Below are 105,443 nucleotides of genomic sequence, written 5' to 3'. Positions count from 1 at the left end.
ATTTATGCTCATATGGTTAACCTGCAATAGTAGCATTAGTTGTTGTTGTATTAATGCTAACGACATCATCAAATCCTTTAGTAGTTTATATGCAAGCTCGTACATACATAGTTTTATTTATTTGTTTCTTATTTCAACAGATTTATCAAACCTTATAGACAACTTAGATGTACATTTATACTTAAAAAAATCCAGTAAACAGATTCTATAAATGAAAATACAAACATGTTTACAGAATCTGAAAATGAAGTTTTAAGACTTTACATAAGTAATTCATATAAATTCCAATTTAAATTGTTGGTGATGTCGGGATGGACGGGATTCCGAGCACCGTAGCAGATGTTTTTTGTTATGTTCGAAAATATAAGTTTTCAATCTATTTCTCAACATGTAGGAAATGGCATACGTGATTAATTTTACCCAATAATCATCACAACATTGAACAGAATATCTCTGATAAGCAGGACTTATTGCATTCTTCTACCTCATTGAAATTTAAAATATACACACACACATGTATGTATAATAAATTTGAAAAAAAAGCGGCAATGGATCTTTGATATAATGCGAAAACGGATATTGTTAAATACATATTCACTTATTGTTAAAATGCATATTTCTTCTATGTTGCAACTCCAAAATGTTTTTAAATACTCACACAAGTAGTACAGGGATGCCAAGCTTTCGTACATATACACGTATGTGTACGCTTTGCATAGTTTTAGGCGTTAAAGTAATAAAAAAATACATTTAAAACTCACGTAAAGTTTTATACAACAGCTGTTGTTAGATTTCCAATTACCTTTTACTTACGAAATGTTTATTTTAAGCATTGCCGCTCCCACATTTTTATAGTAAAAAAACATTAAATACCATATGTAGAAATGTTTGTGAAACATGTGTATGTATGTATTAATGTAAGCCATTGTGTTTCTCTCTATAAAAGTCCAATTTTGCCGTGCTCAGCTGTGGGAGAGCTACAGTAGCTTCGCTCTTATAAAGGTTTTCAGTTGGTGTCAGAATTTATGAATGAACTGCTTTTGTACCAAAGTTTGTAGTAGTACCTAGTTCTAGCGTTCGGTTAGAGAATGCACTTTTTTAGTTTATTGTATGTACATTGCGGCCGCGGTGGGGTGTGGTTGTGGCGTGCCCGTATACCACATCGAAGGTCCTGGTTTCAAGTCACAGGAAAAGAAACAAAAAAACTTAAGAAATTGCTTATTTAAAAGTGGTTGACCTTCAGTAGGTGTTTGGCAAACACTCCGACTATATTTCAGCTATTAAGCTTCTCGGGTTAATTTTATTATATTAAAAAATTTCAAATGTTTTTAAAGATTATTTTGCAAAACCCATTAAGGGATTCATCCCGTATTGCGAACGAGAGCTCAGACGAACGATTCGCCTCCAAACGATTTCGTCTAGCAATGGCATTCAACCAATTGATGCCTTTATGGCTAATATCTTCCAAAGAAGTGATTTAGGAACAAATATCGAAATAGAGACTTCTATGTAGAATAAAATCAGTAATAAATCTTCGATACAAAATTTTCACCTTAAAAAAAAAATACAAAACCGAGAAAAGATGTGCAAAAATATTAGTATTTGTAAAATCAGTTTTTCATTTGTTATAATTAAAATTAGTAAGTGAAAATTTATAAAAAAAGTTAAAGAGGGAAAGTGAGGAAACTGTTGACATGCTATTTGACTGTCATTATGAAGAAAATATGTTCTAATCCATGACTAAAATCAACTCAAATCTAAATTCGTAAGGAATAAGTGGCAATTTCGTTTAAGTTATATTTTGAATTATTATAAGAAGCCTTTGAGTTATGTACATATAGTCATATTAAGTATATGAGCTATTGCCCATTAAAAGTATTTGAAATAAAAGAACATATGAAAATTTAATTGATGTTAACTAATTGAATGTAATTGCGCTTCAATTTAAATCCATATTAGAAACCAATTAGAACTCGTCGTTAGAATTCGGTGTTTTTTGAAAAATTATACAAATTAATAAAGACATTAATTATGTAAAAAAAAGTAATTACATTTTACATCAGAAAATATTGCTTGGACCTTGTTCTATAAGAGAGCTGAAAACCAAGCTACAAAGATGCACCGTAAACTTAGGGGGTATGATCAAATTATATCAATTTTGGTGGTTTCGACCCCATTTTATAGAAAAGGGGGTATAATGGAACATCTTTGACCAGGGTGTCGTGCTTAGCGTAAAAAAACATGTTCAAAAAGAAACCGTGACAAACAGAAAAAAAAAATTTAAATTGGTTTTTGTTTTCAGTTTTCAGTTAAAGATCTTACTTACTTACTTAAATGGCGGTTAACCGTTTAAACGGTTATGGCCGTCCAACAAGGCGCGCTAGTCGCTTCTTCTCTCTGCCTACCGGAGCAGTTGGTCACACCAAGGGAGTTCAAATCCTTTTCCACTTGCTTCTTCCAGCGGAGTGCCTCTGCTTCCATAGGAGGGTTGCGATAGAAACACTTTCTTTGCCGGAGCATCAGCTTTCATTCGCATAACATGGCCTAGCCAGCGCAGCCGCTGCGTTATAATTCGCTGGACTGTTGGTGTCTGCGTAGAGCTCGCACAGCTCATTGTTAAATCTTCTTCGGTACTAGCCATAGCCAATGCGTAGAGGTCCATAAATCTTTCGAAGAACCTTTCTCTCGAACACTCCCAGAGCCGCTTCATCTGATGTAATTCATTATTTTGCAATTATTTTTAGTGAACATAAAAAGAAAAAGAAAAAAACATTTACTTCGTCTTATTAAGTGACCTCCAAACGACACTGCAGGTGAATTTATTCCTTATTGTGATCTAAATCAAAGACTCTGTATTGATATTTGTTTCTAAATCACTTGATCAGGAGATATTAGCCATAAAGGCTTTACTCCATTTCTTTATGAATTTTCAGCCTTAAGGTCAATTACGCATGGAATTTTTTCACCACAGATGTCCAGTTTTTTTACATATTTCATTTTTTATAACCACTCCCTAAAAAAATTCCAGTGCAGCGCAGAAAATCAAAGCTTTGCCATTGTGGGTGGTCTAATGGATATGTAGTATGTATTGATTATTTGCATATGACGAATTTCATATCAAAACCTATAAAAAAGGCACATTTTGAACCCCAGCATAGCACTGTCCAACATGCCAACAAAAAGTATAGTTTTAACTTAAAATCGTTATGCGTTATAAAAACATTGAGGAAAACCACAGAAACATGCCTTCTCTATCGTCTTCATATTTATGTATATACGTTAACATACATATGTATGTACGTACGGCGTATATCTACTTTGTGTATTTTCGAAATATGGTGTGGTGAGTTTTGAAGTAGCATTTACATATGATGAATTTCATATCAAAACCGATATGCATTGAACCCGACCCCTTCAGATTTTGATGAAATTTTGCATACAGTTACAATCTACCTATACAAACACAACCTCATTTTTAGAAATTGCATTTTTGACAAATTGTGGGCGTGGCTAGGTGTCAAAGTTGTGAAAAATGCGTGAAAAATGACGGTAAAAGGTACTTTTGAGCTGTGATAACTACGGAATAGCTCAGCCGATTTCCAAGATCTTGACACCATCAGAAAGGTATTCAAATAGGCTTCTGAAAACGTATATTGTAGGAATTTTTTATTTCGCTGAAAACCCACTTTTATACTCAGTTGAGCAGAGCTCACAGAGTATATTAAGTTTGATTGGATAACGGTTGGTTGTACATATATAAAGGATAAGATAAGGAAAGGGATAGATATAGACTTCCATATATCAAAATAATCAGGATCGAAAAAAAATTTGATTGAGCCATGTCCGTCCGTCCGTCCGTCCGTTAACACGATAACTTGAGTAAATTTTGAGGTATCTTGATGAAATTTGGTATGTAGGTTCCTGAGCACTCATCTCAGATCGCTATTTAAAATGAACGATATCGGAATATAACCACGCCCACTTTTTCGATATCGAAAATTTCGAAAAATCGAAAAAGTGCGATAATTCATTACAAAAGACATATAAAGCAAAGAAACTTGGTAGATTAGTTGAACTTATGACGCAGAATAGAAAATTAGTAAAATTTTGGACAATGGGCGTGGCACCGCCCACTTTTAAAAGAAGGTAATTTAAAAGTTTTGCAAGCTGTAATTTGGCAGTCGTTGAAGATATCATGATGAAATTTGGCAGGAACGTTACTCCTATTACTATATGTACGCTTAATAAAAATTAGCAAAATCGGAGAAGGACCACGTCCACTTTTAAAAAATTTTTTTTTTTAAGTAAAATTTTAACAAAAAATTTAATATCTTTACAGTATATAAGTAAATTATGTCAACATTCAACTCCAGTAATGATATGGTGCAACAAAATACAAAAATAAAAGAAAATTTCAAAATGGGCGTGGCTCCGCCCTTTTTCATTCAATTTGTCTAGGATACTTTTAACGCCATAAGTCGAACAAAAATTAACCAATACGTTTGAAATTTGGTAGGGGCATAGATTTTATGACGTTAACTGTTTTCTGTGAAAATGAGCGAAATCGGTTAATGCCACGCCCAGTTTTTATACACAGTCGTCCGTCTGTCGTTCCGCATGGCCGTTAACACGATAACTTGAGCATAAATCGACATATCTTTAATGAACTTAGTTCACGTGCTTACTTGAACTCACTTTATCTTGGTATGAAAAATGAACGAAATCCGACTATGACCACGCCCACTTTTTCGATATATAAATTACGAAAAATGAAAAAATGCCATAATTCTATACCAAATACGAAAAAAGGGATGAAACATGGTAAAGTAATTGGATTGTTTTATTGACGCGAAATATAACTTTAGAAAAAACTTTATAAAATGGTTGTGACATCTACCATATTAAGTAGAAGAAAATGAAAAAGTTCTGCAGGGCGAAATAAAAAACCCTTAAAATCTTGGCAGGTATTACATATATAAATAAATTAGCGGTATCCAACAGATGATGTTCTGGGTCACCCTGGTCCACATTTTTGTCGATATCTGGAAAACGCCTTCACATATACAACTACCACAACTCCCTTTTAAAACTCTCATTAATACCTTTAATTTGATACCCATATCGTACAAACTCATTCTAGAGTCACCCCTGGTCCACCTTTATGGCGATATCTCGAAAAGGCGTCCGCCTATAGAACTAAGCCCCACGCCCTTTTAAAATACTCATTAACACCTTTCATTTGATACCCATATCGTACAAACATATTCTAAAGTCACCCCTGGTCCACCTTTAAGGCGATATCTCGAAAAGGCGAACACCTATAGAGCGAAGGCCCACTCCCTTTTAAAAATACTCATTAACACCTTTCATTTGATACCCATATCGTACAAACAAAGTCTAGAGTCACCCCTGGTCCACCTTTATTGCGATACCTCGAAAAGGCGTCCACCTATAGAACTAAGGCCCACCCCCTTTTAAAATACTCATTAACTCCTTTCGTTTGATACCCATATTGCACAAACGAATTCTAGAGTCACCCCTGGCCCACCTTTATGGCGATATCTCGAAACGGCGTCCACCTATGGAACTAAGGATTACTCCCATTTAAAATACTCATTAACACCTTTCTTTTGATACCCATATTGTACAAACAAATTCTAGGGTCACCCCTGCTCCACCTTTATGGCGATATCTCGAAACGGCGTCCACCTATGGAACTAAGGATTACTCCCTTTTAAAATACTAATTAACACCTTTCTTTTGATACCCATATTGTACAAACAAATTCTAGGGTCACCCCTGGTCCACCTTTATGGCGATATCTCGAAAATGCGACCACCTATTCGACAACCACCACTTCCTTTTAAAACCCTCATTAATACCTTTAATTTGATACCCATATCGTACAAACACATTCTAGAGTCACCCCTGGTCCACCTTTATGGCGATATTTCGAAACGGGGTCCACCTATAGAACTAATGCCCACTCCCTTTTAAAATACTCATTAACGCCTTTCGTTTGATGCCCATATCGTACAAACAAATTCTAGGGTAACCCCTGGTCCACCTATGTGGCGATATCTCGAAACGGCGTCCACCTATGGAACTAAGGATTACTCCCTTTTAAAATACTCATTGACACCTTTCTTTTGATACCCATATCGTACAAACACATTCTAGAGTCACCCCTGGTCCACCTTTATGGCTATATCCCTAAATGGCGTCCACCTATAGAACTATGGCCCACTCCCTCATAAAATACTCTTTAATGCCTTTCATTTGATACAAATGTCATACAAACACATTCCAGGGTTTCCCTCGGTTCATTTTCCTACATGGTTATTTTCCCTTATGTTGTCACCATAGCTCTCAACTGAGTATGTAATGTTCGGTTACACCCGAACTTAACCTTCCTTACTTGTTTTTTTTTAAGTTTTTCAAAAACTTAACTTGGGAAAAATTACAAAGATCAAGCATTTAAAAAGAAAAAAAAATAATTTTCAGTGTAATAAAAATTATTTACAGTGTGATTTCGATAGCCGATTAGAATACCTTTCCAATGGTGCTAAGAACTTGGAAATCGGTTGAGCCATTCAGTAGTTATCACAGCTCAAAAGTACTATGATATCAAAATATGAGAAATGAATGTACTTAAAAATTTTTAGAAAAAAAAACGCCATTTTAATTTTTGGATATGCTATATATATTAAATAGACCTTTCTAAAAAAATATATATTTTATTTTAAAACGCTTGGCCTTTGAAGTTTTTTTCAAGTTTAAAATTTTATTTTAGAAAAAAAATTTTTTAGTGAATACAAATTTTTTTACAGTGTATGCTTTCGAAAGCAGATCTGAATGCCTTTCCAATGGTACCAAGACCTCTGAAATCGGTTGAGCCATTCCGTAGTTATCACAGCTGAAAGTACCTATTACTGACATTTTTCACAACTTTGACACCTTGCCACGCCCACAATTTTTCAAAAATGCATTTCCTAAAAATGAGGTTGTGTTTGTATAGCTAAAGTGTACCTGTATGCAAAATTTCATCAAAATCTGAAGGGGTCGCGTTCAATGCATATCGGTTCTGATATGAAATTCATCATATGTAAATGCTACTTCAAAACTCACCACACCATATTTCGAAAATACACAAAGTAGATATACGCCGTACGTACATACATATGTAAGTTAACGTATATAAATAAGAAGACGATAGAGAAGGCATGTTTCTGTGGTTTTCCTCAATGTTTTTATAACGCATAACGATTTTAAGTTAAAACTATACTTTTTGTTGGCATGTTGGACAGTGCTATGTTTCATTTAATATTATTAATTGTACATTGAAAACACTATCCATTCTACTTCCTTGTCTTATTTTCATGCCTCTTGTATATCTCTCGTTTTCATATTTTTTCAATGCGCTGGCGCGGTTATAAATAAATATGTTTTTTTTTCTTCTACTTCAATAATCTCTCAGTTCTATGGTTGTGTCTATGGTAGTGTCTATATGAATATCTGGTGTAACTCTCTATCACGGTTGCCACTTTTGGTCCACTTGGACCAAAAATAGTTCCATCCAAACCCATTTGGTCCGCTGGTCCCTTTTTTCAATTTTAAGCCACTTATAATTTTCAATTTACTTATGTATATGGAAATCTTACCACAAAAATTGCTCAGTCAATAAAATGTAGCAGACCAATGACATTTCATAGGAGATATTTTAGGCGAGGCATTAATAAGAAAAGTCATGGATCTAAGGGTAAACACATTACACGGACTTATCAGGAAAATTCTTGTTTTAGTATCCAGATATTTTGATCGGTTATCAAACACTTCCCTTGATAGATTTTTTTTTCACTAGTTGAGCTAAGAAAATTTTTCTCAAATGCACGTGTGCCTCTAAGAAATTTGGCAGGGCTTTCCACTGATGGATGAATTTGAATTGGAAACTAAGTAAAATAATGAAACTAATTGGTTTTATGTTAGGTAACATTTTAAAAATTTTTTACAAAGAAATCCTATGTAAAAATTGCAGAAGTATTGTGGTGTTTCAGGAGTTTTGTGGTGTTAAGGCACGCCGAATACTTGAAAACTAAGTAGCTTGTCATAAGAAATATTTTAACTGTAAGTAAGGCAGGAATACTTCTTGAAAGAGGTAACTTTATAAATGAATAACGAATCGCGATTGAACAAATTTACTTTTATATTCGGATTTTGAAGCAAATGTAAAAAAGATTTGATTTCGAAAGAAGTGTTTTGTGTTTTTTTCTCGTAGGTACAGAACCCCATAAACTTTAATAACAACGCTGTTAATTCATTTCTAGTACCTACTTAAATGTAATCAGGTTCCGTTATTGCACAGTTAAAACTTTTAAGACGTTTGATTTTTAATCTCAACGTTCAGGGGAAAAAGTAAGCATCATTTATGATTTACTCAGTTTGCTCATAGTTCGGCTACACCAAAACGCAAATTTTTGAGCCTTTTCTTACTAAAACCTAACTGCCCTATATATTTTATTGATTTCCAATTAACAACATAATGCTGGAACTAATAGCTTTGTAAGCAAAACTACATTCAAAACGTATAGTTAGTGAAGGCATAGACTTATCCTAGAAATTTGAAAATATAATACATAAAAGTAGTGTTTTTGTTTGTGCAGTTTGAATTAAGTCTCCTATTCGCTAAGTTTATTAAAATTTTGTTAAGGAAACCATGGAAACATCCTGAATTTTTTATTTTATATTTAACAACGACTACGACACATTTGTGAATTGCTTGTATCACAATCAAATAAAACAAAAATTTGGCCCTTTTTTCTGAGATTTGGTCCCAAATGAAAACATGGTGTGGCAACCGTGCTCTCTATTCAATTTTACTTCAACAAATGTGTTGAATTTGTTTTATAATACTCCCCATATCTAGAAAGTATTTATTCCAATTAGATACTTATTAGTTTGTTTTCATTCAGTTAAGTTGAATTACAGGAAGGAACGCGTTCTTTCTACTTTCCGTTGAGTTTTTCCTTAATTTCATTTGTGTTTGGGTTCTGCATTTTCGTTTCGGCCTTTTATTCGGCTTTCATTAATTACTAAAAATTCAAAAAAAAAAAAAAACTGTTAAATTGTTAATTTGTGATTATTTCGGATTCAGTTGCTTGTGTTCGTTAATTTTTTTTTCAAATTATTATTAGTGAAACGCCGGAGATTTCGCATACAAAGCAGTTAATAAAAGTAATTTTATTATCTACAATGTTTCTGCATGTTAAATCACTCAATCATTTACTAGAAATTAAAATATTTTTGAGAAAATTTATTATTGTTTAATAAAACTAAACATATTTTCTCTAATTATGTATAATATAATAAGTGACCGTGATTAATGTGTTTCGTAATCGAAAAAAGCAGTGCCGAATTCATCTTTTGAAAGTGAAAAATTGTGAAAAAAACGGTCTCTGCCTTGTGCATTCGGTTTATTTTTCACCTTTGTTTGTGTACACACGTCTTTTGCATGTGTGATTTTATATTTATGTATGTATGTATATACGGCATACACTTAAATTGAATTATATGGAGGTGAAAACAAATATAAAAAAATCAATTACATCCATACGTATGTATGTATTTGTACATGTATTCAAAAATATTTTTAATTTATTGTTTATACTATGAGGAACAGGCCAAAATGCAAACTTTTAAAATATAAAGACAAAATATACATTCATATATACATCAGTATATTCATTAGGAATCACTTAAATTGATGTGCATAAAATATTTAAAACAATTTTTCAATTAATTCACGCCGCAATAATAACACAAAATTTCGGTGCGTTTGCAAACAAATTCAACAACATACCATTGCAGATGTGAGACTTGTCTAAAAATATGCGCGCAATATAGTCTATCCATAAATATCTACTAGTGAGTTTGTATTAAGATGTGCATACATACATATGGTAATATGTATGCACATTAGAGCGTCACAAAAAACAAAAGCAGTTGTAACAGGGAATCCATATACTGGCCCTGACGCAGAGGTCTTTCTGGTTCAATCAAGATCTCATGACGAAGAAATGGGAGCTAGCATCTATGGGCCGAACTTCAACAAATCGATACCCCACAACTTTCAGGCAGAAATAAATGCAATAGAAGTTTGCATTACAAAATGTCTACGAAGAGTCTTGTGTCCTCGAGGAGTATCCTCATTATTGCATAATGAATGCTCTCCAAATTGCCTAACCAAGCAGAGTGCTATAACAGCAGTCTGTTGTCCAGAGTTCTTATGTGGACTCACAAAGGCTCATACTAGGCAAACGATAATTAACTGGGCAGCAAAGCTGGATTTAATGCACCGGGCAAAGACAGGCCAAATTGTGTATACTCCCTGCAACGAGAGTATCACCCAAATGCCATAATCTATAGTCTACGATATCACCTAAGTAAGTTAAATCTATTCCATACACAAATCAGTGGCTTTTGTGAACTAGAAGATGAAACGCCGGTTCACATCTAGGTGGCATGTCCTTAATCCCTTCGTGATATAGAGTAAAGAGCCTGAAGAAGTACTTAAATACATTAAATGCCGCCACGTACAATAATACGCTAAAGGTCAAGATCAATAATCTAAGTATAGGTCGCAGAGCATCGCATAATAATAATTTAAACCATTGTATAATATTTACTTCTGACCCTTTTCTTTGCAGATTTACTCAGTTCATGAATCATGTGGCGTGAGTCACTACAAACGAGATGGTTGAGTTAGGCTCGTAATAATGATTCTTCTAAGCGTGTCTAAGAGTATATACATAGACTTAGTTTAAATAATAATGTAGTGCAGCTATCTGCCATCAAATCTCAAAAATATAGTTTTGAGAATGTCCAAGACAGACGTTACGAATTATACTTACTTATTTACCTAATTGGCACTTAACCGTTTAAAGGATTATAGCCATCCAACAAAGCGTGCCAGTCGCTTCTGCGCTGAGTTAATTGGTGCCAATTGGTTACACTAAGAAAATTTCAATGGTTTTCTTCCTTTCATCTGAGTAGGGGCCTTCTTCTTTTCAGAGGCGATTTCCGATGAAAATACTTTCTTTTCCGGAGCATCACCTTTCATTTGCATAACATCCTTAACAGCCGCTGCATTCGAATACGCTGGAGTATGTTGATGCCGTCGCCAACGCGTAGCGGTCCGTAAATCTTTCGAAGAACTTTTCTCTTGAACACTCAGAGCCGCTTATCTGCTGTTGTCATGGTCCATGCTTCTGCGCAATATAGTAGGACAGGTACGATAAGTGACTTGTAGAGCATGATTTTCGTTTGCCGAGAGAGATCTTTACTTTTCAATTGACTGCCTAGTCCAAAGTAGCATTTATTGGCAAGAGTGATTCTTCGCCGGATTTTAGAGCAGAAGTGTTTTAATACTTCGAAATTAAGGCTGCCAACAGTGGCGTGGTTTCCAAGGCGCGAATGCGCTGACTCTTTTCTTGATTCGTTTGTCCTCATTTTCCATCAAACCCATCTTTCCCGCTTCCTTTTCCAGTTTCGAGTAAGCAGAACTTACGGCGCGGCTGTTCCGGCCGATGAAATCAATGTCATAGGACAAAGCGGCATATAGGCAGCTCCTTTTCGTGTTGTCGAAGGCGGCCTTAAAATCGACGAAGAGGTGATGTGTTTTCACGGTTTTTTTTTCCATGATTTGACGTATTATTCCATCATCATCGTTTACGGGATCAGGTTCACCATCCCTGTACAGCACATCACTGTCTCAATTTAGGACGAGAAGTGATCACTGGAGATCGGTTACAGGTCGCCGATTTCGTTTTTACAGGTGTTTGTCCAGGACTTAAAAGCTTACGTCTGTCGCCTAGTTTTTTCGTAAAATTTTCAAGCGTTATTCCTGGTGGCTAGCACCTCAAGCTGAAACGTTACAAAAAAAAAAACTAATAATGAACAGGATTAGGCGGGTTTCATTGGGGAATTTGGCAATTTTTAGGGGGGCAATTTTTGAGTTTTTCATACCGTAACGAAATAAGTATTCGATCCCGTTGGGCACATCTCCCAACTTTTTTTTTAGTGATACGCTCCAAAGAATATATACATACTTCTATTTCATGAAAACCATAGTCATAATACTTCTTAAGAAGCGTGAGCCAACTCTAATCTAAATGTTTCCTCAGCATTTGGGTCCAAGCACTGCAATGATATAATGCAAAATAAGAGCCATCTTAATGTTAAGAAAGTGAAAAACCGCCTTTTGCTACGCCAAACTATAACGGTATTCAATAAAGTTTTTTTTTTAAGTATATTTACAACCCAAAACTATTTAAATATGAATAACGGAAATATGTTGAGCCTCGGAAAAGCAATGCCGAAAATCGAAAAAGCTGGTTTTGAACTTTCAACTAAGATATTATTGTAACATTTTATTTTTTTTTATTTTTAAAATAGTGTGTTGCTTCGACTCATGACTACTCTTTACACCGTTTCTAATTTATTTTCAGAGCTGCACTTTTACATCGACAATCAATGTCAACTTATAGTTAGTTCGTGAAATTCTTTAAAAAAAAAAAAACAAACAGTATTAACGTCAAACAAGTGAAGGCAAAGACAACTTTAATAAATAACATTTAATTTAAAGACAATCTTAAACAAAAATTTAAATTATTACCATAATAGATACATTTTTAAAGTTAAGAGAGTTTTTTTTTCTGTGCTAACTGTAGTCTTTTTGAAACGAGTCACATATTCTAAATAATTTTTTTTTATCTTAATGATGACGACCAGCAATAACAGCAACAACATGGTCGAAGGTCAACAGCAAAACGGTAGTGGTGGTTCTGGAACTGGTGCCGGTAGTGGCAATGCAGCGTCTTCGGGAACAGCTAATGCAAATAGTGGTAGCAACAACAATAATAACAACATCACTAATGCTAACAATAATAATAATAATATGGAAAGTGATCCAAAGACAAATTTAATTGTGAATTACCTGCCACAAACAATGTCACAGGAAGAAATACGTTCATTGTTTGTTAGCTTTGGTGAAGTGGAGAGCTGCAAATTAATAAGAGATAAAGTTACAGGTATTTAAATACACACAATATTACACTTTATACAATTTTTCGTTACAATCGCTCATATGTTTTTTTTCGCTTAGGTCAAAGTCTGGGTTATGGTTTCGTTAATTATGTTAAACAAGAAGATGCCGAGAAGGCAATAAGCTCGCTCAATGGTTTGCGTTTGCAGAATAAAACAATTAAGGAAAGTTATCCAATATATGTACACATATAGATATACATATCGTACACTAACTACACAACAGTCACAACTTAACATTTTTCAAAATCGGGTTTTTTCCATAAACCAATTCACAGTACACATCTCTAACTGCCCCTTAAATTTCGTTGTCATTATTTTCTTCTTTAACTGGAAAATTACCGTTATGCCAGTTTTGGTGTTGATTGCATCGCTTGCGCTCTATCAACTAAAGAGTAATATTTTTAGTTGTGTCAATGTGCTTAAGAACAAGTGAACAGTTGTTTTACGCATAAAGTGTATTATTTTAAATTCTGACTACCTTGTTGCAAAAGCTTTTAGCTTTGTTGTGTATTAATTAAAATTGTGTCTTTTTATACGTAAAGAGTGAGTAAAGTTGCTTGTATTATTGTGAAATGTGTCTTTTTTGATGAAATAATTGTAGTAAGTTTTCTTAGAAATAGTCATAATTCAAAACTGCTATATATTTTGTCCGTAAACAAATAATTACAACAAAATTTCGTCAATTCATTTTATAATGAAGGTATCCTTCTTTGTAAAACTGGATTTCAGTATAACATTACAGAAGTTTTCAGATAAACCGTTTTTCTTCTCTTCTGAACATTTACATTTTTTCAAGTTGTGACTCTTTTGTAGTTAGTGTGCGATATATCAAGCTCTAACGGCAACTTTAGTGCAACCAACGAAAATAAAATTTTACTCGAAGAAAAAAAGTTAGGACGATCTCACATAATGTCCATTTATTTTAAATGTCCATGCATTTTAAAAATTCTCCTATACATTGTTTTTTGGTAACACTAAAATTGTAAGGGTTGGATACATATATATACATATTAATTGATACTGTGGCGTTAAAATATGTAGATATCACACTTATTTTTTACAAACTCTTATTAAGAGGGGCGTGAGCGAATGAAAAACTCTGTTGAATTTGGATGGTATCAACGTTTTCAAAAAAATTGTATTTTTTGCATTGTATAAAAGCTAGAAAATGTAGGGTATTTGCTTGAGAGTAAATACTACAAAAATGTACAAATAGCACTGTGTGGAAAAATCAAAATTTTTCTGACACATTTTTTGACAATTGCAGCCATTTTGCTCCCAAATTGAATTGACATCGGTAGAAATAGGAAGCAAGCAGTTTACAAATAAGTACTGAACTGCATAATTCCTTAAAATATTATTTTTTAATTTTATGACGAATTTATTAAATATGCCATGATCTGTTAGTGTGGCTGAAGATAGGTTTTATGAAAAGCAATTGAAAATTCATCGTTCAACGTCAAAAACTCGACTAGTTAATCGATTCACGTAAAAATGTCATCAGTAAATAATGGAGATAGCATAAAGCAATTTACTCATATAAGCATATTAACTTATTCATTTCGTATGTTTGAAATATTCGCCTCCATATAAGAATCGGTTTATATTTGGAATATTATGTATATATTTATTTGATATATTCGGACGTCGTGAGGTAGTATAAAACGAAAGTGTTCCGAATATTCTAAATTAACGGTTTATCCGCAACACTTCCATGAATACTTAACTGAAAAGAGCTTTCCGCAATTTCAGAATAAAAATGTGATTACTCCCTGGGTAGCTGGACCGCACAAAAGCTTAACTTTTCTGTCAGTAGGCCATTTTCCTTTATTTTTGTTTGTCAGTTCATTGCGGCTGCTGAATAGAGTATCACCCCATGTCGGCTGCCTGTTCAAAATCGTCCGTCAGGCTTTGTCACAAAACGCCCTATATTAGAATTAGATTGAAGAACGCCTTATATCAGAATGCTTTTCATTAACACTCTCTTATGTCAAAATGCATTGAACTTATGCTCAGGGAGTTTTTCAACAAATTTTGAGATATCGTATTTTTTAATAAAATTCTAACGTACGACATTCTTCAAACAAATTCTGAACGAATGACCAAACGAACATAACTCTTTATCAATTCACGAAATATTTAGTAGAAAATGAATGAAGTCCTCTAAAACCTGTTGGCATTTACAAATTTATTATCACTACTAATATACTATTAAAGGTACTTTTCTACTACAATTTTCGCTGATGGGGACTGAATTATTCCGTTTTCCTTACTTCGTAAAAGCAACCCGTCTAGATTTTTCAAGTTGGGAGTGTCAAAGCTGTGTCATCAACGGAGAACAAACCTCTATTAATTGAATCATGAATATAGATAACAATTAAATTTGAAATATTCTTCACATGTTAACAATACATGCAAAAAACGGCACGAGCTCGCTTTGAATAGTTGCTTTATTGATTTCGGCATTTTTATGCATTGAAAAGATGTGTTCCTGCCAATAGAGAAATTTTACATATACATTTCTATGGTTCGGCCCTAATCTTACAAAAAAAAAAAAACAAATCTGGCGTACAGAGGCAACTTTTTTAGTTTGGGTGTATAATATTTTATATTATTGTTTTTTCGGAGATCTGCACTGCATTATTGCCGTTATAGTTTCTATTATGTACTTAAAAAGAACAAAATTTATGCAATTCGAATAAAAAAAGACCCACGTCCACATTTTTATTTTTTTTACTTTTAAATACAAAAAATCACAAAAATGTATTAGATAGGGTTCAATTTCGAGCTTTGGATGACAATATCTATTTTTTGGAGGCTAACTTCGAAAAACGGTGAATTTTGGTATTTTGAAAATTCAAAGTCATGTCGAATACGATAAAAGCAGTGCGATAATCCGAAAACCATGTTTTTACGTGAGTAGTAATACGAGGATGTTGAGATTTGACCCCTTAAAATTTTATTAAAAGTGTGATGGCAAATATTTAATAATTCCTGAATTTTATGTGAGGCAATTTTTTGCCATATAATAGGAAAAGCGTTACACGTATTTTGTTGGAAAATCAGCGAACAAATTTACTTTATAAGCTTATGCTATGTTCAAACAGAAAAATAAATTGAGGCAATATCAATTCAAATTGAGTGGTGTTCATACAACTCAATTTAGCTTACACAATAGTAATTTGATGGCCGGTTGGCTCATCTCTACAGCAACAACATACCTGTGTTCAGAATGTCAAAATGTGCGTGTTGGAATTAGGTGTATGGAATGGAATGAAAACATAAAACTTTAAAATTTTTGTGTGTTGTAAGATAATGTGTTCAATGTTTTGGTTTCATTTTGAGTTTTCCATCCTCTTTTGACAATTCCTACTCCAGTGAAATGAAAAAAATAATATCAGCTGATGAGATGAGCCAACCATATAGTTGAGCCATGCGCAGCTGACGTTTAAATCTACTCAATAAACACACTTTACAAGGTTGTATTTACAGTTTGAAACAATTTATTACGCAATTTTTTTTAAATTGGCAATTTGTTATTACAATTTATTATATGATAAATTGCGTAATAAATTGCCCAAATGGTATAAATTGCCAATATGGCGTGTGTTTGTACCTAGTATTACAATATTAATAAAAAAAAAAATAATAAATTAAAGTAAACAGTAACTGCAAGTCAAAAAAGAGTCCATATATTTAATATATATTATGTTATGCTTTTGAAACAGGTTTCAGTAGCCCGTCCTAGTTCAGAATCTATCAAGGGTGCAAATTTATATGTATCTGGTCTTCCCAAAAATATGACTCAACCAGATCTCGAAGTACTATTCAGTCCATACGGAAAAATAATTACCTCAAGAATTTTATGCGACAATATCACAGGTTAGTACTTTGGAAAAACAAATAAAACAGTAATTGGTTCTCATACCTTGATAATCCGTAGATCATTACCCGCATTCCATTTTTACTTCCTTGCCTCATATTTTTTACATTTATTTCTTTTAATTTTAAGGTCTCTCAAAGGGAGTAGGGTTTATACGTTTCGACCAGCGTCATGAAGCTGATCGTGCTATCAAAGAATTAAATGGAACAGTACCCAAAAATGCCACCGATCCTATTATTGTAAAATTTGCTAATAACCCGAGTAGTAATAAATCGTTGCAGCCATTGGCCGCTTACCTTGCACCACAGAATGCACGTACACGAGGCTTCCCTTCGGCTGCAGCTGTTGGTGCAGCTGCCGCAGCTGCGGCGATACATCCTTCTGCAGCTAGCCGTTATAGGCAAGATATTATTTGAAACTTTTTTATATGCTTTTTTTGTTTGGATTTAATTAACACTTCACCCTTTTACATTGTGGATAGCTCGGTGATTTCACGTTATTCTCCACTAGCTGGCGATTTATTGGCCAATAGCATGTTACCCGGTAATCCGATTAATGGATCTGGTTGGTGTATTTTTGTATATAATCTAGCACCTGAAACTGAAGAAAATGTATTGTGGCAGCTTTTTGGCCCATTCGGTGCTGTGCAGTCGGTTAAGGTAAGTTCAATTGCTCAATATTAATATGGATGTTACTTAAATTTCTGCTTCCGGTATGCTAGGTTATACGCGATTTGCAAACAAACAAGTGTAAAGGTTTTGGCTTTGTCACCATGACGAATTATGAGGAAGCTGTCGTCGCCATACAATCCCTTAATGGCTATACTCTGGGAAACCGTGTGCTTCAAGTCAGCTTTAAGACGAATAAAACAAAGCAAACGTAATTATTAACGAAACTAACTGCTGTTATGAATGCCACCGCCACCGACACAACAAACCTTACAATACCAACACTACCCTCCCTCTTCAATTTCAACACTATAAACAAGAACAAGTATACTGCAACCTCAACCACCACCAGTTTCAGTTTAAATTCCCATAACAATACTGAATTGATGTTGATGCATTTAAATGGCGGTGGTAGTGGTAGCCGTAAAACGAACAACAACTCCACTAACAATAACAACAAACATAACACCAACAGCAATAGCATCAACAACAACAACAGCAGTCAGCATCATAATAGCAACCGGCAACAGCAGAAACAACAACAACTACATCGTAAAGGACAGCTATCATCATCAGCCGTCGTGGAAGCAGCAGCAGCAGCTAGAAAACCCGATTTACAGTCCCTATTAAATCTATCACCACCCCAGACACAGCAGCGAGCATCTGCAGCTGCTGTTGCAGCAGTGACTCTGGCAAATGCTGCTGCAGCTGCAACACTTGGCGCTTTCGGTGGTAATGACAACAATCATCAAGCGGGTACTACTTCATCATCTGGACGTAATTTGTTACCAACCCAGCCTCAGACGCAAGCTCTGATTAAGACGGCCAGTAAATTCATCTATAATAAGCCGCGCAATCATTTTGACTTATTACAGCAACGGTTGCAGATGCAACAAGAATTCGCTCAACTATTAACAAACGTGGCGGCCAGTAGTGCAGCCGCTGTTGCGGTACAACAACAACAACGAGGACGTGTCAATGGCGATAATAGCAATTACGGAAGTACAACAAATAATAACAATCGAGCAGCTCAAGCTGCAGCTGCAGCAGCGGCAGCTGCAAAAAATTCACTTTCTTCTATTTTACCGTATTCGAATTTGTTCTTTTAAGTTGCCGTTTCAATTTTAGATTTAAGCGCAAAAGTTAATTGTTTATTAACAAAGTTGTGTTTATGAATTTCAAATATTTATGTTTATGTTTTATTAACAAATTCATTGCGTACAAGCAATATTTAAAAAGGTAATATGATTGCCATGTTCGATTTGGGAATTAACGCTTAAACAATTTACAAACAATTTCTCTTAGAAAAATATTTCAACACACGTTAAAAAGTGCTAATTTGAATGCTATAAGTTTACTTTTATTTTTATTAATTGTCAATTGACCGCTTTTCATGCCCTTTTTTTACAAAGAGAAAATATTTATTTATCATTAAAAATAACTAAAACAAAATTTAGTTAAACTCTAAAGCATTAAACATTGAATTTTTGTCTCTGCAAACATATATATAAATACACATCACTTTATTTAATTTCATTTAAGACAATATTGGAATATATATTGACGCGCACATTAACTGCTTTCTAATAACATTTTTTTAAAGAAATTTTAAAATTTATTTCTAAATCTTTCTATGGAATTGTAAAATACAGTTAAAGCATATTGGTGTTTTATAACACAAGGCTTAGCAATAACGGAAACTTCATAACGGAAACGTTTTAAAACAGGAAGTCTCGTATAGTTTTTAATTTTAAAGTAATTGTAAGCAAGAAATTGTGTTTAGCCAAACGACTATGAGATCGTCGAATTTGTATATTGTATTCACATAAAAATGACAGCATACAACTATTCAACTAAAATTAAATTGTGACGCTTTCCCAAATGTAATGGTAAATTGTTAAGAAATATTTAATCCTTCAGTTATAAAAATACAATTATTTGATTCGATTTAACAAAAAATCAGCTTTATATCATGCTTACATTTAAAAGAAAATTGTGTTTTGAAACTGAATGTACTCAATTTTTTGGCCAACTAAGTTTGAACAATTTATGTATATGTTTTATCTTCTGTTTTTATGCCAACAAATGCAACAAATTTTCTTTCAACAATCATCCATTATTAATTCATTGATACCGGGTCTGGTTTGATATTTTGTTTGGTCTAAGATATTTTATAAAAAAAAAATTACATTTCAAAATTTGTACCTTTTAGCTCTATGCTGACTTTTGATCATAAAGCCGCGCTATAGACAAAATGCTCTTTGCTATAAAAAATATGCATAAGAAAGCAAAATATTGGTAATGTTTTAGTTCAACACTTGAACAGTCAGAACAGGGCTTTTAGTTTCTCATTTTCATTGAAGGATGTTAAATTTTGTAGGGTGTGTTTATAACTTAAGCATGTCTTGCAATGTTTTCATCACAGTTTAGATGCCTTAAAAAGTAAAAAAATCTCCGTTTTTCGAAGTTAACCTCTAAACCATTGGTCCGAGCTTTCAAAGTTCGAAATTGAAACCTTTCCGTATTTTTTTAATTAACTCATTACAAAAACTGAAATAGTAAAAATGTGGGCGCGATTTAAATGTTCTTCTAATTTTAATGGTATAATTTCCTTTTTTCGAAGTTTCTATACAGGTGCGGTACGTGGTAGAAAGCCAGTTGTACGACAAAATTAAAAACTAAATTTTTCCGAACATTTTTCCAGCTCTTATAGTATACACTTGAAATGATGAAACGCTTCCAAATAAATTAATTAAATAAAGAACGCAGCACTCTACCATACTTATTTAAACACTACGAAAGTTTCAATTTTGAGCTTACAAAGTCTATACTAAATATATTGTGGAGGCTAACAGGGAATAGCGATGAAATACCTTTTTGGCTCATTACTCAATCCCTTCATATTGTACACACCAATCAGTTAATAAGTTTATTATTTAATAGCTTACTTTGCATATTTTGACGATTAAGTTACTGAAAAATCATATATTAATATATTAATCAATTATCAACCTTTCTTGGATTACTTAGTAAAATTTAAACTTAATGACGACGATGTTATTCATCCTCATAAAAATATATGCATTTGATCCTACTAAATGAAGAAATTAATGCATAGCAAAGCTAAAATTGTAATAACATCACTTTTATATACAAAATAAATAAAAGAAACACATGTTTTAACAAGCGAATGCTAATTATGAATGTATGCCTACCCCTTTAAGGAGTTTAATTTATTTTAGAATAAACAACCAAATTATTATTAAATAGTTTGTAAAATGGAGTTGCCAAGTAAGCGTAGCGTATCATCCAAATAATATTAACTAGAAAGAATCTTTGATGTATAGTAGTTTTGATATAAAACTTACAAAAGAAATGTTTCATGTAGCAAAAGATAGTTGCGCGGAGCAAATAGTATTATATTTATTTTATGCTTTCGCATATAGTGAAAAACAAAATGTATGGCATTCAGGAAGAAATTAAAATTTTTATAAAATCACTGAACCTTTTAATATGCATATAATATTGAATTCTCTTATTTCTTAGAAACTTTTTGTTCTTTATGCTACTTTTAAATTGCTATTTGCAAACTGAATATTGGAAAAAAATATATCTGTATTATACACATATTTATATACATTGCGAACTTGCAGATCATGGTAAATAAGTACTAATTACGATATATAATAATAATAATATGAATTATACATATAATATTAACCGAGTTATGAAATATATCTTTATATAAATTTACAAAAATACATGTTTTATTTTAAAAATTTTCTTTTTTAAAAATTTTCGTTTACAATTTATTTTTTTCTGATTATTCTTCGTTTAAAATGATTAGCATAGTATTAGCCGTTTCCAATGCTGATTAAAGCCCATTTTAAAACTTATATTAGTCCCTAAAAAAAGAAATACTTGTCGCAATAAACCGCCGAGATATAGGCCGAACCTTATTTACAATTCACGGGGTGCTCCTTTTTAATTTTCTCCGAACGGCATCTGCAAGGCGAGTTAATTTTTGCTAAGTAGCTTTTCATGGCGGAAATATACTCGGAGAGGCGACCACGCTTATAAGAACTTTTTTCTAAATGAAACTTATTTTTTATTAATTAAATCGAATGTATTTTAATGTTGCTTTTCCCGGAACTTGAACCCGATAACTTCGGAATATTTCAAAGAAACTCGAAATCGAAAATTCTAAATAAGTCGAGATTTGTTTGCTATTGTATGTTATAATCCCATTTAACTTATACGTCTGACGTGTCACGTAATTTTCTTTTGTATCGTATTCAATCCGTGGCCCGTGGTTCTAACGGCGTTATTCTTATGACCATTTTCACCACCCCTGGTTAAGCTAGGGGGTTTAAGTAAGCCAAGGACTCGATGACAGACACATTTGCGGGAAAAAATTATGATTACAAATTAAAATGGGCTATCAGTTCTTTAATTTTTATATACGGATCCATTTTTATGAATTCAAGCACCTACATATGTAAAACAAATACAGTAATTTTCTTGCTTGGGAAACGAACTATGGGTGTGGGTGTGTTCGAGCTGCATTTGTTGCAGCAGTTTTACTTTTTATAACAAAGCATCGCGTTTTTCGACAAAATTTGAGCAGCAGTTGCTCATCACTAGTAATTGCTGATCAGCTCGAACACAGCCATACTGATCCACCAACACATACACATTTTTTCTATAAGAAACTAAGCCATTTTTCACATTGAGCACACTTTTTTTTTGGAGGGCATTGACCTACACATAAAACTGCATAATATTTTTTGTCACAGGGCGTATGAGTAACATATTTTACTTTTTATGCGCGTATAGCAGCAATAAGGTATAATTCTGGCAGATAATTTACACTGCTATTCTTTGATAATAGCGATGACTCTACTAAAAGTTGAGTGAGATAACGATCATTAGCACCAAATTATAGATTTTTGAAAAATTGCGAATTGGACTCGGTACTAAGGTCTAGAATGATAAAGCAAGAAAAAAAAATTATTGACGCAACAATTTATATAAAATTAAAATATATTATTACCAATAAGTATAATAAAGGATTGGTCAAAGTATAAACATTTTTAGTATAAATTACCACAGTATAGTTTGGAGTAGGGAACGTGTTTTTTTACATAAACACAAGCTTAAAATAACAGAAGGATAAAGGGGAAAAAAAAAATAACAAAAGCAACAGAAAATCGCACAATAATCTAAAATACGTAAGTATTGGTTTTTTTTGACATTGGTTTAACAACTTTTTTAGATTAGAATAGAATGCTTATAATTAAAAAAAAAAAACGGAAAAATTAGGCTAACCAATAAAACAAAATGTGTGCTTTAAACATACATCCATACATAATATAAGCGAACTACTCGTATAAGTAAATTTAACAAATCAACGTTAACACAACAAATCAGCGCATATCTTGAATTAATAATTAACGTAATGTCCATACACTTGTCGACTGAAATGATTCGTTTTAAGGAAATAAAAAAAAACTAAGCAAAATGTGGTCAGCGTTGAACTACGAACAAAGTATACAAATGAGAATATCTACAATATTTATATACATATATTCATATGTATGTATAAAGGTGTATGGTAATTAAAAATGGAGGTGTCAATTTGTAATTGTAATTGTTTACTTTTGTACTTTTACACCTTATAATAACACATCAATAACATAGTTAAAATATGTATTAAAATAGAAACTTACTAAACACTATTGTAATGCCAGTAATGTTTCCTGGAAGGCGAGAATTCAATTAGGATTTTGGAGCACAGTTATAATTTTTGATCCTATTGTAACGAATTTAGTGCAGTTCCGCTTATTTGCAACCTTCTACTAATGTTCGTATCGCTAAACTGTTGAATAAATAACTCGAATATTCAATAATGCAAAATGGTATTTATTAGAGTACTTCACAATAACACTTATACTTCGCAACCAATAGCGTGTACTTCTTTAGTCTAAAAGACTAATAAACATAATATATATATATATACTGTATCCAGAAGTGTCGCCCAAGATCAAAAAAGTAAACTTTTGCCTAGGAAATTTTTTTAGAAGTCAATCGAAAACCACCTATGTTGTACCACACAAAATGCTGCTCCAATTTTTTGGCTACTGCAGATGATATCAAAATAACAATAAAGGTTAAACAAGTATACTAAGTTACTAGAGGTGTTTTTTTTCTTTGGAGAAGCTTAACCACGTCGTCTATAATATAGATATAAACATAGTAAATAAGATTATCAATACATTTGCTTTAAATCACTACGTTCCGTCAAACTCATAAGCATAAGCAGTCAAGGTTGTAAGGATGTGTCAAACACAACATCCGAACGCTTATCGAAAATTTTCTCTTAGTATGCCTTGGTGAAGTTGAAAAATAAATTTTGCAAGAACATTATTTTGCACATTAACAATAAAATATGATTTGTTATTTGCACTTAGACTTCAGGACTTACTACGAACAAAAGTGGCACGTCCGAACAGGTTTAATTCGATTTTTGAGCAACCAAAAACAAAGCTTATATGTACATTTCTTTAAGAACTATTCCTACGACATTTTTATTAGCATAAACCATTTCGCTATTATATAATATCTCACGTCAAATATGGTAAACACCAAACTGTATAAATTTTTGACTCCATTAAATAATGAATGTAGGAAATATTGAGTTCAATAAGCGCCTTAATGAAGAAAACTAGCCTAAGTCTTTTATTATCTATCTTTTATAACAGGACAACAAGAAAAGCAAACACTATTTGACACCATTTTCTTTACTTTTTTTAATATTTCATTTAAATTCTGTGTAGACTAGACTTCGTTAGGTAATTAGAATAAATAAGAAATATTTTTTTTTTAATATTTAATAAATAATTTTAATATATTATAAATGCAATGTCTTCACTTTATATGTAAGTAAGTAAAAAAAAAACAAAACTGGTTAATTAAATAATTAACGTATGCAAGTAAAACTATCTTACTAATTACTGTCTAATACTTACTATCATTTGTGTTGTGTGTTTATTAATGTACTATAGCATAATTATTAAACCAAAAATAAGCCAAAATATACATATATAGATACTATAGATATATACAGTTTATCTCTATCAATTCATTGCACATACATACATACAAACTATGACTGCTTCATTAAAAAAAGGAAAACGAAGGAGACCAGAGATTTGCGATTTGAATTAGAAATAACAACAAGTATTACTAAAGGTATTTAATTATATACATACATAAATGAATTAAACTATATATTATCCATTATTATATTTAATAAATATTTCACTCAAAATATTAAAAAAAAAAATTCAACTTCCTACCTATCACAACAAATTAATTCCCCTCCATTAACGAATTCAATTAAAACGGAGTAACACATTCACTCATACAAATAATATTGGAAAACATCTACAAAACATACATACATACATAAATACATATGTAAATTGGACTGCGATTTTAACGTGAAACCTTGCACAAAAGCTCCAAGAGTTGATCAAGTCAACGCTGTACCCAAGTCTTTACATACACACTTATGACGTAGTAAATATTTTCAAATATGTATTTCGACACTTTCAAAAACGCATTATACATATTACTGACAACATTAAAAACTAACTAAATAAAACTTAACGTGTTTGAAAAAACTGTGCAGCATTTTATTGCAAGAACTAATTTTTACAAAACGATTCTCAAAATAAAAGTCTACGAATCTCCAATTTATACTACTTTAGATCAAAAAAGGCGATTAGTCTAGGAAGAATCGAGGATGAGGGGATAAGATAGCTATTTGTCTGTTTTGATTTACAAATTTATTTTACCTTACTTCCTCTTATTTTACTTTTTTCTTAATTCACATATTATCGTTTAATTTTTTTTATCTGTATGTGTTTTTTATTATACTAAAATATTTCTATATCATATATGTATGGTTAATTACTGGAACGATTTTCGTCCTTTCTTGTCAATTTCGTTCTCGTTGCACTGAACTATGATGCAATAAACCAGACAGGTGAAGGGAATATTAAAAAAAGAAGTCGCATTTGACAATACTCGCCCTCATAAATAAAAATGTTGTTTCGTGACTTGGCTGCAATGTTGATTTTTTGTCAGTAGCATACAAAACACTACATTCATGCCTTTCTGAAACATAAAGTAACGTGCAGGAAAATAACGCCTGCGGTCTGTATTTTCTTCTGGCGACGGTCGTTATTGCTACGAGGACCTTATGTCAGTCGAGGAATTGACAACGTTTTAGTCAACAGAACGGAATGGCTGGACTTTCAGAGTATCACATTGTCCCCAACTAAGGAATATGGAAACAGAACCTTGACGTCAATGAGATGAGTGACTATTTGGCACAATACCACGAAGATTGACCGTATACGGTAGCAAAACCAAACATTTATATAGACCAAGCGTCAAGCGGTAGGCTTTTCCTCTTACTCTTATTTCTCTAACATTCATTCTTACTATTACGTTTCGTCTTATCCTACTATTGTTTTACTCTTGCTGTTAGTCTCTTCTTCCTACTTTTACTCAAACCAGTAGTAAAAAAGAAAAAAATGTTCACTGTCTACTACCTTAAAACTCATGGCCGGATTATGAGGGCCGTCAAACTTTTGTTGTTGTGCTACTTGGCTGCACCTGTCCGTTTTAATGCTTCATGCTCCAAACCCAATTCGATAAGTGATGACTGAATATCGTTTCATGTACACCCACCTTATTTTAATTTGATTATTATAATTATCTTTTCTTTTTATTTTCTCCCCTCCATTGCAGTTTCATTATATTATTCCTCAAATCGGTTACATAAAGACCAGAAACTATTTCAGTGGAAGTCAATTATACGGAATCGTAAAATAGGTTGATAAAACATTTTGGATATTTTGTGTTGGAGAATCTACGAGGTGTAATCAATTTTCAAGTTCTTTTTATGGGCATCTTTGAAGTCGTGAAATGCTTTATAATATAACGTAAGTAAAACTCTTCATGTATGAATCATAAAGTAGAGATATTTATGCCTAGGTATGAAGATCTCCTGTGCCTGTTTAGCCAATTGCACAGTACTACAGCTATAGTTCCGAGAAAATCAACATCAAAACTTTTAGAAACAGTTTTTCTAAGCGAGATCAACCCTCGGCAGTGATTCGGTAAACATTTTGAGTGTATTTATGTCTTGAAAAACTTATGAACGAAAATTTATGTCATAAAACATGTATATAAATAGAAGAAAAAGTACACAACCCTTATTTATATAAGATCCTATTATAACCCTGTAGGGAAAATCTTTAGTTCAAAACTGGTGCGCTTCTGGTGCATTCGGAACCACTACTAGTTCGCCCTCTTTCCCTTTTACATGCTTTCAACTGGTGAATCAACGTTTCGGATTCTACGAAATTGCCCTCACAATGAATTGAGTTAAATATAAGTAGTTTATCTTTGGCTTGATGTATTTCGAAGCTCAGATACGGAATACTGTTCGTCCTGTAACTACGTTATACTACTGTGAACGTATGGTCTGCGCTTAGGCTGCCCCGGTGCACTGACCCTCGTTGCAGTTGTTAACGCTATGTTCTTTGCTACCAGGTCTACAGGTGCAGCCGTCAAAATTGTTTTCAGGGCCTGTGTTATGCTAAAAATTGATAGCATGCATGCTTGGATGTCCACCAAACAAGGACTCAATAGTATAAGATAGGCTTTACAAGACAAAATCCGTGATCTCCGCGTTGGTGGCAGATTCCTGGTGAGGGGAAGCAAGAGTTCTATGTTTGGTATAGAGATTCCATATATGAGGAAGTCGAAGTGAGAGAGAGAGTGGGAGTGGAAATGGGAGTGGGACTAAGAGTGGAAGTAAGAGTGTTAGGGGCAGTAGGAGTGGGTGTGGGAGTGAAAGTGGGAGCAGGAGTGGGAGTGGGAACAGTAGTTGGAGTGGGAATGGGTTTGGAAGTGGGAGGAAGCTCAATGGAATAAGGCAAAGAGCAGAATAAGGAAAGCATAGAGAGTGGAGAGGGGAAGCGAGGCTCACTATATACATATATACATACATACATCCATGTATAGCCAGGTAAGAAATTAGCAATGAAAATGCAGCATTTATATACATACGAACGTAATGGGTACATATTTAGATTTTCGAACTTGTGCCTTTTTTGCTCTTAACGTCTGAGTGAGTATTCTATGGCTTATTGGTAAGAAAATAATTTAATTATAAACATTGTTTAAAATCAATACACAAGCTTCAGACAACATTTGTTGGCAAAAATTAAACTTGTATGGTTTCCTAATACCTATTTACCAGTATTTATGTATGAATCGGCATCCGTTATAAAAACATGACAAGAAATTATTTTACAAAACTATGCAGCTAAATACATATCTTCTCTTTTAATTAAAGTTAGAAAATATTTTATACCAGCAATATTATTATTATATTCTATTTAATAATTTGGGAAAAATTTAAACAACGTGACATCGGGACGGACAAGGCGACAGCTGTTTCGATTATACCTTGTAAATCTCTTCAAAGCCTTTTCTCCTGGGAGTGGGATTCGAACCCGCACTCCTACGATAGTTGAAATGGTTACAAACGCATTCAGCTACGTCATGCCTTAGTTGTTGTAACGTTTTTCCCAATTGCCTTCTTTTGCATATATTAGGGGGACTCATGATAGCATATAAACTTATAAGGTGTAAAATTATATCCATTTACACACGCGGTTATATGAACGCACCTAGTAATACTCTTGATAAACTTGATTGTTTTTCAGCTGTATTATTTCCAAAAAATTTTTTTTGATGGTTATACAAATTAAAAAATACCAAGATTAAGTGAAAAATCAAAACTAAAACGTCTTTACTTGCTGATGTTGGATATTTTTGATGAAAATGCCGTCTGTAATGTCCGCAAGGTTGCATTCCTTTGAGTTTACCGCGTTTACACAATGAAATGTGCGCGTAAATTTATACAAATTGTGTAAATGATTTTTCATACAAAATTTGACAGCTCGTGCGTAAACTAGATAAATTTATACGTTTACACACTTTATAAGGCATTTATACGGTTACATGAGTCCCCCTATTAATCTTCTACACATCACATACTTCGTATGTAAATATGTGTTGGAGTTATGCATGTTTGTAAGGCGGTTTCAGAGAAACTGGTATTGTTGCTGTTTTTGTTATATTTATAGAACTACAACGAATTAACCAAATGTTGTCTGTTTGTATGAGTTAATCGGGGATTGCCCGTATTGCTTTAAATGTATGAAAACATTTATTTCAAGCACGAAATATGTGATGTGTAGAAGATTGATATATGCAAAACAAGGCAATTGGGAAAAACTTTACAACAACTAAGGCATGACGTAGCTGAATGCGTTTGTAACCATTTCAACTATCGTAGGAGTGCGGCTTCGAATCCCACTACCGGGAGAAAAGGCTTTGAAGAGATTTACAAGGTATAACCGAAACAGCTGTCGCCTTGTTCGTCCTGATGTCACGTTGTTTAAATTTTTCCCAAATTATTAAATAAATTATAAAATTAAAAATTGCTTGAAATAAATGTTTTCATACATTTAAAGCAAAGCCGGCAATCCCCGATTAACACATACAAACAGACAACATTTGTTATATTCGTTTATGAAATGATGTTTATAGCATACTTTCCGATCCCACGCCAGGAAACCAGGTTAGGCCCAAAAGTTGAAACATTTGTTTACTTAAGGCTGGAAGCGAATTTGCCTTAGCCAAGCCCACATACACATTTCTGTTGTTATCTATTTACCTAAAAACAGTGAAAATATTATTAAAAAGAAAATAATAAAATGAATACCTAACAAGTTACACCAAAAAAAAAACTCATCAAGTCATAAGGTAGAAATAATAAATTCCAGCCTGGACGCCTGAAATTCCGTCACATGGCGATAGCACATCACATGGCTATCGCATGATTTTGACTGACGCGTTATGGTGTAGCACCACTAATCGATTACATTCATTGATTTGCTAACGATTGGTTGAATCAGCTTGATTATGTGGATATGGTTATGTCAAGAATTACAAGGATTTAAGTTAGTGTCAACAGCATAATTTTAAATATCATATAGTTTTAATAAAAACAGTTCAGTAAAACAAAGCTCCACACATACAACTCTTAAAGTAATTAAGATTTGAAGTAAGGGGTATTTTTAATTGCTTCAGTTTGTATTCATTCTGCAACATAATATCATGGCTTTCTACGGCTTTGTCAATTTAATATTAAATTATAATCCATTATTCAGTTTTCCACATTCCTTGTGTTTCAAGCAGGTGTATTGGTTGTTTACAAAACCACAAAAGAGGTAACCACATTGCCGTCACAATTGTAAAAATTTAACCCTTCGCCAGTGACTTCATTTATTAGTCACGTTCGTGCGAAAAAATTCAGTTTATTGAAATTTAGTATTAGATTTATGTAAATTAAATGTAATGTTGGACTGTAAATTAAAATATTTGAAACATACGGCGAGATATGCCACATTGAATGCCATGAGTAGCACCCAAGGGTTAATCACATTTATGCTTTTTTTAATTTAGAAGTTTATAAAAGCTGTTTTTAAAGCGAGGCATTTTCAAAGAGCACTCAGAGCCTTTTAGAATTCGGGAGCTTTAAAACCGTAAGTAATGGATTCGATAGATTTTGTGCAGTTTTTCTGGTTGCCGAATACTTTATACCGCATGGTCGGTTATGACTTCCAACAATTACCAAGACCACGTTGGCGTCAGATATTAATGAACGTGTTTTTGATTTTCACATTCACTTTGGGAACTTGGATCCGCGTCTATATTATTGATCAACTTCGCCGATTGATTGCCAGTGGTGATATTTTAAATAGTTTTCGTTTGGCCGTTTACGTATTTTATGCCTTCGATTCGAATGTAAAATTTGCTGTTTTTGTTTTAAAAGTGCAACGCTTACGTAAGATTTACGAATGTTTGGCTGCTGAATATCCGCAAACGAACAAAGAGATTCAATTATACCAAGTTAAAAAGTACAGTTTTGGGCATGCTCGCTTAATAATACGCACTTATATGTTAGTCGTTAATTTAATAATACTCGAACCATTATTGCAATCCATTTGCACGTATATACTTGATATATTTCGTAATGGTTATAGTGGTACAAAGTTTCCATATTTGCATCCCACACCAATGCCCTACAACTTTGATTATCGTCGACCACTTTATTATATACCACTTTATATGTCGGAGTATTTGAACTCACATTTTTGCACCGTAACTAATTTGGGTACAGATACATTTGTATGTGCATTTGCCCAACAAATTTGTATGCATTTGGAATATTTGGGTAACTCTTTGGAAAATTATGAGCCAAGTGTGGAAAATTCGAAAGCAGATTGTGAGTTTTTAAAGAAATGGGTTAAAAAGCATCAGCTTATGTTAAAGTAAGTTCAACGTATTTATTTTTTCAATTTGGATTCCGTTTGAAAAAGAAGTCCTAAGCATGCACACTAAGGATGACGATCGATGGGTCCCGTAGTCCCAAGATCCTGAGATCCCGCTCTTTTTATGTCCCAAAAATCTTGGGATTAAGGTTTCGATGTGGTGAACCCGAATCTGAATCAAAACAGTTCCGGAACTTAGGTTTTTTTAGATATGCGAACCAAAAAGTGTTTTATTTCTAGATTTGTTTTTTTTTCAAGATCAGTTATGCTGAAAGTAGATACCACTCATTCTCTTCAAAATCGATTTTTAAGAAAATCTTTTTTTGCTTCTCGTGTACTTAATTTACCAAGGTTGACTAGTTCGAAAATGTGTTGCAATTTTTGTCAAAAACCATAAAGAATTCTATACAGGCTAAGATCGGGAATATCCCGGCATTCCGAGGCTGAACTTTCAGATTCCGAAACTACCGGGAGGCAAAAAATCTTCATCTTCGGTTTTTTTGAAATTGCGTTTCGGAAATTGATTTGAAGCTTTGATAAACTTTTTTGTCTTAGCAACGTCTTAAAGTTTAGCTCTTCTAATTTCAAATTTATACCGATATGCTCCAGATCCCGATCAAATGAAACTAAAAACTTTTCCAAAATATGCTATCATTTACACTCAGAGAAAAACGCCGTTCTAAAATCCAGCACCACCGGAATCAATGCAAGCTTTTCATGTTCTTACTTTTTTGTTCTTGAATAACGAACGACCTGTGCTCAAAACAACAACCTTGTTCTTGAACTGACAACCGTTTTCTTGAAAAGAGAACGGATGGTCTTAAAATATGAACAAATGTTCTATTAATGAGAACAATGTTCTTAAATTAAGTTTAAGAAAAAAGAAACGGTACGATTCGTGTGCACTACAATGTTAAATACAACATTTGGCACAAGCTATCAAACAGTTGTGGTGGTCCAGCGGCTATGATGTTGCGGTTGCGATCGTGTGGCGCGAGTTCGATCGCCGTCAAACTCTGAAGTTTTTTATATTCTATTTTTTAACTCTTATTTTTCGTTCAGTTCCATTTACATGTGCACACGTAATTCTCAACCTTGTTATGAAATGTTTTAAATATATATTCAAATTACATCATCAAATAAGAAAAATTTCTCGATAAGAGAACTATACGAAAAAATGCATATTATGCGTTTTTTCAAACCTTTTGGAATTTTAATAATAATTTGTTCTGTTATTAATACTTTTTATTAATGACAACAAATTATTTATTAATAAAACCGTTCTTAAAACAAGCCCATCGGTTACGAGTTAAGAAAAAACGTACTAAACAGACTTTTGTTAACGAATGTTCATAATTTTGAACGTGTTTCGTTCGTTTTAGAACGATTTTTTCTCTGAGTGTAGAGGAAGTACAAAGTGCATGTATACTTAAAAAATGTTGATTATTTCAAATTTATTTCCTTGATATATTTATCAGAAATGTTTTGTCTTTTTAGCCTCTGCGCTGAACTGAATGAAATCTTTGGCATATCCATGCTATTTATGATAATATCAAATTGTACTTTATATTGCATAATTGTCGTTCAACTTAAGTTAGAGGGAATTGGCATGACTTTTGTTAAGTTTATATGCTTCTTTTCTGTTACGGTTATACAATTCTTTGTCATATGCCAATTTGGACAAAAGCTAATTACGATGGTAAGTTTGAGTTGTATTTTCTACGTGTTAAAAACTTGGTTAATCCGAAAAAATTTTCTGCGAAAAATCGTCTGTCTATATAGGAAGAAACCCAATCGGTTTGAAAATTGTTTACTTAAATTAATATTGAAGTTTTAATGAAAGGGTGCATGGAATATCTACACATTAGAGCGTTCGATTTGATTCATTAATGGCCGTCGTTGTATAGTAGGGAGTTTTCTTAGCTACGATACCCGAGGTCTGAAAGTTAAAAAATTTTTTTTATAGATACTTGTAAAAGCTGTTAGGGTGCCAGCAATGTTTAAAGCCTGTAAAATATATGAAACAATTTTTTTTTCGCTTCAGGCCTAAACTAGCAAGGAACTCTTCCGTAAGCCCTAGATTTTGTGTTTTTGCAGATTTTATGAAAAATAAAATAATTGCCTTAAAAATTCATATTCATTCGTATTCATACATTAAAATATTTTCATCGATTAAAACAATAAAATGTAAACAAATTCCAACTCATACGCCATGACATCCCTACCAATAGTCACTTACCGAACTAACACTGAAAGGAAGAGGAAGTTTACTACTACCTATTCCCGTATCTCTAATTAGCAAATCGAAATAAATTTTAGTTCTCCAATCGAAATCTGATGTATTTCTCTAATGATATTCTAATGTGAGATGATTTTGAAATAGTTCTATAATCCTCCTAGAGTCGATTTCTAGTGTAGTTTTCTAACGATTTTCACGACTTTCCATAAAATATGCTCCCAAGTTCTAAGTTTAAGACTCAGAACGAATTATTAAACCAAGGAAGTTATTAAGTTTTGTTTTACACTCTACAACACAGTATGGAAATTGAGTTCTTTCGAGTAAAAATGAAGTGGCTCAAGATGAAACGAGTTGATCATAAAAATGTTAGAGAACCTGGGTCCTTATTACGTTTTGCGATAAATGATCGAAGCTCACAATAGCACAAAAATAGTGAATCCGATTAGTGGCATATAGTACTTGTGAAATCCAAAAACGTAATACGGGCCCTGATTTTTTTATCAATTTTTTAATAAACTTTCCATAAGCTTGCTCTCACAAATTTTTCTTCACCCAAATACAAAAAATAAGAGTTTTTGTGGTTAAATCATACCGCCCAGTATAAAGCCGAATGGATATTTCGACGCGAAGTTGATTTTGTTGGTTAGGTTATCCGTATTAAATTTAAGGAGCAACTGTTAAAAAAACAACAGAAAAAGAATTATATTTGAAATTGTCCATATCGGAATCGCCCATTGTTTTTTAGAAATGCACTTTGAAACATAGGCTAAAAATTGTAATTATTATTAAATCCATTTTCACACTTTTGTTAGAGCTTCGATAATATAAAAAAAGATATTGAGAAGGTTTTCTTGGTAAATCTGCTAACAGCAGTGAATTTGATTTACAACAACAACTTAAGTCTAGCTTAATTTGTACCTCAAGTCCCATATCTAAAGAGCTTTAAACTTCTAATTATATCCCAGAAGTATTCAAAAAAAGATTCGGCTAAATTAAAAAATGTCATTTATGGAAATGCAAAACTTGGCATTAGGACATTCTCATTACTAAATACTAATGGTTGTTTTATGTTTGACAATCGTAATTGTTCGTGATTCGTAACTTGCAAAATTTGCAAAACAAATTTTTTTTGCAAACATTTTAATTCTGGCTCGGTAAAAGTTCTTACATTTGAGTAATTTTTAACGTTAAGGGTCAGAAACGTAATGTTATCAATATAACAGCATCTTAACCTTATAGTCAATCTCTAGGAAAAAGTTTAAACATTTTTTATACTCAGCTGAGCAAAGCTCACACAGTATATAATTTTTAATCACTTAGCGGTAGCCTCTAAACGGAGTTAACTATTCGAGATAAATAAAGATTTCCATATATCAAAATTATCAGGATGCATCATATAGCCATGCCCGCCCGTCCATTCATCTGGGGACACGATGACTTGAGTACGTTTTGAGATTTCATGTTGAGCTTTAGCATGGGATTTCTTATCTCTCTTCGCTACTTAATATGAGCGAAATCGGACGATATACATGCCCTTTTTAAAAAACTATTTCTTCTACGTTTCGGGATCGATAACTAAAAGAAAAAATACTTCGGTACATTCATTTCCTTAATAAAAAAAAACTATTTCTAATAAGAGTGGGTAAAATCGACTCATAAACACGCCCACATTTGATAGAGCTTAGTGTCAAAAAACTGAATATTATTAACTATACTAAGACCTTAGCTGAGTATTAACTAAATGCTCGGTTGCATCCGAATTTAAACACCTTTATAGTTTCCGAATTATTTTTTCATTTTCAAAGAAAAATATATAAATATCGTGTTATTTTCAGAGTGAAAAACTCGCTTTCTACGCTTACAGCAATCGTTGGTATAACGGTTCTAAAATGTACAAAAATATGCTTTTAACCGTGATTACTCGTGCTCAGGATCCAGCTAAGGTGACGGCGAAAGGATTTCAGCCCATTTCGCTTTTGACTTTTCAAATAGTAAGAATGGTATTCATAATCCATAATATGTATATTAGACTGGGTCGATTTATTAACCGATATCGCGCCATCGATTTTTCGATAGGATTTGAGCTCAGGAAGAAAAGTTCCACTACGCATACCCAAAAAAATAATTTTCGAGCATGCAAACAAAATGGCGAAAGCGTAAATTTTTCTAACAAAACACTCCACAAAATCCAAAAAATATTTTTTTTTCAAAAAAAACTGTTGTAAAAACGTTGGCGATAACAGTTTTTGAAAAAAAAAAATATTTTTTGGGTTTTGGGGAGTGTTTTGTTCGAAAAATTTACGCTTTCGCCATTTTTTTGCATGCTCGAAAATTATTTGTTTGGCTTTTTTCCTGAGCCCAAATCCTATCGAAAAATCGATGGCGCGATATCGGTTAACTTTCGTCCATACAAATCGACCCAGGTTAATGTATATGTTATTATTTTAAACAAATTCTAGCTTGTGTGTATTTATTGACTTTAGACACGTCCTTTTGCAGGTAATGACAATGACTTATCGCGTTTTTGCAGTATTGCAACAAGCTTTGGATTAATTCAATGCAAGTCGGATTACACGGCGTATACGTAATATGTTTGAATAAAGCAAGATAAATGTGTAATCCCTCAAATGCATTATGAATAAAGTAGGTTTACATAAATAAAGCTTATATGCAGTTCTACAAACATTTTTAGAAAATTACATTTACCCGATTAATAATTATTTGTTGTGTTATATCTCCATTCCATCATTCAAAAGAATAAGTATCACGGTATGGCTAGAATCCTGAACGTAAGCGTAAGCGTAGTCTCTATAAGTGGTATGTTGTGTGGTATAAATGTAGGGTGTAAATGCAGGCGTAGTGTTTTGGTAAGTTGTATGGAGTTGTAGAGATTGTGTAAGCGTAGCCGGAGTATGTGGTATTGTTAAATTGTATGGAGTAAAAGAGATTGCGGCCCTGACTCGTAGGATTTTAAGAAGTCATCTCCGTAAGCATTATGAAGAAGTCCGTCACTTAAGAGCTCAGCCATATGAAAAAGGCCCTCAGAGATATCCACGAAAAGTCGTCGGACTACTATGCCAGATATTGTCCGCTGAACCCCGTTCTTAAAGCCAACTTGTCAGTATCGATTGTTAACGATAGGAAGCCAGAAACTATTTCTTTCTGGTAAAGTTACCTCTGTTGTGGTTTAACTTCAACCTCTGGGCGAGCTCTACTTAACTTAAAGATATTCGTTTCCTAGACGTAGAACTGTATGTCTACATACATCCATTTCACAGTAGATATTTTGAGGTTCCAGTAACGAAATTTCGTTTCAATCGACAAGCTAAGGGAAGTTTATTAAAAGGAAAGTTAATATGAACAAGCATTTATTGTAAATAACTGTACTTTTAATAAAGCAAGCATTTAAATTTTTCTGAGAATATTTAACAATAATAAAATTGTTTAGGTGCAATTTATGTCGTGTACCGTTGTTTGTTTGATTTTAATTCCATTTTTTTCTTTAAAACCAATAAACTACAAATGACCATGTAAAAGGCATTGTTAGCAAACAAAATTTACAACTGCTGCTAGATCGTTAATTGCATTTTATATGCAGCTGCCATTTGATTGTGGCAGCCAAAAACGACGATGCAATGCTTATAACAAGAAACCTACATCGTATAAAACGACTTATCGCACAGAAATGCGGCAGATAAAGGCAAACATTTAGAAATATACATTAGACTGGGTTCGCAAAAGATAGACTGCCTCAACTACTACTATTTGAGGCTTATGTTGAGAGGGATTGGAAACAAACATGTTTTTATCATAACTTGGTTATTCAACAGCAAATTTTTTACATTGATAGGTATGCCATTAGTATAATCTTTTGAAGCTCTTTGTTTCCTTCTAAAGCGATTTCGAGCTGTGCAGGTATATCCGCATACTTTTGTCAGCTTAACGAGTTCTAGCTCTTTACAGTTCGTTGTACCAAACTATGGCATACTGAGGGTATAGCGCTTTCCGTAAGCGTTGCTGATTAAGAAGAGCTCATTTCGAGTCCGCCAATTTTTATTTTAGTTTTTGGTTTAAAGTGAACTTTATCTTAAAAGTTGTTACATATTTTGGAATTGGTTTTACACCCATAGTGTCTTCGACGTCCTACAAATCGACCCTCTCTAATACAAAGAAAGGCGGGATATACTACCTCCTAGAAGATTTTTCCACGTGCTAGTTTTAAATTTTGCCTACAAATTGGTGGGACGGTATCTACATGATTTATGCAGCCTCCACACGGCATCTGCAATCAGAAAAAAAAAATGTTATGGGAGAAATACACTCCCTAGCCAGCTTAGAAAAAATTTTTACAATTGAAAACAAATTTTTCCTTAAGATTTGTATGTAGCTTTCCCCGTGAATTGAACCCAGAACATTGGTATGGTGAGTGAGCACAATACCATCACACCACGGCGGCCGCCTTTTGCGTCTTTAGGTAAAATTAAGAAGTTCAGTGTTTCAACTGGCACTGCTTGTTGATTAAAAAGCGAAAGAATTACTCGGTTTCTTACGGTTTTTGTATCTCACACCTTTGCGATTGAGAGTTATTACATTGAATGAACAAGCTATTAAAAGTCGAACTTGGCACTGTGCTGAAAATGTAAAGCCTCCAAGCAAAAGTACGCTGAAATATACATATATATGTACATAAATAACATAATAACGACTGACAGCTACGCTTTGTCAAGCAAGTAAATACATGCTGACTTTTTCATGTAACAAGTAACAATTATTGTTTTCATTGCTCACTTTCAGGCGCTCAACCCACAAATTTATTCATGTGAACACATATATGTACATGTGTAAATACATAAAAATGTGTTTGCACACTGTTAACTTTGCTTGGATCACTTGGCTTTGATTAGATTTCAACATATTCCTGTTCAGCAGCTCCGAATAATCCGCTTTAATGTTCATTGACCATTTTGTTCCATATACGTTTGTTCCAATTCAGCATTTCATTTTCTTAGTATGAGAAAAATATTCTGCAGAAAGGTATCGTTGCTTCAATACAGCAGCAGGTAGCACAATCGCAACACCGACATAATTTAGAGGGAGTGCATGTAACAACATTGGCCCTGAACAGTTATAAACCACGTTTCATAGATATAATGTCAGTCATAAAGTTGTTGCAATGAAGGACTACATATATCCCTTTCAACATTAATTGCGGTACTTAAGGGTGTTAGAATGTTACTTGGTGACTTCAACTCCTCTATCCTAATTGGTACTCAAATCTGTGAAAATATTTTTGTATAACGACCCGCTGCTGTGGGCATCCGTAGAAGTTTACTGACTTTAATATACAAGGTCGGCAAACCTTTAGATTCTCTGGTACAGGGCTCTCTTATGCAAATAGTATAAAGTAGTGCAGTAGTGTAGTACGATATCGGCGAAGCCCGAATTAGGGACCTGAAGTGGAAACAAAGAGACATGTGGTATAACAGAAGCGGGCCAATATAGAGGAACATTTATACACCAGTAAATACTGCTTTTGATCTGAAAAAGTTGTGGTCAAGGGTTGTTGTTGTTGTTGTATTTCAATAAAGACAGACCCCGAAGGTTTTGGGGAGTGCTATAGATTTTTCGAGCTCGACTATCTCGGGAACGAAGTACACACAAAAAAATAAAGGGCAGCCATCTCGAAAAATTGCCTATTTATTTCTTGTTCTGTATTCTGGCTTTGGCTAAATAGATATACATATGTACATACATCTGTAGTTTGTGGTGTACATACCCTGCAAAAATCGTTGGATCATGTGGGCCATTGGAGTACTTACCATTATACTCCACTGTAATGCAGCAATGGACCAACTCATGTTTCTACACGAATATCCCTGCAAAAATCGTTGGATCATGTGGTCCATTGGAGTACTTACCATTATACTCCACTGTAATGCAGCAATGGACCAACTCATGTTTCTACACGAATATATTGTAAGCCGAGCATTGCTCGTTTTTAACGATTGTAATCACTACACGATGTTTATTGGGCTGTGGGTACTCCATGGATTACTCTGATGTAATGCGGAGCTGGAGTATATGGTCCAGTCCTAGGACATCGCAATGTTAATTGGACCATATTTTTTGTATGAATTGTGGTTAATTTTAGAGCACTCGGTTGGTCCATAGCGAGTACTCCATACATGCATGCATGGAGTACTCGCGATTTTTGCAGGGATATTGTAAGCCGAGCATTGCTCGTTTTTAACGATTGTAATCACTACACGATGTTTATTGGGCTGTGGGTACTCCATGGATTACTCTGATGTAATGCGGAGCTGGAGTATATGATCCAGTCCTAGGACATCGCAATGTTAATTGGACCATATTTTTTGTATGAATTGTGGTTAATTTTGGAGCACTCGGTTGGTCCATAGCGAGTACTCCATACATGCATGCATGGAGTACTCGCGATTTTTGCAGGGATATGTGTGAAATATTCTCTTAGTTCTCAGCTGCTGTTTACATGTGTGTGAAACATTCTCTGCTCCCTTCGCTGGTGTTGTACAGCATTTATTTACTATCAGCATAGTGACGTATCGAAACTGCTTATATTCGCCAGAGGTGCTTAAGTAAATTTTTCCTGCAAATTGGTCAGAGCTATGATAAGTTTTTATGCGGCCTTCCAACGTTGTTTCATAATGCAATACAATTTTCGTTAAAAAACGTTTCATGACAGTAAAGTTTATTTGAGGGCCTTCCGAGGAATAACTATTGAAACAACTTTTTCACGTATTTTAATTTTTGATGTTACCTGAGTCTACAATCATGCCAGGGAGCAACGGGGTGTAATGCAAACACGATACCACGAGTAATCCGCTATCATCTTATGTCCACCTTTTTGTGCGCTGTTTCTGAGGTTAAATATGTAGTTCCACAACTCACTTTATAATTATGAAATAAACCTTATATTTATATATAAAGGTGCATACATACATACAAATATATATACATATATGCACCTATATATAAATTGATGTATTTAACAGCATTGACAGCGACAGCATCAACAGCCAGTCAAATCCAGCATTGTATGGCATTTGTATGCAAAAGACGCCAATGTTTGGTACGTTTGGCTGCCAACCTCAAAATTTAGTTACGGTCTGTGCTAATAGCACTTCGTAAAGCAACACCGCCAGCACCAACACTACCAATAATAGCAAATAGAAGCAACAGAAGTGCAAATGACAGAAATGAAAATTTTCTCTTGCAATAATGTTAGCTGCAATTCGTAATTTTTGTGCTGTTTACGACGTTCGTCGTCATCGCAAACGCTATCGTTGGTTATATGAAGAACAAAATTTTGGTGGCTTATCTAGCTTTATGCCATAGCCAGTCGGACGGCCGTTTGGTTGATGTTAGTTTGTGCGTCGCGGTTGAGGCGTGTTACTAATTTGATTTTTATTTCGTATGCCGTATTAAATTACATTTTTCTACTAGTGAGTTTTATTAAATTAACTATAGTGCAATTTTAATAACGACAACATTTGGCTGAATATTAGATATCTACAGTTTTTGATTGCTTGCTTTACAAAGTTTATCTACCAAAGAGAGCGGTGCTTTAACAGTTGATTCTCAAGGTTCGATGATATACATAGATAACAGCTGCCAATTTTAATTTTTTGATTAACTAATTAACAGTAAATCATTTGGCGCGCTTTTCTTTACAACAAAAAATATTCATAACTGCGTAAGGTGGTGAGTAGTATTATTATTTTTCCTAAATACGCAAATATACACTACTATATAGAAAGCTTGCAAACAAAATAAGAAACTACTTGCTCAAAAATAATCATTTGGTTTATTTAATATTTTACTTCAGTTGTCGTACGGAAAAACTTGTTTAGTGTTAAACGTTCGTATATTAGGTATTTATTAAATAAATAATTAACAAAAATGTCAATCAGGATTGTATCTCGTCTATTGCTCCCCGATGGTTTTCAGACTTGACTTAGTGAAATATTCTTTAGATTGCTCTTCGTACATGCGTTAGCGAAAGTAGGGAGCACCAGAATTTATTGCAGGTTGACCTTTTAGGTATGCAGCTAGAGATCTACCCCAACATACCCAGCGAGGAGCTAACAACTTCGCCAAAACCAGATGCACCACATATCTTGCATTCGAGGAATACCAAATTTGAAGCAAATGCCAAGCATCAGATTTAGGAGATAGCATCCTATCATTGCGGCAGCCCTTCTCCACTATCTCCTTGAATCCTAATGGCTCTGTGCCAGTAACGAGTGAATTTTATCAACAAGCTCAAAATTAATGTAAAAAATGAGCATTTCGTAAAAATTGGCGTTATAAAAGACGAGTCCAATATCTATATAAACTCGTGTTTGTTATAGCCTCAAAAATTCGGCCAACTTAATTCCTAACCCTTTATCGACAGAGTTTTATCTCCACTGTACTTATAGATTCACGACATCACGTAGAATAATAAGTATTTGGAAAAATATATTCTGAATACTTTAAAAATCAGTAGGTTCCTTAATTTTTACATACTGTCCCAAGTGCATATTTAACAATAACAACTAAATAGATGGATCTTTTATTCCTTTGTTATTTATTTAAAGACTTAGGCATAGCAGAGCAAATATGTTTTGTTGGATTAATGTTACCAGAATGTGTACTGAGGCAATTCAGATAAAAAACTTTTCTTAAAGAAAATACATAAGTATTTTGAGTGAAGGTCGGACATATTGTCTCAGAAGTAGTTAAAAACATAATGTCCTTAAATTTTGTAAATAAATTAGAGTTAATAGAAAATGTCTGATGCAAATAAATCAAATGACTAACAATCAATATCAAAAATCTGAAAAAAGTTGTTTTGATTAGAAACAGATTTTTTCTAATCGGGATTACCACCTGGAAGTGGTTTGGCAAACACTGTGAGTTGCCATAAAGAGCTTTTCGGTCAAAATCCATCTGCCTTGCAGCTGCCGTTCGGCGTCGGCATGAAACAATTAGGTCCCGTCCCGCCAAATTTTAGGAAAAAGTAAAATGGAGCACAACGCAAATTGAAGCAGAAGCTGTGCATAAAATCTCTTCGGAGGCTATTGCGTCTTGTATTTATTTTATTAAGTAAATATGTACATATCAAAACCAAAAGTCTTTTCGTTTGCCCAGTCCAAAAAATGTGTGCTTTTTTTGCAGTCACAATCAGGTGGCAATTGAATTTTTAGTTTAATTTTCGCGATTGCACGAAATCCCACCACTGCTGCAGCCGCACAAATAAAGAGAGCAGATTGCAACTATCTTGGGATGTGAAAATCTGTAAAGTGTAATTAAAACTTAATAACATTCTACTATCAATTAATAGTAGATTTGAAAAGGATACGTACACTGTTGAAAATTGAGAGTTTAAATTTAGGGTCATTTATATGTTTAAGCAATTTTTTAGTCTTTATTATAGTAAATTTAAAGCCCTCCAATTTGCAATTGGGGTTTTTTTATGATTCCAAACGCGTAGACTAAAAATCTAACTGAACAAGAAGTCTAAAACCCTAAAGTAGTTTTAAAGCTAATCCAAAAGGTTAAAACTGGCAGCTTAACAGTGCATTATTAGTCTTTACACAACTTTTGCCGATTTTCGATGTCAGCATTTGCTCTATAACTACACCTGCGAGTCAAAAAATAGCAGACAAATTTTTTGCAAACTGCATTGGTTATATTCTTTTAAGTTTTGTTAATTAAAAAACTGTTATTAATTGTTTAACGAAAACTATGTAAACCAACTTTGAAAATGTTTTCGAAAAATAATGCAATCATATTAACGAAAATTGAAACATATTTATTTAGAATTTTTAGAAAGTGTTTTTGTGTTTGTGCAGTGCTTAGCCCCATCTCATAAATGCGATCACTCACAAATTGTCATCAATATCCTCTAACGGAAGGCGAAGTAAATGCGTTGGTTCCACATTGAAATTAAAAAGATGGTTGGTGTGATGAGAGGATGTGTTACAAGCGGGACATGCATTCGGTATGTCGGGGTTGATTCTGAATAAGTAAGAATTTAACCTAATACAAGATCCAGATCGAAGTTAAGCTAGTGTGACGCGTGTCTACCTGCGAAGGTTCCTTTCCTTAGCTGCGAGTTAAGGATATTTGTATTTGAGAATGGGGTCTACTAGGCAGTTGTTGGCATAGCAATTTGACGACCTTTTATGTGGATGTATCTGAGGGCCTTTTTGTGCTTCTTTTCTTCATGACTTCTTGAGTGCGGAATTTCTTCATAGTGCTTACGAAGATTACTTTTAAAGTTCCATGGAGGCGGGGCCACTTAATTCAGGTATCTGCTGAACGGAAACTATTTGTTAAGTATTTAGTTTCACTCCTTTATATGGAGTGTACTCGTTTCACTGTGCAACTTATGTTCTGGGGATATAAGAAGATATCCCCTGACAGTTTTGAGCGCAGTGTTTTGACAGGCATGTCTTTTCCTCCAGTGTGTTTCTCTTAGGCTCGGCTATCATATTGGAGATATGTAGCATATAAACGACCGGCCAATGGCTTTATAAGTGGATATGAGCCATTCTTTGTCTTTGCCCTAAGTGCTTCCAGCGAGCGACTTGAGTAATTGCGGCTGCATGCTCGCCAAAATGTAGGTGCTGATCGAACGTCACACACAGTATTTTTGGCTGTAGGAAAGTTGGTGGCGTAATGATATCGACGTGGATATCCAATATTGTCCATATGCTGCGTCCACGTTGTAAACAAGCTGACGAAGATTTGGTCGGTGAAAGTTCCAAATTTCGTGAGGTGAAAAATCTGGAAAGGCTAGGCAGATAGTCGTTAATTTCATAGCAAAGCTCATCAATGGATGGACTGTACCTGTTACCATTATCGTACAGTCTTCGGCTTAGGTAACAATGGTAACTCCTTCTGGTGGGGAAAGGAGCTTTGATATGTAACAATTAAACAATTGCCTTAATAGCACACCACCCTGCGGCGCCCTTTTTAATCATTCTGGGTTTCGATGTTACGTTCCCGAACTCCAGCGGTGCTTACTGATCACACAGATAACATGCTGTCCACCTTTTGAGACTGGGAGAAAGGGTGGACCTTTCCAAGTCTCGCAGTGGCGTGCTGTGGTTGATTGCCAAAGGCTTTTGATAAGCCTAGCGCTACAAGTACTGTATTATAGTGGGGATTCTTGGTTCAGTCCGCAGTTCATTGTATGTTAAATGCATTTAGCGCGGTGGCGGTGCTCTGTTTTTTCGAAAACCATGCAGATCATTGGGAAATCGCAGGTTCCCGATGAAATAAGCAGGACGGGTTCAAGTGCCTTGGCTACTGGCAATAGGAGAGATATCGGTCGATATGAGTCTTTTACGCTAGCTGCTTTCCCAGGATTTAGCAATTCGACGGCTTCTTTAGCCTCTGACGGTGATGGTAATGGTAGACATACTGTTCGGTGTAACTTAATTCAGTGCGGCAAAGTACAACTTGCAGGTCTATCAAAAGATTGCAATGATTTTTGAAAACTCGTTTCTGAAATGATGTACTTCTTAAAATTAATATTTTTTTCAGTTAACGAAAGTAAAAGAAAAGAAGAAAATAACTATTAAAATTTGCAAATAACTTTTACTGCCCTTTGTTTTCCCAGGCGTATGTGCGCAGCTTATAAATATCTTTTATCAAAAATTTCTGTAGGTTAAATTGTTAGTTCACTTTTTTATTTAGTGTATTCTGCCCAACTCTGACAGTGTCATACTGAAACATCTTTTTCAAATTGTTTCCAAATGAATAAATCAAGTGAATTGCGAAGTTTGATAGTCAAATTTGCATTGAACTTTATAGCGGTGAATATGCCCAATCTAGTATTTTTGTGTGGAATGGCGTAAAGTTGTGTTTCTCCGGTGATAAGGAATTGGATTCTTGCATTTCCGTTTTTGGTAGTTTGTCTACATTTTTAAGCTTTGTGTGTATGTGTTTAGTTTCCTAGTTTCCTTTTTGAATATTATTACATATAGACAAGCAAAATTTATGCAGTGCAGTTTATCAAGTGAAAATATATGAATGGTATATAGAAAATCGTCCGTGAAGCCACTCAAGTGTGATGCGTTTTTCATTCACTGACCGCATAATTGCTAGAGGGGCATATGAGATTTTGTGCAGCGTTTGAGTAAGAAGCATTAAATTAGCTAGGCTTTTCACCGTCGTTAACTCCACATTCGAATTAACCAACTCTTCTGCATATGGATATCAACCACTGCCACCACGAAGCTCCCGAAGGGCCTACCCCAATGAGCAGAAACGGAGCAAGCTCCGCGGGCTATCTCCTACTCTTGACCAACTTTAAAGACTTTTGTCAGACTTTCATAGCCAAAGTTATTCACCTACTCCGGACCGGTGGACTTACTTACTTAATTGGCGCTTAACCGTCTAAACGGTTATGGCCGCCCAACAAGGCGCGCCAGTCGCTCCTTCGCTCCTCCAACCGGCACCAATTGGTCACACCAAGGGAGTTTAAATCGTTTTCCACCTGGTCCTTCCAACGGAGTGGGGGCCGCCCTCTACCTCTGCTTCCATAGGCGGGTTCCGATAGAAACACTTTATTGGCCCGAGCGTCATCATTCATTCGCATAACATGGCCTAGCCAGCGCAGCCGCTGCGTTTTCATTCGCTGGACTATCTTGATGTCTGCGTATAGCTCGTACAGCTCATCATTAAATCTTCTTCGGTACTCGCCATTGCCAACGCGTAGAGGTCCATAAATCTTTCGAAGAACTTTTCTCTCGAACACTCCCAAAGCCGCTTCATCTGCTGTTGTCATGGTCCATGCTTCTGCCCCATATAGCAGGACGGGTACGATAAGTGACTTGTAGAGTATGATTTTCGTTCGCCGAGAGAGGACTTTACTTTTCAATTGCCTACCTAGTCCAAAGTAGCATTTATTGGCAAGATTGATTCTTCGCTGGATTTGAGTGCTGATGTTGTGGCTAGTGTTGATGCTGGTTCCCAAATTGATGCTGGTTTTCCAGTTTGGTTTGGAGTAAGCAGACCTAACAGCGCGGGTGTTTAGGCCGATGATAGACCGGTGGACTAGAAAATAAGTATAAAGATGGGGTTAAAAATCCCCAAAGAGCCAAAACACTCTGACCAATAGCTATCATCCTTCGTCAACTCCTTAACACATCCAAAGCATATCTATTTAACAACCTCTGAGGAGATTTCGGCAAGCTTCCATTTTAATTTGCTAATTATGAATTTTTCTTACAAATTGGCGGGGCGGGGCTTACATGTTTTAAGTCGACTCCGAATAGCATCTGCAAGCAGATGAATTTTCGCTGAGAAGCTGATAAATCACTTTCGAGGAGCGACCCCGCTCAAAAAGCAAAAGCATCCTTCCACGACACCACGGAGGCCGCCTTATATTAGCGATTTTCGAGCTGACATCCGAGATAGGGTGATATTGCACTCAGCAGTCAATATGTAGCAAATACATAAAATAAAATAACGAACGATAACAACTCACCGGCAAGTATATTGAATTTATCCACATTTCTGTTGCATTGATTTCTGTCACGCATATCTACATAACATTTCACAAAATATTTCCATAAACCACACACATCCGCTACTCCAAATGATGTTTAATATACATATATTATACTTTAACCGCACTTAGTTGTGTACAATTTATACATTCCAAAACAAAAAGACTTGTCAAACTTCTGAGTGACACAGGAAAGTGATAACAAACAATGGAATTTTTTTAGCACTCACAGATAGTAAACACGCACCATTCACCTGTTACGGCCGCCGCTTCGAGCTGTCGAGTGTGTCATATCTGGGATATATGTATATATCTTGTGCTAGCAGCTGCTCTATCAAAGTTTTTGAATGAACACACAATTGCGCAAGAGGAGTGTGTGGTTTTATTGTATATGCCGTGGCTGCTGTGCTATTGCGGTGGTGTGCTTGCCTATCATGCCGAAGAGTTTACGTTCGAATCATTTCGAAAAACGAGTTGCCTTAGGACTTTGCAATTTAAAGTCGACTTTGAAAATATTGGTCCCAATAATTTGTAGAAAAAATTAGAAGCAGTATTATTTAGTTACATACCGCAAAGGTGTTCAAGATTTTTTACCGTTCGACTTTTTTTCTTATTTAAATTTTCTTCTTTTAAATTTTGCTATTTTCTATATCTCGACCTAAATTTAACCGACATACTTATCAAGTTTCATCACGTAATCTGCCTTTGGTATTGAACTATAGCATATTTCTAATTTTTCCAAATTTTGAAATCAATTTCTTTTTTAAGTGGGCATGGTCGCCAACCACATTTGTGAATTTTCAATGTGTATTTTTTTTTTATATATAATGGCAGATACAAGCTCCAAGCCTAATTTCAACATGATCTCTTCATTGGCATTTGATTAATGGCTTGCGAAAATTTTAAATTTTTTCTTCTAAGTGTAGGCCGTGCCACGCCTATTTGCCAATGTTTTTCGAAATCTCTATTTCCCGTTGCAAAGTCAACCCACTTTATCGGCCTTTGGTAATTCGAACTTTTCCATATTTCGAAATTTCGATATCGATTTTTAATTAATAATAAAATTTGATTGGTTGTTGTTGTTGTTGTAGCGATAAGGTTGCTCCCCGAAGGCTTTGGGGAGTGTTATCGATGTGATGGTCCTTTGCCGGATACAGATCCGGTACGCTCCGGTGCCACAGCACCATTAAGGTGCTGGCCCGACCATCTCGGGAACGATTTATGTGGCCACATTAAACCTTCAGGCCATCCCCTCCCTCCCCAACCCCAAGTTCCATAAGGAGCTTAGGGTCGCCAGAGCCTCGTCTGTTAGTGAAACAGGATTCGCCGCGGATAGGTGAGGTTGACAATTGGGTTTGGAGAAGCTATATGTTGCGCTGGCAACCTGCAGGGTTGCGCTACACAGCCCCTTGAATCTGGTATTTTAGTCGCCTCTTACGACAGGCATACCTACCGCGGGTATATTCTGACCCCCCCTAACCCGCTGGGGGAAAATTTGATTGGTCTGTGGGCGTGGTGTGTTAATTGTTAATTTTCATAAAATGTAGGTATGTGGACAACATTTATACAAAATTTCAACACGATATCTGCATGGAAAACATTTTAGCCATTTAAAAAAATGTTCCCAAATTTCTATTTCTCGTCATAAAATCTACTTTAATCTTTGTAGGATTTGTCTTCATCGTCAGGAAAAGGATAATCAAGTCCAACAGCGGCCGACCTAGTGTAAAAACTCTTACTTATGGTGCTATTTGTTTAAAATTTGCAGATGCCGCTCGGAGTCGGCATAAAACATGTAGGTGCTGTCCCGCCAATTAGGGTGCACGACGCAAATTGGAAGAGAAGCTCGGCCCAAATATCCTCGGAGGTAAATCGCGCAAAGAATTTTTTTAATTCGATTTATTTGACGGCTGCGGTATCAGTGGGGGAAATTATTTGCACCTGTGTTTTTGTGTATGCTCATTAGGACGGTTCTTAAAAATTATAACATCTATTTTGCCAGTCTCACCCCTTCAGGTGGTGCCTAGGTCAAAAATATCACATATAAATTTTGAAACCGTACAAAAACCATTGTGCCGTATTTTATAGGGATCCAAGCTCAGATTGCCCTCAAAATATTAAAGTTTGAACCCTAATCACTGTTCACACTGTTTATCAAGATCAAAATTTATAAACATATGATGATATCATAGTACTATTATCGATTTTGCGTATTGAATATTAAGAAATTAAAATTCAATTTTTGTAGTCTCCATAGAGGGTTGGTAAGATTTATGCATTAGCTTATTTGCAAAATATTGTCGGGGGGATCCAGAAAACTGCACCAATTATCCCGGAATCAGCCTTCTTAATAACGCATATAAGGTCATGTTAAGCGTATTAAGCGCGAGATTGAATCCCACCGTGAATCGGCTGATTGGGCCTTATCAATGCGGCTTCAGACCTGGTAAATGTACCATCGACTAGATTCTTACAATGCGCACTTGCGGAACCAGCATTAACACAAACAACATCCTTAACATTCTCCTAAAAATTTATATGTAAGAATTTTACGTAAATATTACCGTCTGTAGGGGTGAAACTGGGAAAAATAAATTATTTCATGTTAAAGGACCACCCTATGGCTCATGTCGCCACACCTCAAATCATCTTTTCGTTCGTTTTCATTTTCCTTAAGCATGTTATTTGCATACTAACGAGATACAATGTGATATATTCACGTGTTACAAACCACGCTTTCAAGCGTTGACGGTCACAGTAAAATTATAACTCTTACATTAATTATGCGTAGCAAACGTTAAATGGGGATAAAGATTGTGCTCATTTGCTGTTAGCGTTGCCGTGAAAAAATGCACAATTTGTACATTCTGGTCTGCACTACTTTAACCGGGCTACACATAGGAACAAGGCTATCAGCATAAAGTGGTTTCATCAGCGTATTTTCGTAGATTATCCTCTTCCAAATGCACAAAAATTTGGGTGTTTAAGCTGCATTTACGAGTTCCGCCATTTTGTACTAGAAACACAATTACCCACTGGACTTTAGGATGGTTCATCATCAACATATATGATACATTTTTTTACATTCACAACTAAATTTTGCTCCAAATTCGCAATCCAACTGCCTTAAACCAATACATTTCTATCTACCAGACCAAACTTCTAAGTTTTGTTTTAAATGTGGGCGGTGCCGCACCTATTTTCCAAAACATGACTAAACTTTATTTTGCGTTATAACGTTAGTCTACTCGCCAAGTTCCAACATTTTTGTAGTATTTGCATCGTCCGATTTTTCCATTTTTCGAAATTTTCGATATAGAAAAATAGGCTTGGTAATTATCTGATTTCGACCATGCTCCATACAAAAAATATATTTTGAGTTCAGAGAAGGTCGGTTACTAAATTTGATGCAGATGTATCAGTTTTGTTCATAGTGTTAATGGTTGGTTGGTTGGTTGCTGTGCAGTCCGGATAACGAAGATCGGAGCGAAGAAGTAGCGCATGGGGCATTTTCTCGCAGCTCGTGAAAATGCTGTTAAAACGGCCTCCCATACTCTTAGCGGGCAGGCCAAGCGGCCTGTGATTGTAGCAGTGATCATAAAGATTTCTTTCCTTGGCATTTTTAGTAAGTCCTCTGTTCTTTTACCAACGTAATTGCGCCAAGTTTGCTTGGTTATCTTGCAGGTGTCTGAAAAGTACCAGTTGCAGACTGCTAACTCTTTGAATCGGCTATATATGTTTCTTTTGATAGATGTAAGTGGACGATGCATCTCGACCGCCTCCACAGCCTTCATCACTGCCACTGCCCTTGCAAGTTTGTCTGCCTTCTCGTTGCGCTCGATGTTTCTGTGACCAGTTACCCATATAAGGGTTATGTTTGCGAAGTTTGCTATCGGAGTAAATGCATGCCTCCATTTTCGTTAAGGCATTCTAGCATCATAGAGAGATTGACTAAAAAGGGGTGGGGCCGTGCACATTTTCCAATTTTTTTTGTATTTGCGTACTTTGCTACATCATATGAGGAGGGACAAGGTTGCAGGCAGACGGTCGATGTGAGTGTAGCTAGACTGTCGCTTAATATTGTTATCCTTTGATTGCAGTAGTCACGTTGCAAATTAACTGCTGCCTGGATCTGGTACCACAAAACCCGCATCAACACCCTACGGTTTTTTCGAAGCAGTTTAGAAGTTTATAGGTTTGGTGGATATCTACTATCCACTCTAATTGCGTTCCAAGATGCTTTGCCTCTCAATTCTATTTCGAACAATTATTTGTTTACAAGGTATAATCGAAAAAGCTGTCGCCTTGTCCGTCCTGATGTCACGTTGTTTAAATTTTTTCCCAAATTATTAAATAAATTATAAAATTAAAAAATTGCTTCAAATAAAATGTTTTCATACATTTAAAAAAAAGCAATACTGGCAATCCCCGATTATTAAATCATACAATTATTTGTTTAGTTGTAACTGTTTTGTCTACAGTAATGCAAACAAATGTCATAGATACAGCTAATTCAATTAAGCCATTCACTTTAGCACACTCTAAATTTATCTTAGTTCCTTTTTGTGTTGTTATTTTATCTTTCTTTGTCTGATATTCATCTGCCGAAGAATCCATTATTTGGATATAGTCAAACACAAATGAATAGATGTACATTAGGGTGGGTCCATTTTTATGGACGAAAGTATTTTTTTTTTTTTTTCAAAAAACTTATCGCCAACGTTTTTAGCGGGCATTTTTGGGTCGGACAGGGTATACATGAAAATTTTACAATCAAATGAAATTTTTTTTAGCAGTTCATGAAAAAAACCCTAAAAATCAAAGTCGAAAAAAAGTAAAAAAAAATGAAATTTCGCAGGTTTGAAAATTATTTTTTTGGGTATGCGTAGTGGAACTTTTTTTCCTGAGCCTAAACCCTATCGAAAAATCGATGGCGCGATATCGTTTAATAAATCGACCCAGTCTAATGTACATACATACATATGTGTGCATGTTGAATGGAAGTCAAACTTTCACCTTTCATTGAATGTTCGCTAGTTGGTTTAATATTATATTTGTTGTTGCTGCTCAATTGTGCACCTTGCCAGTTCTGTATGTATGAGCGATCTTTTGTACTGGCCTGCTTTCACATATTTTTTCCTTTTTGACCAACATGCAATTGAATGTAAATGGCACACATCAAGGTCTAAAAAATTGTATGATGTTGTTTTTGTTATTTTTGCTTAGTTTACGCTTGTAAAGCTTCCCACACATTTTATTTTCTACGCACATAGAAAAAAAGTTTTACATTACCGCTCCCTTGGGATTCTACGCATCTATTGAAATATGGTGGTGCTAGTAAAAAATAAAAGGATATACTAATGCATTGAGAGATTAAGTGGAACATTTGGCTTTACATTTAATTTCTACAAGTTGTTTTGGTACCTATAAACTGAACAATTAAATTTTAGAAAAAAATACATATGGGTCAGCGTTTGAAAACCTGCCAGCATAGCAGGAACCACACCTACTGTGCTGTGAAAATTAAAAAAAAGTTCATCTTGGAATTTGTTATTGTGATATGAAATTCAACAGCGAAAGCTCGGCACAGCTGAAACAACTCTTTTTTTGTTTGCTGTGCTGTTACTTTGCGTTTTTAAACAACTCAGCTTTTCAATTCATTCACCCTTTTAATTCGGAATTGGCAACATATTTCTTATATACAGAATAAGCTAAGCGGAATAATCTGATCGATCACCCTTGACTTATTCCGCGAGGAAAATCGAATAGTGAACTGATAGGGTAACCACACGGTTGAAAATTTTGGTTTAATTCTTAAACTTTTTGGTCCAAACTTATTTTGACCAAACTTATTTTGGACTTAAATACAGACCTTGAAAAGTTTAAAAAGAAACGAGCTCATATGGTTCGGTTTTGCATCAAAAACGCAATTTTCATTTGAAGAATTGAATAACGCTCAGTTTAGTAATTCATCTTTTGCATCACCATCTCTTGTCAACTTATGAGCAATTTTTAAGCCTCATGAAGCATTAAATCGTGTATGCCAATTTGATTTTATTACACGCTTGAGTGTGAATTGAATATTTTGCTTCATATTTTGTTGGCATGAACGTAAAGTAAAAATAAAAATCAAATAATTGCGCACCAAAAAAGGAGTAAAGTGAAAAAGTCTCATCGCGAAGAATAGTAGGGAAAGGTAAAGCGAGCATTCCGTGGAAAATTATAAATGAAATTAATTTTCAATGCCAATAGGACAATTTTATCAGTATATAATCCGCAGAAAGCGTAGAATATATTCCGGAAATTATTACGCACGCATATTTTGTTGTTGCGTGTAGAATATTCTTGACAGTAAAGCGCAGTACACAGATCATAGAAAACGCTCAGAATTTTTTTATTTTCTCCTTGTTGGCCGAAATTGAGGTTTTTTTATTTAAAAATCAATTGAAACGTGCAAGATTTTCTTGGCAAGTTTAAGCTTGAATTGTTTTCTATTTTTAACTAGTCTGTAAGAAAGCATGTACTTTTAGACTGAATGAATTAAATAAATAAATAAATAAATAAAAATAAATAAATACGGAACTAATAACTTGCTGATTTAAATTTAAAAACTTTGTGAAGAAAATGAATAAAAAAAGGAAAATATGTATATATGTTAGGGCGGGTCAAATTGTATGGGGAAAAATGGGGAAAAAAACTTCAGGTGCCCATCCAGTTTCTGAATCTATGGGTCATGTAGAGTAATATTGTCCATGGGACCATAGGTCTGAAATGAATTTCGAGCCTCCCTAATTTTGTTAGAAAATTTTATATCCCAAAAAAAAACAGTCAAAACGCACAGCTACCCGATTTTATTCAACAACCAATTCTTACATTTCTGAATTTTAAATGTCTGAAAAAACTCAGGATATTCGTTCCTGGGAATAGACTAAGCCTGTTCTCGAATATATAAAAATTGCTTTAGATAACCATAGCATTCACTTTTCCACATAGAAGATAAGGAAATAAAACTATGAAAATTTAATTTCATACGTCTCCCGTACAATTTCATTGTAAATAAGCACGTTTATCTATTACACCCCAATCAATTACACCCGAACTTAGCCGTATCACATGAAAAGACGGCTACCGATGCGTATACGTAACTTTTTTATTACTATTTTGTACATCTAAATGAGTTACGCACGTATATGTTTACAAAGATGTAAGTGAAACTAATATAAGGGTGTTAAAATAAATACTTAGCGTGATATACCTTCGAAGGTAATTGGACCGTGCAGCTCTGACACTTTTTTATTTTTTTCTACAAATTGAAATAAATGTTACGAGCCGGACCCGTGCGCATCTTGCGCAACAAATATAAAAGTCTCTTATCAAATATCAACAGAAATCAGCTGTTCTATCAATCAATTAAAGCTTACAGTGCGCTGCCATTTGGCGAATGGTAGCAACTGCCGGTAATGCAGTGCAAATATTCACAATAGTGCCATAGTACAAATAGATTTCTTTGTGTGCTCACAATCGTTTATTTTTAACAAAATATTTTAATAAAATATATCTAAACAAAAGCACTACGACCGAAATCGCCCAAATCTCGCTAATAGCCCGTATCTCCATCTTTACAACCAAAACTTTATTTATAGATTTGGATTCCAAATAAGAGTGAAAAAGGGATCCGTACATAAAAAAAGCAATTAGAAATAATATATATGATTTTTGTTGTTTTAGTAAACTTTGACCTAAAAATTTTCTAAGACCTTTTTTTAATTATTTAAAATCTTCTATTTTTCACTCGATTTACTGTGACTTAATCCGGTTACTTGAAACTCCCTTGTCCAAACGCATGCTTATTTTGCAATTTTCGAACACATATACGAGTAATTCTAAAATGCTATATAAAACAAAATTTTAAATTCACATATTTGCTTGTTATGCAGTTCTTAAGAAAACCAACAAATCCATATAACCTGACATCTAAATTCTAAAGGTTTTTAGCAAAAAGTTCACACGGATACTCGTTCCGTACCAACCGTCGTACGCAATGATGAAGCTGTTATGCCGCACTTTTGGATTTCCGGTTTTATGGCGAAAAGTCACGCCACTTCCAAACTGGGGCTAAGGGAGCTATGGCATTAAGAAACGGTACTATTTCTCAATTTGTCTCCAAGCAGTGCTTTTAACTGGCAAACTTTAGACTGTCTCAGCCATAGGTGATTATAAGGTGGTCGCAGCCTTTGATGTGTCACTGTACATCCGGTTAGAACCAGTTCGAAGTTGTCATGAAACCTGAGTTTCGGAACTATCATTTTGTTTATTGTCTCACAATTTTCTTGCATGGAATATATGTATGTATGTGAAACGGTGTGACATTATTTAGCTTCAGTGTGAATGTTTATGTGTGCACTTGTGAATACTACCCACTACCCACTTACTCACATTACAGTTCATGTTGCACAGTTATACGTATGTGATTTCATATCCCTGATTGGTGCGATTATAAATCGTGCGATTTACGTCCTGAATTTCTCTGCCGATTTGTGGTGAGCTACTTAAAACTTTTCTTTCGCTGAGACATAATTTTTCGCTTTGAAGCTTTTAATGCACTCAAGTAAATAAGGCAAATAATGTAACCAAGTTCGGCCAATTCTATGGCAACAATCTGCAAATAATTAAGTAAGTGCATGCACTTTGCGGTTAGTAGTCGGTACAAACCAGGGCTGGATAGATTTGGCAGAGAAGGTTGAAAATGTGGCTGTATTTTTGCATAATTGTGTAACTCTGCGACTCAGTTACGCGTATGGTGATGAAATTATCCCTGACTTGTCGTTGTTAGCGTATGTACATACATGTACATTTGTAATAGCACCCGCTCGGGCCACGCCATATGGGGCCTCTGTTGAAAATGCGTGGCAAAAATCAAAAGTTTCATGAAATGCATGTATGTAACAGAAAATTTTCCAAGGATTACGAATAAATAAATTGTATCAAGCAGAGGAGGTAGAGCTACTAAAAGTTGAAAAACTTTCAACGCTGGGAAAAATTTGTAGTTTTTGTTCTTATTCCATGTATTCAAAAAATGGTTTTGTCTGTAAATACCAGGGCCGTATACTGCTTTCTTGTATTGTAACGAAAGACGAAAGATAATTTACTTTTAGATGTAAACAAAAATTTAAATCGGTTTTACGGAAAGTATATTTTTAGGCCGTTCTTCAAAATTTGATTTTAAATAAATAAAAAAAGTCCAAAAACACCTTCGTGAAATTTACAGCAGCTGTTTACTAAATATCCAGCTCTCTGAATTCAGTAAGTCTATCTGCGTCCAGCTGCGAATTCACTTTTTAAATCAAATAAAGTAAGCAACCTTAGGCGTAAATACGCGCTTGAGCAGGTATAGATAAAAAGGTGAATTTTGTACGGTCGTAAAATTTGAGATGATCAAAGCTACAAAGATCAAAGGAGACTTCGTTAAAGCTATAATGACAGAGTTTGCGAGTGAAATATGCAACAAAGAAGACGGATGCTTGAAAGAAACAATTTGCTTTACTTTAGATTTAAATACGAGGGAAATGGCAAGCAGTTTGTCTTTCGACTTTAAGGTTTATGAGTGAACATGAAAGATGACAAGCTGATATAAGTTTTTTGGACAAGGAAACGTCCAGCACGTCAACCAAACGAATTAGAGGAAGACCAACAAAACCTATTGAAATCAGAGCATATTGTACCCCAATTTTCGTTTGTATTCAAAATACTGCCCGCTGTGCCAAGTTTCAGCAATGTGACTGAAGCAATTCGGTAGATATGCGATGTGAAAATATTAATATTTATGGAAAGCAGATCGGGTTAAGCCATGTTTCTCCTAACTGAACTTAAGTAGGATTGAAGGATCCGCTTTCCCAACCTTTGCCAGACTGTCGCAAAACCATGCGCCCAGAAATCTGAGTCGTCTTGTTTGCAGTCCTGGTCATCTTCCTCCTCATCCCAAGAATTTCTGCAGAGGGAGCTTGTTGGTAGGCGCTGCCATCGAAGCATTGGTTCAATAGCACAATGACCTGTGACACCATCCGTATCTACTCGTACTGCAGATTTTTTGTCTTGAGTAGGAAGGTAGTTTCTTTCCTGTCCAAACAAGGCCGTAAAGACCTTGATACCTCGTTATCATTCCGGGTAGTCCAAAGCGAGTCCGTTGCTCTAATATCATATTCGTCGATTTTCCTCAGGAGATAACCAAGCGGTGGCTGTACGGGAATGTCCGCCGTCTCACTTATGTCCATTTCGGAACCTTTCCTGGCCATCTTATCTGCAAACTCATTTCCTTCAATATCGTTGTGAACCGAGACCCAGCAAAGGGAGAAATTAAATGGCCATTCTAATTTGCAAATGTTATATATCGTCATCCCGGCGGTAAAACCTACTGACACCCAAAAAAAATTACAGTGGTAAATTTATTGAAAACTTGGGACTTAGCAGCTATCATCGTAGAGACGATGATATGTAAATACCGATGTAAAAGTTTGAATGTAAATATAAATAATAACGTATCGATTCACCATACCTGAGTGCATAAATATTAATGTGTGTGTGTTAAATATGTCTGAGAAATTCTGGAGAACAACATCAAAGTAAGAAATATTTTTGCATTGTTTGAGTATGTTGAATGTTTTTGTCGCGTGGCGCTATTTATATATATTTGCTAATTTTCCAATATCCAGAACAGACCGACTACATTTGCTTTTGTTATTTTGTTGTCCTGAATTGTGCGTGAAAAGGTGGCATGATTGTGTCTTTCCAAAAGCTTGCACCAGATAGCCTTTAATTTTCCACTAAGTTTCCTGTCTACTTCCAATACTCAATCTCTTTCCACAAACTCAATATGAGCAACCACCCCGCGTTCTCGCTCATCGCAATAAGGACATTTTATGTATTAGAATAAAAGGAGGTTGTTTGTGGGCGGTTGCTGCTTTATCGCAAATTTCTCTGCAAAATATTGCCCATGAGTCTGCTTGACATTTTTCCGCCACTCAATGGCACATACACTTTTGTTTACGATATTTTAGTTCCATAGGCCGTCCAGTGTTTTTGGTTTTGTTTACCCATTTTTGTCCATTTTCACCTGCGTACACACTTTCAAACAAATCGGAATTTGTTACGTTATTGATGCCGTAGAATCCCCGAAAAAGGTTTCGAATAGTACCGAAACGCGAAGGAGGAAAAGTAAAATTTCATTTTTTCCTCAAATAAACGTCACTGAAACTTCTAACATATACTCAAACTTTTTTCTAATTGAAAAAAACTTGTTTCTAATTATTTAATGTTGCTTTGCCCAAGGAATTTAAAGTTTTTCAGAAATCTACAAATTCTATCTTCACCCACATAGTTGGTATTAATGATATAAATTTTTAGAGTATTAGGCATTACCACTGGTAATGGAACTGCATTTTCGGTTATTTCATTTAAAATTTAAAAACGAAGTTTTGGGAAATCTTGCCAATTTATTACTTCCTTTATATTAGGTCGGTTGAATGTTTGTCCGCTCTTCATACAACTCTTGCAATCGATTTTTAAGTAACTTCTCATTGATCTACAAACGTGAAACTTTATACATAGGTTAGGACACCGTGACAATGCAACAAAATAAGAAAAAATCCGTTAGGTGGCGCACGGATCGAAATAATTAGGTAAGAATTTGAAAATTTTCAAACCAGCTTTTAAATAACTTATCGACGAGCTAGAGACTTGCAATTTCAAACTTAATTCAGAGGTCGAGGATAGCCGATGACACAATACAAAAAGATTCGTTAGGGGGTGCACGGGATGAGATATTTAGAAAAATCGTACTAAACGGGAATTTTGGGCTTGATTTTTATGTAAGTTCTCATTGGGCTACAACTGTAAACCTTCACAGATGGGATAAGACGCCGAGAAAATTTAAGAAAAGGAGAAAAAATGCCGTTAGGTGGCGCACGGATCGAAATATTTAGATAAGAATTTGGAAATTTGGTTTTTGAGATCGATTTTAAAGTAACTTCTCATTGAGCTACAAACATGAAACCTCAGAGACAGGTTAAGACACCGTGACAAAGGAACAAAAGGAGAAAAAAATCTGTTAGGTGACGCACGGATCGAAAAAATTAGATAATAATTTGGAAATTTGAAACCGGGTTTTAAGTGACTTCTCGATGAGCTAGAGGCTAAAAAATTCGAGTTTAATTCAGAGGTCGATGACAGCCGATGACACAATACAAAAAGTTTCGCTAGGGGGCACACGGACTGAGATATTTAGAAAAATCAAACGGAACGGAGGGAGTTTTGGAATTGATTTTTATGTAAGTTCTCATTGAGCTACAAGCGTAAAACTTAACAGATAGGTTAAGACACCGAGAAAATGTAAGAAAAGGAGAAAATAAAAATAAAATAAAACAATTTTAAGCACTTCCTTTATATAAATGGACAAGAATCAGTGAAAAATTTCTCCTTATATAAAGCCATATTCTTGCTAAACTTTGATTTTTAAATTTTGACATAGAAATTGCAAAAATATTTATGAGAAGTAAAAATATAAACGTGGAGCGCAATTGATTGACTAATAATATCTCCGTTCCTACCAACTTTCCAATCCAAGTTTTTACTTCTTACAAATATTTTTGCAATTTCTATGTCAAAATTTAAAAATCAAAGTTTAGCAAGAATATGCCCTTATATAAGGACATTTTTCGCTGATTTTTGTCCATTTATATAAAGGAAGTGCTTAAAATCTTTTTATTTTATTCAAGGTTCGAATCGAGCTCAAGGCCAGAACAATAATTTTTTTCTAATGATAATTATTGTTATTTTTTAATTTTTCTAAATTTGAAAAATTGTATTTTGTTTTTGGAATAGTAAGTAGAACATTTTTCAGACAACCTGCCATAGCTGCGCAGATAGATCCATTTCGAAGGGTGCTAAGCCTTCATCATCAGTACGCTTTAGGCATGGTTTGTTTGACTGGCAAATTTGCTACCAATAATTATCATTAGAAAAAAATTATTGTTCTGGCCTTGAGCTCGATTCGAACCTTGAATGATTTATCAATAGGCCGATAAAAACAAAAACAATTGTTAATAAACCATGAGTCTTTTTATTTTATTTTTATATATTTCTTTTCCAGTATATGTCGTAGTCGTCCAAGTGTAAGAATTCTCCTTATTTATTTTTGATTCTCCATGATTCCTTATGAGTTTATCTACTAGTGCTTTTTTATTACTTCAAGCTCTCTCTTATATGCTTCTTATGTAAGAGGTTTTTTTTAAGCCTATGTATCAAATGCCTTTATGCTGCATTTTTATGCAGTTGTGGATGATTCAAAGTATTATGTATTATTGTGCAGTGGCCGTCCCATATACGTCAAAACACTTATAGACTCACCAAACCCTTACCTATTACTATCCAACTTCATTAGGCTAAGTGAAATTGTCAAATTTACTATTTCCGATATATATGTATGTATGTATTCTTTCAAACTATTTTCGGAATGGTGCCGAGTAGGACACTTACCCCACTTTACCCTAAGTTTGCGAAATTTGAACGAGTAATCAGCTTTACGAAATATTTGCGTCTGAGTCCTTAACTTGATTTATTAAGCTTTGAGGCTGTTAAAATGTCTCGCACAGAGATCGAAGTTCTTACTAGTCCATCAAGTTGAGTCTGTATAGGATAATATGACCTTTGACCCCTATGCGACATGCATTAGCCGTGAACAAAATGTATATGTTTTGCCTTTGACTGTAGTATTACCATTGAAGACTTGAAATAATTTCGTTTTATTTGTAAGGACAACCCTACTGCCTACCCTACATACTGCATGCCTAAATAATAACATATCCAATTTGCATTTTCCTACGGTGTTATTTACCTTAACAAGTAGTCATTTTCTTATACTAGATCGACACGACCTCGCCCACAATGCAAAGTATCCATTCAAAATATAATTATCGGAAGTTATGAGGAATCAAGCCTCCTTATTCAAATTGCCACTGCATAAAAAATAAGTACACACCTTGTGAATATACAAACCTACACATCTACATACATATATGTGTAGATGTACCTACTTATGTGTGAAAGCCCAGCCATAATAGTGATACCTAAAGATGACAAAATATCGGCTGCAAAAAATTAATATCCCGGGGAAGCAAATCGACATGGTTTATAAACCATCAAAACGTCTTTTTGTTTGTGCTATTTGTGTAGGTGCATTTTCCTTTCATAGCAGCGGAGATTCGTAGTATAAAAGAATGTAAAAGCGAATAAAGGAGAGGTAAGCGTTTGCTTAGTCAAACGGCAATAAGTTGTAGGCCATTTGGTGTGGTAAAAAGAAAGCTTGTAAGGCTTACCCAGCCATACATACATCTAAGTATTTGCTGTACCAAATCACTACACAGATTGTAGGATTTGAGAGAGTGAGAACTTAAAAAGCATACAAATTGTGAGAACATTTTTGGTTTTAACAGCATCTGGAAAATATGAGAGTAAGTAAATCTAAAAGCTTCCATATTTTTCAATTATACCCAGCACTCCATAAAATTGTATATATTTGTTAAAGAATGGGCGTGGGCCGTAAAAGTATTATTGACAGCAAGGTGCATAATAAACTAACGCTTTAAAAAACTATGCTGATTTTATGTCAGAAAATATGAGCATTCATATTTTTATTACAAGTCAATATTATGATATTATAAGCAGTAAAACATCATTTCCAACTTACTTACTTAATTGGCGCTTAACCGTCTAAACGGTTATGGCCGTCCAACAAGGCGCGCCAGTCGCTCCTTCGCTCCGCCAACCGGCGCCAATTGGTCACACCAAGGGAGTTTAAATCGTTTTCCACCTGGTCCTTCCTGGCCCTCTACCTCTGCTTCCATAGGCGGGTTCCGATAGAAACACTTTCTTGGCCGGAGCATCATCTTTCATTCGCATAACATGGCCTAGCCAGCGCAGCCGCTGCGTTTTAATTCCCTGGACTATGTTGATGTCTGCGTATAGCTCGTACAGCTCATCATTAAATCTTCTTCTAATTACACCGTTTTATAGAGTATTGTTCCAGTGCGGTTAAGTTCTGCAGCTAGTATAATTTTCTCCAGCATCAAATTAAAGAAATCGCATGATAGGGGGTCACCCTGTCTGAAACCTCGTTTAGTTTCGAACGGCTCGGAGAGGTCCTTCCCAATTCTGACTGAGCTGATGGTGTTGCTCAACGTCATTTTGCACAGCCGTATTGCGGGGAAACCAAATTCAAATATAGCGGCATATAGGCAGCTCCTTTTCGTGCTGTCGAAGGCGGCTTTAAAGTCGACGAAGAGGTGATGTGTGTCGATTCTTTTTTCACGGGTTTTTTTCCAAGATTTAGCGCATTGTGAAAATCTGGTCGATGGAAGATTTACCAGGTCTGAAGCCGCACTGATAAGGGCCAATCAGCCGGTTCACGGTGGGCTTCAATCTTTCGCACAATACACTTGAAAGGACCTTATATGCGATATTGAGAAGGCTGATTCCACGATAGTTGGTGCATTTTGCAGTATCCCCCTTCTTGTGGACTGGGCAAAGAACACTTAGATTCCAACCGTCGGGCATGCACTCTTCCGCCCATATTTTGCTAAGACACTGCTGCATGCGCCGTACCAACTCGTCGCGCCGTACTTGAATAGCTCCGCAGGCAATCCATCAGCGCCCACGGCCTTGTTGTTTTTCAATCTGGTTATTGCTATTCTTACTTCGTCATAATCATTTCCAACTACATATGTACATATATATCGGAAAAAATCAATTCAAAAAAGCTCAAATGAATATCAAAAAAAGAGCATACGCATTTCAGAAATAAAAAATTTTTCAGATATTAAAATTTTTTTTCAGAAAATTACAATTTTTTTTCAGAGAAGGTCAAATTTAATTCCAAACGTATTCCAGAAAACCTCAAATGTATTTAGAAGATGGAAAAGGTATTTTTATGAATAATTTTTTATTAAAATTAAAGGGGACGCTAGCCCATCAAGAGATCGGTGATATAACAACATCAAGTGTGTTATCGACGAAAATGAGTCGTGGGTCATTCAAAATGAATGAGGGCGGCTGCAAAAAGGGTTCAAGAACTTTAACTGAAGTGGACGATTTTTTTTTTTTTTTACAGATTTAGTCATTGTAAGGGAGAAAGCGCCATGGCATCCTGAGTTGTACGAAGTCTATTACAACACATTCGCAACTCTTTTAGGTCGGGGACCGTACTCTCAATGCAACTAAAAATGCATGATAAAAATAAAATCACTCGTAAACACGAATATGACACTTTCTTACATGAATGAACTAGGAGTAATTGAAAACGTTCGTGATATATGTAGATGGATTATTCGGCAAAGAAAAAACACGTTTGCAACGGCTGATTGTTGCCGGAATACATTTTGAAAATCTGAAAAACAGTTGACTTTTTCTAGAAACAATTGGAATGTCTGAAATAAATTTGTGGTTTTCATAAATACATTTACACCTTTCTGATATTCGTTTGAGCTTTTCTGAAATACAATACATAGATCTTCTGAAATACATTTGTTCTTTTCCGAAAGGAAAGGTTTGGTTTTGAAAAATACTAAGTCGCAAGAAAAATCTTTTTCTTCAACAGCTGAAAAATAGCTCAAAAAATCAGTACATACATACAATACTCCAATGCAATCTTAAAAATAGTTAGAATGGGATTTTTTGACTTACTATGTAGCTAAAATTCTACATAGCTTCCATCTAACCAAGCGTTATAATAGAAGGAGTATACTTGATTTTACCTGCAAAATGATTTAACATTTGGGCAATTTTTTCTATTGCTTATAAATTTTTATACTCAGCGTGCTTTGCACATAGAGTATATTAACTTTGATTGGATATGAGCTAGGTAAACAAGGCCCGACATTCGAAACTTATACCGACGACGTCCCAATCAGATTGAAAGAGGGTGAGAGTCGACCAAGGAGGAAAGGCGTGGAACCAAGCGCGGGTATTACAATTCTAACAAAAAGGGGATTGTAGGCTCATGATGCGTAACCTGACTGGACACTGCCTTCTGGCGTTATATGCTTTTAAACTAGGCCTTGTCAATGAAATCAGATGTAAGAGGTGCGGGTTGGAGGATGAAACGATGGAGCACGTGGCACAGCTTTCAGATCTAGAAGCATACGTCCTATAAAGCTTCTAGTATTTACTAAGAAGACGGAGCTATTTTATAGTCCTCGTTTCTGATAGAGTTTTTTAGTTTAGTCGTTGAGCAAACTTCTAGTAACACTGGACTCATTCAGTCTATGAGTAGTCCTCACGGACCGGAGAGGTCATCCTAACCCACCCCAAGGCATCTTTTGGAAGGCTTCATTGAATTAAGAAAAATTAAGAGTTATTCGTCAATATCCCCTTAGCCAAATGTCTACCTGCTGAAAACAGGGGACCGACCCACTCAATCGAATCATATCTTTGTCAAACTAGGTTACGGCGCTGAAAATGACACATCAATTTAACCGGCAATATGACATACGATTTTGATCATTACCTTTACATATGCATGCATAGTGGGTTCAATTCGCCCAGAAGCTGAACGGCTGCAAATGTTGTGTTGTTAGTCGTCGCCAAACGTAGCCTGATTATTTGAGGGTGTTACTGAGCAAGAGAAAAATTAACAAAAAGCTTTGGAATCCTGTATGTTCTCTATGCACTGTTTGTACTTTGCTTTAAGTTGTTGTTGTAGTGTATGTTATTCCAATAATAAATATATATATTTTGGCTATTTCCATTGATATGCTCTCTCATATTTCCAGGGGTGGTATGTGGATAGATTTTAGCCGCCATGGATCCCAGTGCTTTACAAAACATGGATCGGGACGCATTAAAGAAGCAAATCGAGAACATGAAATATCAGGCATCGATGGAGCGGTGGCCGTTATCTAAAAGCATCGCAGAGTGAGTAAAAACATTTTTTTTTAACGATTTAGACTTGTAATTACAATTAAAAACCAACTTTTTAATAATAATTCAATAATAGTATTAGTGATTTTGTGGTATAACGAAAACGATAAAGAACAACAGAAAAGAAAAAAAGTGAACAAATTGCTGAAAGGAAAGAAGGTACAACGCCTAACTTTCACCTATAAACAACAAATTTTATGATTTTCCTAACTTCTTGTATACATACAACTTTCGTTTTGGCTGGTGTATGTGAGTTTGAGAGTTATGTGCAGGTGTATGTGTGCCTATTTAGGTGTATATTCGTGCCTTTTATATGTTTTCTTCCTCATATTTTTGGCCGACGAGATGTCTCCGTCGCTTAATGAAAAATGAAGTAATAAAAAATAAGTGCAATACAAAAAATATATAACACATAAAAACACACCTTAAAATATGTATATGTAGTGTACTAAAGGCGGCCTACAAGTGAAAAGTTTAAATTGTGAAAACTTAAGTTGGTGAGCTAGATCTTTATTCATATAGGTTTAGTGATAGATCTCTCGGAAAAAGTATCAATATCAGTACCTATTTACTATACACGTCTATACCGATTAACGGAAGGGCTCGAGTATGCTGTTTACTGTGTAGATCCGTAGAAATTGTAGCTTTGAAGAAAGAAGCAGAAATTCAGGAGAAAGCGTGCTTAAGCTGCATTTCGTCAATATACATACATATATACAGATAGGAAAGCGACGATTAAGTCTAAAAAAAATGTTAAAGTTGCATACTCTAGAATTTTTTTTATACATTTGAAACCTTTAAAGAAGTTTGAGTTTCCTTTTAATAAGTGTAGTACATATTTTCGTTCTACTGTAAAATTATGTAAATTGGAGTTGCCGCGGGAAAACCGCTTTTTTTATGGAATTAAAAAAAAATGGTATGCACCTAAACTTTTTGGTTCAATATAGCGCTTCCCATAAAAAGAAGGCTAATTTTTATATGCTAGATAAATATTCATACTTCTGCTAAAATTATGTGCTGCCACTAGCTTTGAACGCATCTTAGACTAATCGCATATTTTTTAACGGTAGTTTCAGAAAGTTTTTCGATGGATATTTTAAAGCCTGGATTAGAACTTGAAAAATGGGATGGTTATTTCGTCATAGAAATTTGTTACTCAATTTAGTATACGAATATTCGTGCTTTCAAATTATTATTGTTATAAGGGCTTAATACGCTGCGACTTTTATTTAGATCTATAATGCTTGATCTTTCATCCTATTACTGTATGCGGAGGCTTTTAATGTATTAAAGTACGCCACCTAGATGGGAGCGAGTCTGCCGTGCGAGAGTTAAGCATTCGCAGAGAATATGAACCAGCCTTCCATCCTCCAGCTCACAAAAGCGGCAGTTTTGTGTAGCCTGTAGTGTCCATTATATCTAGTGTTCAGTGAGAGTTCTAACAAAACCAGGTTTTCAGCCCCCAGATCATTTAGTAATCCTATGTATCCATATAATGCTAAGAAGTAATTGTTCAACACTGCAAGGCACGTAGCGCTGCTTTCTGTCTGACATAATGGGGATAATCGACGAGGATAAGTCTTTTCGTATACACTCTCTACCACACACTTCTTTTGCCTGTAAAGTAGTGGAGTAGCATTCCATTGGTATCAATTTCTTGAAAATGTGTATAACATATGCTTCCTTGTTTTTATAAAATATTCTTCATTTTGAGGAAAAAATACATTTGCCAAAAATTCATTCCCATGTTGAAAAATATTTTTTTCTGTGTAGCATTAGATTAGCTTTATAAAAATCCGTTTACACAGCCCCTTTAACCCTTCGCGACGATAAAAAAAACTGATATATCATTTCCCTGGTTTAAAGTATACCCAAAAATGACTACTCATTAGTGATTTTTTTTAGTTCCCATTTATAGTATTTGGAACGTAACTATTTTACAAAAATCACCTTACTGAGTCTTTTTCGACCACTACCGACGTCTTAAAAGTATTAATCATTTCCGCTGTTAAAAGACTACTCGTTGACTCTCTTTTACAATAACAAAAAGCATGGCTAACACAAACCATTATGCACTCGAAGAAGACTAAAAACTGACCAAAAAAGGGTGTCATATAGGACTCCTTAAAGAGAGATCAAATTTTCTGTTAAAAATCGATGTGTTTTATAAAGAGCATGATGGATATATAATCCGCCTTGCACGTATTTGAACGGGATCTCCTTGTGGATGAAGCTCAACTACGATTTGATTTTATTATTTCATCTACAGATTGATCAAATCTTACACACTACTTAGATTTACATATATATTTAGAGATATTACAGATTCTGTAAATGAAAGCACAAATAAGTTTACGGAATAAGTAAATTATGTTTGAGGCTTTACATAATTGTATTTAAGTTCCTAGTTTTTATTGTTGTTGATGCCAGGATGGACAGAATTCCAAGCACCATAGAAGAAGTTTGTTGATATGCTCGAAATCATTGTGGATAAGACAATTGTGATAACTTCTGCATAGACGTCAAAATTTCAAATAGAATGGATCACCTGATTTTTAATTGAATATCGCTATCTCATTCTATATCTCTTTCTATCACCTGCTGAAGATAGCCGGCCCTATGCGCCACCATATTGAACACCCTGTCAAAACGCTGCCAAAATGCTAAAAAGTAGCCATATTTAACATCCTGTCAGGCAGTTGACGGATAAGATATCACACTTGTTTTATCCACAATGCTCGAAATGATGATGACGAAATAAAAATTTATTAATTTTTAAAACTGCAAGAATTAAACATTATACATCAAATGTCACATCCATAAAAACATATCTACAAAGATATATGTATATGGGCACTCAGTTTGTCATTACTAAAACATTAATTTTTGTTTTTATTTTTTTTTACCCTAGCTTTGGCAAGATTTTAAATGAAAAATGATGTATAAGCGAAGATTCTATTAAATGAAGCTGAAATGCGCTAGGTGTGAATGAATGAATAAATTGTTTTAATCTTGCGCTTATAATTAAGTGCAAAGATGTTGTTTTTGGACCTTTTTTTCGATTATCGTAAATTAACTTACTACGCGTTTAAAATTTTAGCCTAAATTTTAAACCATTTATCGGTTTAAGCAATTTTTGAAATTTTTTGAACTGAATTAGAAACCTCTCAATTTAATTTTATTCGATTTAAATCCTAAACTTGTTTGAACAATAAGTATACAATTTCAAAATTGTTTTAAACCCAAATCAAATAATTTAAAAAATCTTAAAATAAAAACTTCTAGGTTTAAATCAAAGCCCAATGGTTTAAATTTGTTTTGCTAAAGATTTAAAAATAACGTTTCTGATTTAGCAGATACCATCCAAAGTCAGTATAAATATTAGGTCCACCCAATTTGTTGGTCATATTAAAATAGCACTGCTTCACACAAAGCTCAAAGATAAGCTCGGCCTTGATCTCATTAGCGGTGTGTCGTGCCATGTTATTGCTAATATTGACATTAAATGCTAGTTGTTTATTTTTTCTACATAACCTCATTGGAAAACTAGATAATGTCATCATTATTTTGATGGCGAAGTAAATTCTAAACTCTTCGAAAGATATGAAATCCTTTTAGAGTTCTTTTCAATATCTCAAAAAGGCATCATATTTCCCTAATGTCGTTGAGCCTCTGATTTTATTTCACTTTCTAAGCTTTTTATGGTTAGCCCTATACACTTGTTTCAACAAAATGATTCATGTACGCAATTAAAATGGAAACCGAGGCAACTAATTGAATGCTCATTAAACTGTTTTAAATTGAAAGCTCATGTTATTGTCATAGTTGGGCAGGTATACACTTCGGCTGGGTGATTTTTATAAATGTAATTGAACATATACGCATTTATGTAGTACAATATAGGAAGTATACATATGTACGTATAATATCGTGGCAAATACATGCAACGAAATAATTTTTTAAGAATTCATGAGCTTAACACCGGCTTATAATAATTGAATTTCAATTATTATGTTTTCGAAGAGAAACTGAAAAGAAAGAAACATTTACTGGGATATTGCGATGGAACCATTTCGAAAACCGCCAACGTAATCATCATCAGGCAATTTTGTAATGTTATCAAAGGTTTCACCGAGACTCGAACCGTGAATCACATGGTGAAACTGCAGTTGCCTTTAACCACTAGGCTATCCTGCTGGTATTGGTTTTCATGCTTAATTCAGTTTTTCTCATTTCTACACTAACAACACAATTGATACATTTTGTATCTATATTAATTTGTGTGCCATGGAGATTTGTTTTTTTAAAGTTCTTCTTCGTTGCGAATGAGAAGCTTTGTAAACTCGGGCTCAGTTTTACATATTTATGTATGTTTGTTTAATGGTGTGTTCAGTTTATACTTATATTTAAGAATTCATGAGCTTAACACCGGCTTATAATAATTGAATTTCAATTATTATGTTTTCTAAGAGAAACTGAAAAGAAAGAAACATTGATAACATTACAAAATTGCCCGATGATGATTACGTTGGCGGTTTTCGAAATGGTTCCATCGCAATATCCCAGTAAATGTTTCTTTCTTTTCAGTTTCTCTTAGAAAACATAATAATTGAAATTCAATTATTATAAGCCGGTGTTAAGCTCATGAATTCTTAAATATAAGTATAAACTGAACACACCATTAAACAAACATACAGAAATAAATTTTAGTTTATTTAATTTTTATTTAGGTAATTTATTTAAATTGCAATCCAGTGTTGCAAATTTATATGTTTTGTAACAAATGTGGAGATGAAACGATACGGGAAAATACAAGTAGTTATCGATACTTCTGATCCGATGCCAAGAAAATGTTTAGTAAATTTTTCGCACCGAGTACTGAGCAGGCATCGAAAAAAATTAGTTGTATCGAAACACGATTTATCGAAAAATTCATTAGTTTGATTATTACTTATTAAGAAACGGCCTTAATACTTGGAATTGTTTAACAAATGTGGTGAATATACTGCTTTTCTTTGGGACTATCATAAAATATCGATAGCTTGTGTACCATCGATAGTTTTATACTTCATTCCAGCAGAAAATTTAATTTTGAGAATCCAGAGCATCGTACTAGTATGCTTTGTTAGTTTGAGGTATTAATGATGTGCTTACTTGTGAAAACCAATATGAATGTCTAGACAGCTACATAAAAAGTAATTTATAGAAACCATTCAGCAACGGTACTACTATTAATAGTTTGATTTTTTGGACAATATCGAAGACTATCAAAATTTTTTTTGTCGTATCGAAAACTATATATGGTGGTACTAGCGATAGTTTTGCAACTCTACAGATGATGTCTACGCCTTTGGCCGTTTTCAGCGCTTTCACATTCTGAGGTGATATGATATTTTACTTCCTTTATATTTTTTTTAAACTTGAATCTTAAAATTTTATAAATGTAATGTAAATGGAAGTTCGCCCTATAGATGAGTTCAACGTTTGGCCGCAAATATATCTTGCTACACAACGTATGTGGATTTTAAAGCGAGTAAAAAGTTGAGATAACTTAAGGCGGATTCACATAAACGCTTTGACATTTTGACGACAATTAAACGCTTTGCCACTTTCTTCGCCTTAAATCAACCCACGAGCTTGTGTAAGGCCAGATTTACATAAAACTCTTGACGCGTTGTTTCGTTTTGAATTTTTGATAGCGCAATAACTTAAGAATACCATAGCCTCGCCTTACATTTCGCAAGCCTCCCGGGCTATGTATGTTCAATAAAAGAAGTAAATTTTTTGATTTCCGCTTTCCGGTTATTGATACCGAGACCAAAACACTTCAACCCCTGTTGTAAATTATGTATTACAATGATAATTCTTTTCGATGCTACTTGCATTTACAGATATTCGATACTTTCATGGTATCGTTTCATCTCTAAATAAATGACCAATGCAAAATTTTTATATTTCCCACGCGCTTATATCTTTTCGCAACAATATTAATACATTACTTTTGCTATATCGGGAGGTAGATTAAGTTATTGATAAACAAGTGTATAACATTTATCGGCATAACTACAAACAAATTCTCAACATTCCATCAAAATGCCTGAGGAGCGACTAAATTTTAAACCTTTCAATTCCCACATAGCTCACCCGAAATGAGTTTTTTGGTGGAACATTTCCGAACCAAACGGGTTTTTAGTTTATTGAAATTTACTAGTGAACATCAAATGCTTTAAAAATAATCGAAAAATATGCAGATACACATTTTGCTGCAGTCACTTAAAATTATTGTTTTAGCGATTTAAAATTTTTTCGAGAATGGTGGCAGCAATCGAGTAATTATCTTCTGCAGCTCGCTTGTCAAAATACTCCCCAATTCTTAAACTTTTTTTTTTTTTTGAAATAAACTGGTTTTAAATTTTCTGTCGAGCATTAAGTCGCTGTGTAAATAAAAATTATTGTCCATTGATTTTGCGTACATCTTGCTTGGACTAATAGGTCATCAGGCGCTATGCAAAATAGCCCTTTTTGTTGGTAATGATACCCCTTTTGTTATTTAGTGGAAAATATTTTGTGGAAGAAACACACAAACTCACGGGAGAGCTGCGAGGAACCAACAGGGCGACAGTATTTTCAGAAAAGAAAACGACATTAAACAAAATCACGCGTCTTTAAAAGGCACTTTCTAATATACATATTTAATAAAAAAAATAGTTTACAACCCATCATAAAATCTTATATATGTGAGTATATACTTAAGACTATTTTATTTATTGCAAGTTAAATTTAAACTTAACAAATTTTATAAAAATGTATACTCAGAATGGAGTGGGAACGCCATCGATTGTTCTATTTATGCCAATTTCACACAGAGGCTTAATGAAATAATTAGTCAAGTTTTCTACATTAAAGGCCTAATTGAACTTAATCTTCCATACAAAATACAAATTCTTAATTATCTAATTATTGCTTTATTGAATGCCTAATCGAGTGAAAAATCCAGGCGAGTTTGCTTTATGCTTCGAATTGTACTGTCAATGTAACAAATGACAATCAAAAATAAATTATTTTTAATAATTTATGAGAAATAGAAAAACACGAAAAATTTTCAAAATTTTATTTTCGTTGCAATTGCTGCAAAAGATAATATGGCTTTTTCGAAAATAGGCACATATTTGGTTAGTTGCCACATCTATGGGTAGTTGCGTATGCATTTTACTTTGATTGTATTTATAGTTAAGAAGGAAACGGCTGCTTTCCATTTTAACTACACGAAATATATTTTTGGGGCTGCTGACAGATGTTCGCTTAATTAAGCCAAAGGCCCTGTATGAAAAGGGAAACTTAATTATTTCATTAAATGGAATTGTGATGCGATTAAGTTTCTGTGTGAAAACGGTATTACTCTGACACGAATAATTTTAAAATTGAGAAATTTTCTGTAGGTTGTTTTGATACTTTTTTGGTGAAGAAGAAGTTGCAATCAATGTTGCAAAAAAATGTGAATAAAAACGAATTAACACGAGTATATTAGTACGTTAGGTTGTGCAAATACATTCAGAGGGTTCTTTTCTTTTATAAAAAAATGGAAGCCGCGATAACTTCCTTTGTGATTTTATGCCGAAGAGAAGCTTTCAATTAGCGTCGCAATCCTTTTCATGTCACAAATACACTCGGAGTACATGCCAAATCACTTCCGAGGGGTGACCCCGATTAGAAAATTTTGTTTCTAATTGAAAAAACTTGTTTCTAAATTTTTGATGTTACTCTGCCCTGGAGTTGAACCCAGGACCCTCGGTAAGGGAGGCGGAACACACTACCACCACACCACGGCGACAAATTTTTTTTTTTTGTAGAGGCTACAGAAAAACTTCTTCACCAAATATGAAGAGTTCCAAACCAAAATGCAAATAGTTACTTGTAGCAAGTTACTAGAAAAATGAGAAAAAGTGCCCAGTCGTAAATGGAAGCACATCTTATTTATTATACTTATGATATTATAGCAATTATACTAAAAAAAGTACACACTCAGTCAAAAAATCACATATATCGGACGACTAGATTTGAAGTTAAGACAGATATTTGTTTGTAATTACTGCGTTTTGTTCTGCAACAATTTATTTATTGCGTTTAGGCTCGAAATCTTTGGAATTATTGCAGTTTGGCTTAAAATTTGTTGGATCTTGAGAACTTTGGTGCGAATAGTATTTGCTATTAATAGGATGAAAGGTCTGGTGCTGCCATTATTTTAGTGACCTGGAAAAAACGATTGGGTTGGTTTGGTTTGGTTTGGTAGTCTATGTTTAACTAGACGGTACGTGAGGGCGTCACATAGACTGAATTAGTGCATAGTATAAAACCGTATTATTATGAATAGACAGAGTTATTGGCAAATACTAGAAGGTTATAGAAATAGATTTCATAGCTGTGCAATTCCTAATAGCTGGAGCCTAAGCCTGGCGGGCGCTATGCACGAAATCAAGACACCAGAATTAGTGTCCAGTCAGAATACCCACCATACGGTTACGTTAGACTTGCACATGATCTTCGACCCTTTGCAGCTCCGCTCTTGGTTTCACGCCTTTCCTGCTTGGTCAATCACGTGCAACTTTATCCTTCGTTTAATCTAGCCCAATCTGGGACATCTACGATGCACTCTTGACGTTCCGCGAGCACAGCCCCCTAATTGAATGCTGTTGATTTCACACGGCGAGCAGGTATATTAGGTCTTTGCGCTGGCTTTCGCGTGATCCCCCGTATGCCGAAAGATTACTGTCGACTTTGACTGCTCATAACTCAAAAAGTAATGAAGATATCGATTTCCGATTTTTACCCATTCCAGAAGGAACTTTCATTTGGAATAAATCGTTAACAATTGTTTTTTTCTCGCGTAGCGTCACATATGCTTTCCGTTCATGTAAAAAACCTCTATCTGGCGAGTATTAAAGACATGCCTAGCAACAAGTTTTCCTTTCTCCCATTCAAGAAGAGCGAGCTTCTATATTTTTTTCGCACAGCCTAATTTACATACATATTTTGTATTTATGTAAAACTCCTCTTACATTTTCTTTCCTTTTTTTTTGATAGTTTTACTGTAATTTTTTGCTTTCCTTTCATAAATTTTGCTGCGCGTTGTGAATTGCGTTTTTAATATTTTTTTATGCCTTTGGCCATGTTAGCATACTTACAGGCGCATATAAATATACGGAAGAGTGCAAAGAACATTTTAAGCACCCTTTATGTAAATCTACTGGAAAAAAAATTAAATTGGTGTGTTGCGGCGCAGTAGATTTGTGTTAGATAAAGTTAACAGAAATTAAAAAGCAAGATTAAAATGAAATAACTAAATGGAACACGAAAAATTTAAAAATACGTATGAGCTTAAAAGAGAGCGAAAGAAATATGTAGTTCCATGCATAATCGAATATAAAATTTATGCTGTACGGAATGCGTTTGGAGTATATTTTATTTTTACGTTTTTCTCTTGGCCACTTCACAACTTAATGCAGTCCTCAAAAATCCTATTTAACGCGAATTTTCTGAAAACTTTTCGCATCCAAAACTAATAACAAAATTACTTTTTGATAAGTGCACAGCTTCACGTTTCCTTTTGTTTGATGCTTCAAGTTCTTATCCTTATTTATTCCTCTTCTTGTGTATTCTGTTCATTTGCACAAATAGTTGAGTATTTAAATATTTCAGCAAAGAAGAAAGCTTCAGTAGTCACAAAAATTGCTATATTCTTTGTAAATTTCAATAACTAACTATGTAGTTGCAAAATCTATGAAGTCAGTCAAATTGCAAGAGAATTATTATGGCTGAAGTTTTTGCCTTTGCCCTTCATGGTACGTTTCGTTCATTAAGAAACTTATTCGAGTTTGAAGTGATTTCGTGTGAGGTTTTTATAAAGTTTGTATATGTATGTAGTAATAGATAAAAGTATGTATATGTATATACATATGTCTATGCATGCGCTATTATATTAAAAGATATGCGAATCATTCAAAACGTATAGTATATTATATATTCTCATAAAGTTACTATGCTATCTGCGACTTTCAAGCTTGCGTTTTAGAGTAACCTCCAATAAACTAAGTTCATGTTACTCATACGCCACGTATGGTGTTTTTGCCGAGTGTGTATAATAATTCTTTAAATGGCCATCATCAGACTCATACTAACGTATGGTACAATATTATGGTAGCCAAACAGTAAATAAAATAAATATAAGGCGCAATAACCTCCGAAGAGATTTTAGGCCGTGCTCTTCTACCAATTTGCGTCGTGCTTCCTTTAATTTTCCTACAAATTGGCGGGACGGGACGTACTGATTTTATGCCGACTCCGAGAGGCATCGTAATGAAGTAGACCTATTTCGACGAGTACGAGAAAAGTAGGAATGTTATGATGGTCTCCATTTAAAAACATGTATGCGACACAAGGGCGTGCGCTATCTGATGTTTTTTGATGATTACAATGCGATGACGTGCCAACTCGTCTGCGGAGGCCTTTAATTCCCTCCTCGAAATGTAAAAGAGTACCAGAAACTACGGGAGAGTGCTGTGGAGATTGAAACCACGTTTTAAACTTTATACTATATTTTATTAATACGCCTAAATGTATGCGTCTATTTTATTTTTTATTTTTCACAACAACGAAAATTTTTGAAAATTGAATATCAATATTGAAATTTAAAATATTGATAATACATTTAAAAATTAAAAAGTTCAAAGTAACTAAAATACAAAGTTAAATAAAGATAATAAGAACCCTACATTACTCCCCCTTCAAGAAAATTTATCATTAAACAAATTGAATGTAACTCTCTTTTTATGTAAATTCTTCGTGTTGTTTGTGTCCGTTGTTTCAATTATTGCAGGTTTTAATCTATCAATAGGAATAATTTTAATATTATCTATTTCAAGTTTAAAACATTTTTGGTCTTTTTCCACAATTTTGTAAGGTCCTTCATATGGTTGTTGTAATGAATGTTTATTAATGACTCGAACAAATGCAAATTTACAAGTTTGAAGATCTTTTGGAACATAAATTCCAGTATCAGCATCTTTATGATGACTTAAATTTGATCTAACATTTCGAAAATGTTCACGTAAATTACTTAAAACTTCAGTTGATGAGAAATTTTTAGCTGATGGCACAACAAGTTCCCCTGGCAAACGTAAATTCTGACCGAAAACCATTTCCGCTGGTGTAGCCGAAATATCTTCTTTGTAAATAGATCGCAAACCAAGTAATATGACAGGTAACTCGTCATACCATTTATTTGTGTCCTCTCTAGCTATTATAGTAGTATTTAATTGTCTATGAAACCTTTCAACCATACCATTTCCTTGAGGGTGATATGCGGATGTTGTAATTTGGTGACTACCAAGTAATTTAGTTAACTCTGAAAACAATTTCGATATAAATTGGCTACCTTTATCAGTTGTTATCTTTAACGGAACTCCAAACCGAGAAATATATTCTCTAAAAAATTTATTTGCAATTGTAGATGCTGAAATATCTTTTAATGCATATGCCTCAGGCCAACGGGTAAATCTTTCAATAATCGTTAAAATATAGCGATGTCCTTTTGAAATAGGTAATGGTCCAACTATATCTAAATGGATGTGTTCAAATCTATTCCTGGGAATTTGAATTTTGACAACAGGGGATATTGTATGACGATAAACTTTAGACTTTTTACAATTAAGACACTCTTTTGACCAAATATTAATATCCTTATTCATATTAGGCCAATAATATTTTTTAACTATGAGCCGTCGTGTAGCTCTTGTACCCGGATGTGCTATTCCATGTAAAATATCAAGTACTGTCTTTCGCAAGTTACTCGGTACAAATGGTCTGGGAGTTTCTCCTGAAATTTCACACCAAATATTAAAATTTAAAATCGGAATATTAATTAACTTTAAATTTAGATATTGAGAATCAGATACAAGATGATTTAAGTCATCATCTTTTTGTTGTTCAGTTTGTAAAATATTAAAATTCAGTTCTGTATTATATATTGCAATAACCTCAAAAGCTCTAGATAGCGTATCTGCTACAACATTGGATTCTCCTTTAATGTATTGTATGTCATCAGTAAATTGTGCTATAAATTCCAAGTGTCTCGTTTGTCTAGGACTTCGTTCTGTTTTTGAATTTAAAGCAGTAGTCAAAGGTTTATGGTCCGTATAAACTGTAAATTGTCGTCCTTCCAAAAGATATCTAAAATGTTTTATATTTAAATAAATCGCCAATAATTCCCTATCAAAAGCGCTATACTTAATTTCAGTTGGAGAAAGTTTTTTAGAAAAGAATGCAATGGGCTCAATGTTATTATTGTAATTTTGTTGTATAACGCCCCCAATCGCTGTGTTAGATGCATCTACTGTTAAAGATAATTTAGCACCTTTGTTAAAATGATTTAACAATATCGTAGATGCAAATTTATCTTTAATGCATTCAAAAGCTTCATTCGAAATCTCGTCCCATACCAAAGTTTTGTCACGTTTCTTACTTACTTTGTTAATTAGATCATAAATTTTATTTGTAAATTCTGCTAGTTTTGGAATGTATCTATGATAATAATTTACCATACCAATAAATTTCTGTGCCTGCTTAACTGATTTTGGACGTTCGAAATTGCGAATAGCTGATACCTTTTCATCGGAAGGTCGAATACCTGTTCCAGAAATGATATGTCCTAAAAAATCTATATTCGTTACACCAAAAGTACATTTACTTGGTTTAATGTTTAAACCGTACTTTGTAAGGCGTTGAAAAAGGATACGTAAATCTTTTAAATGTTGTTCATCGTCTGTACTTGCAATAAGTAAGTCGTCGATGTAAGCATATACAAAATCTAAGTCACCGACTACCTCACTTATGAATCGTTGAAAGGTTTGTGCAGAATTTCTAAGTCCGAAAGGCATTCTCATGAATTCAAACATACCGAAAGGAGTTGTAATAGCAGTTTTATAAATATCTTCTTCAGCCATAGGAATTTGGTGATATGCCCTAACTAAATCTAATTTTGAAAATATATTTTTATTATGAAGGTTCATATTAAAATCTTGAATGTGAGGTAAGGGATATCTATCGGGAACAGTTACAATATTCAATCTTCTAAAATCACCACATGGACGCCAATCATTCAACTCCTTTTTAGGTACAAGGTGAAGTGGTGATGCTACTGAAGAATTTGAAGGCCGACAAATGCCTGTTTTAACTAAGAAATCAAACTCCGTTTTCGCGACTTTGTATTTAACCGGATCTAAGCGCCTGGGCTTAGAAAATGGAAGACTACCTTCTGTTACAAGTCGATGTACTGTTGTATGTTTAACAGGTTTAGTATAATCTGGCTCTGAAATAAGTGACGGAAACTCTTTTAATAATTTTGTAAATTTATTGTCAACCACAAATAATTTAGGTAATGGAATATCACAAAAGTAGGATACTGTATTAACTGAGAGATTGGTTAATGGATCTACTAAACGTTTATGTTTAATATCTATAAGAAGACCATATTTACAAAGAAAATCAGCGCCAATTATTGGCTTGGCTATATCCGCTATCAAAAATGTAAAGGGAAATTCACGTCTTAAACCCAAATTTACGTTTAAAAGCCTTTTCCCGTAAGTGGCAATTGTTGAGCCATTAGCTGCAGTGAGAATTATGTCGGAACGTTTCGTATGAGGAAATTTAGACGCGGGTAATACCGAAATTTCTGCTCCACTATCAATTAAAAAATTGTGTTTGTTTTCTCTATCAAAAATAAATAAGCGACGCGTCGAAAATTCTAAATTTCCGCTGTTCGTCGCTGCAAGAACGGAAGAATTTAGTTTGTTGAATCTTTGTTTTTTGTTATAAGAACAAGGTTGTTCACAACTTCTAGCATTATTTCCAAATTTGTAGTGAAATCTACACAACCAATTTGGATTATTACGCGAGCTAGAACGACGCCTAAAAGAATTTCTAAAATTGTTCCTAAAATTGGAACGCGACCTAGATTGATTCTGATACATTTCTGTTTTAATTTCACCTAACCCCAAAGAAAGTTTCTGAAAATTTTCACTCACCAAAGAAGTGGTTTTAACCAAGTTTTCAACAACAGAATTTTGTGCTTTTGTATCCGAAAAATTATTAATCGAAAATACTTCATTTTTGGTTATCACTTCCCAAATATTATCTGCTAATTTTGTTAATTCGGTAATATTATTAGAACTCGAACTAGCCAAAATCATACTCAAATTTTTAGGAAGTTTACGCATCCAAATTTTCTTTAAAATATTTTCACTAAAATTTGATCCGGCTAATATAATTAATGAACGATAAAATTCTGATGGCTTACGATCACCCATCTCAGAATCGTTTAAAATTTTATCAAGTTTCGAATTTTCGCTAAGTGAGTGTCTTTCTATCAACACTTTTTTAAGTTCAGTAAATTTGTTATTAATGGAGGGATTTTGGATAAAATCCAAAATAGTTATTATCACTTCCTGCGGAAGTGCTGTAATGATGTGTTCGTATTTAGTGTTTTCTTGTGTAATGTTTTTAGTACTAAATTGTGTTTCGGCATGAATAAACCATGCTTCCGGACAATTAGTCCAAAATTGTGGAAGTTTTACTGAAACTGACAAAATTTCATTTTGAGTAACATTTGCATACGGATTTGTAATTTGTTGTTGAGAAGTGTCATGTGGTAAATCTATCAAAGTGTCGTTTAAATTGTTAGTAAATGTAGATGTTTGAGTATTACGTTGTGGTGAACGAATCATAATGAGCTAAATGAAAAGAGAGTTAACTACAAATAAACAAATAATATAATAATAAAAAAAATACAAAACAGTAAAATACACTAGTAATTCTATAAAGAGGGAGTTTACAATAATAATAATAATATATCTATATATTAGTATACATACATAAACACATATAATATAAATATAACTGTTCACCAAAATACTTGCTGTGAATATGCAGTTTGTTGCTGTTAATGCAATGGCTTTTGATGTTTTAGCTGCTCAGTCAGGGAACTCAAAAATAACAGTTGTGTTTCGGCAATGGCTTTTGTTGAGATTGCGTAATTGTCCAGTTGTACATGTCCGAGTGTTTCACCAAACTGTTCATATTTTGTTGATTAAATATTTGTTTTTGGTTTTGCTTTTGTTTAAGCTATTTCCAATTCGGCGTGTATGCTTTTTGGCCGATGTAAACTGGAATGAATGTTTTTTTTTTTTTAATTTTCACAAAAGTTCACCTTATCACTCCTGGCAGGATCGCCATTGTGGAGATTGAAACCACGTTTTAAACTTTATACTATATTTTATTAATACGCCTAAATGTATGCGTCTATTTTATTTTTTATTTTTCACAACAACGAAAATTTTTGAAAATTGAATATCAATATTGAAATTTAAAATATTGATAATACATTTAAAAATTAAAAAGTTCAAAGTAACTAAAATACAAAGTTAAATAAAGATAATAAGAACCCTACAAGTGCCTTATGCTGAATCAAACTCCTAAAAACTCATGCTCATATCAACACCTGGTAGGAGAAGTATTAATGGCAACGAGCCTGCAAAAGCAGAGGCATTGCTACTCAAGCAGCCGTGATGAATCATGCTAAATGCAATAAAAAAGATACATAGCAGATACCAGGAGGATCTGAAAGGGAGACATAAACATTCCGAATTCCAAAGGGCTGTTGAGGCCAATTGGCGTTGAATAATATTTTTGAAACTTTTTAATATTTTTGTTAACTAGACCCATATGAACACAGTTGAACAACTTTTTTCATATTCTGTTTCAACAAATCAACCCACATATTTATACCTTGAAGCAGAACTCAAGTGGGTTAGAATGGCTGACGAGTGAAGATAGCTTTGAAAAAAGTTGAAAATTTGAACAGACACATGATGACCATTGTGGCTCATTTTATTTATTTCATTCCTTCATTTTCGTTTCCCTTGTGTAGCATTCACTCTATTATTTGCTCACTATCTATCACTATTCATGCCATCTACAGCATTAACGTAGTTATTTTTTATTTAATTGGCTATAAAAAGAAATCCAATTTTTCACTTGTACATATGTACGCCCTGCTGCTAAAATAGTCAGTTCTCTAGAAAGCAAATGAAATTACTCATTTAGATTTTTTATTGTTAAGATATATAATGAAATTCTAGAAACGTAATATAGGTATATTGAAAAATTATCCAAGGTGATTGGAACTGGTTTCTTCCAAAGAAAACGGATATGGAGATCGATTAGAGACAGGAATGTATAAAGGGTGGGGACTTAGCTAATAAATTATTTGTCCAAACACACCAAAGTTGTTTACTATTTATAAAGACACCAGAGTACCCGGCAGACTTTTTTCTGCCAGAAAATTGGTTTGCCTACATCTAATTTTAAATACCAAAATTCTTTTACAAGAGCTATTATTAAAAGTTTTTAGTCAAAATTCAACAAGACTATGTCTGTATTAAAGGAAAAATTGTCTTCTATTTTTTGGTCCATTTATATAAAGGTAGTCCTTAAAATTTTTTTATCATCTTTTTATTTTCAATTTTTTTGTACTGCCTACAGAAAGGCAATTGCAACTTTGATTAGTAATTTAAGTAATTCCTAAGTGAAAATTCTTAGCTTTATTTATTTGTTCAAAATAGCAAGATTTAATAGAATTAGTGGATATTTCGCTGACAACCCTGGCGAAAACAACAGAATTCCACCTCGCATCATAACAACAGAATACCACATCGTTTGTCAGCTACTTAATTTGCACAGCTGAAAATCGTGGTGAAATTGGCATACGCCTGAAAGTCTAAAATAATCGTGGTGAAAGTTGCGTACGCCTAAAAGTATGCAAGGGCGTGCCTTGAGTTGGGCCTTAATCGAGGTGGAATTCTACAACGCCTGCAACACTCAAGAGGCTAGCCATGAAGGTATGGGCTAATCTTCTAAACTTGTGCGTTACGTAGCTCAAATTTTTTGATCAAACATTGTACTGTCACCGAGTTTTAAACTATATTTCAGGTTTCAAGTCTCTAGATATCCAGGAAGTTAGTTGAAAGTCGATTGCAAGATTCCCAATTTAAAACTAGTTTTCTCAATATCTCGATCCATGCGCCACCTAGCAGAATTTTTTTGATAAAATATTGCATTGTCACCGCCTCATCGGGAAGTTACTCGAAAATCGATCGCAAGATTTCCCCCGTTCTTAAAGGATTTGCAGTTATCTTGACTAGCGCGCCTCCTAGCGGAACTTTGTTTTCTATAAGTTGTATTGTCACCTGGCCTCTAACTAAGTGCCAAGTTTCAAGTCTCTAGGTAACCGGGAAGTTAGTTAAAAATGGATTGAAAGATTCCCAAATTAAAACTTGTTTTCTTACTATCTCGATCCGCGAGCCACCTAGCGAATTTTTTTTGATCAAACGTGGCATCGTCACCGGGTTCTGACCCACGGCCCAAGCTTCAAGTCTCTAGCTCACCGGCAAGTTACTCAAAAATCGATCGCAAGATTCCCTAGTTTTTCAGAGATTTGTAGTTCTCTCAATTAGCATGCCACCTAGCGGAACTTTGTTTTCCATAAATTGTGTTGTCACCGGGTCTCGAACTATATGCTAAGGTACAAGTCTCTAGGTAACCGGGAGGTTAGTTAAAACTCGATTGAAAGATTCCCAAATTAAAATTAATTTTCCTAAAATCTCGATCCATGCGCCACCTAGCGGAACTTTTTTGATAAAATATTGCATTGTCACCGGGTTCTGACTTACGGCTCAAGTTTCAAGTCTCTAGCTCATCGTAAAGTTACTCAAAAATCGATTGCAAGATTCCCCTCGTTTTTCAAGGATTTGTAGTTATCTCACTTAGCGCGCCACCTAGCGGAATTTTGTTTTCTGTAAATTGTATTGTCACCGAGTATCGAACTATGTGCTAAGTTACAAGTCTCTAGGTAACCGGGAAGTCAGTTAAATATGGATTGAAAGATTCCCAAATTAAAATTAATTTTGCTAATATCTCGGTCCATGCGCCACCTAGCGGCATTTTTTTGACCAAATGTTGCATTGTCGCCTGGTTCTGACCCACGGCCCAAGTTTCAAGTCTCTAGCTCACCAGCCAGTTACTCAAAAATCGATCGCAAAATTCCCCTCGTTTTTCAGGGATTTATAGTTATCTCAATTAGCATGCCACCTAGCGGAACTTTGTTTTCTACAAATTGTTTTGTCACCGGGTCTCGAACTATGTGCTAAGTTACAAATCTCTAGATAACCGGCAAGTTAGTTAAAAATGGATTGAAACATTCCCAAATTAAAAATAATTTTCCTAATATCTCGATCCATGCGCCACCTAGCAGAATTTTCTGATAAAATATAGCATTGTCACCGGGTTCTCACCACGGCTCAAGTTTCAAATCTCTAGCTCATCGGAAAGTTACTCAAAAATCGATCGCAAGATTTCCCTCTTTTTTCAGGGATTTGTAGTTATCTCAATTAGCACGCCACCTAGCGGAACTTTGATTTCTACAAATTGTATTGTCACCGGGTCTCGAACTATGTGCTAAGTTACAAGTCTCTAGGTAACCGGGAAGTTAGTTAAAAATGGATTGAAAGATTCCCAAATTAAAATTAATTTTCCTAATATGTCGATCCATGCGCCACCTAGTGGAATTTTTTGATAAAATATTGCATTGTCACCGTGTTCTGACTTACGGCTTAAGTTTCATATCTCCAGCTCATCGGGAAGTTACTCAAAAATCGATCGCAAGATTCCCTGCTTTTTTTCAGGGATTTTCAGGGATTTTCGTTTATCTCGATTCGTCTGCCACCTGGCGGCATTTTGTTTTCCACGAATTGTAGTAGTGCCATCGACTCGCAAACTATGTGCTAAGTTTCAAGTCTCTGGATCACGGAGAAGTTGGGTAAAAGTCGATCGCAAAATTTCCATTTTAAAATCAATTTTCTGTATATCTCGATTCGTGCGTCACCTAGCGGATTTTTTTTTCTCACTTGCATTGTAATGTCTCTCAGATCGGAACTATGTTCTAAGTATCAAGTGTCTAGCTCAATGGGAAGTTACCGAAAAAGACTTTTTCGTGGGTCAAAAATTCGTATGGAAATGAGGGGACAAACATGAAAGCGGGTTAATATAAAGGTAATAAAAAGGAAAATCAGTACACAAATACCAAACATAGATCAGAAAAGCAATAAATTTAGTCTGTTTCGCAAAAATCGGGGGAATCTGGTTTTTTTTATGAGTGCCGAAATGTAAGCAAATGCAGTGGTGCACAAATCAAAAAATTTAGTTGATTTAAGTTAGTGGAATTAATAATTTAAAAAAATATTAATGGACACAAATTACCCTTAACATTTTCTAAAAATAAAACATGAAATAATTGGCTGCGTTTGAATCGATGTGAAGCACTTTACGACCTAACTAGCTCCTTATTGGCTCTCTAGAATAAGTTTTTAAACAACTCTTTCCTGCAGGAATCCTAAGCACAAAAGTCTTTCAAGTAATTCGCTTCAGTACAATCAGGCACAAAAGAAAAGATAAATGCTGAATTCTGCAATGTGATTACGATGGAGATGAAAATGAGAGATGGATGTACATAATGAAATGACTAAGTACGTACATATGTAAACATTTCTGTCATAAAAGAAAAAAAAATGCAAGATAAGATCGCCTTTACAACGTTAACGTCGTCATTTAAGAGATGTAGAACAAGTACCTATGGCGTGCGCTTAAGTTGAATTGCCTTCATAGGGTTTTTGCATTTCTTTACCCATTTGGTTGTTTTGCATAAACTGAAACATTAACACGCGAGCTTGAATTGTTATTCAAGCTTTTTGTCTCCTATTTTATTCAAAAAAACCAACACATTTACACGAACACATATCTTAATAAATCATTAGCCGCTTGGTATAGTTTCTGACATTGTAAGCAAAGTGGGGCCATGGCAAAAGACTTTCTTGATTTTTGACATTGCTGACATCTTTAGAATTTTATGCATTGCCTTGCACATTCTTCTTTATTCTGTTAAGATATATAGTAAGCTAGCTTTTGGGGCGCATATAACACTAACGAAATTGTTATCCGGTGCAACCTTTGTGTAATAGTTTTTAAGTCGCTGCCCATCTGTCGGCCTTAAGCACTTAAGATGCCAGCACACCTATACTCATGTATGTATACAATAAGGTGGGTCGACAATTTTTAATTTTTGGTATCTTGAAAATGTTGTTCAGTACAGATTTATTCTCCGTTCGATTTTTAAGCTGACATTGCGTTCGCTGTTTATTTTGGTTCCCAAAGAGAGGAAATCCTTCACAGTCTGGAATATTTATCCATTACGTGCTGCAAAGGCACAAGGGCGCCGAATCATTTTTGAAGGACAGCAAGTACTTTGTCTTGTCCTCATTTATCGCAATACCCACTTTTTTGTCTCTTTATCCTGGATTTAAGGTGCGTTTGCTTAGGTCTTTGATATCAATATTATCAGCATACGATAGCAATAGCATGTTCATACATTGTAACATCACTGTTTATATCTGCTGCTAAAATTACCTTCTCCAGCATTTAGTTAAAGGAGTCGCACGATAAGAAGTCGCCTTGTCTGTAGCCTCGATTGCTTTCAAATCGCTTGGAAAGGTCGTTCCCGATCCTTACAGACCCGGTGGTGCTGCTCAATATCATTAGGCAAAGTTTATTAGCTTTGCAGAGAAGCCAAATTCAGACAGAGCAGCATGCAGACAACTCCTTTTCGCGATGGCAAACGCAGCTTTGAAGTCGGTTCTTTTATCGTGAGTGTTCTCAAGGATTCGATAATAGAGAATATCTGCTCAATAATATATTTATCAGGCCAGGCGCCGTACTGATAGATCCAACCAGTTCGTTGATTTCCGGCTTCTGTCTTTCGCACAATACGCTAGATAGAACCCTATGCGCGTATTGAGTCAGCTGATGCCGCGGTAGTTTCCGCAGTTTGTGGGGGAAATACCACTCTTGTGGAATGCATCAGAGGTTTTTAGTAAAATTTTTGGGCAATATTTCTATCAGCCAGCATCTGAAGCTCCTCGCACTCATACTTTCACTATTTTTATTTCTAATTAGGCGTCTGTTCTCTCCATATTATACCTTCCAAATAACTTACAAAGGAATTCAGGCTAACTGTCACTTACTGAAGTTAAAGAATTTACTTTTATTCAAACGATTTTTGGTTCACACAGGAGTTTGTCCCTCAGAGTAAATAAAAGTGAAACTTCTAAACATATCCCATAAATATTGCAGATTCAAATCGATCTCAAGACCTTGACAATTAACAAACAATATTGATGACAAAAAATTATTGTTAAGACTTTGAGCTTAATACGAACTCAGGATCTTACAAATCAATAGGCCAATAAAACAACAACAAAATTGTGAACTTCACAAAGTTTCAATGAGTTTTCTCTACTTCACTTCATTTTGTAATTATATATAATCGCAGTGAAATTTATTTAGTTATAATTGTGTTCGATACAAAGTTCAGAAAAGAATTAATTTAATTTTCACAAAATGTCTGACATATTTAACAAACTGATATGTGATTGCTATAACATAAAATTACAAGTATATAAAAAACAAGTACAAACAACACCCCCTCTCAATCACATAAGTTTAGACTTTTACACAATTGTGTAAATCTTCTGTAATCCAAAGACTTCGTAAATATATCAGCTATTTGATTTTGAGTGTTAATATATTCTAATTTGACATTTCCTTTGGTAATGTGGTCACGAATGAAATGATGTTTTATGTCAATATGCTTTGATCTTTTACTTTCTGAATTTTTAGCCATCGCAATACAGCCTGCGTTATCTTCATACATCAGTACTGGTGATTGCGCAGTTATAATATTTAAATCGATCAAAACACCTCGAATCCATAACCCTTCTGCAATTGCTTGACTCAAGGCAATGTATTCAGCTTCACTTGATGATGTTGCAACTATTGCTTGCTTTCGGCTTCCCCAAGATATCGGACAGCCATATACGAAAAATACAAAACCACTTACTGATTTTCTGTCTAATGTGTCTGATGCCCAATCAGCATCTGCATAGCCTGTAAGTTCTGAACAATTAGCTTTCTTGTAAACCAAGTCTAAGTTCTTTGTTCCCTTGAGATATCTGACAATTTGTTTCAATACCTGCCACTGGGTTTCACTAGGTTGTTGTTGGAATCTACCCATGTAACCTACATGATAGCATATGTCTGGACGTACACTTAACATCAGATACATTAAACTGCCTAAGAGTTCACGATATGGTTTTTCAGTTCGTTTTCCATTATCTAACGACATCTGCAAACCTTTCTCCATTGGTGTTTTTGCAGGATTACAATCTATCATTCCAAATTTTTCCAATATTCTATCAATATGGCTTCTTTGACTCATCTTGAGAACACCGCTCTTCTGCTCATAATCAATTTTTGTCCCAAGATAGTATCGTAAGGGACCACAATCAGACATCTTAAAAATTTTGCCAAGCTCTTTTTTCAGTTGTTCAATTACTTCCAAATTACTTCCAGAAATGAGTATGTCATCAACATATAAAATTAGATATAATACGTTAGTAGCAGAAATTTTAAAATACAAACAGTAATCATGCTTAGAACGTTCGAAACCATTTGCCAACAAAAATGAATTAAATTTCTCATTCCAACATTTAGGACTTTGCTTTAAACCATAAAGCGATTTTCGAAGTTTACATACCAATCCCTCCGATGCTTCCAAACCTTCGGGAACTGCCATAAAAATTTCTTCTTTTAAAGTGCCGTACAAAAATGCTGTTTTTACATCTAGTTGGTGTAAATAGTAACCCTTTTGCACACTGATCGCCAACACAATGCGGACAGTTGTCAACTTTGCCACAGGAGCGTATGTTTCCTCGTAATCAACACCAGCCTTCTGTAAGAAACCTTTCGCAACCAATCTCGCTTTGTGACGCACTGGATTTCCATCAGCATCCTCCTTCACACGAAAGATCCATTTTGATTTTAGTAACTTAACATTAGGTGGATGTGGAACTAATTCCCAAACACGGTTTTCGTTCATTGAGTTTAGTTCTTCATTGATAGCCTTCATCCACAATTCTTTGTCAGACTTATTTTCGATATCTGCGTATGTAAGTGGTTCACATGGTGCATCGAAAATTGCTGAATACCCAGAAATATATTGCATAAATCTATTTTTGATTCTCTCACTTCGGCGAGGTTGTGATTCGTCTTCTTGAATATTGGAAATACCATTTTCACTATCATAATAAGATTCACCAACATCAGAATCTTCCACATCATCTTCAGAACAGCCACTCCCGTCATCTCTATCGTGATTTTCGTTAATTTTGTCAGGAGAGGAATCAGCATAAATTTCACCTTCCTCCCCCTCTTGCTGATGACGTACGTCAATGAGCAAATAGTTCCTGTCCTCATCAGATGATTTGTTTGGTAGTTTGAATGGATACATGAGTTCGTTAAAACGAACATCCCTTGCTATTACAATTTTTTCTTTATTTATATCCCACAGTCTATAACCGTTAAGAGCATACCCCATCATAGCAACCTCAATGGATTTAACATCGAGTTTCTTCCGTTTTTGTTGAGGGATCCATGCAAATGCCTTGCAACCGAAAACCCTTAGTTTGGATACATCAGGCTTTTGATTATACCATAATTCAGCTGGAGTTTTTTTTAAATTAAGACTTCGACAAGGATTTCTATTTAGAATATAATTTGCGGCAAGCGCTGCTTCGCCCCAAAACATCTTTGGAATACCGCTTTCGATTAGCATGGCCCTTATTCTTTCAACAAGTGTTCTATTGAATCGTCCAGCGATCCAATTTTGCTGTGGCGAATAAGCTATAGTGCATTGAATTTGAATACCCTTCTGTTTCAAGAAGGATATAGCTTGTTTAGACATATACTCACGCCCTTGGTCGACAGTTATCATTGCAATAGAGATATTATGCATTGACGATACCATAGCTTCGTATTCAACTAGCTTTTCATAAACTTCCGATTTATTTTTAATTAAATATATAACCGCGAAACGACTAAAATCGTCTATGAAACTTACAAAATATTTGTACCCATCCCATGTCATCGGATCAAAAGGACCACATATATCTGTATGAATCCTTTCTAGCAAACGTGATGATGTTGGACGACTACCGTTAAATGGACTTCGGCACTGCTTTCCTTGAATACATACATCACAGAAACCAACGGGCATATATGTTTCCAAGCCACGAACCATTTGATTTTGAACAAGATCTTGAACTGAACTATCACTCGCGTGACCCATTCGTTTATGCCATAAGTTACTTTCATCAATTTTACTCAAATGAGACTCCCTTTTACAATCCAGATGCATTTCATAGAGATTTCCATTTTTATATGCCTTCAGTGTTGTTACGCCTCCCTTTTGAAAAAACGCAACATCACCAGAAAATGTTATTGTTATTCCTACAGACGTCAGTTTTGGAACTGACAGTAAGCTATCTCGAAGATTTGGGACAAATAAAACTTCCTTAATGGTAACAAAAACACCGTTTGACCAACCATTAATACAACCCACCGAACTAGCTTGGATACATTGCTTCTCTTTTGCTACACTAATAATAACCGGATTCTGTAAATCTTCCAATGTAGAAAAGCACGACTTAGAATTGCACATATGATCAGTCGCCCCGGAGTCAATCTTAAAAACAACAGTATTTCTCAAAGATTCCCGCTTAGTAGATGATAGAAGTGAAGTCATAAAACATACTGATTTGAAGCTCGATGCCGCGCTGGCTTTGCTTTGCGGCAATTTAACACGGCAGTCCCTTTTCATATGGCCCCGCTTCTTGCATCTATGGCAAACCCCAGTGAATTTCTTATATTCTCCAGAAAATGCTGTAACTTTATCAACATCACATTGCCCATCTTCCCGATCTATACGTTTAGCTTCCTCTGCTAAAAGCCGCTGCTTCACCAAATCAACATTAAGTTCTGCTTCGCTCATATTCTCAAGAGCTGTAACAACAGGATCATAAACCTCGGGTAAGGTTGCAAATAATTGCGCAACAACATCATTCTCTGTAACAGTTGCTCCGGACGATTTGAGTTTACGTATAAGCTCATCAAAAACCAGAAAATGTTTCCGTAAATTATCACTTTTCTTCATTTTTAAATTGGCTAACTGTTTACGTACCAATGTCTGACTCGAAACAGACTTCTTCGCAAAAGTGCATTCCAACGCTGCCCACATCTCTTTGGATGTTTCCTTCTCTCGAACATACTCCAGGTATTCATCAGCAATTAAGCTGACCAAAACTGATTTCGCTTTCTTATCCTTTTTGCTGAACTGCTCTGCCAAGTTCTGCTCTGCTGGAGGAGCCTCCTTTATGACTTCAAGAAGGTCCAGTGCATCTAAATGTAGTTGCACGCGAAAACTCCAGTTTTCAAAATTTTTACCATGAAATTGCAAAATTCCATGAGACGAGTCTTTCTTGCTATCGCCCATAACCTTTTGTAATTATATATAATCGCAGTGAAATTTATTTAGTTATAATTGTGTTCGATACAAAGTTCAGAAAAGAATTAATTTAATTTTCACAAAATGTCTGACATATTTAACAAACTGATATGTGATTGCTATAACATAAAATTACAAGTATATAAAAAACAAGTACAAACAACACTTCACTTACATATTTACATACGCCTTTATGAAATTATTAATTCTTATATAGTCGTGACTGTGAATGTGAGTGACTGCGACACAAAGTGTCACTTCGTCTTACATAATATGGCCTTGTACTTGTAGAAACTTTTTTTACCTATCACATCTTTTAGGTTAAGGCACTATTGACGGATATGATAGATGCCAGTAGATATGGTTAAGTAGATAAGAGGTTTATGGTTATAACGCCGTATATGGTTATAATGCTATGCCAACTTTACCACCTGGCGCTCCTTTCACAAATAATATGAGTCTTGTAATATAAGTAAATTTCTTATGAAAAGAAACATTTTTCCGAACAAATTTACTTGTCTTACAAGACTTGCATTTTCGTGAAACGGGCCGACCGCCCCAGCTTTATTTCCGTCACGGTTAAACAAAATTATTTTCTTGGATTATATACACTTAATACAACTGTGGAATATTCCAGTTTGGTATACAAACATAGCTGGCGGCAAAAGTATAATTTTTAACATGATTCAATTACTGTGATTGAATCATGAATTTTTAAAAAGAAATAAAAAATTTTCATTGTAGTTTACATACAAAAGTATATCGCATATCGAAAATTGATGTGAATCAGAATTTTAACGGGCTCTATAGAGGTCCTGAGCAAAAATGTTTATTACAACAAAAGAAGAAAAAATAGGTTACAATTCAATTTGCCCAACCCTGTGTATTGATGTGAATCAGAATTTTAACGGGCTCTATAGAGGTCCTGAGCAAAAATGTTTATTACAACAAAAGAAGAAAAAATAGGTTACAATTCAATTTGCCCAACCCTGTGTATGTTTGGTATCAAAACCAGACCGTTTTATTTACAATTTTTTTTAGATTATGCATACAAATCACATTATCATAAATCAACTGCTTAAACCTAAAACAGAGAACATAGTTTAAACCACGGTACAATGAAAAATATTGCGCAACAAGAATAGTCTTAACCAAAAATTATTTACCATGAAAAATTGCAAGAGGAAGCATTGTAGTGGAAAACAAAAGCAAATTGTATAACAATATGACAATGTCAATAGAATTGGGCGACAAATCACATACAAATTAATGTATCTACATTAAGGTGGTACGAAGTTCTGCTCTTCGAAAATATGTAATGTTTTTTACTGAGTTTAATAAAATTTGTGGGAAAAAGTGAACCTTATAAGAAAATCATCTAGGCTCGCATCGGTTAGGTTAGGTTATAGTGGCTGCCACAGAGCAAACCCCAGGGGCATACTTAGGTTGATGTCCCAGTGCCTAGGCGTGAAGCGATATTTTATAAATTTTATAGACTTAAACATTGCTAGCGGCTACCGTGGTGTAATGGTAGCGTGCTCCGCCTACCATACCGAAGATCCTGGGTTCACGCCCCGGCAAAGCAACATCAAGTACTGCGACTGTATTTCTGTCATGAAAAGCTCTCACTGAAAACTCATCTGCAGATGCCGCTCGGAGTCGGCATAAAACAAGTAGGTCCCTTCCCGGCAATTTGTAGAAAAAATTAAAAAGGAGCACGACGCAAATTGGAAGAGATCTCGGCATAAAATATCTTTGGGGATTATCGCGTCTTACATTTATTTTTTTTATTTAAACATTGCTAGCACTCTTACAGATTTTACAATTTTCTATAAGAAATAAGTTTCAAAGCTTTCTAAATTCATATTTCTTCGAAAGTGGTTTGAAAACCCCGCCGAACAATTCATGTTTTTTATACACACATTTTTTCCGATTTTCTGGTAAAACACAAGAACTATACTTGCACTTCAGCAGACTATTTGTGACCTATTCTATGAAGAGGTGGCTTATGATTAAAAAAAAAAACAGCTGTTAACAGCTGTTTCTCGCAATTTCTTTTTTGAGTCATAAGCCACCTTTTCATAGACCGGGTCACATTTAATCTTTTTTATTGGAGCATGCATTTTTCAAATTACGTATTGATCATTGCAAAAGTAGTGTTGACATAACAGCTCTACTACATATGTATGTATATGTATATATGAATGTAGGATATGTAGGTAGTGCAAGTGGTACGGGTAATGGCATTACTAATGCTTGCACATTGTCATTGGTGTTGGTGTTACGGTAAAACTAGTGCTTACGATGTCAATCATGTTTGGTAGTTGCTATTGTAACGAATTTGCTGCAAATCCTCTTATTTGCCCTTTTGCTAGGTTCGTATCGCAAAACTGTTGAATAAATAACTCCAATATTGAATAATGGAAAAATGGCCTTTATTAAAATACTTCACAATAACACTCAAACTGTGCAACGAATAGCTTGCTTAATAACCACACTGATTGATAGCTCAATGAAACTCTGCTATTGCTCGCTAGATATCGTCTGAATCGTAAGTGCTTCACAACTTAAATCAAACTGAATTTCAGCGCCTCTACATCTGTCGCCTTTTATACTCTTTGGTTTCCTCGTTCGCACTTTTCTAGAATCTACTAGCATTGCCCATGAGCTCTCAAACTTCTCAGCTATAACTAAAATTGCACAATTTTATACATCTTTTAGGCGCTTCCAGAATCTGCTAGTCCAGTAGCTCTCAAACTTCTCAGATATATGCATGTGTTAGTGCATTGACTCTCCGCTGCTTGTATTCGTACATGGTACATATGTGTAGACGCAATTATTTATTCGTTTATGTAGATACATAATGATTGAATTATTGATTTGAATGTTTGTAGTTTACAGTCTCTCGCGCACACATAGGCGTATAAGTAAATGCATCTGTGTGTGACATCTCTCGGCTGCCTTATATATGTGTATACATGATTTGATTATTGACGTAAATATCGCTTAGCATGGCCTTAGCATCGCCTTAGTGACTAATATCCGTGACACTGCCCTCCACCTAAGTCTGATCGTCCCGATCAGACAAATCTCTCGATCTAAACGCTGCTAATCTCTCCAAATGAACCACTTTCATTTTGGTTAGTGGTTTGGTAGTGGTTGGTATGCGGTATACTACATCGTTGATCCGTTTTACAACTTTGTATGGGCCTTCCCAGTTACACTGCAATTTCGGGGACAAACCTTTTTTTCGTTGTGGGTTGTATAGCAGCACCAAATCTCCTTCCTGAAACCCTTCCGAATTAATTGCTTTATCGCACCTCGCTTTCGTCTTGTCACTCATAATCTTTGCTCGTTGCCTTACCAGATCGTGTATCTCTATCAGCTCTTCTTCCAAGACACCAGTGGATTTCTTGACATTCCTCTCCGCATCGGCATCTATCCCATACTTCAAATCAGCTGGCAGTCGAAGGTCATTGCCAAAAATTACCTTTGCGGGAGTTTGGCCCGTTGTGTCATGTACTGCCGATCGGTAGGCCATCAAGAATAATGATATGTGTGTATCCCAGTCCTTATGGTACTTGTCTACTACTTTCCTTAAATGCTCCTCCAATGTTCTATTGAAACGTTCCACCATACCATCAGACTGAGAATGCAATGCAGTTGTCCGTGTTTTTGAATGCCCAACTTCTTGCACATTTCTTGGAACACAGCTGATTCAAAATTCCTGCCTTGGCCAGAATGTAACTCCATTGGTACACCATACCTTGCAACCCATTCGTTTTTAACCACTTCTGCTACTGTTTCTGCTTCTTGGTTTGGGATCGGGTATACCTCTGGCCATTTACTGAAAGAATCCATAACCACCAGTACGTATTTGTTTCCGCGGTTGCTAGTAGGAAATGGACCTGCGACATCCATGGCGATCCTTTCAAATGCTGCACCTGAAATATACTGCTTCATTTGGCCATGACTTCGGGTTCTGGGCCCTTTCGCTCTGTTGTATACCTCGCAATTGGCAATCCACTCGGTGACCGACTGACGGCAACCAACCCAATAGAATCTCTGCTTAATTTTCTCGAGTGTCTTCGTGATTCCAAGATGACCTCCACTTGGACCATTGTGCATCTCGCTGAGCACGTCAGGAATCCTCTTTCTGGGAACAACTATCAGTTTATTTTTGCATTCACCATCCTCACTCCCCCATACTCGATGCAAACAACTGGATATAAATTCTAAACTGTTCCACTGTGCCCAATATGACTTCGCAATGGGACTCTCTGCTGACATCTCCTCTCTGTTTGGTCTTTCGTTTCGTTCGAGCCCTTGCATAACATGTGACAGATCTGTATCTTCTAGCTGAAACTTTCTTAGCTGTTCCTTGTCCCATTCATCCGTGCACGCTATAGTCATTAGCCGAACATCTATAATGTCTTCTTTAGCCTCGGCCTTTGAACAGTGCTTGCATTCCAAACTACATGGCGTTCGTGACATTGCATCGGCATTTCCATGGGTACTACCTTTTCGATGCTCAATGGAAAAGTCGTAGCTTTGTAGTCGCTCTATCCACCGTGCCAATTGTCCTTCCGGATTACGGAACTGCAGAAGCCATTTCAATGCTGCGTGATCTGTCCTGACATGGAATCGCTGGCCGTAGAGGTATTTGTGAAAATGTTTAATGCACTCTACCAATGCCAACAGCTCTCTCCGCGTAACACAGTAGTTCCTCTCTGGTTTTCCAATCGAACGGTTGTAATATGCAACTACCTTCTACTGTCCATCGACCAGTTGTGATAAAACGCCTCCTATAGCATTTCCACTCGCATCTGTATCTAGAATAAATGTTGCTCCTGAAATCGGATATGCTAACATTGGGACAGTGCACAAACGCTCCTTCAATGTTTGGAAAGCCACTTCTTGCTCCTTCTTCCATTCAAAAGCTTTATTTTTTCTTGTAAGCTCATGGAGGCTATGGGCTACGCTGGAAAAATTTGGTACAAATCGGCGGTAATATGTGCACAGCCCAAGGAAACTTTTTAATTCATGTAGGTTCTGTGGTCTTGGCCAATCCTTTACAGCCTCTATCTTTTCGTTCGCAGTGCAGATGCCCTCTGTCGTTACCTTGTGACCCAAATAATTTACTTCCTTTTTAAACAGCGCACACTTTTTGGGACTTAACTTCAGACCAGCGCCAGCTATTCTTTGGAAAACTTCCTCCAAGTTCCTAAGATGTTGATCAAAATTCTTGCCCAATACGATGATGTCGTCCAGGTACACCAAGCATGTTTTCCAATGTAGTCCTTTCAGTACCTGGTCCATGAGTCTCTCAAAAGTAGCTGGTGCATTACAAAGTCCAAAAGGCATCACTGTAAATTGCCAAAGACCATCACCGACACTGAAGGCTGTTTTCTCTTTATCTTCCTCCTTCACCTCCACTTGCCAGTAGCCGCTTTTCAAGTCCAGCGTGGAAAACCATTTCGTACCAGATAGCGAGTCCATAGTGTCGTCAATTCTTGGCAATGGGTAGCTATCCTTTTTCGTTACGTCATTCAACTTCCGGTAGTCCACGCAAAACCTCATTTTTCCATCCTTCTTTTTTACAAGTACTACCGGTGAGCTCCATGGACTAGCTGATGGTTCGATGACGCCGCTGTCGCTCATTTCTTGAATGATTTGACTCACAACTTTCCGCTTCGCCAGTGGAACACTACGTGTAGCTTGACGGATCGGCCTCGCATCTCCAGTGTCAATTTGATGTTTCACAACATTGGTGCGGCCTGGTTTGGAACCATCCTGGCCAAATATGTTCGCGTATTTTATGAGCAGTTGTTTTGCCTTACTCTGATAGGCTTCCTCTAGTCCATGCGTCCATGCCGTGATATCATTTGAAAGATCAGTATTACTAGATGAAACGTGTTCCTGGAGCTTTTCACAGTTAATAACTACTTCGGCCTCTTGGCATCTTCCCAAAATAACTCCTTTGGTCAAATTGAATGGTGACTTGAACTCATTGAGTACTCTTACCGGAATACGTCCATCTTGTTTTGTCATAGCCAGGGATTTTCCTACAAGTATGTTCAGTGCTGATTTATTTGCTGCTTCGACAACCCACAATTTGTTTGTCCCACAATCTCCATCAACCTTTGCCCAGATGACTGCTTCTGATTTTGGTGGTATTTGCTGACTCTCTTCCACCAGCACTCGTTTACTGCTGTAGCCTCTCTCGTAGCCGAAATTAAGTGGCACATCCATGTTCTTATATCGCATCGTCTTGTTTTGCATATCGATTTTGATGCCTTGGTTGATTAAGAAGTCCATTCCAATTATGATTTCATCAACAATACCTGCCACTGAGTGTCTTCTCCAGTGGCTGTACGCAATATTGCTCCATGCAATGGTCTTATCTTCTTGTTGACTAAATCCGCTCGAATGATGGAATGAGAAGCACCCGTATCTACAGTCAGTAAACGTTCCTTTCCATCCACATGTCCTCCGACAGTAAGATTGCTCGACCTTCTTCCAATTTGTGAGATAGATATTATGGGGCATTCAATTGAGGGAGCCAGCTGTCGCCCCTTGCGGCTGACTCGATTTAGTGGTCTTAGAGGTTTGCTCATCACCTTCTGCTCTGCGTTTACGGCCACCCACATTGTTGGAGCTATCGGGACCGCTGCTGCAATGTCGTGCAATATGACCTGGGTTGCCGCACTTGAAACATTTAATAACTCCGGCATTTTTCTGTTGTGATCCCTTCAGTGCTTCCAAAATTGTGTCTACCCAATCTGGTCTTTCCACTTCCACACGATGAGCTTTGTATGCTGGTTTACTCAATAGTGAGGCCGTTTCCTGAGTCAATGCATGTGATACCGTTTCAGCAAATGTCAGCTTTGGGTTTGCGTATGTAGCTCGCTTCGTTTCCACGTCCCGTATGCCATTTATGAAACTCTGGATTTTTACCCTTTCAGTGTATTCCACGGGTGCGTCCGCATTTGCAAGATGAGCCAATCTTTCAATATCTGAAGCAAACTCCTGCAATGTCTCATTTGCTTTTTGGTAGCGGTTTTGCAACTCAATTTGGAATATCTGTTTTCTATGCTCGCTGCCATAACGTCGTTCTACAGCAGCCATCAATGCTTCATAATTGTTCCGCTCTCCTTCGGGAATCGTCTGTAGGATTTCCGCTGCTGGCCCCTTCAATGCCACGAACAGTGCAGCAGCTTTATCTTCCGCATTCCAGTTGTTCACTGCTGCGGTCTTCTCAAACTGTAGCTTGAAGACCTGGAAAGGAACAGAACCGTCAAAAGATGGAGTTTTTACCTTCGTATTGCTTGCTGAAACAACTGGGCAAATTAGTTGCAACTCCTGTATACGACCTCTCAATGTTTCAATCTCGGCATCGATTTTGTTCTCAAGTTGCAAAATTTTTGTGTCTTGCGCCTCCATCTTCGAAGAAATACGTCCTTCTTGCTCTTCCAGTTGTGCAGAGATTTGTGCCGACATTTCGGACATTCGTGCCTCTTGTGCTTCAATCTTCGATGTTATACGGTTCTCCTGCGATTCCAGTTGAGATGCTATACGTGTCTCCTGTGATTCCATCTGTGATGACATATACGTTTTCTGTTCTTCCAGCTGAGTTTCCATCTTGGATGTTATACGTGTCTCCTGTGATTCCCGTTGAGATGTTATATCTGTCTTTTACACTTCGAGCTGTGTTGACATATCGGTTGATATTTGTGACGACATTTGCTTCAGCACTGCTAGTATCGCGTTAGTGTCTACACTCGCCAATGGATTCGGAGTCTCTATCTTCTCTTCCAATTTAGTCGCTGGCTCTTCCACATCGGGATAAAAGACATACTCGTCCACATCAATTCCTTCCAACTCCATTACCTCTCGTAGCCGTGCTTGAAGTTCGATCTTATTGCCGGTTGTATTCAATCCACGGCTCTCCAACTCCTTCTTCAGTAGCTGGATCTTCAATTCACTGAACTTTGCCATTTCCTTGTAGTCCTCTGGAATTTATTCAACAATTCCTCTTCTGACACCAATTGTAACGAATTTGCTGCAAATCCTCTTATTTGCCCTTTTGCTAGGTTCGTATCGCAAAACTGTTGAATAAATAACTCCAATATTGAATAATGGAAAAATGGCCTTTATTAAAATACTTCACAATAACACTCAAACTGTGCAACGAATAGCTTGCTTAATAACCACACTGATTGATAGCTCAATGAAACTCTGCTATTGCTCGCTAGATATCGTCTGAATCGTAAGTGCTTCACAACTTAAATCAAACTGAATTTCAGCGCCTCTACATCTGTCGCCTTTTATACTCTTTGGTTTCCTCGTTCGCACTTTTCTAGAATCTACTAGCATTGCCCATGAGCTCTCAAACTTCTCAGCTATAACTAAAATTGCACAATTTTATACATCTTTTAGGCGCTTCCAGAATCTGCTAGTCCAGTAGCTCTCAAACTTCTCAGATATATGCATGTGTTAGTGCATTGACTCTCCGCTGCTTGTATTCGTACATGGTACATATGTGTAGACGCAATTATTTATTCGTTTATGTAGATACATAATGATTGAATTATTGATTTGAATGTTTGTAGTTTACAGTCTCTCGCGCACACATAGGCGTATAAGTAAATGCATCTGTGTGTGACATCTCTCGGCTGCCTTATATATGTGTATACATGATTTGATTATTGACGTAAATATCGCTTAGCATGGCCTTAGCATCGCCTTAGTGACTAATATCCGTGACACTATTTTACTTTTACGATCCCATTAATATTGATTTATATTGTTTGCTTATAGTTGTCAACTGCACCTTTTTCCACCAAATAACTTTAGGCGCAAAGCATTACATTATTGTGTAAGGCACTATTTGTATGTGTATAAGTGGTTTTAGTCCTGTCGCTAAATTTGCAGCTGACACAATTGACAAATAGCTTTTATATTATGTTCTCATTTTTGTAAAGAATACAGATATCTAGATCAATTGGTTAGAACTGGCTTGAAATTGATTAGTATTTATTGCTGACAGATATGTAGGTAAATTCATTCCTTAAGAGGAAGAATAACTTATGTTGATTAGTTGAATTTTTTTGGCTTTAACAATTCTTTAAAATCATAATCAACTTTTTTTTGGAACAGTTGAGTAGAAGGTCAGCCATTTTTAATCTATGCAATTGCAAACATATCTACATAAAGGGAAATGCTTTGCTTACTGTGGGAATTCCATTACTTATGCTATTAGATATTTTAAAAGTTTAAAATTGTATTTGTATAAAAAAAGTATGTTTAGAAAATGAAAATCTATGGGAAGGGTATTAATATTGTGGCAGTTTAGGAATTGGTGAAATTGCATTGCAAACTTGTGCAAAATATTTTTACAATACACTGACAAAGTACGTGTTTGCTATGTCATTCCAAATACGCAACATCAAAAGTCATAGTATATTTTTTAACACTGAATAGCAAATCTGTGATTGCCAAAACAAAAGACAATGTAAAAAAAAATTTTTTACCGTAAAGATTCGTAGCTTTGGGATAAATTATCTATACAAATGCACAAACTTCTGAACGGGGCTTAAGTTTTCCGGAGAGAACATCAAGTAGTATTTAAAGTGAAATATGCCCAACGAGAAATCAAAGTGTTCAGCGTTAATTAAGTGTTTTCAATATCGAATAATTAAAAAATCAATGACGAAATTGTCCATTAATATTTCCAATAGAAATAGCTCTAGCGCCAAATGGCTGCTACAATATATATGAAGTTACAATGGTGAACTGTAGTTAGCTTTTCAGATAAAGGTCTATGTATCGCCATTATCCCAACTCGAATTAGGTTGTTTTTTCAAATTGGCACAGATATATTGTTTGGGAAATTTCCAAAAATGATTGTAACACCATCCTGAAGTAATCCCAAATGTATCCCTAAATGGACCACGAATGATCTAAAACGGAAATAAGCTTGACACCCATACTGGAATGATCCGAATATGTAGTCCAAAATCCATAAACGCTCCAAGATCAATGCTGATATTATCCGTAAATAGTAACGAGTAAATCATTGAACACAAAACCTTCTTTAAAAAATTCACCGAAGTTCGATAAATAAAAGCAAAAAAACCAATCACTTTGCATGATATTTCATTCTCAACTAAATTTAGATTTGTTTTTGATGCAAACAAAATGAAAATTATTTTAGGCTAATTCCCGATCAGGTCCAAACGGTCACGAAACGCAAAAGGAAAAACTTATCAAACAGCTGATTTTTCCTGAAAGAACACGATCGTTTAGATTGGAGATCTCAATAAAAGTTGGTCACACTGGGCTAAGCATCAAATCAGTGAGATCTGCTTCATGCGTAGTTTTTGCATGCATTTGTTTCCAATCTCCCTTTATTTCATATCGATTTATAATAAACTCACCTTCTTAAAATAAAATATGTTTGTAACGCTCTTATAATTAACTGAAAATTCATGTGGAAATATTATTTTAAAAAGCTTTATAAACCGTTTGTATTTTTTAATAAATTAGGGGGTAGGTATTTTGTATTTTCGGTAGATCGAACTAATTTTACATGGCGATATTTCAGAGTTTGAACTTTTTTTTAAACGTAGATTAAGATTTGAGCCGAAGTTGTAGCCAAAGTCGCTCCCCCTCCCCGGCTGGCTAAGGGTCTTAGTATTCTGCAGCGGTAGGCATGCCAGATGAAAAGGCGACTAAATTCCACAGATGTAGAAAGTTTGACGCTGTCAAACCGTTCCTACAATGGTCCGCCTAGTACCTTAATCGTGCAGAACGTACCGCACTAATGGCCGGCAAAGGATCATCATCATTAATAAATACCTCCAAAACCTTCGGGGAGTGTCTTCATTGCTGCAAGAAGAAGAAGAAGTAGGTTGGAGGCGAAGTTATGCTAATCACAACATTATCTGGAATATTTCTAAAAATAATCTAACCATAGCATAAGTATTTTACTTTTTTTGGTCCAAACTAAAAGTTATTTTTTGTCGTTACAGAATGCGATCTTTCATCGAGGAAAATGAGAAAAACGATCCGCTGATCAACGCCCCGGATAAGAAGAACAATCCATGGGCAGAAAAAGGCAAATGCATTCTTATGTAATATTATCGTAAACCACAACAATACCCCATCAACATTCATAAGTACCCTATTTATTATTATAATAATCACAATGGTGTCAATGGCCAAACTGATTTGAATATTTCTGATAATAATCAAACTAAACGGAGTCGAATAAAAAGTAGCAATCAAACGGTCAAACAATTGCATCGAGAAGAAAGCATAGACCATGGAATTTGCCTAGATTTGAAATGTGATCAAGTTAAGAAAAATGAAAGAAAATTCCAAGACCATGAAGAAACGGAAGATAGAGAAACGTTAGAACAAACCGAGGAGAGAAATGAACTCTGTGAAAGTAGTTTTAATGAAAGCAATCCAGCGTTAAGTGGAAATAAAAATTATTACAATAACAACAACAACTAATTACTATCATAATTATAATTTAAACTACAATCAACATCTACGTGAACAATCCCACTCCAAGACATATTTTCTAATGCGTAAATTCAAACAACGTACTATTCAAGAGATTTTCCAACGTCCATTTCTCGTACAAATTGTGGTACTTTTTATGTGGTTTCATGGAAAATTCTGGCGATTCTATTATGAAACATTAACACGACGACTACAATGATCATAATTAAACAAATATATTATAAAATTTTAACATGATATATAAAAACATGCATATTTATAGTTGTTCAGCCCAAACTAATTCAAATCTTATAATGATACAAGGATGAATGTTTTCTATCAAAGTGACACATTGCATTCGCACATTTCTAGCTAACTAGAATAATTATCTACCTTCGCAGAAGTAGCGGCAACTTGAATTTTAAAGTATATTTTATCGAGCGAAGTAGCCAGCGTTGCCAATGTTTATCCAACGAAAAGACGGATCGTAGCTAATACCGTTTAGTTTTAAGATTTCCAGTTTGTGATTTTAAGCTCTTATAAATAGCAATAGAAAAATATATCGTGAAAACACTGAAAGAGAAAAATTTTGCTGCAAATGCAACAAAATTTAATATTCAGTCTATGCTGCCAAATTATAAATTTGAGTGAAATAAAAATACCTTGAACCCGTTTTAGAAACATGCATTGTATTGAACAAAATGAAAAAAGTGAAGAATTGCTGTGCGCAATCTAATAACCAAAAGTAGTATGACAATTCCAAAAAAAAAAAAAAAAAAAATGCTGCTAATAAGAATAGTTAATAAAATTCTTAGATATTTCATACATTGCATCTTGTTTCGTAAGATTTGTTTAATGTCTTTGCTATAAATATTTTCGTAGATTTTAATTTGAGTGCTATTTCTTGTATATATTTTATACAAGCACTTCTTTTTAAGTATTTTTGAGCTTTTTTTCAATTTTGTATTCGCTTTACATTGTTGTTTACCTTTGAACTTAACTTAATTTGCATCACCACCACCTGCCATATTAGAACATCCATACCAAAGAAAAAAAATATTGAGAGAATGCAGTACTACGGCTAATTCGTTTCGTAATTATGTGCTACAAAACAATTCTTCGTATAAAAGAAACAAAAACTCTCATCAATCTGAAATTATTGATTGTAAACATAATACTTTACTACAACTAATTGTGTTAAGTAGGTTTTTATAGGATACCGACACAATTGTGTACATATTAATATAATTCAGTGATAATGCACTCTTGAGAGATAGTCAAATCCCCACCTACTTTACTAGCAACATTATAAAATGGAAAACCAAGAAGTGGTCTGTGTTTTTCATATAAGCATTAAATAAAAAATTATAATATCAAACAATTCATATATACAAAGTGGTCACAAAATATATAAAAATAGATGTTACGTACGAATGATTTGGAAGTAAATTAGTAGTACTATTCTTTTTCCAAATTAAAAACATAGAAACTTATTTAAGAAGTAAATTAAAGTATATGAAGGCGTGCATGGATGAAGCTGTTATTTGCGCGAAGTAAAATTTTTGGAGACATACAAAACTTTGAACGTCAAAGTTCTTAATCGAAAAATAAAATATTATAACCACTGGTTTATCGCTAAAAAATCTTCGTATGCATAAAAACTATCCATACATGCATACCTTAAACAGCTATTTAGTTTCTTATTGGGGATGTGACAGAACTGCCATTTTGATGCCGATATGTATGAACTATAGAATGATGTATGTATATTGGAACGATGTTCTCCGATCGAACGAAATTGACACTGATGATGGCAGAATGCCGAAACCAGTTTGTCTCGAAACAAAATTTGACAAGGGATGACGGAAAATCGTTCCAATGTACATCATTTATCCACCCTGTCAGAAAATCAACAAAACAAAACTATAGAATGATTTAGACTCAGCTAAGCGATTTTCATTAAAGAAATCTACTCACAAATGTTACTTAATTGATTACAGTTACTATGATTAGATTTTGATGATTTGCGCATTTTTGTAATTGGTCGATAAACGGTTTTTTATAAATATGAGAAAACCATGATGCTTGAATTTTTATGTACCTGTACCATTATAACAATTCGATATGTTGCTCAATGGCATTTTTCAATGCGATCTTAAGTCAAATTTTAACAATTATTTGAATTGTTGACGTGCATGTCACATATTAAAATTTTTCATGATAACGGCTGTTTTATGGCTAAAAATTTTTAAATGCATTAATCAATAAGTCCGATATATTCATGTTTAAAATTATTCACTTGCATACTAAAAAATGACCAGGCCATCTGGTTTATTTTTTTTTTTTTCTTAAATATTAATACAACTTCAAAAAATTTATACAATTTTATGTTTTAGAAACAGGACTTTTTTTAATATTTTAGCATGAATAACTTATACTAAGTAGCAATTGCTACCACGAAACCCATCTACACGCAAATCCGCCTTATTTTTGTGGGACAGCAAAAGTTTAACCGCTTTTGTTTTAAGATAGTCCAAGATCTAGTAATGATGCATAAGATTTTACACGACTTTGAAAGTAAATTTCTGTTCATAACCTTGTATAACATATATAACCATACTCGAATGGTGGTTTTGTATTCTAGCCTTCAACATTTTCTTAATACAGCTCATTTAATATACATATACGGTATTTAATTTGTATACAAATTGATAATCATTATATATTGGCCAAACTTTACAAAGCCCCTATGAATACTATGTAGAACTAAACAACGTATAAACGTCAAAATATCTTTCTAAAATCGCCAATTTTTTGCTAAATGGGAGCCTATTTATATCTTTGGAAGAATTATTATTTATAAATAAAAGTTTAAATTCTCAGTTAGTTATAAAATTATTGCTCTAGGTATAAATTTACCTTTAACAAGTATACTACAACAAAAACAATTTATAATATGTGAAATTCATACTGTCATATTTAAATATGCTATAAAATATGAAGACATGTTTTTTTATGTTGGTATATAAAATTAAGTTGGATAGCTAGGAAAGGAATAATCATTTCCCAAAAGAAAAACAGTGCACATATGCTTAATGTTTAGCAACCTCCAGTATTAATATTGATAATTTGAATACAATCATAATTTAAAATCGTAGATACATAGTGATATTACTTATACATACATACCATATTTACAACATTATACTTTTGAGTATAAATAATGAATGAAGCCTAGCTATCTGAAGCACCAGAACACCTAAATTAAGCTTATCAGTTAAGTTAATCTAAAGTGAAGGTAGCGTGTGAATGAGATTAAATTAGCACACTGGTCTTATTTAAAAATAAAATTTCATTATATATTAAAAACATATAAATACATACGAAACCCGATAATAACGCCCATATATATATTTATATAAAAGTAAATAATGCTGATTTTTTAAAATTGGTATGTATACAAAAAGGAACTTGATAATTATTCAATAT

The 105,443-nt window shown here is 34.8% G+C and overlaps 3 protein-coding genes across 3 annotated transcripts; all 3 read left to right on the top strand.

Moving 5' to 3' along the window:
• The first annotated feature begins 8,980 nt into the window (after positions 1–8,980).
• On the top strand, positions 8,981–17,867 carry Rbp9 (RNA-binding protein 9). The gene is made up of 7 exons (XM_067764017.1): positions 8,981–9,231; positions 12,504–13,085; positions 13,160–13,264; positions 16,831–16,983; positions 17,114–17,384; positions 17,466–17,643; positions 17,706–17,867. The coding sequence occupies exons 2-7, from the start codon at positions 12,773–12,775 to the stop codon at positions 17,865–17,867; spliced, it is 1,182 nt and encodes a 393-aa protein (XP_067620118.1). The 5' UTR covers positions 8,981–9,231; positions 12,504–12,772.
• Positions 17,868–30,354: 12,487 nt separating this feature from the next.
• LOC137239101 (odorant receptor 49a-like) lies at positions 30,355–35,996 on the top strand. The gene is made up of 4 exons (XM_067764018.1): positions 30,355–31,136; positions 32,634–32,835; positions 35,211–35,366; positions 35,875–35,996. Exons 1-4 carry the CDS (start codon positions 30,355–30,357, stop codon positions 35,926–35,928), a joined length of 1,194 nt encoding a protein of 397 aa, XP_067620119.1. The 3' UTR covers positions 35,929–35,996.
• A 4,542-nt stretch (positions 35,997–40,538) lies between these two features.
• Positions 40,539–101,959, top strand: Ggamma30A (guanine nucleotide-binding protein subunit gamma-e). The gene is made up of 3 exons (XM_067764019.1): positions 40,539–41,115; positions 64,738–64,879; positions 101,477–101,959. Exons 2-3 carry the CDS (start codon positions 64,767–64,769, stop codon positions 101,580–101,582), a joined length of 219 nt encoding a protein of 72 aa, XP_067620120.1. The 5' UTR covers positions 40,539–41,115; positions 64,738–64,766; the 3' UTR covers positions 101,583–101,959.
• Positions 101,960–105,443: the final 3,484 nt, after the last annotated feature.

The sequence above is a fragment of the Eurosta solidaginis genome, chromosome 2 (assembly GCF_040869045.1).
Source record: "Eurosta solidaginis isolate ZX-2024a chromosome 2, ASM4086904v1, whole genome shotgun sequence".
Taxonomy (NCBI): Eukaryota; Metazoa; Arthropoda; class Insecta; order Diptera; family Tephritidae; genus Eurosta; species Eurosta solidaginis.
This window is presented reverse-complemented; position numbering and strand designations above follow the sequence as displayed.

Bases quoted from the DNA above. Each gene is read 5' to 3' on its own strand.
- Rbp9 (XM_067764017.1), top strand. From the start codon at position 12,773: ATGATGACGACCAGCAATAACAGCAACAACATGGTCGAAGGTCAACAG. The intron at 13,086-13,159 runs GTATTTAAATAC...TTTTTCGCTTAG, and splicing joins AATAAGAGATAAAGTTACAG to GTCAAAGTCTGGGTTATGGT. The intron at 13,265-16,830 runs AAAGTTATCCAA...TTTTGAAACAGG, and splicing joins GCAGAATAAAACAATTAAGG to TTTCAGTAGCCCGTCCTAGT.
- LOC137239101 (XM_067764018.1), top strand. From the start codon at position 30,355: ATGGATTCGATAGATTTTGTGCAGTTTTTCTGGTTGCCGAATACTTTA. The intron at 31,137-32,633 runs GTAAGTTCAACG...TTGTCTTTTTAG, and splicing joins AAGCATCAGCTTATGTTAAA to CCTCTGCGCTGAACTGAATG. The intron at 35,367-35,874 runs GTAAGAATGGTA...GTCCTTTTGCAG, and splicing joins CGCTTTTGACTTTTCAAATA to GTAATGACAATGACTTATCG.
- Ggamma30A (XM_067764019.1), top strand. From the start codon at position 64,767: ATGGATCCCAGTGCTTTACAAAACATGGATCGGGACGCATTAAAGAAG. The intron at 64,880-101,476 runs GTGAGTAAAAAC...TTGTCGTTACAG, and splicing joins TTATCTAAAAGCATCGCAGA to AATGCGATCTTTCATCGAGG.